Source organism: Leptodactylus fuscus, chromosome 2 (genome assembly GCF_031893055.1).
Source record: "Leptodactylus fuscus isolate aLepFus1 chromosome 2, aLepFus1.hap2, whole genome shotgun sequence".
Taxonomy (NCBI): Eukaryota; Metazoa; Chordata; class Amphibia; order Anura; family Leptodactylidae; genus Leptodactylus; species Leptodactylus fuscus.
The window spans coordinates 147842851-147960666 of record NC_134266.1 but is presented as its reverse complement, the minus strand read 5'-3'; the positions used below and the strand labels follow the sequence as shown (position 1 = coordinate 147960666).

Genomic DNA, 117816 nt, shown 5'->3' with positions numbered 1-117816 from the left:
CAGTAGCAAGGGAACTGAGCATACTCAGTATGTGCTCAGTTCCCCTGCTACTGTTCCCCTGTTACTGTGTTGGCGCAGGATGTATTCTAGGGAAAGGAGTGATTTAGAACTTTTATTTTTTTTAAAGCTTCTTTTTTCCCCCCACTATTTTATGGGAGATTCTATACATTGATATTGCGGCTGGTCATAGACCCCCCCCTCCTTAAAAAAAAATAAAAAATATTTTTTTTTTGCTGACTCGAGTATAAGCCGCGGTGGGCTTTTTCAGCACAAAAACTGTGCTGAAAAATTTGGCTTATACTCGAATATATACGGTAATTTTTTTTTTTTTCAGATTGTGTCCCCAGAGACCTTTGGGGACATCTGATCACTTTTTTTTTAGTTTTTTAGGGTGGCTGATTTCCCCTGCAACGGCGGCTGGTACATTTAGCCCCAGTTGCAGGAGTAATACAGCCTCCTGCATACTACTATACTCATACCTCCCAACCGTTCCGATTTCCGCAGGACATTCATGATTTTGGTGACGTGTCCCGGTTGGAGGGAGGTATGTCCCGATTTCAACTCAGATCTGTGTCCAGAGGACGCAGATCTGAGTTGAACACATACGCGGCTAAAGCAAGGAGCTGTCACAGCTCAGCTCCTTGCTTCGCCGCTGCACGCCGGCTACTGGCTGTGTAGACGCGATGTGATGACGTCACATCGCACCTACAACTGTGTGCGAAAGAGAGAGGCGCGGAGAGAGTGGCGAGGGAGCGAAGGAGAAGGTAAGTTTAATGTGTACACTAAGGTGGAACGTGAAACTGGGCCATGACACTGGGGGCAGAGATGTGGAGACATGAATCTGGGGGCAGAGATGGAGAGGACATGAATCTGGGGGCAGAGATGGTGGGACATGAATCTGGGGGCACAGATGGGGGGACATGAATCTGGGGGCAGAGATGGAGGGACATGAATCTGGGGGCAGAGTTGGGGGGATATGAATCTGGGGGCAGAGATAGGGGGATATGAATCTGGGGGCAGAGATGGAGGGGACATGAATCTGGGGGCAGAGATGGAGGGGACATGAATCTGGGGGCAGAGATGGAGGGGACATGAATCTGGGGGCAGAGATGGAGGGACACGAATCTGGTGGCAGAGTTGGGGGATATGAATCTGGGGGCAGAGATAGGGGGATATGAATCTGGGGGCAGAGATGGAGGGGACATGAATCTGGGGGTAGAGATGGAGGGGACATGAATCTGGGGGCAGAGATGAAGGGGACATGAATCTGGGGGCAGAGATGTGGGGACATGAATCTGGGGGCAGAGATGGAGGGGACATGAATCTGGGGGCAGAGATGGAGGGGACATGAATCTGGGGGCAGAGATGGAGGGGACATGAATCTGGGGGAAGAGATGGAGGGGACATGAATCTGGGGGCAGAGATAGGGGGATATGAATCTGGGGGCAGAGATGTGGGGACATGAATCTGGGGGCAGAGATGGAGGGGACATGAATCTGGGGGTAGAGAATGGAGAGGACATGAATCTGGGGGCAGAGATGGGGGGACATGAATCTGGGGGCAAAGATGGGGGGGACATGAATCTGGGGGTAGAGATGCGGACATGAAACTGTGGGCAGAAATGGGGGGGGGGACATGAATCTGGGGGCAGAGATGGAGGGGACATGAAACTGGGGGCAGAGATGGAGGGTGTATATGAAACTGAGGGAGAGATAGAGAGGGGACATAATTTACGGGTGACTGTAGGAGGATTATACTGTGTGCGGGCACATGAAAAATTAATGAGAATGGGCGGAGTCAACACAAAAGTGGGCAGGGCTAAATTTGCCACTGCGCGCTATGCCGCACATTTTGTCCCTTTTTCGGTTCTTCAAAAGTTGGGAGGTATGCTATACTATTGCGCTATGCTGAGTCCTGTAGGACTGTAGGTGGATCACGAGGCCAGGTCAGAGGGTGGTCGCATCATGACGGCGCCCATAGCTGTGTATACAGTGCTCATTGAAATGCCATGGCTGTTGAAACAGATAAGTTTGCTGCAGCTGTTCATTGAGAAGGGTCGTCCGAATAAAAATAGTGACAACCCACAGTCTCTGTGCACTGCTTCAGTTGCATGAGATTTAGTGAGATCTCCACTAGGCGGCTGCTGTACATTGCAGTGTACTGGCCACTGATGAGCCCATTAGGTCTTTCATATGCTTTCGCATAGACTGCTACATAGGGATGAAGATCTTATAATATCCCACCCAAAATTCAGTGTCACTTACACCCCTGATAAAATGCTGCTTATATAACAGTGGCAGCTGCAGGGAAGCATTCATGAGCGCCGATGTTACCTCCCGTTTCCTCCTGTTTCGCTTTCCATTTGCAATGCTTGTGTCTGCTATGCAGATGGGTCTGGCAACAGACAAGGTGGGTGGGGGAGGGGGGTAGCATATTCCACCTCCAGGGCTCACATCACACTGACCATGTGTAAGGAGGCGGAGCTACAGAGTTCAGCCTGTTCTCCACTAGTTGCATACGTTGCATATGCTAATTAAGATAAGAGAACAGTTGAATTCTGGGTAACAACTTTTTCCAATTCTTGACCAAGTATTACAGCTTGTATTTGCAGTGCTTGCAGAGCTGTAAGCAGTCACAATGTATCCATACTCACAGGGTTCTCTGTGTATCATACTGTGGGAATGTCTCCCTAATGTTACACACAGGCTCCTATGACCGGGGCAGTCAGTGCAGCATGTGGAGGGTTAAGACTATACTTTCAGGGATCATTTCTATAGTTTTTAACTGCGGAAATGTGCTCGAAAGTGACCAAACTCTCCAACCACGAGGAGGAGCTGTAGTGATCTCTCCTGAGCGGGAAGTGAGCTCTCAGTTCTGCTTCATTGCAGGTGCTGGTTGCTATTGATGATCGTTCTCCTTCTCTATTACAGAGAGGGTGGAGGGAGAGATCGCAAGCTGAGTGGTTGGGGAAATTTTTTTAAAGCGGTATCAAAAAATAATTGATCTGGTGGATCAGTAATGATTAGCATTTGCTGAGTTGATTATTCAGAGCTACAATAAAGTTTAATTAGATCTTACTTTAATTCCATAGTAAGCAGGGGGAATAAGAGATTTCATATTTACTATGTTATACTGTATAATGCTGTATTATATAAAGCTAAGTAGTTTAAGATCATCACATGGGGAAGACAATTAGATGAGCAGAAGAAATTGTAACCAAATAATAAGTTGTAGAAAGTATACAGGCAATATATGATGTATATGAGTACATTAGTATTATACATTACTATTGTAGAAGACTGAATCTGTATCTCTAAACCAATAGATGGCGCTAAGTGGATTGAAACGTGGTAAGCCTAAAAGCATGCTGTTAACGTAGACACCCAATAGATGGCGCTAGGTAGTTTAAGATTACTATTTGTGGAAGACTGAAGCGGCACATCCGAAACCAATAGATGGCGCTAAGTGGTTTGAATCGTGGTAGTCTAAAAGAATGCTGTTAACGTAGACACCCAATAGATGGCGCTAGGTAGTTGTAAGATTAATAACTACGGAAGACTGACGCCGCATGTCAGAAACCAATAGATGGCGCTAAGTGAAACAATGCATGCTGTCAACGTAGGCACCCAATAGATGGCGCTAGGTAGTATAAGATTAGTATTTGGGAAGACTAGAGATGGACGTTTTAAAGCTGCTTATCCTAAACCAATAGATGGCGCTAAAACAACAGTGAAAGCTCAGACTAGATCCGGTCGCTCTACAAGGTTCCTGCCACGGTCATTGATACAGGATTCAAGGTTACAGCTCCATTTCGTGCTGTGTCTAAGCAGTAATATAATATTTCCAGCCATTAGGTACCATTTTTAGATTTAGGAACAGAAAATGTTCTCGTGTCTCCCTCGCCCTCACTAAACATGGCTGCCAGGGCGTTAGTCACGTCTCTATGATAGGGTCACTTCCTCCCAGCGGTCTCTGCACTCCAGGAAGCAGAGCTGTCTTAGCAGCTGAGAAGGATGGAGGAAGAGGAGTTGGAAGTGATAGAGGAGCTGGAGGCTGTATTACACCTGGCGCCCGAGGTGCAGCAAGCCATAGAGCAGGTGAGGAGGACCATCCCGGCAGGGCTCCGCTTATGTGCTGGCCTGCTTGGGCTGGTGGCTTTCCGTGTTTGGAATATGCAACAACCTGATTCAATGTATTCCCCAGTAGTGTGAGGTCAGGTGTCTGAGGTAAGTGGAGTTGCTGTTTGGTTACCAGGAGATGATAGTGAGGTAATGTACACTGTCCTGAGTGCAGCTGTGGCTGAAGGGACCAGGCTCCTCCATGTTGCACAGCACGGCTCTGTGATCAGTGTCAGGACAAGCCAGTGCTGTAGATGGTAGCGATGCTTCCCCATGGCTGCAGGGAGTCTGTCAGCTGGGATGAGCAGAGATAAGTAAGCTCACCTCTCCATCCATTAGGATCACCTGCTTGTAATGGCGATTTTCATTTCTTGCTTTGGCCCCTCATTCCAAAGATAACTTTATAAACCTGCTTATGTAAATGAGCGTCTTGGAGCACTGAGGGGTCTCTGGCACTCCAGACTGTTCCCGCCCATGAGGCATCTTCAGTGGCCGCTGCGCATGCCGGAGTGACAGGGCAAGGCAAGGAGCAGAATAGCAGCATCGCTCCTGCCGCTGCTGGCTTCATGCAGGGCAGGAGCGTAGCGATGTTGCAGGCACATGTGCCGGCGTCTACACTCCCCGCCATCCGCCTCTCTATTACAGTGGATGCCGGGTCTGTATTGGCATTGTGAAGGCCATCTATGAGCGTGCACGCAGGGCCAGCGGCATCTCGCCGCTGGCTTTGCATATGTAACCCTGCCCACCGATGACGCAACAAAGCCGGAAGACAGAAGATTTTACAGCAACGAAGACTGGTGAGTATGCGACGTGGGAATACCTCTTTAAATGCAATGTGACCCATGCTCATAAATTTTGCTAAGTTCATATGTGGCAGCCCTTTACGACACTAGGTTCACACTAGAAATGGAAAGCTAACCCACTTAAAAAGTGGTTACCAGTGGACCCCGTGGGACCCCCAAGGACTTTTCTTTTCACATTAAGTGAATTTAGAGACAGAAAACCGGAATGTATACCAAGTGCGTTTTAAACGTACTACTTTTGCCTAGGACAGATAACAAGTATCTGATTGGTGAGGTCCAACCATAGGGAACCCTCCAATGAAAAAACAGAGGTAATGTGTCTCTCTTTATGAATGAATATTGATATACTTCCCATCCCCAAAGATTCCCTCATGGACACAGATGAGAGGAGCGTTGATATTCCTGTTTGTTCCTAGGTGTATCTGTTTTTCCTTTGGTGACATGTTGATATAGTAATTGATGTAATGTAGTTTAGTATCTATGCCTTTACTGTATGGGCTAGTTCACACAGGCTCTTTTGGCAGTGGATTTTGACACGGAATCCACCTCAAAATCCGCTGCCAAAAATGGCTCCCATTGACTTCAGTGGGATCCACTCACTTCTTGTTTCTGCTAGCTAGTGGTGGGAAAAAAGAAGCAAGCTGCCCTATCTTGCCACGGTGCGAGGCTTCGGCCCATTTATTTGGGCCTTCCGCGCTGGAATGTGTACACACGGAACTCTGTGTGAACTAGCCCTTAGTTGTTCTGTTCTGGCACTTAGTATATACGAGTTGTTTATTCTACTGTGTTTCAGCTTGTGCTGCGCTACAGTGCACTGATTGTTTGCAATTAAGCAATTGTAAATAAAGCTATTCAAACAATGTCAGGCCTGGCTCACATCTGCATTCAGTATTCCATTCGGGAAATCCGTTTGGGGACCCCGAACGGAATATCGAACGCATTGACAAGCAGGTAGCAATGAAAGCATACGGACCCCTTAGACTATAATGGGGTCCATGTGTTTTCCGCGCGGTGTCTGCACGAGTCATGTGGAGAGGAAACTGGTTCATACAGTACTCTCCTCATGTTCTGTGTGGACACCACACGGAAAACACATGGTTCCCATCATAGTCTATGGGGTCCTTGTACTTTCATTGCTCACCGCTTTTTAATGCGTTCAGTATTCTATTTGGGGGGTTCCCCGAGCAGACTCTCCGAACGGAATACCGAATGGAGATGTGAACCAGGCCTTAGTGTGTATGAGATGTTTATTCTACTGTTTTCCAGCTTGTGTTGCAGTGCAGTACCCTGAATATTTGTTTGCAATTAAAAGGATCCTATCATACAAGCACATTTTTTTCTTAGTAACGCGTCGGAATAGCTGAAGAAAGGCTAGTCATATCCTACCTTTTGTTGTCTTCTCCGCGCCACTGTTCCATAGGAATCCCGGAATGGTGGTGCTGAGAAGACAACGAAAGGTAGGAGACGAGTAGCCTTTCTTAAGGCTATTTCGACGTGTTACTAAGAAAAAAATGTGTTTGTATGATAGGATCCCTTTAAACAATGGTAAATAAAGCTATTCAAACAATGTGTCATCCTCAAGGAATTCAGTGTAGTCCAACCACGTGCTGGTTTATGACAAAAGTCTATTGATATGAAATGAACATTAGTTTGAGCATCTTCAGAAATGTGGGATAGCTGGAGGGTTCAAAAGGCCACAACTTCAAATGTATATGTTTATTTATCAATATTAATAGACTTGAAATATGGGGCCCCTTAGCAAATTTTTGACTGAGGCTCCCCCAGCCCCCAAGGAGTATAATACCACCTCTACAGATCATCCCCAATGTTTGCTCCTTTATGGGCCCTCATACATTATACTGTCCCCATTAAAGGCACACATTCAATATACTGTCCCTGTTACAAGACGCCCATCTACAGTTATCACATCCTTTACAATACTCCACCTACATTTTAGTACCTCCTTTACAAGACCCCCCCCTCTATGGTTTGTTCCCCCCTGTCATAGGCTCCCATAGTATAAGTGCCCCCGCATACAAGCACCCACAGAGAAACTTTAGGCTTCTACTTCTTCAGCAGGTAATGGATGATTTTCAGTTGCCTATCCCCGCTTCTGTCCTCAGCCGCCTCTAGGAGTCACCGCATGTGACGTCCCTGACACTGAGCAGCGTCAGGATGTGACTTCTGGGGAACAATATGCAGTGCCCCCTGTAGACCTCAACAGAGGTGGCTATGGACAGAAGCTGGGATAGTTAAGGGTTAAATTATCCGTTATCTAGAAAAAATAAACCTAGAATAGTCCATGAAAATCCAATGAAATGCATGTTAAACTTCTGTGTGAATCCAGCCTAATTGTATTGTGTCCCAACTATCCCTCAAAATAGGAAGACTGACAAATCCCTGCCTGATTTCTAGCCTGCTTATATTGTGTTGCTGGTCATGGGGGGCAATTCAGATTGACAATTTAGGAAATCCAGATCTTTTTGGTGGTCTATTATTTAGTTTCTTTCTTTGATGATAGTGATGCCAATATATAGTGCAATGCTTAACACTGAAAATAGGCTAAAGGGATTTTTTTTTTTTTTTTTTTATATACTTTTTAAGCTCTTTAATCTGTATTGAAATCCTTATTTTTTTTTCTTAGGCTGAGATGATTTTTCAAACTGAATCTATTATTCAAGTGAATGAGAGCTGATCTGTAGTAACCTAGTCTGACCACTACACAGAGTATGGAGCTGTCTGTCGGCGGACAGGTGGGGTTGCAGGGTGTCGGACCCCCATCGATCTGATATTGATGACCTATTTTTAGAACTGGCCATCAATATTTACCCTGGGATACCCTTTATTACCCTTTTGTTTTTCATAGCTCCCATGTACAGCTGTTGTGAAAGTATAATTCCCAGGATGAAGTTGGAGGCTACTGTTCTAGCATATATTTGACATAGTTGCGATGCCCCTAGATTCTTGTATGACTGTCCTGTTGTTGTTGACTCATTCTACACGAGACTCTTTTAGATCTGACCCCACATTCTCATGGCTTATACACGTATAACTGATAAATGTATATATTATTCTTCTGTAGTAATTATTCTAATTTTCATTTGTAGGTGTTCCCAAGCCAGGACCCATTGGATCGAGCAGACTTCAATGCTGTAGAATATATAAACACTCTGTTTCCAACTGAACAGGTAATCATGATTGGCTAATGTGAAAGGCAAAGAAGACAGTGAGCGCAAACACTGAGCAGATGTTTTCAAAGTGGTTATCCACCTTTTATTGAATGGGTCATCAATTTTGGATCTCGTAGATCAGCTGTTCTGGGATAGGAGGACTCCTGGTAATGTTTACATGCTGCTTGCTCACCCTAAAGTGTGTAGCAGAGGGTTTAGGTACTGCAGCACTATTCAATACACTTCAATGGGACGCTGCTGCAGTACCTAAACTTGCCACTACAAGCTGTGTGGCGAGGGAGCAGCGAAACTCCCAGTATTTAAACATTACTAGGAGCTGCGTTTCCCTGGTACTTCTGATGGCATTTCCAAAGGATAGACCATCAGTTTGAAAGGTGGATAAATCTTTTAACGCTGAATGCCGTTTATTGGTGGTAGGACCTGGTACTACATCCAGTGAGATGACGTGATTGTACATAACTCTCAACTAATTTGATGTAAGTGTGGGAAAACATGATGTATTTTATCCATCCAATGAACTATATCTGCACTTTGCAAATATTTTAATGTATTTTTTGTTTAACCACTTTGTGACTGGGCCATTTTCCCTGGCTCACAGTTGAGCTCATCTTTGTATTTGTTTTGGTACATATGTCTATGAAGGCTATAACTCCCTCTGCCCCAGGGACAGGTAACTTGCAAGATAAATAAAAATTGAGTAGGAATGTTTTTTGTTTCACTTCCCAGGGTGGAAGAGCCCCTTCTACAGCACGTTCTGCCACTACTGATGTATAAAACGGAGGGGGATGTAGGAAGAGGTACTGGTCAATGTTGCTATTCAGCAAAGTTTCCAGCTGCCTCTCTGTGTCCCACCACCACCCTGTGTGCGCAGACCCCTATTTGAAAGTTATTAAAGGGATCCTATCTTTCACACACAATTTTTTTTCTAGGTACCACGTCGGAATAACCTAGGCTATTCTTCTCCTACCTTTTGTTGTCTTCTCCGCGCCGCAGTTCGCCTACAATCCAGATCTTTTTCGGTATGCAAATTAGCTCTCTCGCAGCACTGGGGGTGGGCCCCAGCGCTCAAACAGCAGGCGTCCCCAATGCTGTGAGAGATCTCTCTCCAGCGCCGCCTCCATCTTCGTCAGCTGCGTCCTCTTCTTCCAGCGGTGGCTTGTAATTTCTAGGCCTCGGGCCTTGGGCAGAGCAGACTACGCATGCCCACAGGCCACGAGAAAATGGTCGCTTGCACAGTATTGTAAGCGGCCATTTTCTTGTGGCCTGTGGGCATGCGCAGTCTGCTCTGCCCAAGGCACGAGGCCTAGAGGTTACAAGCCACCGCCGGAAGAAGAGGATGAAGAGGACGCTGACGAAGATGGAGGCGGCGCTGGAGAGAGTTCTCTCACAGCATTTTGAACGCCCCCAGTGCTGTTTGAGCGCTGGGGCCCGCCCCCAGTCTTGCGAGAGAGCTAATTTGCATACCGAGAGAGACCAGGATTGTAGGCGAACGGCAGCGTGGAGAAGAATAGCCTTTCTTAAGGCTATTCCGACGTGGTACCTAGAAAAAATTGTGTGTGAGTGATAGCATCCCTTTAATTTCGTTCACCTCTTCTTTTATTGGGACAGGCACAGGAAATCTTTAACCAAACCTAAAAATGAGGAATGTTCTTTATGTAAAACTAGACTTTCCTCCTTTTAGGAGAAAAGACTATGCCTAGACTGTATTGACAATACTATTTTAGAGGTGCTACCCTCCTTGTTACAGGGTATTAAAGCTTTGCTTCAAGAGGAAGTAAGGAGTTTCATTAATAGGACCTTTCACCACCTGGGGCACATGTAGTTTTATATACCGCTAGAAAGTCGGATTTCCCGTTCTGTGCCCCCTATAGGTGCCAGTACTGTAGCTCTTCACTGTCTGACAGTAAGTCAGGAACGCCCTTCCTGACAGTAGCGTCTATTGTGCTGTACTGTGAGAGGGGGCGTTGCTTACCACCCAGTGATGACGTTAAATGGTGAGGAACGCCCCCCCAGTACTCGTCTGACGGGATGATACAAACATAAAAAACATTGTTACTTACTAGAGATGAGAGTACTGTTCGTATCAGCCGATCCGAACAGCACGCTCCATAGAAATGAATGGATGCACCTGGTACTTCCGCTTTGATGTCGGCCGGCCGCTTAACCCCCCGCGTGCCGGCTACGTCCATTCATTTCTATGCGAGCGTGCTTTTCGGATCGGCTGATCCGAACAGTACTCGCTCATCTCTATTACTTACCTCTCCTGGACTATGGTGCACTTCCTGCTGATGTTGGCCATCTTCAATGAAGGAAGAGACTTCACTTGTGCCGGGCTTGCATTGCGAAGCATAAGGACTAGAGATGAGGCCTACTTTGTGATGTCACACGGGCAGGGCATGCGTCCTTATTAGAGATGAGCGAGTACTGTTCGGATCAGCCGATCCGAACAGCACGCACCATAGAAATGAATGGGTGCACCTGGTACTTCCGCTTTGACAGCGGCCGGCCGCTTAACACCATAACACCATTCATTTCTATGCGAGCGTGCTGTTTGGATCGGCTGATCCGAACAGTACTCGCTCATCTCTAATAAGGACGCATCCCTGCCCGTGTGACATCACGAAGTAGGCCCGGAGCCCAGGAGAGGTAAGTAACATTGCTTTTTATGTTCCCTTATCTCTCTTAGCCCTCCAATCATTATACTCAAGGGTCTGAAACGACCCCCCGAGTATAATGATAGCAGAGTTTGAGGGGTTCGCGTTCCCGCGGTGCCACTTACTGATCTCGGCTCAGGAGCCAGGATCTGTAAGTAAATAAGGCCCAAGACCTGCTGGAGTTACTCCAGCAGGTAACAACATATTTAAAAAAAAAAAATCTGCAGAAGTAGCGGCTGCCACCGGGCCCCATAATTTCCTAGGCCCTGTGGCAGCCGCAACCACTGCTACTCCAGTATTTACACCCCTGCATGCATTAGTGTTTAGGGTCCATGTTCTGCATCAGTGATAATGTGTCAAAACCAGGAGCAGATTGAAAATTGGCTCACAATCACTGATGTAAAATGCTGACCAAAACTGACGGTGAACATAGAAATATTAATTTTTGCAGAAATACATCATTTCAATGTGTGCAATTTGTTGTGCCAGGCTTTTATCAGAGACCAATGCTGTTGTGCCCGTTCACGTCTGCACCCGGGGTCTCCGTTCTGCAGGTTTCGGTTTCATGCACAAAACTGGGCAGGAGACAGAAACCTGCTGGCATCTTTCACACCTACACTCACACAGTACAGTGCTATAGGCGCTGCTGTGCAGAAGGACGTTCCTGACAGACGGATGTATTGTCGGCTTTCCAGCGGTATAGAACACCGCATGTGCTCAAACCCATGAAAAGTCCTCTTTAACCTGTTCACTTGTTATATTATTCGAGCCCTTATACTTGCATTCACCTCTGTGTTATCTAATCTAGTACAATGTAGCCACACTTTTTGTTAGTATGTATACCTTATCTCTACCACTGGGGGGGGGGGGGGATGTCCCCTTACTGCTTCTTTGTCGGATTAATTTTGAGTCACATTCATGTCTTCTGAGCAAATAAAACTTACTAGTAAAATTGAGAAGTGGGTCAATGCAATTTTGTACAATTTGTAGTATTGACGCTAGATTTTTGAATACCGTTATCAGCAGCATAAATAATTTGTGATGTTTTCTTCCAATAACTGATAATTCTAGAATACTTTTATTTCCTTTTCTTTGGTATGGAAGTTTGTCTGCTTTACCTACAATTGTAATAATAATATCAGTTGCCCACTGTCACCACTAGAGGGCCAGTCTCAATGTAGCTCCTCTACAGCTGAGAGAGCTGCAGTACAATTAGGTAGGGTTCACACTACTGTTGAATTCCGCTCAGAAGGTGTCAGTTTAAAAAAAATTAAATAAAAACATACACCTATCATAACGGACACAAACGGACAGTAACTGATGGCTATTAGTTACTGTCCATTAAAAGTCTCTTGCCCGTAGACTTTAATGTTAAAAAAAAAAAAAAAAAGAAAAAAAAAAGGAACGGACACTTGCTGTCTGTTTTTTCAAATGGACAGAAAAGTCCTGCATGTAGGATTTTTTTTTTTTTTGTCCACTTGAAAAAACGGATATGGGTGTAAACGGACACTAGATAAAATCCCATTGATTTGAATGGAAATTTCAGACGGACCAGCTAGTGTGTGTTGCTAAAATCTTGTACGGACAATAACTACGGATACTGCTGATGGGATCCAATGGTAGTGTGAACGCCCCCTGAGCTAGCACTGTCACTTTTATCAGAGGCCATGTTAGGATTTTGTTAGGACTTCGGTGCAATTTCTATGCAACAAGCTGTTCTTTTAGTTATCTTTGACAATACTTGTAAAACGTTCTTTACTTCTGTCTTAATGGTGGTGATAGAACGCATCTTCACTTCTATGAGAGTTACGAATACAGTCAGCATTAGGACTTCTTATAAATAAGAATAGAGACAACTCTGCGTGTGCACCCACTTCTCTATTTACATCAGCCATATTACTAATATATTTTATTAACCTTTAGTTTAGTAGCGCTGGAGTCTTGGGTTCATATCCAGCCAAGAACAACATCTATAAGCAATTAGTATGTTCTCCCGGGTTTACGTGGGTTTCCTCCTAAACTCCAAAGACATATTTGTAAGGAATGTAAATTGTGAGCCCTATATGGGACAGTTTTTACACTATCTGTAAAGCTGTGGAATATTCTGGCAATATATAAGTAAATACAATAAATAAATAAATTCTGACAATACACAATGGGGCGAATTTACTAAGAACTCTAAAAGCAATGCTGGCTCAGTTGTTCATAGCAACCAGTCACAATGCCGCTTTCATTTTTCAGGAATGGAATATAAAATGAAAGCCGCACTGTGATTGGTCGCTATGAGCAACTAAGACAGATTTTCTTTGAGACAGTTGTAATGAATCTGCCCCAGTGTGTGAATTTGTCTGGCAGTGCTTGATAAGGAAAGCTTTAATATCCTTTTGTCCAACTAAAAGGAAGTAAAATAGGTTAATAAAGTATAATTACAAAAATGCTCATCAACCACCATTCCCACAATAGTTAAAAACAAAACCAAAAACTGCAATAGTGGCAGCCAATCTTGCAAGGTTGCTTTATAACTCCTCGTCTAATGTAAGGCCTGGTTCACATCTGTATTCAGTAATCTGTTCGGAGAGTTCGGATGCCCCCCCCCCCCGAACAGAAAACCGAACACATTGGCAAGCGGTGAGTTTATGAAAGCATACAGACTATAATAGGGTCCATGTGTTTTCCGCACAATGTCCGCACAGAACGTGCGAACAGAAAAGTACTTCATGATCTACTTTCCTGTCCGCATGACTCATGCGGACACCACGAGGATAGCACACTGACCCATATCTATTGGGTCCGTGTACTTTCACTGCGCACTGTTTGCCAAAGTGTTCGGTATTCTGTTCGGGGGTCCCCATGCGGACTCCCTCAATGGATTACGGAACACAGATGTAAACCGGGCCTAAATCTGAGGGTATTGCAGCTGTGATTCAGAGACGCAAGAAAATTGAACACTGACTGATAAACATTTATTTATTTATTCAACTAAAAGTCGCAGTCACAACTTCCCCTAGTGAAGAAGTCATAGTGACACAACAATCTTTGGTCGTGTCAGGTGTTGCTGCCAGTCGCTGTGTTCCTGGATTTCTTTCAAGCATGAGTCTAATCTGTGGCTTTTCCACATGCAGTCCATGCAAATAATGAACGTGCTGGCAGTTTTTACTAGCATTAGCTGCAAAATGTCATCCGGTTTTGTAATTGAATACAAGCCAATCGTGCACTTGTGACCATGGCCTTAGATGACTTGTTCTATACTGTACAGCCATGCTTACTTTTTATTCTGTTGTCTTTCACATTGTTAGTCGGTCTTAAGCATATTGCTTATAGTCTTTATCCACTTAAAATATATATTTAATTGGTACAAAACTAATTAATTATGTTGGTATTACGAGAAACCTGCCAAGCATGAAAGATACATGGTACATCCACTAGAGGTCACTGTTCTCCTTTGTATACATATCCTTTATAACCATCATGTGCAGCCAGCCCAAGTACACCAGTCAGTCCTAGCTCACCTAATAATCTCCTTTATAGTTTGTTTGTTGTTTTATGCTATTAACAAACTGGAAGCCACAACAGAAGGCTGTGACACATGCCACTGTATAGGTTTCCATTGTAAAATAAATAAATAAATAAATGTACATCCAGAGGTATATTTGTTTAAAAGAATAAAAAAGACCTTGTTTTCTTATATCGTGGGGAAAAAAGTAGTCCAAAAAGGCATGCCAGATGAATAGAGCCCTATAGCTATATGCTGGGACATACCAGTTATATCAAAATGCAGATGAGGAGCTGCCATAACTGTAAAACAGAGGGGCCCGGTAGCACCTTGTTCCCCTCCCTTTTGTAATAAAGGAGCATACTCAGCTTGGTGAAGAGTGCATACATATTGTGGAGCTGTGAAAATTTCTGTTTGACAACTATGACATGTATGGCAGGCTTTAAATCTTTTACCTGATTTGTGGTTACATGTTTCTTCTTCTTTGCAGTCCTTATCAAACATTGATGATGTTGTGAACAAAATCCGTTTGAAAATCAGGTAAATGATTCCATTGTAATATATGAATCTATGTTTTAAAGCATGCGTTAAAGGGGACCTGAGTTTTCATGGAAACATGAAATACGTACAGGGTTTTTCTGGGCAGTCTGTTATTTGACTTTATAAGACTTCATATGTGGTGTTCAGTATTGTTGCTTTTAATAACCCCATTATGGCTGGAGCACACTTTGTTTCTGAGGCAGGGGGTGTGTACTGTACAAAGTATCGTGTCTACTCTTACATTTCGAATTTTGGCATCCCCAACTGCTCAGAAATGGGCAACAACGTCGGGTCTGCGGTCTTTACATTGCCAGGCACACATTTTCAGATGAGAAGGATTCAGATAGATTGGAGGAGTCTGCCGCCCACTTTGACAATCAATTAATTTCTAGCATCCGCCCCCCTCCCCCTAAAATTTTTAACTGCGACGGAATTTGTACGGGTCACATTAGAACAAGTATCGATGATCCTGCCACTTCTTGCAGGATTGCACAAATCGCATTGAAAAACTTGTTAAAACTTGATTGCTCTCACAGGCTAGCTACAAAAGCCATGGTGAATAATTTACTTTATACAATCAAACGGGGCACGAATAAAACAAAATAATCGATGTAGTGTAGTAGGTAGGTTTTGATTTTAGTTTAATATCTTAGAAAAACACAAATTGGCCATCGCCCCACCCAAAACCGCTTCAACATCCCTCAATTTTCTCTGGGCCCTTTACCACCCCCCTGTAGGCCTCATGCGCCCACAAGGGGCTGTTATTGTCCACTTTGAGAGAGACTGAGATAGATTGTAATAACTAAATAAGGTAACGCTGAATGATTTATATATTTTGAGGAATAGGTACACAATAAATGAAGAAAAAAAAAAATCACTTCTTGAAGTGTTTGGAAATCCATATTCTCTCAAATCTGTTTTCTACTTCACTGTTTAAATTGAAGCTCCTATCCTATAAATGTTTTAGAAAAGATAATACTATATTAGAAGAATATTTCAAATATGTGTTGTTTTTATTTTTTTATTGTAGACGTCTGGATGACAATATAAGATCTGTAGTACGAGGTCAAACAAACGTTGGCCAGGATGGGAGACAGGTATGCATTCAATCCACGTTTTCCAATTTATATCTATTTTGAAGAATGCAGAACAAGAAACTGCATTTTTCCTTCTCCTGTATTTGCCAACAGTTGATGCTAATCTACTCTGGAAACAATCATAAAACATTATGGTGAATTTACAAAGACTGATTTTTCAGATGCCAGTCTAAGTTCACAGTATACCAGATTTAAAGGCACCAAATTTATTAAGAGGTTTTAAAGAAATACTCCAGTAATGAGTCCGCATGTAGCTTACAGTTACAGAAATAAGATTGTTGGTAAGTGAACAACTAGAACCAAAATTCAGTGGCATGGCCTGGTATAAAAAAAAGGTGTCCCAAACCAATTGTTCATTAATCGTAATCGAGGTAAAATGTTTTGATTTGGGTCTAATTGCTCAGTCTGACTGACAATGTTATTGTGAATGAGCTCTGACCTCATCTTTGCTCTTCTGATGAACACAATGTTTTCTGAACCTCATCTTTCATACACCTGCATTAATAGCTTGTTCACGTAATCAAGTCTGCATGAACAAGAGTAGGCCGAAGGTCAGTTCTCCAAAGGAACACAAAAGTTCATGATGAAGCTGTCAGTAAGTTGTTCAGTAACCGTACACTAAACATAGGCTTATTTTAAAACTGAGGACATAAATGTATTGGAGTGCTTCTTTAATAAATTTGATGCGTCTATTGTGCGTCTGTGAACCACAAATTCAAATCTATACCGGCTGTGGTTTGGTGTAGATTTGCAATTTAATTTGCCAGTTACTGTATGTTATATTCAATCTGTAGGTCCTTGTAGGCAAGGACTCTCCATGCTATGACCCACCTGTTTTTCTTTCTTTTTTTTTTTTTTGACAAGTGAGGAGCATGGTGTAAAATTGAAAAGAGCCACTTCAAAATTTGACAATAGACAAATTGATTCACAACTGGGAAAAATTGATTTGTAAATTCCCAGTTATTTTATACGTGCCATTTTAGCATTAGTTACTAGGTGTTCGAAAAGCCCCCTGAAATTCCAGTATGGGCAGATTATCTTCTCTCCCCACTCATTACCTTCTGCCAGTATGGACATGGGTAGGGAGAGTGGAGATACTACAATATCTAAATGGTTCTAGAGGGAGGGGCTCCATGTAGTAGGCATCGGCAGTATCACAAACACGATTGTAGGTGCCAGTGCCATAACATGGTAGCCGTTGGCTCCCAGGTTGACCTTCCATACAGGCCTATTTTCCACTTATGGATAACTGTGTACAAACGACAGTCCCAAAAAATTGTGCGCAATCAGCGGTGTATGCACACATATACAACTTAATTGTGCCCAGGATAACCCACTTAAAAGTTTAGGGAGTGTCTCTGAAGATACAAAGTGGGTACAACATATAGACCACTGAAATGCCATTTCTTTAAAAATTTCTATTTGGACTTTGCACATTAATTTTTGGGAAGCATTCTTGGGCTTAACATTTTTTTTTAAGGATGCAGTTTACAAAATGAGATCACTTCTGTATTGTGATGATCGTGCAACCCAAAAGCCGAATGGCACTCCTAGCATTCTGGGTCCTGCTGTGTTGGGTAATTTTGTAGTTAAAGTTGCATATGATATTGTGGGTCACAGTTTCTCCTCTAACCCTTTGTGAAAATTAGATTTTCCCCTCCCCCAAGTATAATAATTAGAGGTACATAAAAACCAGTGTTACTCACCTCTCCTGGGCTATGGTGTGGCTCGCTGCTGTCTTGAGGCCTCTTCAATGACATAACAGACGTCACATGGATCAGGCTGGCATCATGACACATAATGAAGCCGATTTCACCCACGTCATTGAAGAGACAGCAGGGAGTCGTGTCTGTGCCCAAGAGAGGTAAGTGACGCTGTTTTTTTTTTTTTTTTTTTTTTTTTCCTCAGTAAAGGAGGCGCCATGCTGTGGGGAACCCCTCTCCCTTCCCAAGTCTAAAGTTTGCTATGCAGTCCTGTCTTTGCTAGTTACACCCCTGAGAATTAAAGGTTGTCCAGGGTAAACAATATTTTCTAAATTAGGCCAGCAGAGGTGTAAGAAATAAACCCTAAAAAAAACCCTCGCCTGTCCTCGGTGGTCCGGTCCTGCAGCTTGGCTGCCTTCTTGCTGTTGAATATCTCACCAGCTGTGATGTCCTGGTTCCTTTTTGCTGAAGCTGCTGATTGGCCTCAGCTGTCATTTGCGGTGGATACTTTTACTGGAATACAATGGAGCTTCAGTCCCGGAGCAGCAGGGTCGGGTGAATATAGTTTTATTATATTTTTTTCACCTCCCTGGCCTAATTAGTAAGTACAATTTTAGCCTGGACAACCCTTTAAAGTCTCCCTTCTCCTTTCAGAGAGTGTTTGTAACAGGTTGCATGCTTACATACTTTTCAGTAGTTCTTGGGTGATCCCTACCAAGCCCTTTGGGCTTTAAGAGAAAACTGTGGTTGTATGCTACATGCATTACGTTAATGCTTTTTTCCATATAAGTTCAGATTTTCTTCAAATTGCTGCACAAAAAAAAAAATCCACTGAGTCACAAACCACTACCGCTAAATGTTATATTCTCGGCAGTATATATGAAGTGTAATAATTTCAGGCCCCTTAGCCATTCCTGTAAGTTTACTTTGGCATTTTCAGTGTGTACTATAAGTTTAGACCAAAATAAGATACAAATGCTGATAACAATCTCCTTTCATATGTGGAAATTGCTAAGGCTGGGTGTGAAAATTCCTTTGAAGGGAGTAGCAGATTTCCTTGAAAGCTTTGGCACTTCAGTTACTTCACGTATACAGTACATTTTTTTCTTGCCCTTTTTAGTAAAAATAAGTAAGCCATAAGTACATTTTAGGTAACTGCTTCTAAAAATGCCCAAACTATAATATATATATGTGTGTGTATATATGTATGTGTGTGTGTGTGTGTGTGTGTGTGTGTGTGTGTGTATGTGTATGTGTGTATATATATATATATATATATATATATATATATATATATATATATACAGTGCCTACAATTAGTATTCAACCCCCTGCAGATTTAGCAGGTTTGATAAGATGCAAATAAGTTAGAGCCTTCAAACTTCAAACAAGAGCAGGATTTATTAACAGATGCATAAATCTTACAAACCAAAAAGTTATGTTGCTCAGTTAAATTTTAATAAATTTTAAACATAAAAGTGTGGGTCAATTATTATTCAACCCCTAGGTTTAATATTTTGTGGAATAACCCTTGTTTGCAATTACAGCTAATAATCGTCTTTTATAAGACCTGATCAGGCCGGCACAGGTCTCTGGAGTTATCTTGGCCCACTCCTCCATGCATATCTTCTCCAAGTTATCTAGGTTCTTTGGGTGTCTCATGTGGACTTCAATCTTGAGCTCCTTCCACAAGTTTTCAATTGGGTTAAGGTCAGGAGACTGACTAGGCCACTGCAACACCTTGATTTTTTCCCTCTTGAACCAGGCCTTGGTTTTCTTGGCTGTGTGCTTTGGGTCGTTGTCTTGTTGGAAGATGAAATGACGACCCATCTTAAGATCCTTGATGGAGGAGCGGAGGTTCTTGGCCAAAATCTCCAGGTAGGCCGTGCTATCTATCTTCCCATGGATGCGGACCAGATGGCCAGGCCCCTTGGCTGAGAAGTAGCCCCACAGCATGATGCTGCCACCACCATGCTTGACTGTAGGGATGGTATTCTTGGGATCGTATGCAGTGCCATCCAGTCTCCAAATGTCACGTGTGTGGTTGGCACCAAAGATCTCGATCTTGGTCTCATCAGACCAGAGAACCTTGAACCAGTCTGTCTCAGAGTCCTCCAAGTGATCATGAGAAAACTGTAGACGAGCCTTGACATGACGCTTTGAAAGTAAAGGTACCTTACGGGCTCGTCTGGAATGGAGACCATTGTGGTGGAGTACGTTACTTATGGTATTGACTGAAACCAATGTCCCCACTGCCATGAGATCTTCCCGGAGCTCCTTCCTTGTTGTCCCTGGGTTAGCCTTGACTCTTTGGACAAGCCTGGCCTCGGCACGGGAGGAAACTTTCAAAGGTTGTCCAGGCCGTGGAAGGCTAACAGTAGTTCCATAAGCCTGCCACTTCCGGATGATGCTCCCAACAGTGGAGACAGGTAGGCCCAACTCCTTGGAAAGGGTTTTGTACCCCTTGCCAGCCTTGTGACCCTCCACGATCTTGTCTCTGATGGCCTTGGAATGCTCCTTTGTCTTTCCCATGTTGAGCATGTATGAGTGCTGTTCACAAGTTTGGGGAGGGTCTTAAATAGTCAGAAAAGGCTGGAAAAAGAGATAATTAATCCAAACATGTGAAGCTCATTGTTCTTTGTGCCTGAACTACTTCTTAATACTTTAGGGGAACCAAACAGAATTCTGGTGGTTTGAGGGGTTGAATAATAAATGACCCTCTGAATAAACTTTTCACAATTTAAAAAAAAAAATAAACAAAGAAATAACATTCTTTTTTGCTGCAGTGCATTTCACACTTCCAGGCTGATCTACAGTCCTAATGTCACAATGCCAAGTTAATTCTGAATGTGTAAACCTGCTAAATCTGCAGGGGGTTGAATACTACTTGTAGGCACTGTATAATGTATCTATATATATATATATGCCTTACACAGGTCAGTACACGTAAATATAAAAAAAGTTATGGGTGTCAGAATGTGGCAACACAATTTTTCAAAAGAAATTTGGATTTTTGTAAAAGGGGTTTCCAGGGCTCATACATTTTTAAAATTACTACAACAATGTGTCAATTTTGCTAGCCAATGCATTTTTCTAACTATTACCAGAGTCGTCCTGTTACCAGCGGTCAGCTTACAGTCGTGTGATGATTCTCCCTGCTTTTTGTGATATCTACATATCAACAAGCAGCCCTTGATGGGTATCCTGTACTCTGTGTTGAAATGAGAGAAAATTACTTTTCTGCCCTTATGTACCATTATCCTGAGTTGTATACCTTAAAACATGCAAATCATTCTTAGTGGTTCTTGTGCTGTATTAACCATGAGCGCCTCTTTTTACAGCTAGCATTCATTTCTGCTGGACAGAACATGTTTTCACTTGGATCACTTTGTTGTAAAATAGAGCATAGTTTAAAAGAGAATTTATATGTTGACTGAACTGTCACCATTACAGGAGGAAAAATGTGGAATCTGCACACTGTCTTTTTACACACAGACTTCAGAAGGGTGCAAATTGAATAACTCATCAAAGGAGACGTAGTTCCGAATTGTCTAAGTTACTTTCAAGTAGGTCCTTAATTTTGTAAAGCTCTGAACTGTCCGAGTCAGATGGCAACAGCTGTCAGCATTCCATGGTGCTGCTCGAACACCCAAGGACAAAATCTCTCTATGGAAGACAGTGTTGGAGATTTTAGATTAAACAAACGGGGAAAAAAGTAGTGTTTATTACCTTACAGTAATATATATATATGTATTTATAGAATGTGGTATGTGTTATATGTTAATTGATTAGCGACACTCTTTTCCTAGTGAATAAGTCTGGGTTTCCAGGTTGTCCAGTATACCTTACATGGCCGATGGCTGGAAAATAACTCAGCCTTCTTTCTCACTCGATCTTGCGTGGAGCCCCCGATAGAGGGAGATTATCAGTGGTCTTGTATGTCTTCCATTTTCTAATTATTGCTCCCACAGTTGATTTCTTCAATCCAAGCTGCTTGCCTATTGCAGATTCAGTCTTCCCAGCCTGGTGCAGGGCTACAATTTTGTTTCTGATGTCCTTCGACAGCTCTTTGGTCTTCACCATAGTGAGTGTGACTGTTTGAGGGTGTGCACAGGTGTCTTTTATGCTGATAAGTACAAACAGGTGCCATTACTACAGGTAATGAGTGGAGGAAAGAGGAGCCTCTTAAAGAAGAAGTTACAAGTCTGTGAGAGCCAGAAATCTTGCTTGTTTGTAGGTGACCAAATACTTATTTTCTACCATAATTTGCAAATAAATTCTTTCCACATCAGACATTGTGAATTTCTGGATTTGGTTTCTCCTTTTGTCTCTCATAGTTGAGGTCTACCTATGATATCCATTACAGACGCCTCTCATCTTTTTAAGTGGAAGAACTTGCACAATTGGTGGCTGACTAAATACTTTTATTCCCCACTGTACTATGAAGTTTTTATGTTCTTTTAATCCATTGCAATAATTTCTATTTGTATTACTGCTAGACAGAGTTACGGCGTAATCCATAAATTGTAAGACATTTCAGAAGATTCAGAAGAAATAAATGCATTTAAATTGTAGATGATTGCAATTTTTTTTTGTTCACATAAAACACGGTAATTAAGATAAAAGTTTTCATTCTTTGAAGGATGGTTTTGTTTGTTTGAACATGAGAAGCCAAAATGCTTATATTTATATAGATAGTATTTAAAAGAATCATGGAATTTACTTGGCAAGAACAAATTGTCCTGCTTTTAAGTTGTTTATTATCATAAATTATAGATTAAGAAACTGTTTAGAAGTGAACAATATTGTATATATGAAATGTTCAAGTGAAAAGTTAGATACACAGTCCTTTATTTACATTAATATGCTATATGAGTAACATGATTCAAGTGGACGCTAGCTGGATTGAATACATTGCTCAGAATTTGCATCTTAAATAATAAATACTGTCATCTTTACAGAAAATTGATGAATTGCTGATGATCTTTGTTTTTATTCACAGGCTTTGGAAGAGGCTCAGAAAGCTATACAGCAACTGTTCGGCAAAATCAAAGACATCAAGGACAAAGCTGAGAAATCTGAGCAAATGGTAAATAGACTGTTTATTACAACAAGGTCTAAAATGTTAATGGCATCATACATCAGTATGGTTTAAAACATGATCTCAGCTCAAACCTCCAACAGACAACCCATGTAGTGTGCGTATATACACTAAATTAAAGGTAAACTGTCACCATGAAAGTATACAATAGAATCTGAAGACAGCATGTTATGGACCAGGAGGATCTGAACACACTGCTATATGGTTTTATGGGAAAAAAAATCACTATAACCTGTAATTTATAAATTTAATTTCTATGCTTGGAAACAATAGTTGACAGCTATCTCTGTATACCCAGTTGTGGATGAGGCCAAAGTGAGTCTCTCACCAGACTGGCTACGACTAAGGAACTGATGTTCCAAAATGCGTCAGCCAAGACGCTCTTTTTATGGGAATTATTTGTGAATAATTTTTTGTATGTTTTATCAACATTATCGAAATAAATACTGGATTTTAAACAAGACTTTGGTTGCTGGATTTTGTCTCAAGAATTCAGAGTCTGTCACCAGGGTGAAACTTATTAACAAGGTTGAAGATCAGCATCACTCGGAGGAAGACGTAGAAAAATACTTTATTCCATTTCCAGCGTAAAAAACATATAACAATGAAGAAAAAGTGATGACAAAAAACACATTAAAAAACGCCGACGCGTTATTTTTTTAATGTGTTTTTTGTCATCACTTTTTCTTCATTGTTATATGTTTTTTACGCTGGAAATGGAATAAAGTATTTTTCTACGTCTTCCTCCGAGTGATGCTGATCTTCATCCTTGTTTATATTCCATTTAATTTGCCTTTTTGCCCGGAAGGCTGATCGTGCACCCCGGTTGGAATATTAGAACACACACGGTGAGCTCCAAACTTTTTTTTTTTCTCTCTTGGACTTTTTGAAACTTATTAAACCAGCAATACAGATGGGGCAGGCTCACTTGAATGTAATGCTTTTTTTGCTGTGAAAATTTGTGCCTTGGCTGCCTCGATATTCATTTATTTCACAATATGTAGTCGAGCAATCTAGAGCATCGAGGACGGCTCCAGTTCTCCAGACTGTCAGGACTGGGGAGCTATGCTGAAATCTCACCTGTCCCTATGTTCATATCAGTGTATTAGAGCAGTGTGTGCTGAAGTAGTTTGGAACAATGGAGCCACCCTCCAGACTGCTCATTTACATATTGTGAAATATGCAGGCATGAATTTTCATGGGGATAAAAACATTACATTTATGGGGCCACACGGTGGCTTAGTGGTTAGCACTGCAGCCTTGCAGTGCTGGAGTCCTGGTGTTCAAATCCCACCAACGGCAAAAAACCATCTGCAAGGAGTTTGTATGTTCTCCCCGTGTTTGCGTGGATTTCCATCCCATACTCCAAAGACTGACTTATAAGGAAAAAAATGTACATTGTGAGCTCTATGTGGGGCACACAATCTACATTTAAAGAAAAAAAAAAATAAATGTTACATTTTATGTGATTCTGACCTACTTCTGTTGCTGGTTAAATATGCTTCACCCAGGTGACAGACTCCCTTTTAAGCCATGTCTAACTGTTTTCTGTAAAGCATTGTATTTCTTTAAGTGCTCGTTCACATCTGCGCCCGGGCCTCCGTTATGCAGGTTTCCGTTTCCTGCAGAAAACAGGGCAGGAGACGGATACCTGCCGACATCTTTCAAACCTATTCATTTAAATGGGTTTGAAAAGTGTCCGGCCATGAGCGGTGGTGAGCGTTTTATGCTCTTTGCGGCAAAACAGGTTTTTTTTAACCGAACACAAAGTCGGACATGCAGGAATTTGTGTCTGGTTTAAAAAAAACGGTTGCGCTGTGGAGAGCATATAATGCCCACCGGCGCTCACGCCCGGATTCGTCATGACAAGTTTCCGTCTTCTGCATGCAGAAGACGGAATCTGAAAGCGGAGACCCGAACGCTGCTGTGTACCCAGCATAAATGGACAGATTTTGGACGTTTGACACTTATTTGTCTTTTTTCATGTTTTTGGACGCGTTAAGATGTTTATTTTTTTTATTTTTTTTCTTCTTTGTAAAAAGAAGGTTTAACTTCTATAAAGTAACATAGACTTAACCTGCAGAACAGTGGAAAACTATGACTCTACTTTATTTCCCGTTTGTAACCTGGCAAAGACACAGTCATAATTAAATTAGTTGCAACAAGGGATACATGCATGCCATGTGTCACCTTAAGTCACTCTTTATTACCCTAGAGTATCACTTCTTCATAGGAATTGTATGATAATTATGGAGAATTAAAGCTGTCAATTACATTTTCATGTTTAGTTTTTTTACTTTGTAAATTCCGTCATTAACCAACATTGTATGCCTTTTCCAAGGTAAAAGAAATCACACGGGATATTAAGCAGCTGGATCATGCCAAACGCCATTTGACCACATCAATTACGACACTGAACCATCTACACATGCTGGCTGGAGGAGTTGACTCACTGGAGTAAGCTTGTTAGCTAAGCTGACATTATTGACATTTCACTGACCAGCTTTACTTTAGTTACCTGTTCATGTTTCTTCATGTTCTGCTTGTATAGTTGTGTTGTAAAGTGTGTGTAAGTATTAATATATTTTCCCCTTTTGCTGTTTTTGATGAATGCAGCCAACCAAAAAAAAAAGTGATCAAAAAGCCCAAAATGGCATTGAGGAGAACTATAGTTGTTCCACAAAAAAGCCCTCATGCAGCTCCATTAAAAAGTAAAAGCTTTTTTATTGGGCAAAAGTATACAAAGATAAACTGAGTGTGATGCTATTGGAGTAATAAAAAATAAAGTTATGCCATTTATACCACATAGTTAATTCTGTAGATAAAACCAAAAACTTTTCATACTGATGTTTCTTCACCCCTTCCCCTATTAAAAAAAAAATATACAAAATTATACAATATTTGCATCCAAAATACTTCCATTTAAACAACTCATCCCATGAAAAACAAGCCCTCGTATGTCTATGTTGACAGAAAAGTAATAATAATGTTATGACTTTTGATATATAGAGATGTAACAAAATCACTGCATCATTATAACTTTATTATTATTTTGTTTTTAGAGCTATGACTAGAAAAAGGCAGTATGGCGAGGTTGCTAATCTTCTCCAAGGGGTAGTAAATGTGTTGGAACACTTTCAAAAGTATATGGGTATACCACAAATTCGACAGCTCTCAGAAAGGTGAGTTTCTTTGCCATGATGTGATATCAAGCTTTTGTCTAAAAGTTCATTTTTAGCGTCTAATTTTTTATCGTATTTTGAATGTTTGACTGAAGGTAAATAACCGGTCAGTGAGAATGAAGTGAAAGATTGAATGTCTACTGTCATTTCAACAATCTTGGCATAAACAAATAATATAAGTAAATATATCTTATCAGAAAAAATGCTTTTTTTTTTTTTTTTTTTTTTTTTTCTTTCTTTTATCAGGCTGTTTACCTTCACCCTTTCCCTGCTGAACTGACTTTAAAAGGGTAGTCCATGAGTTTTGCTTGAACTCACTGGGAGCTGAGCTTCATTAACAGCTGCCAACTACTCTATAGGGTACAGAGCTATCTTCTTCTGGCTCTGTATACTATAATATAGGTTTTAGATGCAATCCTGGACAGCTGATACGTGTGAGGGTTGGTTGTCAGATTCACTTTTGATAAGATATTTATGGCCATAAAAATTCCTGGGCAACTGCTTTTACACTGATATTTCTGCTGTATCTTTCTCAATACTGGCTGCAGGTTACATGTGTCATTTCACACGTCTGTAGAAATTCAAAGGGAGGGAATGAGAGGTGTGAGCAGGAGGTAGTGAGACAGACAGCTTAGGTTATCATGCAAACTTCCTGTCAATCTCCAGCATCAGTAGAAGCACTTTATTCGCATTAATACAGGAAGTCCTCAGGTTACGACGGTCTCGGGTTACGATGTTTCGTGGTTACGACTAGAGATGAGCGAGTAGGTCCTTGCTAGTCAGGAGTGCTGGAAGCTTGCATTTATGCGGGAGCTTACTTTTTATCGTAGGAATGCATTGGTCAGTGTTGATTGGCCAGTGTACAGCATTCGGCCAATCAATGCTGGACAAGAGGCGGAGTCTAAATTGGACCACAATGGAGAATGCTGTGGTCCAATATTAGATTCCGCCTCCTCACAGACGAGCCTCCGGCAGAACCAGCGTTGATTGGCCGAATGCTGTACACTGACCAATCAACACTGGTCAATTATATCAAAATATGAGAAAAAGTAAGCTCCCTCGTAACAGCAAGCTGCCAGCTGTCCCGGCTAGCAAGGACGAGCCTGCGGCAAATCAATGCTGGTTCTGCAGGCTCGTCTGTGAGGAGGCGGAGTCTAAGATCGGACCACAATGGAGACTGCTGTGGTCCGCTATTAGACTCCGCCTCCTCACAGACGAACCTCCGGCAGAACCAGCATGGATTGGCCGAATACTGTGCACTGGCCAATCAACGCTGGCCAATGCATTCCTATGAGAAAAAGTCAGCTCCCGCATAAAGGCAAGCTGCCAGCTCTCCCTGTACAGTACGTGATTTAGTGTGCAGCGGGTATATGGTACAGTCTTCCTCGGTTCCAAGCCGCTGCACACTAAATCACGTCGATCCGTTCCTACGTGGTGTCGTATGGTACAGTTTCCAACATCGAAATTCGATTTATGACGCCGGATAAGAACGGATCAATGTCGTAAGTCGAGGACTACCTGTACAGGAAAGTATTTATCCTGTATGTATTCTGCATAATCCTTGGGCTATTTGAGGGAGAAAGTTGTGGAGCAGCTTCTCCTCTACTTACTGTGTGCAGTGTTTAACTGTTTTTCCTCACCCAGCAGCTCAAGGACAACCGCAAGCTACAAATAGCATGCAGAGGGAAAAAAAACACAAAAAAGAAAAAAAAAAGTGATTCAATGGCCAAAATTTGTGTTATTCCATGTATACATACATGGTGACTAATCCTAAGAAGGCACTTAAAATGAAAGGTGCAATAAGCATAAATTGCGTATAATTGATCTTCATTGACTTTGTAAATTATTTTTTAACAGCGTCATCTGTAAATGTAATTGTCACTCATATTGGCCTTTGCAAAAGGCTTTGTTGCCTAGCACAGAAGCTGTTACTATAAAATTTTCTGACCTTTAACTCTGCCATAATGTTCTGGTGCTTTTTTGATGTATACACTAGGAGATTTTTGCGAGACTTAATCTGTTCACTTGAGCCAAGATATGACTTGAAGGGCTAATGCAGGGAAAAACACAACTTACCAGTGTATTCCCTGCTCTGGATAACTTTATTACTCATATATAAGTAGCTTTCCGAGAGCCCAGAAAGTTACAGTTACCAGAAGTCTCTGCCCACTGCTCTCCATCTCTGTGACCTCAATTCTGCCCCTGCTGCATGTCCATATAGAGGAACCCAGTCAGTCATGTGACTGAAACATGTCAGTGAGAGGGGAGTCGAAGGAACAACTTCTGACTTTCCCCATTGTGTTTTGTAAAAGATATTCATAGGGGCTCTGGGGACCTGGATATACAGTACAGACCAAAAGTTTGGAGACACCTTCTCATTCAAAGAGTTTTCTGTATTTTCATGACTATCAAAATTGCAGATTCACACTGAAGGCATCAAAACTATGAATTAACACATGTGGAATTATATACTTAACAAAAAAGTGTGAAACAACTGAAAATATGTCTTATATTCTAGGTTCTTCAAAGTAGCCACCTTTTGCTTTGATTTCTGCTTTGCACACTCTTGGCATTCTCTTGATGAGCTTCAAGAGGTAGTCACCTTAAATGGTCTTCCAACAGTCTTGAAGGTGTTCCCCGAGATGCTTAGCACTTGTTGGCCCTTTTGCCTTCACTCTGCGGTCCAGCTCACCGCAAACCATCTCGATTGGGTTCAGGTCTGGTGACTGTGAAGGCCAGGTCATCTGGCGTAGCACCCCATCACTCTCTTGGAGGTGTGTTTGGGGTCATTGTCCTGTTGAAAAATAAATGATGGTCCAACTAAACGCAAACTGGATGGAATAGCATGCCGCTGCAAGATGCTGTGGTAGCCATGCTGGTTCAGTATTCCTTCAATTTTGAATAAATCCCCAACAGTGTCACCAGCAAAGCACCCCCACACCATCACACCTCCTCCTCAATGCTTCACGGTGGGTACCGGGCATGTAGAGTCCATCCGTTCACCTTTTTTGCGTCACACAAAGACACGGTGGTTGGAACCAAAGATCTCAAATTTGGACTCATCAGACCAAAGCATAGATTTCTACTGGTCTAATGTCCATCCCTTGTGTTCTTTAGCCTAAACAAGTCTCTTCTGCTTGTTGCCTGTCCTTAGCAGTGGTTTTCTAGCAGCTATTTTACCATGAAGGTTTACAGCACAAAGTCTCCTCTTAACAGTTTTTTTCAGAGATGTGTCTGCTGCTAGAACTCTGTGTGGCATTGCCCTGATCTCTAATATGAGCTGCTGTTAACCTGCAATTTCTGAGGACGGTGACTCGGATGAACTTATCCTCCTCAGCAGAGGTGACTCTTGGTCTTCCTTTCCTGGGGCGGTCCTCATGTGAGCCACTTTCTTTGTAGCGCTTGATGGTTTTTGCAACTGCATTTGGGGACAAAGTTTTTCCCAATTTTTCAGACTGACTGACCTTCATTTCTTAAAGTAATGATGGCCACTCGTTTTTCTTTACTTAGCTGCTTTTTTCTTCAAATTCTACCAGTCTATTCAGTAGGACTATCAGCTGTGTATCCACCTAACTTCTGCACAACACAACTGATGGTCCCAACCCCATTTATAAGGCAAGAAATCCCACTTATTAAACCTGACAGGGCACACGTATGAAGTGAAAACCATTTCAGGTGAAAACCATTTCAGGTGACTACCTCTTGGAGCTCATCAAGAGGATTCCAAGAGTGTGCAAAGCAGTAATCAAAGCAAAAGGTGGCTACTTTGAAGAACCTAGAATATAAGACATATTTTCAGTTGTTTCACACTTTTTTGTTAAGTATATAATTCCACATGTGTTAATTGATAGTTTTGATGCCTTCAGTGTGAATCTACAATTTTCATAGTCATGAAAATACCGAAAACTCTTTGAATGATAAGGTGTGTCCAAACTTTTGGTCTGTACTGTATATATTAGTAATAAAACATATCCAGTGCAAGGACTGGACAGGTAAGCTTTTTTTTCTTGTTTGTTGCTGCATGGAATACAGCAGCAGACAGAACTATTCCATTGAAAAGCCTCCAGCGAAAAAAAATTTAACTGGACACTATACTTTTTCAACATGAAAGTCTATGTGCCATGACAATATCTGTTGAGTCTATGTAAGTAAAATACATTTTGTGATGGATACTACTCAGTGGTATCTGTTACATTTTTGCATCTGAGATTTCCTTTAGGAAATCCTCCCAAAGGAAACCACCTTTTAGTTGGATTACTTTGAGCCAGAATTTTTTTCACGCAATTTCGGTGCATTTTTAACTTATTGTAGTGCACTTAAGCCAGGCATTTGTTCTGAGGATCTACCATTCTAGCAAGTACAAAATTTTGTCTAGATGTGCCACAGATGCGGCATATTTACATTGGTGTCTGGTTGTAACCAGAATAGTAAATCTGGGTCACAGTGCTAACACAGTGTGAGAGGAGGCTAAAATTTGTAAAATATATCATGGGCGTATATGGTCTGTCATGATTAAGATTTTGAGTTCACAGCTAGAGCTTGTCCTCAGAGTTTCTACACTGAGCTTCAATAGTAGCCCCTACTGTCTGATTCCTAAAACTACTTGCCTTTTGAAGTCCATTGTCCACAATTAATGTGCTTAAATAGATTTTCCTATTCTGTTATTTATCCACAAGTTCCCCATTCTAATATCTCTGTTCAGGCCACCTCCTCACGGTCTACAATCAGTTATACATTTCCATCACACGTCTTTCGTCTCTTTCTTATCAGTGGAAACATTTGGAAGCATGGAGCAGTTTAAGGTTTCTCAGGCATTGATCACTTCAGGATAGATGAGAGCTTAGATGCCATCTCTCTTTTGAAATGTCAATGGGAAACATGATGGATAGTTTAGCTCTGATATTTTTAGTTGTATCTTTACCGAACCTCCTTCCTAATGTTTACATTTTGATAACCGTTCCATCTGGTTATGATAGGAATCGTGATTTGTGCGGAAATGAAAGGCACACCCTGCACATTGCTTACATCTCCAGTGTTCAGAATAAGGAAATACATTTTGCGTAAGCCAGAATAAATAGACTCATGGGCAGTTGCTTCTAATTTCCTTCAGTGACAACAGCTAAAATTGGGTATTTCCATATTTGTCCTATGTATAAAATACACTTTATATAAACCAGACGTAAGTAGTACGTTTTGATATCCTAGAAGAAAACTATCCGACTCAATGTAATTGTATAAATGTATTAAATAGTAGCATGATTTAAAAGTTGGTTTGATGATCTATATTAGGATGTGCGTTTCAGAATTATTTTTGCTTTAAAAAATAATTTGTGCTTTGATCAGATTTGTTAGAAATGGATTCGGTAATCTTTACAGCAATTTGAATGTATGCCAAGAGATTTCAGAAAGCACTTCTGTTTGTTCAGTTCTTCACACTTCTAGATTGAAAAAGAGGAAACTAAGAATTCTGCTTGTACAGTGGCAATAGATGTCTTAAAGGAAAAACATTTTTAAAGACATTTATAGTAACAGGAAATAATTTAAAGCGTAAATACACGTTAAAGCAACTTTTGACCTTGTGTCATTAACAAATTTTGGCTCCTTTCTGTGAAATCCTGTGTTTCATTATTCTTTCCCTTGCTTCTCTCTTAAGAACTGTACCATGCTTCTCAGTGTGCATGCCTGTGTGTGTAATGTAGGGAGAATAAAGGGGGAGGGGGTCACTTCTAATAGCTATATCACAGACATTGGGAGAGCCGTATATAAATATCCAATACTGACTGTGGTTTCAACTGGTATGTCTGAAAATGATACAGGTAGAACTTGGTGTCATAAGACAGTCTCCTCTTTCATAAAACACCAGAAACACATTTCTGTACTTTATAATGCCTGAGATACACTCCAACTTGATTTTCTGTGCATGACACTAAAGTCCCATACACAGTGAGATGCAAGATGCAGCTGAATAGAGAAAGGAAAGAATAAAGAAATGCAGGATTTCCCAGAACGGAGGCAACATTTGTTAGTAACGTATATATCACAATATATTAGAGACACAAATGCTGGCAGAAAATAAAAAGGTGTGAATGTTTAGTTAGTTGGAAAGGCGTGAGCGCATTATTTAATGAAGGTCCAGTGACATACCTGTCCATCAGCAGCTATGTTTAGGACCAGACTGCCATACAAGCCGACTGCACTAGGATGGAGAAGTACAGGATGTAAACATCATGGCTGAGCCCATAGCATTATGTAATAATAAATTATCTACAGCGTATTTGTGAAAATATCAAGAAATTGCAATGTCAGATCCTGGAGTTCACTGATCGGATGAGGTTCTTCCTGTATGTGTTTTTCCTTTTATATAGGAAGGACTTCGTATATAAGTCCTTCATTTGTATTTTCCCTTTCTTTTGAATTCATTCCTGACTTTGGGTAAAAAACTGCATGTATGATGTCGCCACAAGGAGAAGCACAATCCATTTAGTTGACCCTGAATTAGATTTCTGTAGCTAGTCTGTTATATTCATCCCTCCCCGAGGCAGTTACGTGTTTTGACTGCACCTCAAATTCCTCGACTGCTTTAGTTTCTGAAGACCATATACTTCCCATCTGTCACTCAGTTTATTCTGCTAGATATTACCTGTCCTATTTCCAGTATGTGTATCTAGGCATTGCTTCTTTCTACATTTCTTGTCTGTACGACTAAACATCCATGAAAGCTACATAAGATGTGCTGCTTCAGCAATGTGAGTCTCCATTGGGATAATAAGTTTTACAAAGTTTCATGTACAAATAACTACCGTATCTCATGGAGAAAGTGTGGTGCAACCTGAAAAGGTTAAATGGGCATAGCAAATAATTGAAATGGCCTGGAAAGTATTTTCAGTGAGACATAACAACTGTACCACAAGTCGGTAAAGATCGGCTGCCTCAGCCCCTTTTATGCTGCTTATTGCCAGTCCCTGTCTAAAATTTCTGGTAGGCTAAGCAAAAAAAGAGCTTGTGGTTTTGTAACTCTCACTGCTATTTAAAAGCTTGGGGGAAAAAAAGATTGAAAGGCAGGAAAAATATGATTTTTCTTGATCTAGATATTGGATTCCTGGTTAGGATACTCTTAAGCTAACATTCTCGCTGACCATATTTTAGATTAGGACATGCTCCTGTGCACTACCTTTGTTCCCTGATACACGTATAATACTGTACGGGTTATCTTTTATTTAATTTCCTGTAAAAACAATTTTTAGTGCTAAATATTTTTGGTGAATGAACTGTATTCCTAAGCATGAGTTTTTCAGAAGTTAACCCCATCTACTAGATAGGGTTTATCTTGCTGTTCAGTGGGGATCCAACCTCTGGGACCCTCACCAGTCACTGAATTGTTTTTCACCACAGTTTCAATGCAACAGTAGGTCAGAATTGTGTGCAGCTACTCCAGTACATTTCTCAGAGTCTGGGGGAATAGTGGAGAGGCACACAATACAAGTTGCCATGTCATCTGCTGGTGTAGGTCCACTGTGTTTTATCAAGCCCAGTGTCAGTGCAGCCGTCTACCAGGAAATTCTAGAGCACTTCATGGTTCCCTCTGCTGACATGCTTTTTGGTGATGGAATTTTAATTTTCCAACAGGAATTTGCATCTATCCACACTGCCAAAAGTACCAAGACCTGGTTTAATAACCACAGTATCACTGTGCTTGATTGTCTAGCAAACTCACCTGACTTTAACCCCACAGAGAATCTATGGGGTATTTTCAAGAGGAAGATGAGACCCAATAATGCAGACGAGCTGAAAGCTGCTATCAAAGCAACCTGGGCTTCCATGGCCACATTGCTGCATTGATTCAGTCATTCACGAAAAAGGAGCCCCCACCAAGTATTGAGGGCATTTACTGGACATACTCAGCTAAGAGCTCTACTGAAGTCATTACTCAAAGGCTCCTAGACCTATATCTAGCTCATACTTCCTAGAAAAAGTAATAGAAATGCTTTTGCTGTCCAGCTAGATCTCCAAGTATCAGGTGATAGGTGCATTCTAGCTTCAGGTATAACCATACTCCATATTCAACTGAAAACTGTGATGTACTCAGAGCATGAGACAGAGATAGATATTTCCGTAGCATTTCACGCTGTTGACCATGACATCCTAATGCATAAAATTTAGTGGCATGGCACTTTCAGGGGTTTAGCTTCTTCCTTAAAGGGGTTGTCCCATCACAAGGATCCTATCTATACTGCTTGTTAATGTGGATTTAAGACTTTTCCTAAATACACTGCTTCAGCAAAACTGCTTTGTTTGTCCACTATCTTACTATTATAACTATATTATAACTATAATATAGTTGTAATATAACTATATAACTATAATTCATTATTGACACAGCCCTTGACTTATCTGCTCAAAAGACAAGTGATGTAGCTGCACGGGGGTGGTGGTGGTGGGGGGGGGCGGGGCTAAGTGCACGGGAGCCTGTGTTCCTAGCTATTCCTGTGTCTACACCACGTGACCTAGCTCCCTGCACTCAGATAGGGGAGAGGAGCTGCTTTCATTTCTTCTGTTCTCCCAGTTATCAGGTTAGCTAATTCAATTGTGTTCATTATGGCAGAGACAGGCAGTCTCTATATGTAACACAGAATGGAGTTGCTCCTGCCTGTACTTCATAGTACAATATTGTGCATATAGTGTTGTTTGAGGACCTTTGATGACATCACAGGCCCTTCAGCCGCCCCATAGGATCACACTATGCGGTGGGCGGAGCTACTCGCTAATTTGGGGCGGAGCTAAACGGCAGGTTGCATGTGAAACCCTGCTCACCAAATGACGCAAGAAACCAGGAAGAAAGAAGATTTTACAGCAGTGAAGACTGGTGAGTATGCGACGTGGGAATACCCCTTTAATGGCAGAATAGGGAATATAGCAAGTATTGAATGAATGTAGTATATATTGAAGGATATAGTGTATTATGTCTCATACAATTGTGAATTTTCCACTTCAAGGTGAAAAGGTACATTACAAAATATACTGGCATGAATAAATATTGTTTTCAGATTTTTAAAGAAAATGAATTGTGTTCCAGTCCAAATACTTCATCTGATATTGATATAGAAAATTAAATTATGAAGCATGATTTGTGCATTCTTGCTTCTTCTGAAATACATTTCTTGACACTACTCCAGGAGACTGATCACAATTTCTGTAGAATATGGATTAATTTAAGCCTTGAACTGATTATATATGGTATGAGATGAATGTTAATTGTACAGCGCACAGATGACCATATTACTACAAAAAACATTTGTTTGCAGACATATATGAGTAGTGAAATTATTGATAAATAGGCAGCATAAAATTATCACACTGACTTTGTTCACTTTATAAAGGCGTACTTACATATACTTTAGTACTAGCATAACAACCAGAAGCAGGTGAAACCTTACTAGAATACAAGTTGTTATTGTGATATTCTGTATATCGATAGCATCTGGGTTGGACAAGAGCCCAAATCACAAGGTCGAATCATATGTGTGAGTATCACCAGACCAACATGTATGCCTGGAAATATTTTCAGAAGTAGAAAGTAGTTATCCACAGTAATAGATAGGCAAGCTTAATATTTGTATCCAGACAGCTTGTTAAAAATGATGACTTCTAATTTAATGGGACTGTATATTTCTTTAACATACTGTAATCCTACGCTTCCTTCATCCATTTATGGATGGGGACTGAGCGGTGTGAAATGCCCCCGCCCCCCAGTACTAGTCTATGGACAGTACTGTCAGGAGGAGTAAGGAACGCCCCTTCTGACAGTATAGCGCTATGAGAGCAGAATAGAAAATGCACACCTCCTGTTGTCAGAAGAGATCCCATGAGCTGCATCAGTAGTCTGATAAGTAAAGAGTGATCTACTGGTGTAGACTAAACCAGCAAATGACTCTCAGTGGTCCTTTGGACACTTACCAGGTTTCTGCTGAGGAAGACTGAGCCATGTCAAACAAGAACAGCCTGTGGGGTCTCTGGAAAGATCACCCTGATTACTTTTCAAAGTGTCTTGGAGAACATTTCCCCATCTCTGCCAAGTCTATCTCTTTTGCATCAGTTAATGGGTGCTGATTTACTGAATTTTACTCTAGCCTCCATAATTCCCGAGCTATAGGTGCTTTTAGTTTAGGTGCCTGATTTAGGCTCTCTATCAGTTGGGTGGTGTAAGGCAGGAGCAGACAAGGGGTGTGATTCGGAGTTCTAAATCATACCCTCTTTCATGTTTCTGCCTGACACTACCCGACTGACACTGCCTACTTGACAGTATAAAGCCTAAGTAGCAAATTGAACACCAAAACTAACATCAATTACTGCTCAATGATGGTGGGAGCTAAAGAAAAAAATTACAACTGCTCTGGAATTAGTGGAGCAGCAGCTATTAATAGATGCGAAGAACTGGAGTTGGAGGAGCTGGTGAATGGTCCTATTTAAGAGCTGTTTGCCAGACATGTCCAATAATAAGATTTTTTGACAGTGGTTTGTCATACATATCATAATAATGTCTAAGATGTAGCGTACTGCTGGAGGAATTTCAGAGAATGGGCTTGTACATGTTTTCCTTGTACTGTACAAAGACTTATGGCATACCAAGCAACTTTTTTTTTTTCTTGCCAGGGTTAAAGCTGCACAGACTGAACTGGGACAACAGATATTAGCTGATTTTGAGGAAGCATTTCCATCACAGGGCACTAAGGTAATTTGGTAAGATTGTAAGAAAACCATTACATTCCAAAGACATGAAGGCCTTATTGACATTATAAAGTGTTAATGCATATGTTAACTGTTGCAAATCCTTTTTGATGTCTCAATTAGAGACCAGGTGGACCTAGTAACGTCTTACGTGATGCCTGCTTGGTTGCCAATGTCTTGGATTCACGAATTAAACAAGAGATCATTAAGAAATTTATCAGGCAGCACCTGTCTGAATACTTGGTCCTCTTCCAAGAAAATCAAGATGTAAGTATGAACTCTATAAGTGCCTACTGTTGCTTTCACAATGAGTTATTTATGGGGGACTAGCTGGAGGAACCCCCAATGAAGAAATGATGCAGAAGTGGGAAGTTTCCAGTGCATCGACATGTGGTATTCTATGTCATAAACTGTGTTCAGTGGATGACCATGCAATGCAATGTTATGTTGGGACCATTGCAAATTTAATATTTTTCATTCAAAAGCGCTCAGCTCTTCCTAATAGAGAGGGTGCTAGCTAGATGGCGTATGGGCAGAGGTAGTCCCCAATTCATATTCTCTTTAATTTGTGTGTCCAGGGGGGGTGCTGCCACACAGACTTTTTCATTGCTTATTTTGTGGATGTCACATACTTTATGCATGGCTGTAACATTTTTAAATATTTTTTACTGTGGGGAATGAAGCAAAATGTTGGGGCAATGAGGTAATTTTTATTTTTTGCTCATTTTATCTCATTTTATACAGAACAGTCTTGATTTTCTTTTTCCCTCCAAGCTTGATGGATGATTTTTGTTTTTAATCTTTTCTTGTTTTTGCCTAAAAATAAAAAAGTTCACTGAGCCTTCACAGTGAGGAGTAGTGAATACATTTGACGCAGGCTTCTTTTTCCTACCATCCAACTATTGGATACAGTAAGGAAACTGTTGATCGTAGCTGGTGGTGGGAGGAGAATGCCTGCATAGAATATATCAGATTAGGTGGGGGACCAACATCGATTTTTGAAATTCTGGCAAAAAAAAAAAATCTGTGCTTTAATTGTCCATCCCTACATGGCCCTATAGAAATTTTCTGTATACTACAATAAATAGTGAGTTCAAATAGACAAACGCTTCGGTCTTTTTGAAAAAAAATCGTAGTTATCCCAGTAACATTTCTAGTTTGATGTATTTTCATAGTTATTGAAGCCATTTTTAGTATATCAACTGTGATTAATAATTTACTAAGGCGAATTTCATAATTTTGCTCATATTCTTTTGCCATCTTTCTCCTTGTTTACTTGGTAGGTTGCTTGGCTTGATAAAATTGATAGACGCTACGCTTGGATTAAACGTCAACTGGTGGATTATGAAGAAAAGTATGGCCGCATGTTCCCAGTGGACTGGTGCATGACTGAACGCATTGCTGTAGAATTTTGCCATATAACCAGGTGAGATGAGAGAGTATAGAAATCATCTGTGAAAGCTGACTTTCCCCAATTTTCTAGATTTGCTATTAAAGGACACTGTGGAACAAGAGAATATTGTGTGCAATATTCATTCATTTCATATTTAATTGACTTAGCTAAATTAATAACTAGTGCTGGATTCACACTAGGGTTGCAGTCAGCAGAGGAGGTCTTTTCTCTCCACCGGTTTCAGTATACAAACGTCAGAAACCCCACAGACCCCAGTATAGTATAATATATATAAAATTAGTCCCCATGTGGATCCGAGGGACAGAAACCTAGTGTGAACCTAGTGTAAAACAGTTATGATTTATTACCTTGTACATATCACTCATATCCTAAGAGCAATTCACATATTAGCATTTATCCCAGTCCATTGCTGAAATAATTGAAATCAGAGGTCCCCCCCTTTACAAATTTAACTCAGTATATTTGTAATAATTACTCAATAATGTTCTCTCTGCTGCTTTACTAGTCTGCACCTTATGATCATGCATCATACTGTGATAGAGATAATTCTTCATCCAATGACTTCCCGGTGAGCCCATTATACTTATTTAGCACAGCAGCTAATGTAGCAAAGAGAGAAGCTTTCTGAACCACTGATGAGATAGGAGCTGTGTTACTGTTGGGGGCCGTTCACATAGAGGATCGCCCTTCTGACAATGGGAAGAGATCAGTGCTGAAATTAATGGCACCGATGGCTCCACCAGCGGGAAAGATGACCGTGTGCTTAATTCAGCCCAGTGTTGGCTTTCTAGTGGTATATAAAAGCTCATATGTATGAGGACATGAAAGGTCCCCTTTAAGTATATTTGGATGAGAGCAATGAGTTTTATTAATATAAATGTGAACTTCGCCTTAACGCAGTTCTCACTCACAAGTTAGAAAGACTGTGTACTTCCCTTCTACATCAGTGAAAGCTTTTTTCCTTACTGAAAGGATTACTCAATGCAAGGCCTTGAGCCGCCCAGCTATTTTGTTCAATAATTTAATGGTATATTTTGTACTGAGCTTACTCCAGGAAAAAGAAGAAATCCCCTTGAGATGAAAAGTATCTACGCTACCAGAGCTTTTATAATTCCCTTTTATACCTGTCATTGTTCTCACTTTAATGAGAACTTCATCTGCTGCCAAAGCTTTGTTCTCCTAATACACATGCTGGCTTTAAACCCCCAAATTGTACCCTGAACTCCTCACCTTTCCACACACTTGATTCTTGCCCAGTTCTAACAGTAAAAGAACAGGCCTGAATTGCAAGCATTTGATTTTTCTATATGGAGAAGGCTGCTGCTAGAATACAAAATAATAAAATATCAGTGTAATTATGTTGCCCTTCGTGGCAACTTTTACATTGTATCAGTTACGCATATATATATATATATATATATATATATATATATATATATATATATATATATATATATACACACACATCTTTTTTGCTTTGATGTTTTACTTTTATAAACTGTAAAGCAGGGGCCACATGGTGAAGGATTGCAATGGTTTAGTCTGTGTAAAGTCACTGGTGGCTATCCCACTGTGTTCTATAGTGCTGGTATATTGAACAAGATTACAACAGATCACACATGCTGCAACTAAAATCTGCATCTCAAAGTTACTTGTGCTGCAGCTGGTCAGTGCACACAGAGTTTTTTGGTGCTGATTTTGACGCTGAATCTGCCTCAAAATCAGCCTCCAAAAAAAGCCTCCCAATAGAACTCTAGGCTGATTTTGAGGCAGATTCAGCGTCAAAATCAGCACCACAAACTCTGTGTGAATGGACCCTTAGACCAACAGCATGTTAATTATTATAGTAGTTTTCTCCTGTGCCTTTTGACCTTTGCATTGCAAAGGTTTGAGGCTGCAAGAGACCCACACTGATTCATTGATTCAATTAGTTAACCTGTAGCAAAAACTACCCAAATTGTGGCATTCTGCAAGCACCTAAATCTTTTACTTCTGGGGATAAAAATCATTTGATGGACATACAGTTGTTTACCAGCATAACATGGGCCATCCAGCTGTGCCTGTCACATTAACGCTAGGTTCACACTAGCGCCTTGAGTCCGTTCTGAGCTTTCCGTCTTCTGCATGCAGAAGACGGAAAGCTGTCAGACCGGGTCCGGCCCTGTGCGCCGGTGAGCGTTTTATGCTCTCCGCCGCAAAACTGTTTTTTTAAAACCGGACACAGAGTGCTACATGTGTGTCCGATTTAAAAAAAAAACAAAAAAAAAACGGTTTAGCGGCGGAAAGCTTAAAACGCTCACCGGCGCTCACGGCCGGACATCTTTCAAACCCATTCAAATGAATGGGTTTGAAAGAGTCCTGCAGCTTTCCGTCTCTTGCTCAGTTTTGTGCAGGAAACGGAAACCTGCATGAACAGAGACCGGGCGCAGATGTAATCGAGCCCTAACAGAACAGATTTCTATCCTTTAGAAGTGTAAGAAGAAAAAAAATGTCCCTGAAGAATGAGAGAATTCACAGATTCTGGAAAGAGTTAGGAATTGGTTCAGGAAATATACTGGAAATTTAAAATGCCTTATAAAGAACAACATTTACACATATGGACAAAATTGTTGGTACCCCTCATTTAAGGAGACAAAAACCCACAATGGTCAATGGTCACAGAATAACTTGAATCTGACAAACTGGAATTTGCCAAACTAGATGTTGACAATTCACAAAGCTTCTTGGAGAATGTCCTATGGACAGATGAGAAAAAAATTGACCTTTTTGGCACGACATCACTGCTCTATGTTCACAGATGGAAAAATGAAGCATATCTTGAAAAAAACCACTGTCCTTACTGTGAAACATGGCGGGGGCCGGGGGCTCTATTATGTTCTGGGGCTGCTTTGCTGCAACTGGCAATGAGTGTCTTGAATCTGTGCAGGGTACAATGAAATCTCAAGACTATCAAGGGATTCTACAGACAAATGTGCTGCCCAGTGTCAGAAAGCTTGGTCTCAGTTGCAGGTCATGGGTCTTGTAACAGGATAATGACCCAAAACACACAGCTAAAAACACCCAAGAATGGCTAATAGGAAAACATTGGACTATTCTGAAGTGGCCTTCTGTGAGCCCTGACCTAAATCCTATTGAGCCTTTTTGGAAGGATCTGAAACATGCCGTCTGGAAAAGGGACCCTTCAAACCCGAGACAACTGGAGCAGTTTGCTCAAACATTTTTTATTTATTTATTACTTTTGTCAGATACCAACTTATTTCTGTGATTATTGTGGGTTTTTCTTTCATTAAGTTAGGGGTACCAACAATTTTGTCCACGTGTGTATTTGCAAGGCCTGGATTTTTTTCATGACCTTTTAATTACCGGGTTCCATTTAGCACAAAAAGGGATTATGTCACCAGAATCCAGCATATCAACTGAGCCTCAAAGACATTTACGTTAGGGTCCCATGAATCAAATGGTGTTCCCTTTGTGACTCAGTCCTATGTTACTGAGATGTTGCTCTTTTTGTGAGCATGCAACCGAAGCTCTTTGGAGCCACGAAGACAATTGCATTGTTCCAAAGAGGTAAGTGGCATCTTCCACATTGCTTCAAAGTTTCTATTTGCATATTGATAAAAACTGCAGTATTTCAGCAACAGAGGCATCAATTCACAAGCGAGAAAACACAGGTTTAGGTCAACTGAATCAAACCATCTACTATATCTGCGGGACTGGACTGATATGCTGAGTTCTGTAGACAGATACCCCTTAAAGCAGTATTCTCCAACTTTTACATTGGGGACCTAGTCTTAAGGGGTTGGCAAGAAATTTTTAATTTATGATTTTGTTTGATTTTGTTCCTTTATTATGCATTAGTATTTCATTTTTTAAATGTTTTATTGCTGATTATAAAATATTTTTTTTTTCTTCAGAAATGATCTTTCAAAAATTATGAGGACAAGAGCTAAAGAGATTGAGGTGAAGCTGCTGCTCTTTGCTATCCAGAGAACCACTAATTTTGAGGGACTTCTAGCAAAGCGTTTCTCTGGCTGCACCTTGACTGACACTGTTGTGGTAAGGCAATGCTTGACTATGCAGTACATCAATTTGTTCCAGCACTTCACTGCATATTTATGGACTCATTTGACATCTATATATAGGGAAGGAAGAAGCTTTAATGGAGTTGGGATGGGGTTAGATTTTGTGAATCCTGTCTTGTAATACATGGTGGGCAGTGACTGCATTTAGGTAAGTCTTGAAAGAACTGTCTTAGTACTATGTTTCTCTAAGCTCAGTAGACTTCAGTGGAGCAAGCTATGTATGTCCTACACTACCTAGTTTCTCCCTATATTTATAGCTATTTCAGTGAGGGTTTACTAGGTTTCAAAATAAGACTATATGTAAACTCTGTGAATAATGTTATAATACTATATCAATATCAATAAAAACTATTGTAACGGCCAAAAAAAATTTTTAAATATTTTTATTGGGAATTTTTCCATAATCTGATATAGGAGATAGATGTGTGTGTGTTTATTATGTTGGGTGGTACAATAGCCAAGGCAAATACCCAGGTCTTATTATAAAATAATTTGTGCACTATACTGTTTTAGGTTTAAGCCGCACATGGCATAAACGCCACAGCAAAAAAAACCACAGCATTTATAGTCCCTGCAAAGTGTGTGGGGTTCTAGTGAATCCCATCCATAAATTGCAGAAAAATATATGAACCTGAAATCCTGCTATTTCCAAAACCACTTTGGTTTTGAAAATCACAGCATGTCAATTATACCCACGGAGCCAGCAGTTTCTCTATAGGTAAAATTGAAGCAGAAAGTCTGCACTGGAAACTTGCAGACTGCGGGAAAAATTGTGATGTGTTGCCGTCGCATTTTTAGCCTCATTTGCTTACCTTGGCAAGTGTACCACCCTAAGTGCCCTGGCATACTTCCCCATCTGATATCAGATAAGACATATGGTTGAAGTCTGACGGATTGTTTAAATCCAAAATTAGCAAAGTACTGGTCTATGTCTTATGAGGACAACCACTTACATATGCAATAGTAGAGTATATGCTGGAAAGTATTTTTTCATCTGGAGGATGACATGACCAGGTATTGTGTTGCCTATTTACTTGAATAGTGCCTGCCTTTAGCCTTCTCTCTGTGATATTAGTAAATTTACTGTGTTGTCACAGACAGAACTTTAAAAGGATTCTATCATTAGAATCCCATTTTTTAGATAAACCCACGTTGGAATAGCCTTAAGAATAGCTATTCTTCCCCTACCTGTAGAAGTGCTTTCCGTGCTGCCATTCGGTATATATTCCCGGTTTCTTCATTCTAGTAAAGAGTCTTCTCGAAGCGCTGGGGACGGTCCCCAGCGCTCAAACCGTACTGGGGGCGAATCCTGTGCTGCGAAAAAACTGGTCGAACAGGAGAGAACATAGGAAAATGGCCGACGGATATGCGCAGTGGGTGCAATTGGCCATTTTCCTGTGGCTGAACAGGAGAAAAGAAGCAAAGGCAGAGATCAAGAAGAAGGCGGCGCTAGAGAGTTTTCCTCGCAGCACAGGGGACGCTCCCAGTGCTGTTTGAGCGCTGGGGACCGCCCCCAGTGCTGCAAGAAGACTCATTACCATAGTGAAGAAACCAGGAAGACTTCTAAAGGTAGGGGAAGAATAGCCTTTCTTAAAGAGCACCTTTCATGGTGCGCGATAGGTGCTGCTTTGATGAAGGAAGTTCCTGGCTGACTGTCAGGAACACCCTTATGATTGTAAATAGCTACTGTACCGGGACCGATAGCTCTTTACCCCGGGCACAGATCAGGAAAGCCGACAGTCGCTGAATTAAGCGCACTGTTGGCTTTCCAGCAGTTTATAGAACTGCCTGTGCCCTGGACCATGAAAGGTCCTCTTTAAGGATATTCCGACATGGGTTTAGCTAAAAATGGGATTCTATTGATAGAATCCCTTTAAGGTTCTTTTAGACACCCCAGTAGCCAAAGAAACAGTTTGAACAAGTACTCCTATGACCAATCATATCCCATTCATTTTTTGAGACCTTGTAATTTTGAGGTACAGGCTACACACCAAAACAAAGAGAGTATCATGAAGGTTTTATGGCAATGTCTATGGGCAATTGTAGTGCAACACAGGCTGAACCATGTGTTGATATGTAATCCATTCTTTAGGCTTGCAGTAGCTTGATTTATTGTAATGTTTATTTTAATAAAGGCATATACAATTTCTCATGTGCATTCTTCAGTGCCTCGATTAAACAATAAAAAGGGCTGATTCTGATTCAGCCTGACCACGGCAGACTTGGCATTTAACCTTGAATTCCTTCCTCAATTACTCACAAACTTGTAGCTGCCTTCACAAAAAGTAGTCTTTCATTTACTATTTGGTTCTCTCTGTGATTTTCTTATGGTTAATATTTTAATGTACATTAGCTGCTTTGCTGAGATCCTATAGCCTAATATATTTCTAGTGTCAATACAGTTCTGTGCTTCCTTTTCCAGTGGTATGATAAGAGGTCATTAGTTTTTCATAGACATACATTTCTGCTATCAGTATGACATGGATTTGTAACATGGACATGTGCTTGAGGCTGTAGTGATCATTTCAGTTTAGATGCCTTAATTCTTTTGAAGGGGTACGTCTGTCTGTCGACAACTTTCCTTCCTCCACTTAGTATTGAGAAAAAGAGAAATACTGGTAGCATGGAACAAAGACTCACTTAAGCGTGTGAATGCTGCACAGTTTATAATACTATTGTGGTCATGTATGTCCAGGCCGTCCAAAATTGTTCTAGAGCAGACTTGTGTGTTTTTAATATAAAAGAACTTGCTATAGTTTGTTACATATATTACTCCCAAAACAGGAGTAAAAACCATATTTGTGCTTTTAGAGAGAAAGTTGTGGTGGTCTTTTACATCTTGCGGAAACTTGGAAACTCCAACTCATACAGTACATGCTTTTTGTCATCGTAGTCCATCGTGATATGGTGGGATAGAGGGCGCTCTCTGCGAGGGCTTACAATTTATAAGGAAAGGGGATAGAAACAGTAAGTGTGTGGTGGGGAAAGAATCTGTTCAGATGGTGCCAACAGGTTTATTGAAGGCTGTAAGTTTTCCTGAAGAGGGTGCCTGAAGGTTGTGGTTGTGGGGGGACAGTCTTAGGGCTAGTTCACACGTGAACTGCCCGCGCGGGTTTTGACACAGAGAGAGACGCGGCGAGCCGCGTCTCTCTCTTGTCAAAACCCGCCCGCCGCGACCATCGCTGTCGCGGCTTAACCCTCTGCTGTCGGCTCAAATGAATGAGCCGACATAGGAGGGAGCTGCCGGGGGCGGAGTGGTAGTGGTAGTGAGTTCCAGAGTGTAGGGAATACACAGAAGTCTTGGAGTTGTATGAAGGGCAGATTAGAGCAAAGTGAAAATAAGGGTAAGTTCACACGATGTAACGTGCTGCGTGATGTGGCACGTATACGGCGTGTGAGAGTTTGCGCGCCGTAAAAGCTCCCATTGATTTCAATGGGAGTTAGGATCGTATACGCCGCTTTATTTTGTGGCCGCAAAATCACGGCCGCAAAATAACGCGGCGTATACGTTCCTAACTCCCATTGAGATCAATGGGAGCTTTTACAGTGCGCAAACTCTCACACGCCGTATATGTGCCACATCACGCGGCACGTTACATCGTGTGAACTTACCCTAAAGGTCTTGAGAGGATTGGAGATTACTTGTGGGTGGGTAGTAAGAGATTAGGTTAGAGATGCATGGAGCGGACTAGTTGGAGATGACTTTGTATGTAAGCAGTACTGTTTTAAGCTCTATTCACTGAGCAATGGCTAGCCATTGATGAAGTGTTTAGCAAAGATTTGAGGGTGGACTAGAATAGGGCAAGCGCATTTGCTAGGAGCTCACAGAAGAGTGTTACAGTAGTCTACCGTATTTTCTGGACTATAAGCCGCACATAAAAACCTACGATTTCCTCAGAAATCGTAAGTGCGGCTTATAGTCCGGTGCGGCTTATATATGGATGGAAGCGGCGGCAAAGACTGCGTGCCGCTTCCATACATACATAAAAGGCACCGTAAGGGTGCATTCACACTACCGAACGCCGGCGTGTATCACAGCCGTACACGCCGGCGTTACAGCAGGGCTGCCGGACACTTCCTATTCATTTCTATGGGAGCCGGCATGCGAGCGCTCCCTATAGAAATGAATGGAAAAAAGCAGTCCATTCATTTCTATGGGGAGCGCTCGCATGCCTGCTCCCATAGAAATGAATAGGAAGTGTCCGGCAGCCCTGCTGTGACACCGCCGTCCTGAAAGAGAACGTGAAACTTACCCAACGGTGCAGGGCGGGCGGGCATTCAGGCCTCCTCTGCCTCTGATGTTCCGTCCTTCTCCTCCGGCGCTCGCTGATAATGGCCAGGGCGCATGCGCATAATGCTTCTACTGCGCATGTGCCCTGGCCATTATCAGCTTGCGAGCGCCGGAGGAGGACGGAACATCGGAGGAAGAGGAGGCCTGAATGCCCGCCCACCCTGCACCGCTCGGTAAGTTTCACGTTCTCTTTCAGGACGGCGGTGTCACAGCAGGGCTGCCGGACACTTCCTATTCATTTCTATGGGAGCAGGCATGCGAGCGCTCCCCATAGAAATGAATGGACTGCTTTTTTCCATTCATTTCTATAGGGAGCGCTCGCATGCCGGCTCCCATAGAAATGAATAGGAAGTGTCCGGCAGCCCTGCTGTAACGGGGGGGGGTGTGGGGTGTGTAGTAGTTTAACCTAACGTTTACAGTTGGGCTCTATCAGCATGATTTTGCTGATAGAGCCCCTCCTCGCCTGCCGAGCGCTTCCAATAGAAGCGGCTGGCACGCGGGGGGTTAAGCGGCCGCTGGCAAAGTCTGCCTGCCGCCACTTTCAATAAGATATAATGCGCACCGGACTGCGGCTTATAGTCCGGTGCGCCTTATATATGAACCGAGACGGACTATAAGGCACTCATGGGCAATGCGGCTTATAGTCCAGTGCGCCTTATAGTCCGTAAAATACGGTAAGTGGTAAATGATGAGGGTGTGGACTAGCATTTTTGTAGTTTCAGGGGTGAAGAAAATGCAAATTTGATGGAAGATTATGAGTTTTAGGTGGCATGAGGCAAATAAATTTTTTGTAATGTCAGTACAGATTATTTTTTTATTATTTTTTTAAATAAACTATTAGCACTAGAGATGAGCGAACACTAAAATGTTCGAGGTTCGAAATTCGATTCGAACAGCCGCTCAATGTTCGTGTGTTCGAACGGGTTTCGAACCCCATTATAGTCTATGGGGAACAGATACTCGTTAAGGGGGAAACCCAAATCCGTGTCTGGAGGGTCACCAAGTCCACTATGACACCCCAGGAAATGATGCCAACACCTCTGGAATGACACTGGGACAGCAGGGGAAGCATGCCTGGGGGCATCTAACACACCAAAGACCCTCTATTACCCCAACATCACTGCCTAACAACTACACACTTTCCACATTCAAAAAAACCTCTATCAAAGTGGGAAAATACCTGGAAACCTTCTTTACTCCCCAAATGGATGGACACAAACCCCAATTTAAGCTCAACAAACAGTAACAACCACCCCTTTAAATCACGTTCCCCATGACAACCACAAATGGAATAGGCAATGGGAATTCCAAAAGCCCTCACCCTTAACTGTCATTTTGAGTGTGTGTGTGTGTGTGTGTGTGTGTGTGTGTGTGTGTGTGTGTGATGTGGTAAGACCTTCCAAAATTCACTTTTCTAGCCCTTAACATGAGCCCTTCCAAACAAAGTTACATGACCTTAAGCTGAGCTACCAGCAGAGATTGAGGCCCTTGGCATGAGTAGAGCCTTGCACCAGCAGTGTTTTTGGCACTTAGGGTGAGTTGAGCCTTGTACCAGCGTGTGTCCCTTAACATCAGGCGGGCCCTAAGTTCTGCGCTTTGCACAAAAGTTCCACATTAACTAGGCTGAATGGTACAAAGATTAGTAGGCCCGAGAACCAGGAACAGGTCTTGCAATGGCTGTCGGATAACGCTTAAAGCACATTGTCCACCAGCCAGTCAGCCTCTACCTCCTCTTACCCAACAGTCTTGTCCTCCTTCCACCCAAAATTCCCAATCTTCTCAGAACAATAACCCCAACTGTCCCTGCTCCCCAGAGCTGTTCTCCCTTCCTTTGACTGTACCGCAACCTGCCCCTCCATTTCGCGATTCCACGGACCTAACAGACGAGTATCTGTGTCCAGATGCTCAAACACTAGAGTCTCCTCCATTCCATCTCCGGTCGATTTGGTGGCGGATGACCAGCAACCCACCCTCATCGACGACGATGAGACGCAGTTGCTGTCAGGGCAGCCAGTTGACATGCGCATTGTGCAGGAGGAGGAGGCGAGACAGGAGTTGGAAGAGGAGGTGGTGGACGACGAGGACACCGACCCCACCTGGACAAGGCAGATGTCAAGCTGGGAAAGTAGTGTGGATGTTGAGGCAGGTGCAGCACCAAAAAGGGTAGCTAGAGGCAGAGACATGTCCAGAGGCAGAGGTCAGCTGCTTTGCCGAAGCCAGGCCAGACCCGGAATGTCCGAAGATGTTCCCTTTTGTACCCAGCCCAGAAAAACTCCCCCATCGAGGGCACGTTTCTTGAAGGTGTAGAGTTTTTTCAAGGAATGCGCCGAGGACAGATATAGTGTCGTCTACACAATTTGCCTCTTGAAATCGAGTAGGGGCCCTGAGAAGAGCAACCTGTCCACCACTTCAATGCACCGTCATTTGGAATCCAAGCAATGGAATCAGTGGCAGGCAGCAACGGCAGGACAAACGTCGCCCGCCGTTCATGCCACTGCCTCTGCTCACAGTGCTGGCGATGCACTCCAGAGGACGAGCCAGGACATCACTTCATCTGCCTCCGCCACTTTGTTGACTTCTCCCTCATCCTCCCCTGTTTCTGTCTTATCTCCTTCTCCTGCACCATCAAAGGCACCATCAGGCGCTTCTTTACAACAACCCACCATCTCTCAGACATTGGAGCGCCGGCAGAAATACACCGCTAACCACCCACCCACGCAAGCCTAGAACGCCAACATCGCTAAACTGCTGGCCCAGGAGAGGTTGGCGTTCCGGCTTGTTGAAACTCCCGCCTTCCCGGACCTGATGGCAACTGTGGCACCTCACTATGCCGTCCCTAGCCGTCTCAACTTCTCCCGGTGTGGCGTCCCCGCCTTGCACCAGCACGTGTCACTCAACATCAGGTGGGCCCTTAGTTCCGCGCTTTGCTGCAAGGTCCACTTGACCACCGACACTTGGACAAGCGCCTGTGGTCAGGGATGCTGCAGTGCTTATCTTTAATGACAGGCAGGGTGAATGTGGTGGAGTCTGTTCCCCGGGTGCAAACTGGGGTGGCCTATCTCCTCTCCCAGGCCAAAATTCATGGCAGGAGTAGACTGAAACCCTACGACGCTGCAACCTCCACCACAGCTACTAGCGGCAAACGCTAAAACACTGGTGTGGGGAGACGTCAGCAGGCGGTGCTGAAGCTCATCAGCTTGGGGGACAGACAGCACAGTGCCTCCGAGGTCAGGGATGCCATCCTGGCTGAGATGGCATTTTTTTTTCCCTGCTACACCTGGGGCCTGGCATTTTTACGCCTGTGATAATGGCTGGAACCTGGTAGCGGCTCTGGAGCTTGCCAGCCTCCAACACGTTCCATGTTTGGCCCACGTCTAACCTAGTGGTGCAAAGTTTTTTAAAAACATACCCAAATGTACCGAAGCTACTGTTGAAAATGCGGCGCTTGTGCGCCCACTTTTGCAAGTGCACAGGAGTCGCTGCTAGCCTAAAAACACTCTAGCAAGGCCTACATCTGTCCAAACACAGGCTGTTGTCCGTCATTCACACACGCTGAAACCCTACAATACCATATCTTGAGCAGGGTGTGTGAGCTGCACAGACCTTTGATGGAGTTCCATCTACAAAACCCAAGGGTTCCTCAAAGTCAGCAACCAAAGTTTCTGCACCATGAGTTTCCAGGGGTGGCAGAGTTATGGCTAGGGGAAGAGGCATGGATAGGGATGATGTCTAGGGGCAAAAGCAGTGTGGATGTGGAGGCAAGCTAAGCAGGAAAAACTGGGGGTACAAGCTAAGGCATGGACTGGGGTGATGTCTAGGGGCAAAAGCAGTGTGGATGTGGAGGCAAGCTAAGCAGGAAAAACTGGGGATACAAGCTAAGGCATGGACTGGGGTGATGTCTAGGGGCAAAAGCAGTGTGGATGTGGAGGCAAGCTAAGCAGGAAAAACTGGGGGTACAAGCTAAGGCATGGACTGGGGTGATGTCTAGGGGCAAAAGCAGTGTGGATGTGGAGGCAAGCTAAGCAGGAAAAACTGGGGGTACAAGCTAAGGCATGGACTGGGGTGATGTCTAGGGGCAAAAGCAGTGTGGATGTGGAGGCAAGCTAAGCAGGAAAAACTGGGGGTACAAGCTAAGGCATGGACTGGGGTGATGTCTAGGGGCAAAAGCAGTGTGGATTTGGAGGCAAGCAAAGCAGGGAAAATGGTGGCTAGAGGCAAAGGGATGTCCATAGGCAGCAAGGGCAAAGATGCAAAACTCTCCCGTTTCAAGAATTTTCCTGACTTGTTTCCCCACAAAACATTCCTGGGAGGAGGGCTGAAACACCACCCTCCTCCTCCGCTGTTAGATTTACCCCAGCTACGAGCTGAAAACGCTGCAACACTGGTGTGGGGAGACGTCAGCAGGCTGGGCTGAAGCTCATCAGCTTGGGAGACGGACAGCACACTGCCTCTGAGGTCAGGGATGCCATCCTGGATGAGATGGCAATTTGTTTATCCCCGCTGCCCCTGGGGCCAGGTTTTTTAGCTTGTTGGAGGGCTCTGGAGCTTGCCAGCCTCCAACACGTTCCATGCCTGGCCCACATGTTCAATGTAGTGGTGCAATGATTTTTAAAAACATACCCCAAATTAGCTGAGCTAAGGGTGAAAGTGCGGCACTTGGACACCCACTTTCCCAAGTCTACAGTACCTGGAGCTAGCCGCAATACACTCCAGCAAGGCCTACATCTGCCTGAAGCACCTACTGTTGTGCGAGGTCACCACACGCTCTAACCCTAGATACCGTATGTTCAGCAGGGTGTGTGAGCAGCAGAGACCTTTGATGGAGTACCAGCTACAAAACCCAAGGGTTCCTCAGAGTCAGCTCCCTCACTTTCTGCACCATGAGTTTCCATGGGTGGCAGACTTATGGCTAGAGGCACAGGCATGGATAGGGGTGATGTGTAGGGTCAAAAGCAGTGTGGATGTGGAGGCAAGCTAAGCAGCAAAAACTGGGGGTACAAGCAGCCGGTGACATCATCACTGACAAGCACAGCTGTCTGTCAGCTGACAGGCTGACTTTCACCAAAATGAACAGACAATGGATAGACTCATCATATACATGTCAGTTACATGACAAATTTAGTGCAATTTGCAAGTCCAAGATGGTTTGGAGATCTGCGGAGAGGAATCTCACCACCTCTTGCGGGTGCCATCATTTGGAAGGCAAGCCCTGGGCTCAGTGGGTGAGAGCAAGCGCAGGATAATCGTCGTTTGGCCTGGCGGCCACTGCCTCTTCCACTGTTGACAGGGCTGGCGCTGCAGTCCAGACCAGGAGCCAGGACACCTCCACATCTGCCTCTGACACTTTGGGGAGTTCACCCTTATCCTCACCTTTTCCTGCCATTTCTCCTTTTGCCCGCGCCATCATGCGCCTCTTCCCAGCAACTCCCCATCTCCCAAGCCTTTCATTTCATGCTAAAGTACAGCGCAACCCACCCACATGCCCAAGGCTTCAACGGCCTCATCTCAAGAAATCTGGCCCAGGAGATGTTGGAATCCCGGCTGGGGGACACTCTGCCCTTTTTGGGCAGAGTGTCTACTGCGCCACCGCACTGTGCCGTCCACACCAGCACTTTCCCCCAAACATGAGGCGGTCCCTAAATTCAGCGCTTAGCCCTAAAGTTCCATGTGACCAGTTACGAATGGACAAGTGCATGCGGACAGGGACGCTACCTTTCAATTTGGGCACAGTGGTTGAATGTAGTTGAGGCGTGGACCGGGTCGCAAAATGTGGTGGCCTGACTTGTCTCCCCACACAACATTCCTGGGAGGAGGGCTGAAACACCACCCTCCTCCGCTGTTAAATTGACCCCAGCTACGAGCTGGAAACGCTGCAACACTGGTGTGGGGAGACGTCAGCGGGCCGTGCTGAAGCTCATCAGCTTGGGGGCCAGACAGCACACTGCCTACAAAGTGAGTCATGCCATCCTCGATGAGACGGCAATGTGGTTTTTGCCACTGCACCTGGGCCCAGGCATGTTGTCATGTGTGATAATGGCCGTAACCTGGGATTGGCTCTGTAGCTTGGCAGCCTGCAACATATTCCATGCCTGGGCCACGTTTTTAACTCATTGCTGCTAATCTTTTGAAAAAGGTACCCCAATGTTCCTGAGCTACTGGTGAAAGTGTGGCGCTTGTGCGGATAGTTTTTAAAGTGTATAGTTGCCGCTGCTAGCCTCTATGCACTCCTACAACGCCTGTACCTGCTGGAACAACGGCTGTTGTGCGACGTCTCCACACTGCTGGCACTAAACATATCATGTGTTGAGCAGAGTGTGTGAGCAGCACAGACCTTTGATGTAGTTCCAACTCCAAAACCCTCGGGTTCGTCAAAGTCAACTCCCTCAGTTGCTCAACCATGAGTGGCCATGGGTGGCAGACTTATGTGAAATCCCATCCCATCCATTGCACTGGACACGAAACATTAGCATGCGCTCAGCACAACTTCGGATATGGCAGATGCGTTAAGCAGGGTGCAGGGTACAACACAGACCAGGCCCGAGCACCAGGAACAGGTGTTAGAAATACTGCAGCATCTGCCATTTCCTTCCAATTTTGGGGTTTTGGACCCGCCACCGACTTGTCTGGACCTAAGTGGGGATCATGAGACACAGTTGCCATCAAGGCAAGCTGTGGTCATGTGCGGTTTGCAGTAAGGGGGCAGTGCGCAATTGGAAGAGGAGTTGGTGGATGACGAGGCCACCGACCCCACATGGACAGGGGTGATGTCTAGGGGCTAAAGCAGTGTAGATGTAGAGGGAAGCTAAATCAACAAAAAACCTGGGTAGAAGCAAAGGCATAAACTGGGGTGATGTTTAGGGGTGAAAGCAGAGTAGATGTGGAGGGAAGCTAAGCAGCAAAAACAGTGGGTAGAAGCAAAGGCATGCAAAACTCTACCCTGTTGGAAGACTTATTCCTAGGTCTGGAACACGTTAATGGCCCCCCTGGACAAATTACTGCCACTCAGGGGCCTAGTGTCACCAGGAGGGACAAGTATAGGCGCATGTTGTGGGAATACCTGGCCGACACCAGCTCTGTCCTCTCCGATCCCTCTGTGCTCTACAGCCTAAACTTATTTTCTCATCTTTTTTTCTGAACTGCACATCTCTTGCCTGCTTCCTTTGGGATCTTAGAAATGGTGGTCCACTTCCACAGATGGTAACTTCAATAGACAGTGTAACGGGAGTAGCTGAGGGATCGCTGTCTTAACCACTTTTTGGCACAAAATTAACTTCCAAAGCCAAATATGGTGCAAGTATATGATGCAAGGACACCTACACACCTATCTCTGACACATTGGGGAGTTCACCCTCATGCGCCCTTTTGGCCTGCACCATCATGCGCCTCTTCCCAGCCACTCCACATTTCCCAAGCTTTTCATTGCAGGCAGAAGTACAATACAACCCACCCCCATGCCCAAGCCTGTAACAGCCTCATCGATAAACTGCTGGCCCTGGAGATGTTGGTGTTTGTTTATGCTTCTGGAGACCCAGGCCTTCCGTCAGCAGATGGCAGCTGGGGCACCTCCCTATGCTGGGCCTAGCCGTTACTACTTCTCTTGGTGTGCTGTCTCTGCCTTGCGCCTGCATGTGTCCCATAACATCAGTCGGGCCCAGAGCTCTGCGCTTTGCTGCAAGGTCCACTTGACCACCGACACATGGACAAGCGCCTGTGGTCAGGGATGCTGCAGTGCTTATCTTTAATGACAGGCAGGGTGAATGTGGTGGAGTCTGTTCCCCGGGTGCAAACTGGGGTGGCCTATCTCCTCTCCCAGGCCAAAATTCATGGCAGGAGTAGACTGAAACCCTACGAAGCTGCAACCTCCACCCCAGCTACTAGCGGAAAACACTGTAACACTGGCATGGGGAGATGTCAGTAGGCCGTGCTGAAACTGATCAGCTTGGGGGACAGACAGCACAGTGCCTCCGAGGTCAGGGATGCCATCCTGGCTGAGATGGCATTTTTTTTTCCCTGCTACACCTGGGGCCTGGCATTTTTGCGCCTGTGATAATGGCTGGAACCTGGTAGCAGATCTGGAGCTTGCCAGACTCAAACACGGTCCACGCATGGCCCACGTTTTCCAACTTGTTGGTGCCATGTTTCTTTGAAACCTACACCATTGTGCCTGATATACAGGTCAAAGTGGGGCCATTTTCGTAAGTGAGAACTAGCCTCTGCTAGGCAGAAAACATTCAGAGCACACTCCTCTCATCTTCGCACCGTTGGCTGGCGGAGGAAGACGAGGGGGTTGGAGTGGCATCTGATGTCCCTATCCCACACGAGGCTAGAGGGTGCACTTCAGTGCATCCCATTGCTTCACCACAAATGGTGTGAAGGGGAGTGGAAAATGGAGGAAATGGAGAGTGACCCTTACAGTTGGGGCCAGCAAAGGCATGCCAAGTAACACACTGGCACACATGGCTGACTTCATCTTGGGTTGCTTTTCAACACATATTTCACATCATGAAGAACAAATAATACTGGATTTTTTCAAGCCTCGAACCCCGGTCTAGGTCTAATGTCTGTTCCTTTCTTATATTAGGGGAGAGGGAAAAAAAATTACTTCAGTGATACGTTTAGCGTACATAGACTGACTATTAATGTGTATCCCACTTAGTGTTGTTAGGGTTACACACCGTCACAACCTGGCTAAAGCTTCTATAGCTGTTAATAAAGTCAACATAACTTTACGGTATCCAAAAAGACAGCTGGTACCGACAGAGAGCAAGACAAATGTCACCCAAAGCTGTGAGCTCTGAACACCCACAGTGACTTTGGCGTCATCATCATTATAAGGGAGTGGGTGGTAATAAATAACTTGGCAGTGCCTAAAACCCAAAAAGCTTATACAACTATATTTACATTAAGATACACAAATGAAACTTTTCAGTAGCATGTCATGAGACAAGCTGATAAGCTCTTCCTTTGTGCAGTGCTATTTGAAAGTTAAACGCTGCCTTTATTTTAATTCTGGAGAAGGTGCAGACATTAGATTTAGAACATGTTGTCTTCATTGTCCAAATCCTCTATATAGGTAACGCGTTTTTCGGGCCGAGCTGTCTGGGAACGAGCTGGTGCAGCACTGACAACCTGGGTGAATATGGCAAGAGCCTGAGATGTAGGGTGAATGAATCCCCAAATTATTTGTGGAATTCCCAGTGAGACAATGGCACTGTATACCAGTATTAAAAATTGTGGGTGCACATAACCCCCATATATTCTTTGAATTCCCAGTCAATGGCACTGTATACCAGTATTAAAAATTGTGGGTGCACATAACCCCCATATATTCTTTGAATTCCCAGTCAGACAATGGCACTGTATACCAGTATTAAAAATTGTGGGTGCACATAACCCCCATATATTCTTTGAATTCCCAGTCAGACAATGGCACTATATACCAGTATTAAAAATTGTGGGTGCACATAACCCCCATATATTCTTTGAATTCCCAGTCAGACAATGGCACTGTATACCAGTATTAAAAATTGTGGGTGCACATAACCCCCATATATTCTTTGAATTCCCAGTCAATGGCACTGTATACCAGTATTAAAAATTGTGGGTGCACATAACCCCCATATATTCTTTGAATTCCCAGTCAGACAATGGCACTGTATACCAGTATTAAAAATTGTGGGTGCACATAACCCCCATATATTCTTTGAATTCCCAGTCAGACAATGGCACTATATACCAGTATTAAAAATTGTGGGTGCACATAACCCCCATATATTCTTTGAATTCCCAGTGAGACAATGGAACTGTATAGCAGTAGCAAAAATTGTGGGTGCACGTCACCCCAATATATTCTTTGAATTCCCAGTTAGACAATGGCACTGTATACCAGTAGTAAAAATTGTGGGTGCACATAACCCCCATATATTCTTTGAATTCCCAGTCAGACAATGGCACTGTATACCAGTATTAAAAATTGTGGGTGCACATAACCCCCATATATTCTTTGAATTCCCAGTGAGACAAAGGAACTGTATAGCAGTATTAAAAATTGTGGGTGCACGTAACCCCCATATATTCTTTGAATTCCCAGTCAAACAATGGCACTGTATACCAGTATTAAAAATTGTGGGTGCACATAACCCCCATATATTCTTTGAATTCCCAGTCAGACAATGGCACTGTATACCAGTATTAAAAATTGTGGGTGCACGTAACCCCCATATATTCTTTGAATTCCCAGTCAAACAATGGCACTGTATACCAGTATTAAAAATTGTGGGTGCACATAACCCCCATATATTCTTTGAATTCCCAGTCAGACAATGGCACTGTATACCAGTATTAAAAATTGTGGGTGCACATAACCCCCATATATTCTTTGAATTCCCAGTCAGACAATGGCACTATATACCAGTATTAAAAATTGTGGGTGCACGTAACCCCCATATATTCTTTGAATTCCCAGTGAGACAATGGAACTGTATAGCAGTAGCAAAAATTGTGGGTGCACGTCACCCCAATATATTCTTTGAATTCCCAGTTAGACAATGGCACTGTATACCAGTAGTAAAAATTGTGGGTGCACATAACCCCCATATATTCTTTGAATTCCCAGTCAGACAATGGCACTGTATACCAGTATTAAAAATTGTGGGTGCACATAACCCCCATATATTCTTTGAATTCCCAGTGAGACAAAGGAACTGTATAGCAGTATTAAAAATTGTGGGTGCACGTAACCCCCATATATTCTTTGAATTCCCAGTCAGACAATGGCACTATATACCAGTATTAAAAATTGTGGGTGCACATAACCCCCATATATTCTTTGAATTCCCAGTCAGACAATGGCACTGTATACCAGTATTAAAAATTGTGGGTGCACATAACCCCCATATATTCTTTGAATTCCCAGTGAGACAATGGAACTGTATAGCAGTAGCAAAAATTGTGGGTGCACGTCACCCCAATATATTCTTTGAATTCCCAGTTAGACAATGGCACTGTATACCAGTAGTAAAAATTGTGGGTGCACATAACCCCCATATATTCTTTGAATTCCCAGTCAGACAATGGCACTGTATACCAGTATTAAAAATTGTGGGTGCACATAACCCCCATATATTCTTTGAATTCCCAGTCAGACAATGGCACTGTATACCAGTATTAAAAATTGTGGGTGCACATAACCCCCATATATTCTTTGAATTCCCAGTCAGACAATGGCACTATATACCAGTATTAAAAATTGTGGGTGCACATAACCCCCATATATTCTTTGAATTCCCAGTCAGACAATGGCACTGTATACCAGTATTAAAAATTGTGGGTGCACATAACCCCCATATATTCTTTGAATTCCCAGTGAGACAAAGGAACTGTATAGCAGTATTAAAAATTGTGGGTGCACGTAACCCCCATATATTCTTTGAATTCCCAGTCAGACAATGGCACTGTATACCAGTATTAAAAATTGTGGGTGCACATAACCCCCATATATTCTTTGAATTCCCAGTCAGACAATGGCACTGTATACCAGTATTAAAAATTGTGGGTGCACATAACCCCCATATATTCTTTGAATTCCCAGTGAGACAAAGGAACTGTATAGCAGTATTAAAAATTGTGGGTGCACGTAACCCCCATATATTCTTTGAATTCCCAGTCAAACAATGGCACTGTATACCAGTATTAAAAATTGTGGGTGCACATAACCCCCATATATTCTTTGAATTCCCAGTCAGACAATGGCACTGTATACCAGTATTAAAAATTGTGGGTGCACGTAACCCCCATATATTCTTTGAATTCCCAGTCAGACAATGGCACTGTATACCAGTATTAAAAATTGTGGGTGCACGTAACCCCCATATATTCTTTGAATTCCCAGTCAGACAATGGCACTATATACCAGTATTAAAAATTGTGGGTGCACATAACCCCCATATATTCTTTGAATTCCCAGTCAGACAATGGCACTGTATACCAGTATTAAAAATTGTGGGTGCACATAACCCCCATATATTCTTTGAATTCCCAGTGAGACAAAGGAACTGTATAGCAGTATTAAAAATTGTGGGTGCACGTAACCCCCATATATTCTTTGAATTCCCAGTCAGACAATGGCACTGTATACCAGTATTAAAAATTGTGGGTGCACGTAACCCCCATATATTCTTTGAATTCCCAGTCAGACAATGGCACTATATACCAGTATTAAAAATTGTGGGTGCACATAACCCCCATATATTCTTTGAATTCCCAGTCAGACAATGGCACTGTATACCAGTATTAAAAATTGTGGGTGCACATAACCCCCATATATTCTTTGAATTCCCAGTGAGACAAAGGAACTGTATAGCAGTATTAAAAATTGTGGGTGCACGTAACCCCCATATATTCTTTGAATTCCCAGTCAGACAATGGCACTGTATACCAGTATTAAAAATTGTGGGTGCACGTAACCCCCATATATTCTTTGAATTCCCAGTCAGACAATGGAACTGTATAGCAGTAGCAAAAATTGTGGGTGCACGTCACCCCAATATATTCTTTGAATTCCCAGTCAGACAATGGCACTGTATACCAGTAGTAAAAATTGTGGGTGCACATAACCCCCATATATTCTTTGAATTCCCAGTGAGACAAAGGAACTGTATAGCAGTATTAAAAATTGTGGGTGCACGTAACCCCCATATATTCTTTGAATTCCCAGTCAGACAATGGCACTGTATACCAGTATTAAAAATTGTGGGTGCACATAACCCCCATATATTCTTTGAATTCCCAGTCAGACAATGGCACTATATACCAGTATTAAAAATTGTGGGTGCACATAACCCCCATATATTCTTTGAATTCCCAGTCAGACAATGGCACTGTATACCAGTATTAAAAATTGTGGGTGCACATAACCCCCATATATTCTTTGAATTCCCAGTGAGACAATGGAACTGTATAGCAGTAGCAAAAATTGTGGGTGCACGTCACCCCAATATATTCTTTGAATTCCCAGTCAGACAATGGCACTGTATACCAGTATTAAAAATTGTGGGTGCACATAACCCCCATATATTCTTTGAATTCCCAGTCAGACAATGGCACTGTATACCAGTATTAAAAATTGTGGGTGCACGTAACCCCCATATATTCTTTGAATTCCCAGTCAGACAATGGCACTATATACCAGTATTAAAAATTGTGGGTGCACATAACCCCCATATATTCTTTGAATTCCCAGTCAGACAATGGCACTGTATAGCAGTATTAAAAATTGTGGGTGCACATAACCCCCATATATTCTTTGAATTCCCAGTGAGACAATGGCACTGTATACCAGTAGCAAAAATTGTGGGTGTATATAGCCCCAATTCTATTGCTAGGGGACTTGCAGGGTATTTCTGAGGTGAAGGTGGGGGGGCACACCGTTGGAACGGGGATTTGGGGTGTATATATGGGGTATACGGGAATACACTGTCAGTGTGTTCCATTCAGGATCCTGGGAAAGCTGGGTTGCGGCGATTGAGCCCGTCAGTGCCACGTTACACTGACAAGCTTCTCCCTGGAATTGAAGTTATATGTAAGCCCAATATATTCTTTGAATTCCCAGTGAGACAATGGCACTATATGGCAGTAGCAAAAATAGTGGGTGTATATAGCCCCAATTCTATTGCTAGGGGACTTGCAGGGTATTTCTGTGGTGAAGGTGGGGGTGCACACCGTTGGAACGGGTATCGGGGGTATATATCGGGTATACGGGAATACACTGACAGTGTATTCCATTCAGGATCCTGGGAAAGCTGGGTTGCGGCGATTGAGCCCGTCAGTGCCACGTTACACTGACAAGCTTCTCCCTGGAATTTAGCTCTTATAAGAGCTGTTGGTTGTCTTCTCCTTCCTATCCTAGCCTGTCCCTGCCTACCCAGAATCTAACCCCTAGCTAACTGGACGGAAACCTCCGTCCTCGGTGAATTGCAAGCTCAGAATGACGCGAAGCTGGGCGGCGCTGTTCTTTTAAATTAGAGGTCACATGTTTTCGGCAGCCAATGGGTTTTGCCTACTTTTTTCAACGTCACCGGTGTCGTAGTTCCTGTCCCACCTACCCTGCGCTGTTATTGGAGCAAAAAAGGCGCCAGGGAAGGTGGGAGGGGAATCGAGTAATGGCGCACTTTACCACGCGGTGTTCGATTCGATTCGAACATGCCGAACAGCCTAATATCCGATCGAACATGAGTTCGATAGAACACTGTTCGCTCATCTCTAATTAGCACCTTTGCCCCAGTAAATTAAATTGTGTTTCAGTACATTTTATTTTGTGTTTATTTTGCTGTAAGAGAGCATGATGATGATTGATAGAGTAAACAAAATAATTTTCATGCACGTGCTAAAGCTATTTATTGAAACCTGAACTAGGAACATTGAGGACGAGCAATGCTATAAGTCCTACCCAAATAGGAAAGTGAAAATAGGGTACAGTAGAGCTTGTAAGTATGGTGTCAGTGAAGATGAATTATGCTGCATCTTTGCTGTATCCTGTAACAATAGTGGAGGCTTATGGAAATTTGGTTTCTCTTGTGTTTGCTTACTATGGTGCACATCGAAGGTGGAAGTTAATTTTAATAGACGTAATAATTTAGTAATGTTATTTTCCAGAAAAAGCCTGAAGTTCAACCTCCTGTGAATACTAACCCCTTTTTAGATGATGACAACTTAGAAGAAGCTGCCCTGGAGAAAGATGGTGACCTGGACAAAGTGAGTATGGCAGAGTTTACGTTCCCTGTTGTCTTGCTGTATATTGGTTGAATTGGTTATTTAAAAAAAAAATAAAAAAATAAAAATTCCAAACTATTGAAAAGATGTCATAATTCTTGTTAAATTAAAGGGATTCTCTTTTTTTTTTTTTTTTTTTTTGGATAAGACGTCGGAATAGCCTTTAGAAAGGCTATTCGTCTCTTACCTTTAAATGTGATCTCCTCCGCGCCGTTCCTTAGAAATACCGTTTTTTACCAGTATGTAAATTAGTTCTCTGGCAGCGATGGGGGCGGGCCACAGCGCTGAAAATGCGATGGGGGCATCCCCACTGCCGCTCGAGAACATGATCCTGCGACGCCTCTATCTTCGGCTGGATCCTCCCCTTCTCTCACCTCCGACGCCTGCGCATTTGGCTCTGCCAGTGAGAAACTAGTAGAGCCGACTGCGAATGCCGGCCGGTGGCCATTTTTGGGAGGCTGCTCTTGTAGTTCAATGCAGGAGAGGCCTCCCAAAAATGGCCGCCGGCCAGCATTCGCACTTGGCTCTGCTGGTATCTCACTGGCAGAGCCAACTGCGCAGGCATCGGAGGTGACGCAGGAGGAAGACGACAGAGAAGGGGAGGATCCAGCCGAAGATAGAGGCGTCGCAGGATCGTGTTCTTGAGCTGCAGTCGGGACGCCCCATCGCATTTTCAGTGCTGGGGCCCGCCCCCATCGCTGCCATATAACTAATTTGCATACCGGTAAAAACCGGTATTTCTAAGGAACATCTAAAGGTAAGAGACGAATAGCCTTTCTACAGGCTATTCCGACGTCTTAGCCACAAAAAAAGAGGTTTGAATGGTAGAATCCCTTTAAGCTTGATATTCACGTGTGTGTGTGTGTGTGTGTGTGTGTGTGTGAGAGACACTCTAGGTTCACATCTGCGCTTGGATTTCCGTTCCTCTTGGGGACCTGAAAAACGGAAGCACAATCCACTTAAAAACGATTACCCGCAGACCCCATAGGACTTTTCTCTCCAAATTTTTAAAACCGGATGGGAAAAGGAATCCCAAAGCGTTCACCAAGCGCAAATGTGAAGCTAGCCTTAGTCTATTAACACTGCTTTTGCAGTGTGCTATGTTTTTGCACCCTGTATGTTTCTGGGAAATACACTATTTGCTATCAACTGGATTATTATAAATTGCTATTCTTTTAACTCTATTGAATAGTGGCGTAGGCTATGCATTCCATACAGAAGCATCCATAAAAATAAATAAAAAATAAATACAGAAAAATACACATTTTGTGCTACTGTTTTTATTTAAGGTGGAAGCCATGAAATACGCCATTATAGGTTTATGTAGTGGGATAATGTCAGACAATCCATCCATTATATTCCATCTGGCATACATTGTGAACACAGTATAAATAGACTTGTAATGGTCAAAGAGTCTGTAGGTGTACAGATGAGGTTATTATACAGAGTACTGTGGAATTTCATACATGTCAGTTTGATGTGTGAATTCCACATACAGCACAGGGTCATCCTAGGTTTTCTTAGACTAGCACCTTCGTTTGCTTTGCAATTTAGTTTTCTCTTGCACTATTACATTTTCAGTACTGTATTGCTTAAAGATTGTATGTGAGCTTCTTTGTGCTACTTGTATTTTCAGTAGAAGATCCAGTGGACTGTGGCAGCCACAGTGCAGTGTGGGAAATAAGTTAAAAGTATGATGCATGACAGTAAGATATCACCACATGTAGAAATAGGAAAATATGACTGAATAAAGTTGACTATAAATTGACTAGACTTTTATACCATCAGTAACTGTGCCCAATAAAAATGTCATGATCCTATAAAATACAGAAAAATGTTCCAAGTAAGGAATATCAGTTTATCTGGATTTCATCCCAGAGACAGATTAAAGGGGTATACCCATTTCAAGGATCCTATCTATACTGGTAGCTTATTTAAATTGAAGGTTTTTCCTAAACATATTACTTTAGAAATGCTGCTTTGTTTGCCTGCTATGTGAAATTATTCCTCCCATTGTTTAAAGAGCGTTTTCATAACGCTGGACCTGTGTGATAGGGCAAGTGACATCACTGTCTGCTATCATTATCTACAGCTCTGCCCAGGACAATCAGTTCAGATAATTGTAGTTTGCTGATAAAGCCCTGACTGTTATCTCTCTATGTAACCACACAGATAACCCCTTTAAGGCTGAGACCCCAAATTGCGGAAAAGCTGCTTTTGCGGCGCAGATTTTGCTGCAGTCTTTTGAGCCAAACCTAGGAGTGGCTACAAAATGATTTGAAAACATCAAGGAAGCTCTTACACTACTCCTTTCTGTTCAAACGATTCCTGGCTTTGGCTCAAAAAACTGCAGCAAAATCTGCAACATAAAAAGCTGTGTTTCCACAACGTGGAGCCTCACAGCTTAAGGGTGCATTCACATGATGTAACATGCAGCATGATCTGGCACGTATACGGCGTGTCAGAGTTTGCGCGCCGTAAAAGCTCCCATTCATTTCATTGGGAGCTAGGGTCGTATACGCCGCATTATTTTGCGGCCGTGATTTTGCGGCCGCAAAATAATGTGGCGTATACGACCCTAGCTCCCATTGAAATGAATGGGAGCTTTTACAGCACGCAAACTCTGACACGCCGTATATGTGCCAGATCACGCTGCACATTACATTGTGTGAATGTACCCTAAGGGTTTATTCACACATCTGTATTTTGCACACCTGTGCTATGCATAGACTGCATACCTACCCATTGACACATTGATTTTAATGGACACATACAGACTTCTGTTATCTTTCTGCAAATGTTCTCTATTTTTGTCTGTTTTGCAGACTACGGGTGCTTTTTAATGTTTATTGGTGTCTTAGTCATGTCAGTCTTATTGCAAAAGTGTAATAAGCCCTCATTGGAAAGCACTGCTTACATTTTCAGGGTCTTCAAAGGGACTCTATCATTGGGAAAAATCATTTTTAGCTAAACACTTCCTTGCATAACCTTTAGTAAGGCTATTCCACACATACTTTTTGTATGTAAATCGCCTCAGTATTTTCGAACGAGCACATTTTTAGTCATATGCTAATTAGCCTCCACCGTGCACTCCAGAAGTCTCATCGTGCACCCTCTGTGATTCTCTCGTGTGTGTGTGTGTGTGTACAGCACAGGCTGCTGCTGATGACTTGTCTCCCTGCTCGCACACACACATAGTAGAGAATAGCAGAGGGTGCACGATGAGAACTTCCTGTGCTGGCTGGAAGCTAATTAGCATATGAATTAAAATGATCTCATTCAAAAACCACTGAGTCGATTTACATACAAAAGGTAGGTGTGGCATAGCCTTTCTAAAGGCTATGCAAGGATGTGCTTAGTTAAAAATGACTTTTCCCAATGATAGAGCCCCTTTAAGTAAAAGGTAAAGAAACATGAATAATATGGATTCCTTAAATTCTTTTTGCTTGCCTGCACCTTTTTAACCACCTGTTTTCAATAAATGATTTTATTCCTCATTAAATAGAAAATCTGTAGCATCTGAACTTTTAGAAAGTTGTGCTCTGCTATTCCTGTTACTCCTGTCAAATATGAATACACCGATAAGTGGGTGTTAACATTTTCTGTGTGAAAGGGTCATATCCATGCATACTCTTACACTGTTCTGACTTTTTAACAGCCAAAGAAACCCAAAGCACCAGAAAATCCATTTCACGGCATAATTTCAAAGTGTTTTGAGCCCCATCTCTATGTCTACATAGAGTCCCAAGACAAGTGAGTAGTAGACTATTTTTTATATTTTGAATTCCTAGATTAAACATTGGTTATGTAACTGTATTATATCAGCTTTGTATAATTCCGTACTATTCTGCACTATAAATGTTATGTTGTGTATTTTCAAATGAGATTTCACTGGAAAATGCACCTAATATATTAGTTGCTGCATGCCTCATCCTAAAATTAATCGCATCCTCGGGTGTTTAATCTGATTTCGCTCATCATTCATGCCTAAAATGGCCCTGCCAATACTATTTCCGTGCCGTGCCTCTTTTTATAAAGTGGCAAGGACGGCTTAAAGAGGTTTTCCGGGCAATTTTTTTTTTTTTTTTTTAAAGTGTCTAGCAGTGCTATTAATAGTTTAATAAATACACCCATATATTTTTTAGCATGTTTTGAGTGATTTCTGGGTGTCTCTGGGGACCCCTGATGTCTCCTGATTTTGTTTGCATCCTTCTGCTTCCTGCTGTGTAACCTCCTTACTAACCCCTCTGACCTCTCTCTCCCCTCCTTCCTCACTTCCCCCTCCCATACATCGCCTCCCTGTCTCTCTAGCTATTCTGTCCTTCCCTACCTACTCAGCAAAACCCCTGACCCATATTACATACTTGCCCTCCACGCTTCTTCCTGTGAAGCCCCTCTTTCTCCTGTACTGTGTTTGTTCGTGCTCTTCTCCAGTAATGAGTCACCTCTACTGTGCATGCATGGACACACAGTAAAGTTGATTTAACGGCAGCAGTGCACGCACACTGTTTGGAGAAGAGGAGAAGAGCGTGCACCCTGCCAGTACAGAGGGAGGAGCCATCTCACCAGAAGAAGCCATGGATGGTAAGTATGAGTGAAGTGGATGGGCGGAAGGAGGGGAAATAGTAGTGATGATCTGTTTCCAGAAATGGGGAAACGGATCGGCACTGGATAATCAGAAAATGTCCCTGGGGCGGCCACATGACCACCCCAGAGATATGGATAAATATACATTTTTTATTAATAACGTTATTTAGAAAGGAGGAGGGGGAAGGGTGTTTAGATTAGTGTAGGGCAGGGGTGCCCAATACGTCGATCGCGATCTACTGGTAGATTGCAAAGGACGTATGGGTCAATCGCGGGATGCAGGGATCCCTGGTGTCTGCTTGCTCACAGTGCAGGCTAAGAGTCATCTCCGGACAATGGCAGGCGGGGCTACCGCAGCCCTAGCCTGCCAGTGACTAGAAATAACTCTCAGCCTGCACTGTGAAGAAGCAGACAGCGGGGATCCCTGGGCAGCCACAGAACTCCACTGTCTCCTGCTGTCACGATCCGCCTGGCCCCGCCCACTTACACAGCCACGCCCGCCCACAAGCCCGCCCGGTCCTGTCCATAGGCCCGCCCACAGGCCCGGCCCCGCCCTGGTAGATCTTCTGCCTTGGTCAGCTAAAAAGTAGCTCACACGCTGAAAGTGTGAGCACCCCTGGTGTAGGGTATTCCAATTATCCCAGACAACTCCCTGCCAGTGGCAATGCCAGTGACAATGCCAGTGGCAAGAATCTCTTTTGCAATTTTTTGCTATAATGCAATTGCAATTCTCCCCTAAATGCTTCTTAAAGCTAAGGCTTCACGTAGCGATGCACAACAAAAACACTGGGGAAAAAAATGCAGCAGAAACTCTTGTTTTTTGCAGCATTTTTCTTTGCGATTTTGCACTTTCACTCCCTATTATACGGAAAACAATAGCATATAATTGACATGCTGTGCTTTTCAAAAACGTGAATGTTTTTGAAAAGGCTGTTTTTTTTACTGCAAAATGCTATCCACTTTGCAGGTACTGTAAAACACAGTGTTTTTGCAATGTGAGGCCCCCGCCTAAAGAGTTATTTTTTAAGCATTTGTATGTCTACTTTTCTTAGTGGCTCTGGTACCAAATTAGAACTAAGGCCCCTTGCACACAAACTTGGACTAGGTCAGTGTGCTATCCAGGTTTTTCCTGGATAGCACACGGACCCATTCATTTCTGTCGACCCACGCACATGATGGAATATTGCATGGGTCAGTGTGCGGGCTGACAGTCTGGGCCACAAAAATCAGGAAAAGTCTTATTCCTGTCCAGCGTTGGAGCCACAGAAACACGGTCGATGCATGGGTGGCACACGGAAGACATCCATTGTGCCGCCTGTGCCATTCAATCAGGGCCAGAAAACCCACACATGGTTGTGCAATGGGCCTAATAATGAGCTTTGCATTTCATTAGGTTACTTAGTAGGGCCAACACTGCTGGGATTTGTCTTACTTCTTGCCAGCCAATGTAATCCCAGCATTCATTAATCCCACCACACCCTGTCATGACTTTACATGTATTTCCACTGAATCAGAAATGTTTTCCATTAGTGTATCCTTTGCAGGAACCCTAAACTTGAAAAAAAATTGTAACCTTAGCTAAACGTTTTTAAGAAAATAGCTTTCCATTTCCCAATTTATTAAAATGTATCTAAACTTTCATTTTTGATTTATCTGGCAGTTTTTGTGTCATTAATAAATATTGTATAATACTTTTATTAACAAATTTTATTTCTTTCCTGTGAAATCCTGCAGTTCTACCTGTATGATTTCCAGATTTATCACTAGTCAGCACTGGGATATTTATAGGACACCAAAAGCAACTTTCTCAGTTTTATAATGCCGTTATACAGTGAAGGAAAGAATTATTTGATCCCTTGCTGATTTAGTATGTTTGCCACATGAGCAGTCCAAAATTTTATTTTATTTGTATGTTAATTTTAACAGTGAGGGATAGAATATCAAAAATAAAATCCAGAAAATCACATTGTATAAATTTTATAAATTTATTTGCATTTTGCATACAGAAATCAGACTTTTTTTTGTAGTTGGTGATGAAGTTTGTGAACACGTTAGGAGGAATTTTGGTCCACTCCTCTTTGCAGATCATCTCTAATTCATTAAGATTTTGAGGTTGTCGCCTGGTAACTCTGAGCTTCAGCTCCCTCCATAAGTTTTCTATGGGAATAAGGTCTGGAGACTGGCTGGGCCACTCCATGACCTTAAAGTGCTTCTTTTTGAGCCACTCCTTTGTTTCCTTGGCTGTATGTTTTGGGTCATTGTTCTGCTGGAAGACCCAGCCATGACTCATATTTAATGGCGGAAGGAATGAGGTTGTCACTCAGGATTTTACGGTACATGGCTCCATCCATTCTCCCATTAATGCGGTGAAGTAGTCTTGTGCCCTTAGCAGAGATATACCACCAAACCATAATGTTTCCACCTCCATGCTTTACAGTGGGGTTGGTGTTCTTTGGGTTATAGACAGCATTTTTCTTCCTACAAACACAGCAAGTTGAGTTAATGCCAAAGAGCTCAATTTTTGTCTCATTTGGCCAATGTGGATGATTATGAGAATGATTGGGAGAAGGTGCTGTGGTCAGGCTGCATTTTTTGGGCGGAAACTCGGCTGACTACATTAGCAGGTAACTGCTATGCCAAACCCTAGTGTGAACCTAGTATAAAGTATATTTTAAAATTTATTAATGACACGTGCTGTCAGAAAATCAAAAGTTGTCTAGAAGTTTAGTTAGGCTTTAAAGAGGATTACTTTGTTTTAACAACATGACATGACAACATTATTCTTTGTGTTTGATGGGACTTTTAGAGGATTGGCCCTCTCATAGATCCGTTCATATCTATCCTTATCAGCTTTGAAGTGGGTCTCTCAGTTTAATTCTCCAGTTTTTTATTTTGCTGGAATTTTTTTTTATGGCTTCTGCAATGAGACATTAAAGGGCTGATTGTTCGACAAACATAATACACGTTTACTGTAAAATAAGTATGGGGCTTGGTTTCAGAGCACATTTTATTTAATCATTTTTACTGTAAAACAGTTTTATATTTTTTTTAAAGGGGTTGTCTGCAATCTCTTTTTAGTTAGAATAGGCCTCATTTAAAAAAAATTAAAAATAAATAAAAAAAAAAAAAAAAAAAAAACCCAGATCACAGGGTATGTTGTTGCATGGACACCAGGGGCTGATCTCTAATTTGCAGAGGTACATGTCAATGTGTTCAGTTTCCCTGCAGCACTCCCACAGGTGAAGTGGAGCATTTCATGATCCATATTGAAATTAATGGACTTTTTGTGGTTTTTCTAGAGAGGAAGCATTTTTTAGTTGATCCCTTCTCCAGGTAATTGATCATGAATGTGAGTGATATCTTTAAAGGGCATTTAAAAATAGTTTTCTGAACCAGATGCTCTCTTTAGAGAAAAGTAAAAGAAAACTCTACTAAGTGAAAATGGATGCCAGCCACCAAGCAAGTACATGTTTAATGTACTTTATGATCTTTCTATAATTATTCTACATGCACTTGAAGTAGTGAATTTCTGCATCTAGCTAAAATTCCTCAGCAAGCTATTTTCTCCATTTTTTTTTTATAGCTTTTATGACAGGCAGTAACAGCATGTTGTCCTTACTAGCTGGGAAACTCTAATATGAAATGTGTAAAACTAAGTGTGTTTTTTATTTAAATGCAGATGTTCAGACTGATCTCTTTCCACACAAGTTTTTTTTTCCCTGTCTGTGGAAAACGAATCCATTAAGTTCTTGCTAACTCAGCAATGTGGAAAAAGACATTTTTTTCATAGCAGGAGGGTGCACCACTTTGATTTAACAAGAAAATAAAACTAAGACTTTATACATTTTTACTCACTGATCCTTTATTTTTAGCAGAATACCAAACTTAATAAAAGGAACAGCTTACTCATGCCTCATGATGTTTGGGCTCTTGCTTGCCCATGTGAAAACTCTGGCCTTACTATGACAGGTTGTCCTTGTGACTTCTTGTTTATGCCGTCTTTAAGGCTAGGTGCAAGCACTGAAAATCTCTACACTGGTTTCAGTTCTAGCGGATCCGAATGACGGAGACCCATGCGCAGATGTGAACCTAACCTGTACAAAAGAGCGTATCTGTTGTACATACATGTTACTCATCTGCCACTATGTCCCTTTCATAGTATATAGTATAGTGGGAATATATTCTGCTGTGCCTTTTTTTCATTTTATGTTGGTATGTAAAAAAATTCATGAATCATGGTGATCACAGTAAAGTACAGCACCCCCTGATTCTTCCCCATTCCCTTTCCATAACCTTTTTCTTCAGATTGGAACTCCCCCAATATAATAACCCCATGTTAGAATTTTGTCAGCCCAACAATAACCAAGCAGATGGATTTAATCATCGGGCACATAACATAAAAATGTAGGTGAAATTATGTGTCACAAAAAAACAGTCTCAGGGCTTGTTCACATCTGCGCCCACCCGGTCTCCGTTCTGCAGGTTTCCGTTTCCTGCACAAAACAGAGGTAGGAGACGGAAACCTGCAGGGCTCTTTCAAACCCACTCATTTGAATGGGCTTGAAAAGTCTCCGGCCGTGAGCGCCGGTGAGCGTTTTATGCTATCCGCTGCAAAAACGTTTTTTTTTTAAAATCGGACACAGAGTCGGACATGCAGTACTTTGTGTCCGGTTTAAAAAAAACGGTTTCGCGACGGAGAGCATAAAACGCTCACCGGCGCTCACGGCCGGTCTGCATGTAGAAGACGGAAAGCTGAGAACGGACTGCTGAACGCTAGTGTGAACCCAGCGTCAGGCTAAAGCCTCATGTGGAAATGCAGCAGAAAAAAACACTGCATTTTACAGTACCAGCAAAGTGAATAACATTCTGGCTAATCCTATCCACACATTGCACGGAAAAAAACACTGTGGATACGCTGCGTATACAAAAACACATGCATTTTTGAAAAATTCAGCATGCCAAATTTACCTGCAGAAATGCTTGCACTTTCTCTATAGATTAATAATGGAAGAAAATCTGCAAAGAGTCGCAATGAAAAACATTGTGGTGGAAAAAAGTTTTGTATTTCTTCTGTATTCCGCAAAGTGGGGCCTTAGCCTCAAAGTCACTTGGGTAAATTAAAGCATTCTGAAATTATTACCACACGAGTGACCTGTGTCAGTTTTGAAAAATGGTGTCTTGTTTTTAAGATGTTCTTAGGTCATGTACTTAAAGGATTAATAAAGCATGGAAAAGCGCTTTATAAATTCCGTCTTGAATGAGGTGTTGGAAATCAAACTTTTAACTGGATAGGGACAGATGCTTCAGTGAGGACTATTGGAAGGGGTGGCGAACTACTCTCCTAGTACTGGACTTGCCACCACTGCAATTGTCTGAATGGGAAACCCTCCTGAATGACCTGTTGTGTCCTCGCCAACGTCCTCCGTCCAGTGACACTGATAACTCCAGACCCAGCGTTCCTTAACCACCAAACTAACGATGTAGACATAGAAGTTACCTGAATCCCTCAGGCTAATTGTTAGCCATTGGACCTTCTTGGGGCACACTTTGTGATCCTTTGTTTTCTTTTTGGCCCCCTACTGGACCAATTTCCTTCTTTTTCCCTTTAACTCTAACTCTGCAACATTACTCAGTTATTTCCCTTGTCGCAGACATGCTTCTCCATTTCCCCTACTTTGGGCATTTACGGATCTAGCTCAGATGATCCTTCTGTCCTTATTGTTGCCTGTTTGTACGCCTTTGTGCCTTCCAATTTCCCCCCACATAGGTATACAGCGTACACTTAGTGTGATACACCATCAGAGATACTGTCTCATTCTCTTTTTAGCTTTCCTCTGGTGTCTGACTTGCCTTTTTTCTTGTTGTTGTTCTTTCGCCTCTCCCCCTTTAATTATCTTCCCTCGACCTTTCTCCTCAATATCCTTTTTCCTCCCTGTTGCTTTAACTCCATGTCTGCCTTTATCCTTTCTTCTTTTAATGTTAAGGAATTGAATATCCCTGAGATATGTTCCCAGGTTTTTTTCTAAACACAAAGACCAGGTTCTTTGTCTCTAAGAAATGCATTTTCATGAGGGTCATGTACTTCTACATAAGATGTGATACTGGACACCCTTGCTGACCCCAATGCCAAGTATCTTTTTATTTAAATGTGAGATCTACAACACCATTTAAATCCTTGCTAATGTTAAGCAAGTACTCTTCCTATTCTATATTCTGTCTGAGTTGCAATCATTCTGCCAGGGCAAACTGATTTTATGTGGGAATTTCAATGTGAATCTTAACCCTCTACTCGACTTCTCCTCAGGTAAGACTTGTCTGTCCTACAATAGACTCAATGCCCATAGGAAGAGGGTATGTTCCCTACAGCTGAGTGACTCCTGGCTTATTCTTCATCCAGATACAAAAGAGTTCACGTTCTTTAAAAATGTGTAGTTTGGGGAGTTCTTATCAAGCATGACTCTCGGAGAAAAAAAAGGCTGAAGCCAGCGCCAAACTCTGATCTCTCTTGTGCCCTTTGGGTATGCTTGACACCCAGTATAAACAATCCCTGCAGCAGGATACTCTCCACACACTTATTGCCACCCACCATTAATTACTTCAATTACTTGAGCATATGCACCAACGAATCTGTTATATTGGCTCCCACATGTTTTATGAATGGGGCATTAAAGCCTGACTCCTCCTTGCTTGAGTCGTGAAGGAGCATCAAAAGTCCTCCATCACTTTCATCAAAACTTACCTTGGTGTTCCTGTCCATTTCACTGAAAACATTGCTTCCACCTTTAGGGATTACTATCATACTTTATATGACCTTCCAACTGGATCAGTCCTTTACCAGCGAGGAAATTGTGTTGGCTATTTCCCTTCCAGCATCCTGTAAAAGGCCCAGCCCAGATGGCTTCTCTGCCCACTTTTACAAGGCCTACACCCCAATCTTGCCCCCTTCCTCTTCCTTTAATGTCGCTTACCCAGACAGTCCCTTCTCCCCTTCCTTTCTTCAAGCCCATATTGTCATGCTGCTTAAGGAGGGTACAGACCAGGAGCTGTGCCCTAGTTATCACCCCATCTCTGCAATACGGATGCCAAGCTCTTTGCGTACAGGCTCTTGGGGGACCTGGTCCACCCAGGTCAGGTTGACTTCATACCTCATACCTAATGAAGGTATAGTTAGATTAAGTATATATTTATTTATTTGCTCACTTATATAGCACCATCATATTCTGCAGCACTTTACAGACATTCACTCGCTGTTCCATATTGGGCTCACAATCTAAATTCCCTATCAGTATGTCTTTGGAGTGTGGGAGGAAACCAGAGAACCTGGCGGAAACCAGGAAAACTGTGTGTCACGATAATTTTAATAATAATTTAAATAATCAAAACGCCTCTCCCATTGTGGTAATGCATTTAGTACTCTTACTTAATTTTACTACAGTTAATGACAATTATTCTGAAGACTTGATATTTTTGTGCTTATAGGAACCTGGGTGAGTTAATTGATCGTTTTGTTGGAGATTTCAAGGCTCAGGGTCCACCAAAATCAACTTCTGAGGACGCAGGGGCTGTTCTTCCAAGTTGTGCTGACCTTTTTGTCTACTACAAGAAGTGTATGGTGCAGTGCTCACAGCTAAGCACTGGGGAACCAATGATTGCTCTCACCACTATATTCCAGAAGTACCTACGAGAATATGCATGGAAGATTCTGTCAGGTAACCTACCCAAGTAAGTTCATTGTAATAAACAAATATATTTAAATGACTAAACCTTTCTGCTTTTCTTAAGCTCTGAAGTATATTATGCTGCAGTAGATTATGTTGTGCTTCATCCATTTTCCGATTTAGAGTAATAATGCGTATTTGTTGTAAACCTCAGTCTGTGTTGAATTAACAGTAAAGCATCCTAGCATAACAAGCATTAACAATATAACAATGCCGTACATACCCAGAACATCTAAATTTGTGCCATACAGATGTTGTTTGTTACTTAAAGGGGATGTTTATTTTAACAAAAAAAAAAAAATATCCAGCAGTGTCACTCTGGTGGTCCACATCACTTCTCTTGCAGTGGTAATGTATCATACATGCACACTTTGCCACTGCAGCAAAGTTGTGACTCAAAATCTTAGCCCTCATGCACACAACAGAGTTTGCATCTGAATTGGGGCTGATTTTGCTGCACTTGATGCACTTACCTGAATTGGGGCTTCCCATCAATTCTGCTTCAATGAACACCAATGAATTCATATCTGTCCATTTAATTGCTAAATGGTTTACTTCTTTAGAGTGCAGAAGTACATGATATAAATAATAAACACTTCCAGTTTTTAGATCTTGCATCACAAAAAAGCAAACACATTATCGTTGATTTTGAGGTCCACTAGAAGCAAAGTATTGAGGATATGTTTGTATTAAAGCTAAATTTTGCAACATGGTGACCCGACTTGATCCGCCATTTAATTAAGCAGAGCTGGCATTTTCAATGTTCTTTAAACAAGAAGTAGTTGGAAGAATCTCTGTGCGTCACAGAGCGAAAACAATAGGTGTGAAATCAAGTATATCACCCCATTGCTTATCTGTTAGACTGTTATTCTGCCACTTGGTTCTGACACCCAGGGGGAATTTATTTTGTTTAGAACAGAGTAAACATTTGTTGAGGAAGGAGATGATCCTTTTGGTAATGTCCGTGTCCGACAGACAGTATATCAAGAACAACATGAGACTTGACCTATCATGTCCATAAGTGACTTCCATCTGTCCCAGACCGGGTATAAAAGCTGCAGTTTAGAACAATTCCGACAGGCTCCCAGAGCTCCAACATAGAAAAAAGAAACTTCCAATATAATCTACAATTAAGTTGCCTGTAGTACACAAGTCCTCCATCCGATCTCAACCTTAGGTCTTGTAGTTGGGCTGGGTACTGCTAAACCTCCATCATTTTTATTTTGCTGTAGGTATTCTAGTTTAAGCTTCCAAATGAACTAATGAACTAAACGCTGTTAAATTTGTAAAACTAACAAAGGGAAATCCATTCCAGTGTATTGTGACTAATATACATCAGCTATTGCATCAACACCATTTTTGCAAGTTTGCACCTGTCCACCACTGACTTCGGCAACTGGCACCAGGGAGAAGTTTTCACTTGGAAGTGTTGACAATAGATTGAGAGGGATATAAGTAGCGAGCCTTAAAGAGGTTTTCTAAACATACAACTTCTAAATACTTTGACAATAAGATCCATCTGCACTGTACCTTTGACCTCACCCTCCTCTTATGCACCCTCTAGTTCAAGATCACCACCCCAATAGCGCCATTACATTTTCGGCTTGCAATGGCCAAAAGGGACAGTCCTTACAATGAAGCATTTGACTGCTTACTAGTTAAACCTACATTTCCCAGGTTTACCTTGATCTGTGTGCTTCCTAACAGTCGTACTCTTCATTCCTCTTAGAATTATGTAGCCCTGATTTAATAACCAGCTATATGAAGTTATATACAAAATGAGCATGCTCATCCAGGTTGTATCCATTAACTTCAAAGGTAAAAAGTAATCCAGCCAGCATATGAGGGGTAAAACTTAGCTTTTAATTATATCATTCGTGTTGAAAAAAAACATCCAGATAGACATGATCATATAAAAATATGCCTGACACGTTTCGGAAAGAAACCTTAATCATAGCCTCATGTATCCATTGACAACAGTGCTCAAATAGTGGTAGGAAAGGGCATGCGGTTTCATCAGGGCTTTTTCCAGTGACACTATTGTCAGTTTTTTTCAATTGGTTTCAGTCATATTTTGCAACTTTCATTTTTATATGAAATATGATTTATTGAGAGGACTACTCCTTTAACTCATATTCCTGGATACAGGATTCTTACCTGTAGCTTGGTAAGTGTCAATGAGAGTGACAAGGGAGCCAACATCCACTGGAAGTAGGACAGGCTTGTCCCCGTTCACTAGAAGGCAAGAACCACCAACAAATGTTTTAATAATGGCCATAGATGAATCCAGTCAGGGTTATAAATCTACTGGCTACAAACGACTATTGTCAGCGTACATTGAAACTTTTGCTTCCAGTGCCCAGCACCAAAACCCTAATGTCCAGGGATGTTCTCAATAGACACATCAATGACTCTCTAGCTAAGGCAAAGAGGAGGGATGATGGGGCTCGTAGGCAATCTGTGCTGAATACAGGAGCAGCATATAGGACAGGAACTGTGGCCCAAATCCCATTATCTTCCACAGAGTGTACCAAGGCATTTCACAGTCTCAAGGAAAGCATGTCCCTGGATCCCTTGCCCACCTCTGATGATTGCAGATTCCGGAAATGTCTATATAAATTGATGGTGGTGAATTTGTTGGACATGAAGGCTTTTTGGTCTCCCTGCACCAACTCCATGATCACTGAAGTTTTGTTGCTCCACTGTTCAGTGATCTGTGGGGGACTTGGCACCCAGACCCCCCTCCCAATGAAAACGTATGACCTATCACGATAACACCTTAAAAGTTTGTGAAATGATAGGTACCCTTATCTAGTCAGAGGTATATAGAAGACTGCAGGAGCAGTAAAACCGGACAGATACTCTATTGAAAAATAACCCGTACTATTCTAACTTGAGAGACAGTCTTCTCACCTTCTGCTTAAGTGCTCTAAGTTACAGTGACAGTAGTGTTGATCGCTTAATATTTTCATTTGTCTCTTGCAGTAATATTGGCATATCACAAGTACAGGTTGTTAGAGACTGCAGACACAAAGCAGTAGTTTAGCAGCGGTGTGTTAGTCTCTTTACTAGCGGAGTCTGACTTGTGTGTCACCTTATTAATGTCTTTGCTCAGCTGGCTTGTAAATTCCTCACATATGTACAGCATGGTAAGGAAGTTGTCCTGTCGGCGCTGTTTCCTATCAATGAATTGCTGTTCTCGTGCACACATATGTCGTCTGTTGCTAAATGTAGTAGTAGTCATACAGTCCAATAAATCTTTATTCTGCTCTGGTAAAAGGAGGGGATGTAGGGATTATTGTGCTAGCTGGAAAGGTGTATGTTTCTTTTTTACTTGCAACAAGACACCAGCAGATTCCTTTCTACTGAGAAACTCTTAAAACTTATTTTCTTTCATTGGGACTGAAAAAGCCATACCTGGACTGTGCCGTCCTCAGCCTTCTTAACATCCGCTGCTTCCAAAACAAATATGTCCTGGACACGAGAGGAAGGAGGCTCTTCTGTCATCTGTGAAAATAAGACTTTTTGATTGTTAGGACATAAAAAGAATTGAATGTTTTGGCTCAGGACTTTATAGAGACTTTACATAACCTGTTATTGAAATAGCATTCAATAGTTTTTATGAAGTAAAAAAGTATACAAAATATTGTTGCAAGCAATGAACATTGTGATAAAAAAGTAAATTTACAATGACTACCGTTACAGGAGAAATGAAGAGAGACTCCAGGGAATGAGAGTGGGTTAGGGGGAGGAAAAGGGTATCCTGCGAGCCTCCTATGGACTTTTCAGCCACTCTTCATATTATCAGGACACATGGGGGGCGGGGTGTGTGTGGTGTGTAGATTTGCTATTGTTGTCTAATAGTGTGAACTTCGACTGGGCAGTATAAATACACACCACAATCAGGAAGTAGCTGATGCGGGATGATGCATATGGTTCATCTTTTTTGTTTACACATTTTATTGGCTTGTTTACTTTACTCTTCACTAACATTTTGCTCCAAATTTGGCACATACCAAGCCAAGCCCCCTTCCTTCCCCTTAATTTGGCGATACAAAAAATGCTCTTAAATACTTAATAAGGGTAAGTTTATACATAGTATTTCTTGAAGGGGGGATTTAAGCTGAATCTGCTTCACAAAATGTCTCCCAATTCTTCTATTCATTTCAATGGGATTTTTTCAGCTAGAGGCAAAAAAAAAGCATGACCTACTGTATCTTTAGGTGGATTCAACCTTGCAAATCTCATTGTAATGAATGGGATTAGTAAAAATAAACTCTTAATGGTCATTGGTCATCTTGGATCTCTTGCTGGAAGCTCACTATTGCCTTTTTTTGACTGTTGCCACCTTATCTCACTAGAACCACCAGCAGTAGTACTGGACTCACCATCACTAGTCTTCTCAAAGAAAAAGAAGGCTCTGAAGTTGCAAAGTTCACAACAGAAGAACTGTGCTTAATCTGCAGTATCCTGAGTACAGCCGAATACTGTCTGGCCACTACACAACAGGTACACATATTGAATACTGTATTATTTCTGGGATGGCCGTCATGGTGTCTACATAACTGAATACTACTTTGGTAGAGTTGAAGTGTCTGTAGTGGGTGCAGACCATCCACATGTGATTTATGTGATTATTCCTAATTGTTAGGCTATACCTGTACTTGCTATTCCTTCAGATGGAAAGTACAGGTGTAGCCCACCACAATCACAAGCAGGTAGGCCTTTGTTATTTCTTCAAGACCACCAAATGACTTAATTATCCCTTTGTGTCCATTCTAGAAATAGCGACTAGTTTCTTATTTAGCACAGCATAGCCATGGCTATGATTACAGAGACAACATCAGGGCTATTTTCCCTATAAACTGGGGCTCTTATGACAGCATCAATAAGGCTGGATTCACACTAAGGATGGAGAAAACTCCAGAGGAGCACATTTCACAGATCCCTCATACATTACATTGAAACCATTAAAAAGTTGTAAAAATATTACATGACCTATATTTTGACTGTTTGTTTTATTATCGGTTATGTGAATAGTTCCCATTCACATACAGTGAAATTACTGCTGCCGCATGACAGCCTTTAAAAAAAAACTGCTGTCTCATATACAAACTCAGTGTACAGCACCATGCTGGTTATGCAGTGATGATGATACTGTAGTGCTTACCCAAGCGCCACAGCCCCTTCAATCAGTTGGTCAGCAAGGATGCCAAGCATTGGACACCTACTGATTTGATACTGATGACCTATTGTACAGATGATAACATCACCAATGTCTGCACACTGGGATAAAAACGTGACACTTTATTTATTTATATTTCAGACTGTAATAAAGTAAATAAAATATCTCTGACACCTGTAAATCTGAAAGTGTGGCAAATTCTGTGTTCTGAGGTTTGCTATGGTATATAACTTGTCCTACCTTTAGAGGGCATGTAAGTTCTCTTTGAAGCAAGCTGGAACTTATAATAACCAAGTACACGCTCTAAGGGTGAAAACCCACAAGATTCCTTATGAAAACAATTTGTGAATAATCTTAGTAGTATAAGGATTATAATAAACAAATGCAAATACATATACATCAATTTACAATGAATCAATATACGCACAAAGAGCTTTCAACATGACTCAAATAACAAATACTAAAGGTCCGATTTTTTTTTTTTTTTTTTTTTTTTTTTTAATAATTCGGACCGTTCAGATATCATGTCTGTAGATGCAGTATTCACAAGTCTCTCTATTCAGGACCATATGAGCCCAATTACCTCCCCTAGTTGGATTACTGACCTTCCCAATTTCAGAAAAGGGTGAAGACACCTGTTTCCTCCATGAATTTCCACAAAAAGTGCAACAAGTCTTATCAAAAAATCTTTTTATAATACTGATTTTTTTTTTTTTTTTAATTTATATGTATTTTTTTTTCTTTATAGCTTGAAGAGAAGCTGAAAGAAAAAGTAGATGTGACACTCACAGAAAGAATAAATCTAACTGGAGAGATGGATACTTTCAGCACGTAAGCTTGCCTTGTTTTCATTCTGTATTGTATGCTAATGAATGTGCGGTTGCTTACATGCAAATTGTATCTTTAATTTTGTACATGATATTGATTAGATAATCTCAACATATCAAGGTTACACCCCCCTTCCCCCTACAATATGAAGTTTAAGCCCTGTTCTCGTTATTATAAGAGTACTGCCATGGGTTTATTTACTTAGTAAGAGAAAGCACTTATGTAAATGATTTATGTACTTCTATTGGTTCTTTGCTATTGGACAGTCTCTTAGAAAAATGAATCTACTTGTGGTATAGTTTTTTAATTTCAAAGAAGCTAATTTTTTTTTTCTTGTGCTCGTAGAGTAATATCCAACAGTATTCAGCTCCTTGTGCAAGACCTAGATTCTGCTTGTGATCCAGCACTAACTGCCATGAGCAAGGTATGTATGTGGAGCTAATTTGCTCTTCATTTTATGCAAAGATTTGTGTTCTAATGCTTTAGATAAGGTGAAGCACTTGGGCATTATGTGGAACTAAAGTGGTTGTGAATTTAACAGTGGGCTGTAGAGAGCTCTGTTCGTATACTTTGCTTCCAGTTCATACACTATGCTGTGAGTATAAGTAACTTGAAAATGGACAACACCACTCTAACAACTGAGGTCCTACGATACAACTCTGCATTTTATCCTAGATCTGTTAGTTATATACCTTTACTAGATTGCTCTACAGCAGCAGTCCCCAACCTTTGTTTTTTGGGGGTTTTTTGCACAAATTTTTCCGTGGTCCAGCAGGAAACTGGAGGTTAGTTCTGGTTAGAGGTAGGATTTGGGTTTCAGTTGCACCCCACTTGTAATATTGCCCACCTCAATGGGTAATAGCCCCCTTACATAAGTAATGCTATTATTTGTGTAGGTGCACTATTACTGTAATAATGCTCACAGATAAGTTTCCTCCCCATATAAGTTATGCTATTACTTGTGATGGGCGCTATTACAGTAATAGTGGCCTAATAGCACCCCCCCACAGGTACTAGTCCCTCTTCCTTAGGCATTAGCCCCCCCCCCCCAATTAAGTAACGCTATTACATGTGGGCACACTATTACTGTAATAGTGCCTCCTGCTCTCCGTAGACTATAACATGGAGGAAAGCAGTCTAATACGTAAAAAATGAAACCTATTTCTTTAATAAGATATATTAAAGGGATCCTATCACTCAGACACAATTTTTCTGGCTACCACATCGGAATAGCCTTAAAGGCTATTCTTCTCCTACCTTTCGTCGTCTTCTCCGTGCCGCCGTTTGCCTACAATCCTGGTTCTTGTCGGTATGCAAATGAGCTCTCTCGCAGCACTGGGGGCGCTCAGACCACTGGGGGCGTCCCCAATGCTGCGAAAGATCTCTCTCCAGCACTGCCTCCTCTTCTTCAGCAGCATCATCTTCAGTCTCTTCTTCCAGCGGTGGCTTGTAACTTCTAGGCCTCGGTCCTTGAGCAGAGCAGACTGCGCATGCCCAGAGGCCGCGAGAAAATGGCCGCTTACAATACAGTGCAAGCGGCCATTTTCTCATGGCCTGTGGGCATGCGCAGTCTGCTCTGCCCAATGTCCCAGTGCTGTTAAAGAGCTCATTTGCATACCTACAAGTACCGGGATTGTATGTGAACGACTGCGCGGAGAAGACGACGCAAGGTAGGAGACGAATTCAATTCACTGACGGGTATTCTACTCAAAATATTTTGTATATACAGCTGAGGGAGTAGAAATAAAACATAACTTTTATGTTTTATTTTATTAAAATTGTGCCCATTATAGCATAAAATATTCCAATAGGGAAATTCACTAACCAGTAAAGAGATTAGGTAGATATGGCTTCTATCTCTTTGATAAAGTGAAACTCTCCCCTTTATCTTTCCAATTGGCAGGAAAAAATAGATAAGTATAGGTAAGGTAGGTAGGAGACGAATAGCCTTTATTAAGGCTATTCCGACGTGTTGGCTATAAAAAATTAGTGTGTGAATGATAGCATCCCTTTAAACCATTTCTTATATTTAAATGTACTATTCATTTAGGAAGAGGGGAAGAACTCTTTTTAATTTAGCTAGCAATATAAATTTATGAATGTATATGCACTGAACTTTTTTTTATTCTTTACATTCTTTCTAAATGCAAACTTGGGCAACTTTCTAAATAGTCTATATTAAAAAAAAAAACAAAAAAAAACAAAAAAAAAAACATTTTCTTGCTGTAGTCTGTGTAACTCCTTGACAAGGGCAGATTCTAGGTTACCTGCTGCCTGAGGCAAAAATAACGTGGAACTAACACTTCCTAATATATCCTTTTTAAATTTTGCACCTTTAACTTATTTATTTTCAGGTCAGTGACCTCCAAAGTGATGTTTGCAAGCTCAGTATCCCTCCCTGTGGGCAATTTAAAGGGATTCTACCACTAAAGCAACATTTTTTCTAAATACCACGTCGGAATAACCTTGAGAAAGGCTATTCGTCTCCAACTTTAGACGTGGTCTCTGCGGCGCCGTTCCTTAGAAATACCGGTTTTAACTAAATAACTAGAGCCAATGATAAACTGCCTTTAATACATTAGCATAAAAGCTGATCCAGTGTAGGGAATTAATTCCAGGCGGTTTTTCATTACTGTTGGAGTGGTAACAAAAAATCATGTCAGTAATGAGAAATAGGCTGGAATAGTTTTGGCCCCAGAACTTCTAGCAGTGTAAGGCTGGGTTCACACTGAGTTTTTTGGGCCAGATTTTGACGTGGAATCTGTGTTAGAATCTAGCTCCAAAAAACGCCTCCCATTGACTTCAATGGTAGCCGTTCACTTGTTTTTTCTGTTAGCGATTTTGTGCTGCTTATGGAAAAAAAGAGGCGACCTGCCCCTTTCTTGCCACGAATTCCGCAGCAGAATTCACTGCAGCGTCCGCGGTACAAAAACTCCCTCCCGACTAGGCCCATTCATTTGGGCCTAATCCGGAATGGAATGCCGTAACTGGATGCCGGTGCACTGCATCGGCATCCAGTCGTGGATAGACGTTTTTGGAGCAGATTCTGAGGCGGCCTCCACCTCAAAATCTGGTCGAAAATCCCCATGTGAACCCAGCCATAATTACTTTCAAAACCCTGCCGTACATTGACAGACTATTTCATATTACTACTCCCAATATATGAGCTTGCTTTTGAGATAACTAGTCCCTATTATCAGTCCTGGCAGGCACCTGTGTGAAAGCAAATAACAATCAGCAGGTAGCAACTGCAGATGCTGACTTTTTGTATTATTATATATGTTGGATGGGAGCAGCTGAAAACTACCTGGAATGTGCCCAAGCTAAACACAAGAGGGGGGGATAATTTAAGGCCTGATGAGAAAATTTATTCTGACAGGGGCAAACCAGCCACAGCGGAGTTCAGTTTTCCCTTAATGGATTTTCATGCTGCTGCTTCTCTAACACTAGAACTATGATAAACTAAAATCTCAGTTCGCAGCTATTTTCCAACCACTTTGTATCGTAAAATATGGAAAAATGTTTTGGGATTATGAAAATGGGAAAGGAAAGTGACATAAATAGCTTTGTTGTACTCATAGACACTACAAATGATCCCTTTGTGCTGCAGAGACCTGAAATTATTTACTGGAATGGTTATATTGTGTCATCAAACCTTGTAAACTGCTGTTTCACTTACATGTATATTTAACATATATATTTTGGAAAAGGAAACTAAATACAGAGATCTGTGCAGTCTCTATGTTGGAATACAGCCCTATTAGAGAGGGTGGTTTAGCAGGCAATTGGAAGCAAATGCTTTTACAAATGTTCATCCAGTCTAATAGTGGCCACATTCACCGAGTGTTTGCCCATTCATCGAGTAATCTTCTCATTTCAGCAGTACATAAAAATAAAAAAATCATCATTAGTATTGCATGTATAGTAAGAGCTATACTGTTTCTGCAGAGTACATGCCAAGAAAACGATAGCGTTAGCACATTGCTCCTTCTGCAGGTCTTCTGCATTGGCATAGAATGAATTCTAATAGATTTTTCTTTCTTTTTTTTTTTCCTTTTTTTTTTTTGAACAAGCACTGGGTGGTTACAAAACGTTTGTGTATAGTCCCACCTTTATACACAGGTCCGTCGCATACCTGTGACAAGGACCTGCTATTACTTACTGTGAAATAATGGAGCTCTGTGCGGTCTCTATCTACCAAAATAAGTCCTACCTTTACTCACAGTAGATTAAAGGGATTCTATCATTAAAATATGATTTTTTTTTTCTCCCTCCTTCTTCTCCCTCCCTCCTTCTCCTACCTTTAGATGTCTTCTCTGTGCCGCCGTTCGGCACAAATCCTGGTTTTCTTCAGTATGCAAATGAGTTCACTTGCAGCACTGGGGGCGATCCCCAGCACTCAAACAGCACTGGGCGTCCCCAGTGCTGCAAGACAAATCTCCAGCGACACCTCTATCTTTGCCTGGAACGGCCTCTCTCCGTGTCTTCTTCCGGCTCTGGGTTCAAACTTCTACACATGCGTAGTCGGCTCTGTGCGAGGCATGACGGCAGAGCCGACTGCGTATGCCTAGAAGTTTGAAGCAGAAGAAGTTACGGGCAGAAGCTAGTTAACATCTATGGAAAGTGTCACTATATTAGACCAGTCTGAATAACCCCTCCCTGCAGACACAGGACGCTTCCTTTGTATTATTAGTGCATGTTCTCAAGGAGGAATTTGGCACTAAATTAGAGGCAGATTCTACTTAAAGATTAGTTCGAAAGTCTGCCTGAAACCAGCCTCCATTCATTTGATGGTGGATGCTGATTTTTCCTCTAGCAAATTTTTTCAGCTACCAGAAAAATAAGCGCCATGCTCAATTTTTAGGCAGATTATATCTGATGACTCCCATTGAAGTGAAAGGGAGGCAAAAAATACCACCTAGCAGATGCAGATTTTGACGCAGAATTTGTTCAAGTAGAAAAAAAATTCTGCTTCAAATTCTTGATGCTGAATTTTCATCTAGGACTATTACTGCCATGTGAACATACCCTAATGGTATGTTCACATGGAGGAATTTAGCACTGAATTCTGCGTCACTCACCTCCAAATTCCGCTTGCAGCCTCCATTGATTTCAAAGGAAGTCAGATGCTGAGTTTTTTGCTCTAGTCAAGTTTTTTCCAGTGGAAAAATAAGCGTAATGTTCAATCCTCAGGCAGATTCCACCTAATAACTCACATTGAAGTGAAAGGGGGTTGGAAATACTGCCTAGCAGTTGCAGAATTTGATGTGGATTTTGAGGTGATATTTGACAAAACGAAAATTCAGATTCTTATTCCTGAAGCATAAATTTCAACTAGGAAAATTTCCTCCATGTGAGTAGCCCTAGGGTGCAGTGATATTGCTGGTACAGAGACTGGGCCCACATCATCACTTGCAGGTGCCAACTGTATTAAACAACCGACCCATAACTCTTCTGCTTTCAGGAACTAAAGGGTGCAGCATCTGAGTGGTTAAAGGGAATGGCTCTCCCTCATAACCCATTGTTACCCTGTGACACAGTAGCAGAAAGACATGCAGTTTCCATCACAGCCAGGCTCCCAACAATAGCCTCCAGACTACCATGGGCCCTAGAATATATGAATCCCCCACCAGGATAGAGTTTTTAGGGCTTTTTATTTTTTAGTAGGGCTATAAATTTGCTGAATGAGCTTGCACAGTAGTGTTGAGCCTCATCCAGTTCCCCGGGGTTCCCATACACTGTTCACCTGAGATTCTACCAAAACCCAGGTGAGTATAGCATCAGGCTAGCTCAATATGCCGGGAGTAGGCACACTCTATCCTGCCCCTGTTCTTATGGGAAGACTTAAAAGTAAAGCTGTTTTTTTTTCTTTTTTTTTTTTTAAAGGTGGGAATTTAGCATAGAGGATAGGCTGTCATTTACTGATAGACACCAGTGGATGATCCTAACTGTTAAAGAATGAAGTTATACTTAATCTTTTCTCACAAAAGTCTATATCAATCAGCTTGGTTCCTCCAGCTCTATAACATAATGGCTACAGATTCGACGGTACTATCATGATGACACATTCCATTTATGTGCCAAACTGGGCTATGTCTTTATGGGGTTAAACTGTATGTTAGACGACATCAGTGTATCACTAGGGAAGTCCTTCACTTGATTAGTCCCTCTTTTCCTATATAACATTAAGATGTTAATCTGTAATGTCCTAAAGTTTACTTTGTATATTTTCTGATTTGTTGTTGTTTTTGTTATATTTTGTTGTACAGATGCAGTGGCAGAATGTGGAACATGTTGGTGATCAAAGCCCCTATGTTACTTCAATTATCCTTCATGTGAAGCAGAATGTCCCCATTATTCGAGATAACTTGGCATCAACCCGAAAGTACTTCACCCAGTTCTGTATCAAGTTTGCAAAGTAAGTGACTAATTGTTTGATTCACTGGATGAATATAAACCTTTATTTACAACGTCCAAGTAATTTTCTTTCTAGCAGAATTACTAGAAACTATTTCTTTGTGGTTTTTAGGGTTTTATTGCCATAGAGGGAAGTCTGTAGTTACTGTAAGTTTGAGGCCAGCCTTTTAGAACTCAACATCAATGGATAAAATAAATGGATCAAGAACTGTGCCAAGAATACCCGTTCGGTATTTTAAATATATGTAAATGGTTTCTTTGCTAGAAGTTTTTATACAAATTAAGGGTTTTAGTTTTTCTCCATTTGTTTATGTTGATGCAATTTGATTTTCCTGGCAGTGTGCTTTAGAATAATATTGAAAAGTATTATGTTGCTGGTTTACTTGTAAGACTGACCAAGAAAAATGGTTTAACCACTGCTGACTTAGGCGGTCTTGTTCTCCACATAGGTTACCCAATAGCCTACATTTTGGTTACATTGGCAGCCAATGTTCTGTTGATGACATTTGCAGGTGCTTCATTCTTTCAGTTTTCGGGTGTGGGGTGATAAGTAATATACTACTTTCTGCCACTAGTCACCACTAGGGGAAATGTAGCATCTTACTGCATACTGTTTTATTATTGTGTTCAGTGTATAGACAGGAAGCTTATAAGCCCTCCAATGCCACTACCCCATGAGACATGACAGTGTTGGTTGAAGGCGGGCAGGGTTTTATCAATCACCTCTGTTTATACAACAGTTTTTGCGAAGTATCAGAAAAACAAATTCTTGGCAGATATCAAAGAATCTTAGAACTTGGGAGCTACTTAAATTATAACATCATCGTAAGGCATTAGTGCAGCATCATTACCTCTGTATCCCAATATCCCAGTAATCCCAGTGCTTGAGCAACATCCCCAGCTGTATGCTCCTGTTGTGTCCTTTACAGCAGGGGTAGGGAATGTACGGCTCTCCAGCTGTTGTAAAACTACAACTCCCAGCATGCAGACTTGCTCTGCTGCTCTTGGAACTCCCATAGAAGTGAATGGAGCATGTTGGGAGTTGTAGTTTCACAGCTGCTGGAGAGCTAAAGGTTCCCTACCCCTGCTTTACAGGAACATGTGACTTCTGCATTTTTCATCAATATACTGTAAGCCCAAGCAATCGCAGATCACACCATTCAACATTTTTTAATCTGTTTTTACTTTCCATAAGTACTGTATATTGTTGTGACCATCACTGCACTTGTAGACCATTTTGTTATCAAATACAAGTATGTGGTTACATTTTACTAGGTAGGCCCTGTTCACAGTTTCATAAACTACACTCGGTATATGCTATTGATGCAGACTCTGTTTCTATGGGGGCACCTTTCGATTGGCATACTGTATGTACCAAAAGAATGTACTCTTGGCACACTTTTTTTTTTTTTTTTTTTGTTTGGTGTGTCATTGTCAACTATACTGTTCCTAATAAAATACAATATGTGTGGTATGTCTTTTTTTTTTTTTTTTTTCTCCAGTTATCGAGCATATGCCTATAAAGTGATCTTCGTTGCAGCTTTCTGTCAAGGCTATGAGTCAGGAAATCCAGAGCCTTAATTGTAGAGATGTCTTTATCTTTCTGTATATTCATTCTTCCTTGCATCCCTGAGTGTTTGTATTGATATTTGCTAGTCTAGCTTTATCCCCCTTTTGTTTTCTGTCCTCTCGCAGGCTGATTGCTGTTTTTGGCTAGGCTTATAGGTACCCTTCAAGGCTTATTTAGACACCTGGTTTGTACAGCCTTTCCAGCAGTATGGGCAAGCTTCACATTTCCTTTAGTTATTTATGTTTTGTCCCAAGACCAAGTTCTTATAATTAAGCTGTTCTCCTTGAATCTTTTATAGTGTTTATTTTATTTAAAGTGCTCCATTCTTTTGTGTATACGCAGGACGGTGTTTACGAATTACAACTAAACAAGGCCATAGTCTATTTATATTTGCTCTAAAGTTTTTATTTTTCATTATTTCCTATACAACAGAATTTATAACCTACTATAACATTTAGTCTATTGGTTACACATCATATGCATAATTACTGTAATTCATAGATTCCCACATTTTACCTATGAGTAATGTCTGGAATTCCAGAAAAAGAGGCTGCACAAGTGACTGTTACAAGTGAGATACGCGTGTGACAATAAAAATAGAGTCTCTAATACCAGGGAGCGTTGATCTGCTAAAAATTGTTTATTGTTTTATCATTATTCCACTATTTCTTGTGTAGGGCTCCTCCTGAAAAACCTCCTTAGGCACAGGATGCTTTTGTAGCAGGTTAATCACCATTGGCTAACCCACTTTGATGTACAGTAGCAGTGTAGTGGATGGGATTTGGACACAACACTACAGAAAAAACTTCCAGCACAGAGTGTCATGCGTTGCAGGTTTTGAACCTGTAGTATGTCAGTTATCGCTAAGCGTTAGGTTGCAGTTTCAACCTTTGGGGCAGGGAAGGTGGCTAAGAAAGGAGAGAATATTGACATGTAAATCACGTGAACAAGAGGCTGAACCACCCCCTTAGCCTGGCAGAAGAAGAAAACTCAAAGAATGCTAAGAGGCTGATCTTCCCCATAGCCTGGCTGAACAGAGCTCACGTTCGTGTCACATGACATATATTACGAGTATTCAGTAGTCAGAGGCCTAACTAGGGAAACCTACTAGGTGCCGTGGGTTTTAGCACAATGAACTATGGACTTTGTGGTAGAAGGTCAGAACAGGAACAAGTAGATTGATAGAAATACAAAACAACTCCCAGAATACAATTAGATCACCGTGAAAGGTATTTAGGGGCACATATTTACCTATTATTAGCAGACCTTTTTTTTAAAAAGAAAAAAGAAAAAATCATTTTATGCCCAGAAAGCCTCTTTAGTGATTTTTCTTTTTTGCGTAGTCTCTTCCAGTTTTTAAGTAACTTGGTATTGCTGTTAAATAAATCTCTGCTCACACAAGCTTTCTTGTTTGTTTTCAATGGGAGCCATAACAATGTGCCAGATCCAGTCACTGATGGACCCATATGATAAGATAGTGGTATCTGTCACTTTCTGCCAAGATGTTTGTAGCATTGATGGGAAAATAGATGGAATCTTTAACTGAGGTTATAAATGGAGACAAAGGTGTGAACAGAGCCTTAGTTTTTTGTTTTTGTTTTCTTTTTATAAAAAATCACTAAGACTTCTTCCACTTACGTTTTTTTGCACTCCTCTCTTTTTGCACCTAAAGTCATGGAATAGCTATAGTTGATAAACCACATGGCCTTTATCGAACTCTGAGCAAAATGACCTGTTCACTGCACTTTGAAGACATTTTTGAGATAATCCAAAAATAGAAGAAAACTGGGCACTCACCATTAGAAGAATGTGATAAAAATTCCAATCTTTATTTCAAAAATCCATATTAACAATACATACTGGAGGAGGCACGCCCGAGGAGGAAGAGCTTGAAAAAGTGCTATCTGAACGAAACAGCTGTCGCTCTTCCTCCTCAGGCCTCCTCCCGTATGTATTTTTAACATGGATTTTTGAAATAAAGATTGGAATTTTTATCACATTCTTCTAATGGTGAGTGCCCAGTTTTCTTCTATTTTTGGATTGCATATGGACTTTTTTTGCTTGCTGTGAGCACCACCAGTGGATTGTATGGCGTTCACCCCTTATCCTCCATAGAACAGCTTGCATGCACTATAAGTAAGAGTAGTGCCACCTTACTCTTCATATTTTTGAGATAATGTACGGTTATGAAGATCCAATACTAAATTTCTCTTAAGTTTTGTATTATAATTCACATGCAATTTACTCATGGTATCATAATGATAGGTGTAATTTCTTGCTATTGCCGTAGGTGTAGATAGCTGATTATCTTTTATTTCTCCTGTGATGTCTCTTGTCTGCGTTTTCTCTATGAGAGGCCTTAGAAGGTTCCTGTGATGAGTAAAAAGGATAATATGCTGTGGTTATTATCTGCAGTAGAAATACGGAGTACATATTTACAGTTTGTGACAAAATTATGTTGCGGTTACCCTCAGATTGGGGCTTCATTGGGGTGAATCAACACAGAGATGTTTAAGGGGGAAAAAAACCTATAAATTTTCTACTAAACAGCACATGTCCATCCTCTGAGATCTAGTAAACCTGATTCTAATAAACTATTGAATTCTGTTGTTTTGCAGCTCCTTCATTCCAAAGTTTATCAACCACCTTTTTAAATGCAAGCCTATTAGTATGGTTGGAGCTGAACAGGTATGTAGAGTTTCTTTCTATGTTTGGATTTTTATTACATTTGCATTGTTTTCCTGTTTATTCAACAGGAATGGGCAGTCACATTTCACATGATATTAAGGCTGATTAAATAAAGTATGTTCAGCCCTGACATCCTTTCCTCAATAGGATTGTTGTAGTGGGTTTTGGCTACTACAGGATTCCAGTTTTAGTCCTAATGATCTGTGATGGATAATGGTAGTCTGTGGCATTTCCTACATTGTACTCATGGTTGTAATAAAAAGACACAGAGTAAATAGAGAGTCCAAAAGTCTCCAAGCATCCGTGTGAATGAAGCACTAGTGCACTTGCGTGACTGGCACTCCGTTCACTTCTGTGGGGTTGCTGGAAATGTAGTGTAGTGAATGGAGAGACTGTCACGCAAGCACGTTGTCACTTCATTCCCATGGAGGAAGATCCCTCCATTGTCCTGATTGCTAAGGGTCCCAACAGTCTGCTCCTCAGCAATATGACACTTATTCTCTATCATGTAGGTAGAGTTCTGGACTACCCACAGGCTATATACGTCCAGGTGGTCCAATCTTAACTCTGCAAAGACATACCCCTACGCCTGTGCAGTGTAAGGGTATGTTCACACACAGTTTTTTGGAGAGGAAAAAATCCGCTTCAGGACTTAGGAAATGGGTTTTTTTTACACAGGTTTTTACATGAGGCATTTTTTTGGAGCTTTTTGAGGTGTTTTTTTTTTTTTTTTTGCTCCAGCACTGTGTATGGATCTCTTTGAAAAACTCTAGCGGTTTTTGAAACGTTTTTTGAAAACACTGCGCCAAGAAAACAGCACCTCCCAGCTTTGGTTGAAATAAACGCAAAAATATCTGCAACAAAAAAAGCTGCGTTTCCGCAACATGGGGTTTTAGTCCTAAAAAGTCAAAAATGTGTCGTCTCCGTATTGAATGTCAACCTCTATGAAGTACCCGGACTCACCATCAGAGTCCCAAGAACTGTGACTAGAATCCATTGTGGCTGGTAGCCCTCAGTAACCCCAGCAGGGTATATTTTACTTAATTTTTTAGAACATTTTATATGGTGATGTGAGCATGTGTCACAGGAAACTATTTGAAGAGGTTTCATTGTACATTGTTGTCCAAAAATATTGGCACCCCTGCAATTCTGTCAGATAATACTTATTTTCTTCCAGAAAATGATTGCAATCACAAATTCTTTGGTATTATTATCTTCATTTAATTTGTCTTCAATGGAAAACCACAAAAAGAATTGTCAAAAAGCCAAATTGGATATAATTCCACAGCAAACATAAAAAAGGGGGTGGACAAAAGTATTGGCACTGTTTGAAAAAATCATGTGATGCTTCTCTAATTTGTGTAATTAACAACACCTGTTACTTACCTGAGGCACCTAACAGGTGGTGGCAATAACTAAATCACTTTTGCAGCCAGTTGAAATGGATTAAAGTTGACTCAACCTATGTCCTGTATCCTTGTGTGTACCACGTTGAGCATGGAGAAAAGAAAGACCAAAGAACTGTCTGAGGACTTGAAAAGCAAAATTGTGAGGAAGCATGAGCAATCACAAGGCTACAATTCCTCTCCAAAGACCTGAATGTTCCTGTGTCTACCGTGCACAGTGTCATCAAGAAGTTTAAAGCCCATGGCACTGTGGCTAACCTCCCTAGATGTGGACGGAAAAGAAAAATTGATGAGAGATTTCAACGCAAGATTGTGCGGATGGTGGATAACGAACCTTGACTAACATCCAAACAAGTTCAAGCTGCCCTGCAGTCTGAGGGTACAACAGTGTCAACCCGTACTATCCATCGGCGTCTGAATGAAAAGGGACTGTATGGTAGGATACCCAGGAAGACCCCACTTCTTACCCAGAGACATAAAAAAAAAGCCAGCATGGAGTTTGCCAAAACTTACCCGAGAAAGCCAAAAACGTTTTGGAAGAATGTTCTCTGGTCAGATGAGACAAAAGTAGAGCTTTTTGGGAAAAGGCATCAACATAGAGTTTACAGGAAAAAAAGAGGCCTTCAAAGAAAAGAACACGGTCCCTACAGTCAAACATGGCGGAGGTTCCCTGATGTTTTGGGGTTGCTTTGCTGCCTCTGGCACTGGACTGCTTGACCGTGTGCATGGCATTATGAAGCCTGAAGACTACCAACAAATTTTGCAGCATAATGTAGGGCCCAGTGTGAGAAAGCTGGGTCTCCCTCAGAGGTCATGGGTCTTCCAGCAGGACAATGACCCAAAACACACTTCAAAAAGCACTAGAAAATGGTTTGAGAGAAAGCACTGGAGACTTCTAAAGTGGCCAGCAATGAGTCCAGACCTGAATCCCATAGAACACCTGTGGAAAGATCTCAAAAGTTTGGAGAAGGCCCCCTTCAAATCTCAGGGACCTGGAGCAGTTTGCCAAAGAAGAATGGTCTAAAATTCCAGCAGAGCATTGTAAGAAACTCATTGATGGTTACCGGAAGCGGTTGTTCGCAGTTATTTTGTCTAAAGGTTGTGCTACCAAGTATTAGGCTGAGGGTGCCAATACTTTTGTCTGGCCCATTTTTGGAGTTTTGTGTAAAATGATCAATGATTTGACTTTTTTTTTTTTCATTCTCTTTTGTGTTTTTTCATTGCAAGCAAAATAAATGAAGATATTAATACCAAAGAGTTTGTGCTTGCAATCATTTTCTGGAAGAAACTGAGTATTATCTGACAGAATTGCGGGGGTGCCAATACTTGTGGCCAACACTGTATATACAGTACATTGCATTGTAAAACAGCTGATTTTTTTTCCCGTATGCATTGCTTAGTACTGAGAAAGTTAATGGGGGTTAGCTGTGATTAAAAAATTACAGAAGGGGGGGCTATAAAATAAATATGCATTTATAGTTTCCTGCATACTGCCCTCCATACTTGCACAGGGCTGGCTGTCAACTCTGCTGCTCTGTCTGTATACAGACTGACTGTTGCATTGGCATCAAAGGGACTCCTGCAGTATAATCCCCTTTAATGCTGGCCATAGAAAGGAGTCAGAACATTGCAGCACGTCCATGCAGACCCCTGTCCACCTGCAAAAATGCCTACAGTGGACACATGAACATCAGAATTTGGACCAAGACAACTTTTGTATATGGAGCCACAACAGAAAAGCAGACCTTTATTAAATAAATGAAACCATTAAGTACTATGCATATTGTCAGAGCTGTTTATTTTAATATGCATTAGGAAGTATTTTGAATCATGTTATGCTGAAAATCAAACTTTTTAAGCAAAACCACATTGCCATCACTTTTTATGCCATCAATCATCGTACGGTCTTAAACCTGGACTATTATTTGATTGCTTTTTAATTTTTGCATACAAGTGGCCAATTGCATGTCATTCAAAAGCTTTGGAACAAGCTGCATATACTAATCCACGTTTCCTGCCCTGGCAGCTCTATTTATACTTTATTTAGCTTTCTTTTTTTGCGCTGTAGGCTTGTGCCAGGCAAACACAAACACTTTACAAAATTCAGCAAAGAGCATAAAAACACTAATAAATTACTTAGCCAGTCAGAAGTCTCCTGACCTTTATAATGCTGAACTGCAGGGTATGTCATGTTGACACAGCCTGACTGAAAGTTATAAATTCATTTGATGTATATCTTCCTTAGAGAGGAGTTAAAGCAAATGTTTTGTACTGTTTGGAAGCTTACACCACTCAGAATGCTAAATGTCACTTTTTTTTATTTGTAATTGTTTTATTTCCTGTTGCTTATATAGTTCCAACATATTCTGCTGTGCTGTACAGAAGTCTTTGTCTTCGTCTCCAGAGTGGCTTACATACTAATCTCCTTCTCTCCTCATTTACTCTTGGCTTACATACACAGCTTTGTTTTTTATATTTGTCCTATATATTTTATTTGATATTTTTATTGAATATCCTTATTTTAATTTTGAACCAGTGGGCCCACTCGACAGAATTATAAATAATTTAATTTTTTTTCCTTTAAAGGGATTCTACTATTAAAATAGAATTTTTTGTCGGTTACACGTAGGAATAGCCTTAGGAAAGGCTATTCTTCTTCTGCCTTTAGATGTCTTCTCCGCCCCGCTGTTCCGTAGAAATCCCGTTTTTTGTTGGTATGCAAATAAGTTCTTTCGCAGCACTGGGGGCGGGCCCCAGCGCTCAAACAGCCCTGGGGGCGTCCCCAATGCTGCGAGAGAACTCTTCAGTGCCGTTTCCATCTTCTGCAGGATCGGCCTCTTCACGCGTCTTCTTCCGGCGCTGGAGGTCAAACTTCTAGGCCTTGGGCAGAGCCGACTGCGCATGCCCACAGAGCACAAGAAAATGGCCGCTTACTTACTGTAGAATCCCTTTAAGTGCAACATCCCTTTGAAACAATTATGGTTTTATTTTTAAAATGAATTAATAATCCTTAAAGTTTACTCTTTGTAGTACTATGTCAGTGACTTGGTCACTGATGTGACCTTCTACCAAGTGAAGGATAAATCAAAACTGTAGGGAAAATTCAAAGAAAAAAAACACAAATGTTTTTGTGTTTAATTGTCATGTATAGACTTAAAGGGAATTTGTCATCAGAAAAGGCCAATTCTAACAGATTTCTGCCCTGTGGCATTCTGTTAGGTCAGTGGTGGGTGCCTGTTCTCCCAAACTGACGTAATAGTACATTATGAAGATGGTGCCTGCTCAGGAACTGAGCTTGGGCCTTCGGGAGAGGATGTCAGCTGAGGATGTCTCCTTGTGTTTGCTCAATCAAATGTTGTTTGAAATGTTAGATACTCTTTAACCATTTCCTGAGCGACAGTACCTTTGTTGTGATGGTAATGATTGAAAACTATCATTAATACAGTTTAATGTATTATATGCCCCTTAATTAATTTTTACGGGTGCAATTTTCAAAATGGGGTCTTCCTAGGGATTCCACATTACTGGCACCTTAGGGACTTGGCATGCATGAGATGGTGTCCAAAAATCAAACTTCTAAGGGGGCGTTCACAGTTGTGCTGCTGTCCGCCCACTGTGATCAAACCACGCTTAAAGTGCCCACGAGTGTATAATCTAGCATCAGCCACTGTGATTAAATATGTTGCATTTTAAAACTGCCTTTAAGTGTGCACTGTCTAAATATTAGTACATTTGGCCCACTGTGTATGGTAGATTTATTTTCAAGGGAGCTTTTCATATTCTGAAAAGTCATTGTTATGTATTTTGTTGAACGTTTAATGGAAAGCAGCTGTTGAGAATTAGCTATCCCTGGGTCCGCTCTGCCCTTTTAGATGAATGTCTCCCTCTTATGAAAAGAATTATTTTATGTAACGGGCGTACCCTGTACATTAGTAAATTGATGTAAATGCACTTCCCTTAAATATAAAGGCACATCAAACAAATGTTCATACATGGAACCAAAGCAGTCTTGGAAAACGTGAGTCTTGAGACAGCATGCTGACTAGTTCTTTATTAATCTGTTTCTTACGTTATAAACCCCTTTTTCAAATCCGCACAGAACATAAAACTAGGGTGGTCCAGATTTTTTTTTTTGTACAAGTTAACAACTCTTTTCATGAAGTACCTAAATATGTTAGACACCTTACAGAAGGAACAATCCCTAAATATGTTATATTGGTCATGAAATATACCATTCCAGCGGATGCAAGAATGAAGGTGCTGCTGTGCTTGACAAAGTGTCACAACCACTGACATTGACATAACATGGCACCCCTATTGTCTTGGCTACAGTACCGTAGAAGCCAACATACACTTTTGAAAGTAGTTTATGTCATTTATAAAAGTTGCCTTGCTGCAGAATACCTGAGGAAATGCAGTTTTTATGTTGCAAGACTATATTCTCCAGTTGTGTTAAATTTTTAACGGTTGGTTACAAGTTTTATCAGTATTATAGCTTCATGTGTATGTACTGTACACACTTTAATGCAAGTCTCACTTATTTGCAGCTTCTTCTTGATACTCACTCTCTGAAAACCGTCCTCCTTGACCTACCATCCATTGGTTCTCAAGTAGTACGGAAAGCTCCAGCAAGTTACACAAAAATTGTGGTCAAAGGCATGACAAGGGCTGAAATGATCCTGAAGGTGAGTTGCTTACTAAGCCTTATGTTCATGTTATTGAACAGACTTTGTCATCCTTGTGTTTGATTGGATGTGGCTAATGCTTGTAGCTAGAAATATTTGGGTGGTAATCCCTGTCTTTCAGATATACAATTGAGTTTGACTTTGAACAGGATGAATGAAATCTAAGGCCCGATACATATGACTGTAGTTTTAATCCATATGCTATCTGTTGTTTGTAGATTTATAATAATAGATCGCAAATAGCTCCATATATCTTTCCCTCATTGCAGGGGGTGGTGCAGACAGAAATGGTAGGGGTCCGAGTGACAGGAGCATTGCTCCAGAGACCTGAAGCTCTGCCCCCAATGCACCAACTACCTCATTTGCATAACACTTCAAAGCTTTTTTTTTTTCTCTATTTCTACCAAAGTGATATAAATAGCAAAAGTATGTTGTTTATCATACTAATGGTCTCTGTACCATGGAGATAACCAATGAATATGCTGCAAGACATGCTAGAAGAAAGTAAAGTTTTTAGTCATTATCCGTATATACTGTAGATTTAGACAAAGCCAGCCGTACGCGTAAAAGAAATGTCAGCTGCATGCTTGCTTTTTCCCGAATTTGCATGTGCGGAGAGGAGAATAAGGGCTTATCTTCCATAGGAACGAAGGATCTTTTTTTCCTTCAGTATTCATTTTAAGGTCCCCATTTACATATGATTGTCATTGATTCCCCAAAAATGTGTATTGCATATGTGAACCTGACATTTAATGGACTATACACCTTAGTACAGAAAATGAAATTAGGGTGTTCATAGTACAGAGAAGAATACATTAGTATTACTATTGTATTCCATTTTAATAATACTAGATATGCTTTAGCTGAGTAGGTGGAGACTGACTGATACAATCCTATATAAATCATACTGTATGTTTCAAACCATTCATCTCCTACGTATGTATGTGTGTGTGTATATATATATATATATATATATATATATATATATATATATATATATATATTATAAAATCATGTATCTCCAAAAACCATAAATCAGAGCTTTGAGATGGATGTTAGGTAGAGGAAAGAACATTGCTCTGGGAAGATACAGTGTGAAGAAGGTTTTTTGGATCTTGGTCAAATATTCTGAACTTCTTGAGCTTTTTCTTTTCTCCGGGATTACCCCTGAACATTACATGCTTTATCCAGTAATGGCTAAGTTTAGAAAGTAAATATACTCTGGGACAGTTTTATGACTGTCTGAATCTGATGGCTCAGACCAGTTTCAATAAAGCGTCCACAGGAGGACACCACTCTGACAGCTATATTGCAGTGGAAGCAGTTTCTGTATTCAGAGCTTTACTTACAATTAAGAAGAAAGTCCATATGGAAGTGATTTAGCAAATAATTTTCTTCCATGTTAACTAGAACAAGTGTTGGATGTTTATAGAAAGAACTATCCATTTTCAAAGGACATTTTGTACTGCTCAACAAACCATTCAATATCATTGTTAACTGCTGGTGCATATTTCAGATTCCGGCTTTATTCCCTTTACTTATTCACCACAAATGTTCATTAAGGAAGTAATATCTCTTCCAGGAAGGAATTTTTAACAACAATAATAATATTAGTAATCTTTATATAGTGCCAGCATATTCTGCAGTTCTTTATATTTCAGTGGGTGCATGTATAAAGGAAACTGTAAGAGTAAGAGCTTACAATCTATTCTTTTTATGATTTTCATACATGGAAAGTTGTGAAATGCAAGCTCACTTTGAGTAATAAAGAAGAGGCTAAAGGATGAAATACAAAATATTTTTATTTTCAGACAGTAAAGGATTTTATGAAATCCCTAATTTTTGCAAAACCCCTTACACAAATAAACAGTTGAAGAGATGATATAAATATAAATGCGCTTAAGTGCGGAGGGTCTCTTTTCAGAGTGGAAGTTACAGTAAGCACAAAAGATGGACAGGAAGCTACAATACCATGCAAAAGTGTGAAAAATGCTGTAAATAACAATGCTTTTAAAAAGCAACCCTTGGGGTGAAGGAATGTTCCCAACACATGACCCAGAATCACCCAGGTAAGAGAGCACTTAGCCAAGTTACAGGAAACCAAGTCCCCAGGACCAGATGATTTACACCCTAGAGTCCTGAAAGAGATAGCAGAGGAAATAACAGAACCCCTTGCTATAATCTTTGGTAAGTCATGGGAAACAGGAGTGGTACCTTTAGATTGGAAAAGGGCAAATGTTGTCCCCATCTACAAAAAGGGGAAAAGGGACGATCCAGGAAATTACAGGCCGGTAAGTCTGACCTCGATAGCAGGAAAAATCTTTGAGCAAATTGTCAAGGAACATTTACTTCGGTACTTGGATGGGAAGGCATTAATTAACCAGAGCCAGCACAGCTTTATGACCAATAAATCTTGTCAGACTAACCTGGTTTCCTTCTACAACAAAATCACTGAATGGTTGGACCAAGGGAATGCCGTGGACATAGTATATCTTGACTTCAGTAAGGCATTTGATAAAGTATCACATAACCTTCTTATTGAAAAAATGATTAAGTATGGCTTTGACAAAAAATCAGTTAGGTGGATTCACAACTGGCTTAATGATCGAGCACAACGAGTAATACTAAATGGCTACACATCGAACTGGAAGAAAGTCAAAAGCGGGGTGCCGCAGGGCTCTGTTCTGGGCCCAGTACATTTTAATATCTTTATAAATGATCTGGACGATGGAATTATTGGGGAACTCATAAAATTTGCAGATGATACGAAGATAGGAGGAATAGCCAACACTAGAGAGGAGAGAGAGTGTATTCAAAAGGACTTAGACACACTGGAACAATGGGCTGAGGCGAACAAAATGGTATTTAACAGGGACAAATGCAAAGTTCTACATCTGGGTAACAGAAATGTAAAAAACATATATAGTATGGGAGGAATAGAACTAAGTGATAGCATAGGGGAAAAGGACTTGGGCATAATAGTAGATCACAAATTCATCATGAGCCAACAGTGCGGTGCTGCTGCAAAAAAGGCTAATAAAATTCTGGGATGTATTAAGACAAGCATTGAATCTAGATCAAGAGAGGTCATTATTCCGCTGTACTCTTCCCTGGTCAGACCACACCTGGAATACTGTGTACAGCTCTGGGCGCCTCAATTCAAGAAAGACATCGATATATTGGAGCAAGTCCAGAGAAGAGCAACCAAAATGGTGGAAGGTCTGCAAACCATGTCCTATGAGGAGCGGCTAAAAGAACTGGGATTGTTTAGTTTGCAGAAGAGAAGGCTGAGGGGAGATTTAATAGCAGTCTACAAAGATCTGAAAGGTAGTCACAGTGCAGAGGGATCTACCCTATTCTCATTAGCACAAGGAAGTACAAGAAGCAATGGGATGAAACTAAAGGGAAAGAGATACAGATTAGACATTAGGAAAAACTTTCTGACAGTGAGGGTAGTGAGAGAGTGGAATAGGCTGCCACAGGAGGTGGTGGGCGCTCCATCAATGGAAATCTTCAAGCGGAATCTGGATAAACATATAGCTGGGATGATTTAGGAAAACCTGCAGGGGGTTGGACCCGATGGCCCTTGAGGTCCCTTCCAACTCTACCATAAGAAAAAAAAAAGGTCAAGTCACGTATGTTTAACTCTCTGGACAGCTTCTTTAACACTTCTATTTTTGAAAAGATTCTGTCTTTGAGAATTTTTCACATCTGCCTAAAACAATTGCACAGTACTGCATGATTCTGTGTAATAGTGAAAACATGATAAAACAGAACTTTGTTTCATCATTTACGACCCTCAAAAGCAGCCATATGTTCAGTAAGGGTATGCTGTACGTGTGACTGCCATATGTGTGGTAAGTGTGGCTGTATATGATTTTTACATTAGTTTGTGTGTGTGTGTATATATATATATATATATATATATATATATATATATACACCATAAAAATGTATCTGTATATTTAGAAAATAGTAATATCTTCACTGTATGGTGATGTCAAAAGCATTAAAAAGGGACAGTTACGTTTTTTTTTGTTGAAGTTTAAAAACTGAGCTTGACTATGTAAGTGTCATATTTTACACAAGCACACAACTGGGTATTTTTATTGCATTTTATATTTAAATTTACAGTATGGCACAAAAAAGTTTGTGTATAATTTTCCTGTCCTTCCAGAAACCACACAATATCCCTAGGGAGCTGGAATGCTCTTTGGGGTTTTCTGGAAGCTGTGTAGTCTGCTGGCAGCTCCTCTGTTCTACATTCCAAGTTTAGGTTGGGCCTTAAGCCCAGAAGTTTGGCTGGTCACAAGCATTTTGATCATCCAGTCTCCTGCATTTTAAGTACCTAACCCCTTGGAAAATTCTGTCACATCCCCCACTTAATCTGTTAAAATAGTGTTCACTGTGTAACTGTAAATATAGATAACAGAAATAATGGGAAGCTCACATGCCTTGCTCATTTCAGTCCTGTGTTGGCAGTGAGCAGTTTTGTGGGTGCATAGATTGTTGAATAGGTAAGATTTTCAATTTGTAGGTGTTAAACATTAGTTTTCACTAGATTTGAGGGAAGTATTTATGAGCCAATATTATGTTAGTACTCCTAACTTTAAACAGTTTGGAGTATATAATATGGTACTGTGTAACTAAACAAGTTAGAAAGCATTGGTGCCATCAATACATTATATTAGGTTGGCCGATACTTCGCTGACTCGACAAAGCTTGTACCCTTCAAGTTAGATTCTTCAATGACCATATACAGGAACTTAAACGTGAAAAGTAATGCTCTAAAACCAGCAACTGTTGCAGTGACCCACTAGAGGAAGAACATAAGAATAAATATGCAGAAAAAATATAAAAAACAAAAAACTTGCAAGTCTTCAGTGATACCTTTTTTAATGGCTAACTCATAATGATGACAGAATATGACGTTTCGAAGCTTACTCTGGCTTCTTCTTCAGGACCTAAAGACACTTCTGAAGAAACGGGCACAACTGGACAGCGACATATTTTTCCTATCTAAATGCAAAAATACATATCTGAAGAAGAAGCCAGAGGAGGCTTTGAAACGTCATATTCTGTCATCATTATGGGTTAGCCATTAAAAAAAGGTATCACCTACTGAAGACTTGCAAGTTTTTTGTTTTTTATATTTCATAACCACTGGCTAACACGGTACAAAAACAAACATTTTCCTTATTCAGAAAAAATATGACACTATTACTTGTATGGAAGAAGCTATAGAACTAAATAGGTCTTAATCATTGGATAATAAAACATATTGAGTGTATGTATACCAATCCCACTGTGTATATGTGATCAGGCTTGTTTATAAATGTCCCTGCTGTTAATATTATCAAAGAACGAACCTTTTGAATAAACCCACAACCGTCGGGTCGCTATAAAAATACTCCAAAAATAACTGTGTTATTGATTTTACTCACTGAGCGGTGTATTCAAATTGACTTTCTGAAAAACAGATGACAACTCTATTTTTTGAAAGTGAATAGGTCAGCAAAGACTCGCACCAAACTTTCTCCACTCTCCAAATATTGAAAGAGACAGTCGCAGTTGTTAATGAACAGAGCTTGTGTATTACAGGCATAAAAAAACATGAAAAAGGTCTTTCTTGAGATGTTCTCTCAATTAATATATTCCAAGACCCCTCCACAAAGACAATGTTAATGGACCATATCCAAGATCTCTTAGCAATTTGAGTTTCTTCCATTTTAGAGTGCACCCATTTAAGGGTAAACAGAACTCTTTCTTTCGAGAGGTCTTTCTTTGCTAAAAGATCTTGGACACTATAGGCCATGACTGGCTGCAGCCATGACTTGTCGGTGTCAAGGTGTCATCACTGCAGCAGGAAGTAGTCTGATGTGGGTCTGGGAGTGGTAAGGGGAGTAGGACTTCTTTAATGGTTGGACAACTTCTTTGAAGAATTTAATCTCTACAGCTTTGATGAATCAAAATTATGATCAAAACCTTTAAATTTGTCAAAGAGGACCTTTCACCACCTCCAACAATTGAAGCTGATAGCCTCTATTAATAGGTGGCACTCCACTGATTCCAGCACAGTTGAAGGTATTTCTCTAGTGCCCGCCACCCCCCACAATCATTCTTGAACAACCTGCAGTTAGATTTAGTGTCTGATGTGCTATTTAAGCTCTCTAATGTCAGCAGGAGGTGTGATCCAGAGCTCCAATCAGAGGCAGCCATTGTCAGAGATCAGAATCACACCCCTTGCCTGCTTCTGTCTGACACCACCCTCCTGACCTAACCATTCAGAGCCTAAATGGCATTTCAGGCACCAAAACTAACAGCACTCATTGTTCAGGAAAGGTGGGGGCTAGAGAAAAAAAATTCCAAATGTGCCAGAATCAGTGGAGCACACCCATTAAGTGATGTGAAAAACTGGGCTTCTTAGATCTGATAAAAGGTTCTCTTTAAAGTTTTATATATAAGGTTCAGAAAGAAAGTGTTTTAATAAAAAGTAAAAAAAAAAAAAAAAAAAAAAAAAAAAGCACTAGAAAGAAGGGGGGAGTTCAGAAGCAAAGCCACAAAAATTGTTTTCTGAAAGAATGTTAGATGACTGACAAACTACCAATAGATATGGTTAGAAAATCTACTGTAAGTGAATTTAAACATGTGTGGGATAAATACATGTTGGCTCTCCGGTTAGTACTGTTGCCATACAGTTCTGGAGTGTGTGTACTCTTCCTGTGCATAGCTTTCCTCCCACACTCCAAAGACATATTGATAGGGACTTCAGATTGTGAGCCCTATATGGAACTGTAAAAGTTCTGCAGTATAAAACAGACTATTGACCATGTAGTCTTTTTTCTGTCATTTGCCATCTTTATATTGTGTTTGCTGCTGTAGTAATGTGAAATGCCATTCTATTAGTTTCAAAACTACAAGGCTATGTTCATATGATAAAGACCTGCATATGGCCATGAAGAGAGTACTTTTTCCACAGCCAGGTACACATCTGGGGGTAATCCAATTTCATGGATCCCTCATAGACCTATGAGACTATCTAAGGATCCTTGAATTCTGCCCAAGAAACTACTGATTCTATTTTCTTCTCAGATCTTTGACACTGTTAAAACAATGGACATGTGAATAGATCCATCAATTTATGGGGCCTGTTTGCTGCCTGTTAATATGTGTAGCACATGCCTGATGAAGCCTGTCATGAGCCCTCTATAATGCCATTTTACAACTAAATTTATTGAGACTACAAGACTGTCAAACAAAAGTGTGAAAATAGATGTAGATAATCTCACCGTGTCATGTTAATCTGAGTATAGCGTTTGGAATGCTGATGTGTAACTATATGTGTCTGTCTCCTGACTCTTTAGGTGGTGATGGCTCCTCATGAGAACTCTGTTGTTTTTGTGGATAATTACATCAAGCTCCTTGCTGATTGCAACACCGAGACTTTTCAGAAGATATTGGAGATGAAGGTAAAAGCACAGGAAATGGATAGAAGGAATACAGACTGTCATGTCGTGTAAAAGAATAGCATAGCGTCTCAAAAGACATCATTCCTTCCATCTGAGTGATCTTTGGCCACGTATTTACGGCTCATGTTTGTTAGTCAGGATGCATCTCCATTTTTTTATGCTTCAGTGCATTTCTAATATTTTGACTATGCCATGAACATAGAGTACACTGTCTGGGAATTTGCCTTCAAGGGTAATATCATCTTTTTTTGAAATAAGTGTTTTTCAAGCCAATCTCTAGCAATCTTTTTGCACTAAGTATTCACTTCTACTTTAAGGTAGTGTCACACTAAATCACATGCAATGGCCCAGAATAATTACTAAAAGATAATTAGATTGACTGACTGAAAACGAACTGTGATGCCAGTAGTAGAGCCCATGATTGTTCAGGGCACCGACTGGATACAGCAGTCATGTTCAGACATACATTGTCATTGCTAACAACTTTTTTTTTTTTTTCCTTTTTTCTTCTTTGTTTATTTTACCTCCTATTTTTCACTTCTCTAGTTTTCTCTGTTTCACACCAAAACTGGGTATGGGTGGGCTAAAGGAGCAAAAAAAAACCTTATTTATATTCTGTTTTTCTGAGTAATGTATGTTTATATTTACTCAAAATGTTATTGGAAAAAAATAACCTAAATATTTCTTTCTGAATTAAATGTATCCTAAAAGGGATTATTCCCTTGACAAATAAATGTAGGTTATTAAAATTTAAATATACATTACTTGCTAATATGCTTGTTTTAAGAAAGGTGCCGACACCTCCACTTCTGCTTGACAGAAGATGATACATGACCACATAGAGAAAGACGCTTTGCTTAGCTTTTGCACAGACCCACTCAGCCCCTACGCATAGCCCTGATAACATGCGACACAGTAAATGCTGTCTGGCATTGAGCACAAGCTGAAAGTCAATGTGCCTGGAACCAGCACCTCCCCAGTGACTTGTATATATTTATACTTTAAACACAGTGGTAAGAAAAATGAGTGGCATATTGCTAGGATGTGCCCTTACTTTTTATCTCAGGGGTCTGTTTGCTGAGACACCCACCCTTCCTGTATAGACTTTGTTGCAGTTCTGTGCACATTCTCATCAATTCCAATCTGTAAGTGATACCTTTCAGAAACTGACCTAGTTTATCCCTCAACATGGCTACTGTCCACATTGTAAAGAACTAGAATAGTGGGATACCTTTCATATCAACTGCTCGGCATACACATCCATCTGTGACTTATTGTGTTAACTATACTGTTCTATCGGCATAATGTATGCCCGGTATTAATGCGCTTGTTGCAGAAAGTCGGACAAATGAATCATTGCTGCAGGAATTTTATATTGGTTGAAGAATTCCAATGTCCTTTGGAGATATCAACCTGTAAAATATGTCTGGAAAAATAGATTTGTTTTAGATTTATTCCATAACTAGTCTTGTGGATCTGTATATGGCATTTCTGTTTTATAGTTTGACCTTATACAGCAAATTTTTAACAATACAAAGTTATTTCAGTAAAATTTTACCACTTTTGCTAGTAAAGATTAATATAAAAAGGTTGCATGCTTGAAGTTAACTGTATGTACCTTTTACCAGATATATTCTGTAGGTGAAGAAGTGACCTACATAGAGATTGTAGTTTGTTAGTATGTAGAAACATAGGTCTGTGCAGGAATTGTAGTAAATTGGTAACTGCACATCCTATAGAGATAAGCGGTGTGGAGTGCCTTGATACAGTTCCTGATATGTTTGGTTTCTTTTTCCTTTTTTTAATGTAGATTGTGAGCCCCATATAAGGATCACAATGTACATTTTATTTTATTTTTATCCTATCAGTATGTCTTTTGTAGAATGGGAGGAAATCCACACAAACACAGGCAGAACATACAAACTCCTTGCAGATGTTGTTCCTGGCGGGATTCAAACCCAGGACTCCAGCGTTGCAAGGCTGCATTACTAACCACTGAGCCACCATGTTGCCCCAGTTCCTGATATGTTTCTGTACAAGACACCAAAGCCCAGAAAATGGTCATGTATTTGACAGCAAGCACTACAATACTAGAAGGCATATGTTAGCGCCATAGTTTAGGGATCAGCTTCTGTTCTAAGAATGGACAAAAGAGAGAGAGAAAAAAAAAACTTTCTTGCACTGCATTTGATTACTAGGTTTCTAAATACTCTACTGCTTTCAGATGTTCCTGATGGGCTTTCAGCTCTGGTAGAAAAAGCCTGCGTTTTGAGAACATCTGCTTCCTGATAAGTCTCATTTTTTTCACCATTGTTAGATCACTTTGTTCTGCTGGTCAGCATTTTCTTCAAAGTTAAATGTAGAATTCATTAAATACATAGAGGCCAGCCAAAGTACAAACATATAGATTTCTATAAATGTAAATGGATTACAATCTGGCTTAATAACATTATACTTCACTGTATTAGTACTTTACATTTATATACATGTCACATAGCATGCCTTTCCTTTTATAGTACTATATGCAAGGGAGCAAACTAATTTTAATTACTAAAATATTTCTGTAAGGCTGTGCAGGCATATTCTCTTGCCCATATTACTATATTATATTAATATTACTGATATATCAAATGTGGAGAGACACAACTGCACCTAGGGTGACACAGTTGCCAGAGTAATAGTCTGTTGTCCAGCAAGTCGTAGATGGATCCATGCATAGATCCCAAAAATAAACTTTTTTTTTTTTAATATATAGAACAAAATAGCCTAATATCATATATATTTCAGTGGCAAAAGTATACGAATCTTTGCTTTCCATATCTGGTGTGACCCAATTGCAATAACTGCATCTAAAGTCTCTGGTAGTACTGCATATTAAGGAAGAATTATAGACTATTCTTCTTTATAAAATTATTTCAGTTCTGTTATGTTGGTGGATTTCCTGCCATGAGCTGCACATTTTAAGTTCTTTCACAACATTTCTATTGGATTAAGGTCAGGACTTTGATGTGGCCATTTCAAAATTTTAACTTTTAGCCTTCTTTAACTATTTTTTTTGGTAGATCGACTTGCTTGCTTAGAAGTCATTACATTTCCTTTTAACGTGCTGGTATAATTCATTGTTCCCCAATGATAGCAAACCGTGATACTACCACTACCGTGTTTCAAAGATAGTATGAGGTTTCTGTACTGCAATGCAGTGCTTTCCTTTCTCCAAACATGTTTCTCAATCAAAGGAAAAAGTCTCTATTTAGGTCCCATCCATCCACAAAACATTGACTTTGCTGTCTATCTGCAGTCCTTTACAAGCCAGAAGACAGCTATGTTGTTTTTGGAGAGCAGAAGCTTTCTTCTTTCAGGTACGAGGTGAGAAAGGCCCTCGGTTGCATTCCTTTGTCAACTTATGGAATATTATATGCCTTGGTTTGGGCATGATTTTTGTTAGTTGACCATTCCTGGGAAGAGTCAACTGAATTTTTTTCATCTCTACACAGTCTGACTGTGGATGCTGACTCTAAACTCTTTTAGAGATCCGTTTGTAACTTTTTCAAGCCTAATGTACATCAACTTCTTCTGAGTTCCTCCAAAATCTCCAAAAGCAACCTTTTTTTGTAAGACGTGCTGATTATGAAGAAATAATCAAAGTCCTTGGTGTGTTGTGCGAAATTTATAAAGTTCTCAACCCACACATGAAAATCGTATATCAGGCCATGCGGCTGCAATACAACGCGTAGATTACCTCTTTATTACAGCTGTGTGAACCTGGCATAATGTCGTGGTTATGTCAACACTAGAAGTTCTTTTGGAAGCTTGTTCTGCTAGTAAAAAAAAAACCTGACAAATTAGAACATCATACTGTACTTTTTTATGTGGCTGACTATGATGCACCACACCGCTCCGTACTGTACACAGGTCTACTGCACCCACTTTATTCCTTACCTGTGAGATGAAGGGGATGCAACAGTGCTGTGTGAGGAATGAAGCGGTGCAGGCTACAGCAATCTTGTATAAGGAAAGAAGGGAGTCAAGACCCCTTGTTGCAGCAGTCGTATATAAAATATATTTTACACAAGACTGCTGCTTCCTGTAGACAAGACCCCCTTCTTTCCACAACAGGACTGCTGCCTGTCCTTCCTGTCTCTTAGTACTTTACACATGTCTACTGCTTCTGCCTGCATATTATACACATGACTGCAACATGCAGTCCTTTGTAAAGTATGAAGGGAAGAGGTACCAGACATGTGCAGACCCCAGCCGGGACATCCTCAATAATAAATAAGCCCTGAGGTCCCATATCGTCCCCAGCGCTTCTGACTGTTCCATTCATAACACAGCGTGTCACATGTGTCTGGCACAGCAGTGCTTGTCCTCTGATGAAGGAGGCAGATCTAACACTTACAAGACTTACACCACAGACAACTTTCTGACACTAGCGCTGGTGTCAGGTCAGGGAACACTCAACCCAATTAGTTATTAAAGAACATCTTTAATAACTAATTGGCACTTTCATTCCTTGGCCTGACTCCAGCGCTAGTGTCAGAATGTCCTTCATGGTGTAATGCTTGTAATTATTGGTTTCGCTGCCTCCATCACAGGGTAAGCACTCCCACAGCGGACAAATATGGATGGAGTGCCACCTTGCCAACCCCTGCTATATGTATTATAAATGTCAACAACTAATTCTTTGACTTGTAAAGCTATGTTTTTGTTTGTTTTTTTTGTTGCTAAAAATATTTATTTACTTTTCTACATTTAATAAATTCACCTTACTTGCTGTTAGTTTGAATTATGTATGTACCACTGTTCTGTTGTCCACCTTTGTTTCATGCCCCCTTTTTTCCTCTCTTTCTCTCTTCAGGGACTAAAGAGGAGCGAGCAGAGCAGCATGCTTGACCTGTTTCGACAGAGACTTCCAAATCCTCCTTCCGGCGCTGAAAACAACTCTGTGACTTTGCAAACTCCAACCCCTGAGCAGGAGTCCTCACGGATACGAAAACTGGAAAAACTCATCAAGAAGCGACTGTAAAGCTAGCAGAGAGACCTGTGGATTTAACAGTGGCATACTAGCAGTGTTTACAAGCAGCTCCATTCTAGCACTCTAACAGCCACCCTATTATACTCTCACATCCCCTTTAATTAATAATGTTAGATGTCAGCTGCGCAGGGTCTGAGCCAGCGAGAACACATTGGGACTGACTAAATGCTTGAAGTTTTTCTGTCTAGACAGAACATATCTAGATGAGCCAGTCCCTCAAGCATGTTAAAACACTGTTAGGGAGTATGTGGTCACAGAATTATTCCCCCTGATTTTTCTATTTGGTTTTGCCTGGGGCTTGTGTGCCGGGACATAGCATTGGGTTCTACTATTTAAGGAGGCACTTTTATTCCTGCTGTGTTAACCAGTCACATACATAATAGACATAACAGGCTCTTAAAAGCAGTGCAAGAGTGACTATTAAAGTAATACTGCTCTATTTCCTATACCCAAATATTACAAAATAGGGTTAATTCCCACCCAATAAGTTTAAGATGTAAATGTGCTGCATACGTACATACAATATAACTTTATTAAGAGTCCGTTTTAGGTGGATGCCTTTTGAAGATGTTTAGAAGTATCAGTAAAATAACTCCAGGCTTATAAAGGAGTAGACTCCAATGATAGAGATGTTATTCACGTAAGTGTGTTATGTCTCCTTTATGTAGTCACTTCATAACTCTAAACCACAGCGCTTCAGATAAAATGTCATGTTTTCATGATCCAGTATTCTTTGTAGATTGTTATGATAAGTTTGTTAGTATATCACTTGGCCTTGTCTTGGAATTGTTTTGATTATTTTGACTGCGAAGGCAACACTCCCAGAAGCTTGGATTACTAAGATTTATTTCAACTTCTTTTCTTTTACTGAAACCTATTATACTGTATATTTTGTGCTGATAGACAACTAAATATTGTGTCTGTTACATCTCTCAAGACAGGTGTACTGTAATAAAAGCAGTTGTAGGAACGTTCTGGTATGTGAAGACATTAGGGTAAGGGAAAAAAACACAATAAATCCATGACAAACTATGGAAGTGGCAACAAGTCGTTCAACCAGATTACATGAATGTGGTTTTATACAAATCCAGTTCATTACAATGGAATATGTGGCCAGTGGTGATAGAGCTGTGGATGGTTGTACCCTTAAAGTTGCACAAACTAAAAGCTCTATAATTCATATAGTTGTGACCACTATCTTGTAATCCATTCTTCTGACTTCTGAACTGGCCTGTTGTCAGGAATGTCGATGAAACCACAATAATTCTGCATTTGACAACCTGATATACACGCAGGGAAGCATTTTCTGTAACTGAGGATGCTGGTACACATAGCAGTTTGTGACTCGCTATAAGACTATTTACATACCTACACTATCTCTCTCCAAAAAAAAAAAAAAATCATCATATATAGTACATGTGAAGCTAGCTTGTGTAAGCTATAGTATCCCTGTCTAGGCCTTGTTTGTTACATGGTTATGGTCTGTCTTTGTCTCATTATTTGAATGTACATATTTTATTCTAGAAACTATTGACTAGTCCTGGTTATGAAAGAATATATTGTGAATTATTAATATATTTAGCTAAAGGGCTCCATCACAACAGGAGCTTTAGAATATTGCCTGGTTTTGAATTTAAAGAAGGTTTTAAAATGACCATGGTGTCTCCTTTAGTTGGCCTAAATATTATATTTGTATTAGTTTTTATTTTGAAGCGTGTGGTCAGCATTCCCATTCAGGACAAATACATTACATAGCTTATTTTCTAATGAGTTGATGCCTGTGTTGTCAATAGCTGCATTCACCATGTTGGATGTTACTGGAAATAGAGGATCAGCTTGAAGTCAGACGGATACCTCTGCTATTGCGACATCAAACACCTACTGTAAATATCTTGTGTAAAGTTGCTGGCATGTCTGTGCAAATCGCGAGAGTAAGAAATTCAGCTCTGAAGTATACAGAATCGTGATTGCAGCTCTGCAGCATAATACAGACTATGACTCGTGATCAGTACAAGATAGGTAAAGCAATGCATTTGCAAAGTTGTTCAGCTTTTTATGTATATTTTGAATGGTGATGAAAAAATATATATTTAATCTGCATAGGAGTTGAAATTATTAAAATTAAAGTTTACCTCCAATTCTAAAAATAACTTTTCATGAATAAATAGTAAGTGTGAACATAAGAAACTTTGCAAAACTTTGTATCTTATTAGGACATTTTTTCTAAACTTAAGCTGCTTTCCTCCTTATCTTATCAGTCTGTTTAAATAGAATCTGGATCTGTACCCAGCTCACTCATAGAAGTCTATGGAGAGAGGAGGGGGCTGCTGGCGGCTGGTTAATTGATAATTGCCTTATTCTGTGCACTGGTAGTTTGTTATTGTGAAACATAGCAGTGTTAAAAGAGCTACCTCAGGCACAGTGCCACAGCTGCAGTTAATTGTGTGTTTTTCCCCTCCCCTCTCCATAGAGTCCTATGTAATTAGTAACTTAACTTGATGAATGGAGGAGGAAACTTTTTCTTCAATGAGATATTACAAAGTTTCTTATATTCGCATGTACTATTCCTTTATGAAAAGTTGTTGTTTTTTTTAAACAACTTTTCACTTCTATTGAAAAAAAAAAAAATTTCATTTCTGACATTTGGGTAATTAATATAGACACTTTTATTTTCAAGGTATCCAGTAACCGTTCTGTAATATTTATGTTCTTTTGGTCTGACCGGGTTGACGACTGAGATGCTTTTTCATTTGAAAAGCCTTAATCTGGTTAGATTGGGGTTAGGATTTTTTTTTTTTCTTGTAACAGTGATTTATTGACTTGCATTACCTGAATTGCTGAGAATAACACTGAAATCTTAATCTGAAGTCTAATACATACTATGTTAGTTAGGCCTATCAAGAATCCATTGCTGGGCTCTGGATTGACGTTATTCGTCACTTTTCGTTATTCGGCATTACATAAATTATTTGCCATGTCATTCAATATGTAAGCAGGCTAAACATGACTTCTCATACTTCCCTGCTATTGTATCATGTTTATAGCCATTGCGTGTTCATAGACTTGTCTACTTAATTGTAATATACTTACAAATTTCAACATAAAGGCAGTCAATACATTTTCTTTTCATTTGTAAATCGAACATATTACTAGTTAAAATTGAGGATAAATTCCAGTGATTTTTGGTGAATGTTACATATAGATCATGAGAATCTAGCCATCGGTAATGACATCTCACAAAGTGCACTACATTGTTAATAATTAAGTTATGTACTTTATGATGGTTTTACTACAGTCGCATAAATGCACCAATACTGTATGTTATAAATAGCACATACTTATGTAATAAATGGGTCCTTTCAAACATTTTTCCTCGTGTATATGAAATCATTGTTCAAATATTCAGATTAACTTATTTTTTTTTTCTAAACTGTTATCTTCTTTCCTCGTCAACTTCTTTCTCAATATATAATTTTACTTTAATTTGTAATCACACGTCACGTTTATCATGCAGTTTGTTACCAATGGCATAAAAGGATTTGAAAGAAAAACTACCGTCTAAGGGAAAGACAGACCCATTTAGTCTCTTTTCTATGACTCCACAAACTGCATCAAAAACTTCCTAAGATTGAGGTCACATGTTGTGGAAAAGACGCATTTTTTTGTTGCAGATTTTTCTTATTTTAGAATAAATGAAAAAGTGACTTCCAAAGGAATGAGAAGTATAGAAGACGTTCTTTGACATCTCCTATGAAGTGAAAAAGTATGACTGTCAAGAGCCATGTTGAGGTCCCCCCTAACACCACCTCCAAAAAATCCTCAACTTCCCCTAAAATAGAGGCTAAACAAGAGACGTGACCAGAGTTCGAGATACGCTGTGCTCAGGGTAAAGGTTCTGCCCGCTATTTTACCTTTGACGATGAGATAGCGGCCAGAGTCATTTAAGAACTATCCATAAACTGCCAAGCAACAGTCTGTGCAACAAGTATAGAGAAGCCTCTAGTCTTAGTCTAGCGTGCAATTATGGTAAACGTCCACAAAAATGGGGGTAAGTCTAGAAATCTGGTCTCTGCGAAAATGTGTTTCCTGCAAAATTAAAAAAAAAAAAAAATTATGGAGGCACGTTTTCTCCAGAGTAATTATAGCAAGGAGGAGCATTGTTCAAGGATTTTTAACCCCTGTAGGGAAACCACATGAAGTTGATCCACTGCACCAGGAGGGGTGAAGGTGAAACAGGAAGAAGTAATTTAAGATGGCAAGTGAGGGAGGGACAAAAAAAGGGAGAGAAAGATGAATGAGGGGGGCAAGTCGTTATTGTCGTCATTGTGCAACCAGACATTTTGTAAGATAACTTCCTTCTGAAGAAAGTGTGCTCTGCACAGAACATCTTGAGGGTGGCTACTATCAGAGGATCTTATACACCTGAGGGACCTTTCCTAGTTCCAGAGGGGAGTCAAATACACGATTAAAGATAATGGTCACTGTTTGTCTCAGAGAGTTAGCCTGAACAGTCTGTGGCATGCCCCACAGCTTTACATTATTCCGCTTAATCATGGGTCCAGATGGGGCAGGGGGCAAAGTGAGGCAGGAGGATACCTCCGGATTGTACGGTCAGTGGTTGACTGCTGTAAAGGAAGAGATAAGTGCCACGTTGGTACCTTGCTGCATAGCAGAGGTCCAGTGCGAAGTGAAGTACTAGGGTCGATCTTCTCCCATACTCTTGAGGGTAGATGTGGAACAATAACCGATCGGACCTCAAGAAATTTCAGCTGCTGCCCCAGAGTTCTGGCACCGCATGTCTTCACCGTGCAACTCACAAGCCATTCCCTGGTAGAGTGTTTTTTGTTTTTTTTTTTGTTTTTTTTTTAACCCAGAAACAGGAGTAGATTTAAAAAAAAAAAAAAAGGAAAATATAAAGTGAACATTTATGGAAGGTCTACTCTTCTTTTGAGTGAAAAACTACAAACGAGATGCGGGCACGAGTAACGACAACAAATGCTCCATTAGCCCACATAAAAATCAACTCACAATCCTGACTGAGAAAAATCGATGTATTGAAAAGTTGGGCACTCTCAAAATTTCCCAGAATACTCCAAGTTGGTGTTGCTGTGGTTGGTTATAATAGTTTTCGGGCCAGATTATATTTGAAGTTTGTGGAATTTCTGAAATTGCACCTTATCTCCATGTGTGCCTCATTTGCATGTACATGTTATAGCAGGAATTTTCAAACATTTTCTCCCTGGGAGAACCAAGGAGATGTTGGTGGACTTTAGTAAATGGAGGAATGCCCCGAATCTGGTGGACATCCAGGGGAAAGACATTGAGATAGTCAAGACCTATAAGTACCTGGATGTGCTCCTTAATAATAAGCTGGACTGGGCTGATCACCTGGATGTGCTGCACAGAAAGGGTCACAGCAGACTCTACCTGCTCAGGAGGCTAAAGGTCTTTGGAGTCCAGGGGGTACTCTTTAGGGCCTTCACCAACTCTGTGGTAGCAGCAGTACTATGTAGGCACATACACTCCCTGATGTGTACGATTATCCCCTGACCCTGGTCTATAGTCTATCACTCTGCCAAATCAGTATCCCTGCGCTATGCTGAGGAGGCTCAATAGGCCGAAACGGCGCTGTCCATAGCTGGGAATCTGTTCCTTTTGGGATATAAATACTAATTTGGCAATTAAATCTGCATCATGATAGAAGACTTTTTAACTTGCATGATGTTAAGGATGCTGCCCTCTAGAGGGCGGCGTACAGAGTGCACTGTTCTCCTAATTACATCCTGGAGAATGGATTTGTATATTTTTTTTCTGCACAGAGGACTAAATGATCCTGAAGTCTTATTTTCTTTTTAGTTTTCTATCTGCTATTCTGAGCTTGTATGTGTTTATTTCTTGTAATATATTACTGTATTATCCATGCTGTTGTAACACACTACATTTTCCCATGGTGTGAGTATTAAAGGATTATCTTATCTTATCTTATCTTAAACAACTAAAAAATACTGCTCATTATGCTCTCTTAATTAATTTTCCAGCTATAGAACTTAATCCCAGCCTATAGTTGTAGGGCTTTGTCCTTGAACCTTTCTTGTGTATAGAGATATATTAGCTTTTCGCCAGTCCATAGGTAGCTTGCCTTTTGATAATCACTGAACATAAAACTAGCTCCAGTTATTTATTGTTGGGCAGTTTAAGTATAGTGACCTTCAAAAATATCAAGCCTTTCCATGATCGCTTGTGTAGTCTATGATCTAGCATCCTTTTAACTGAAATGCAGCATTTTTCATACTTGTATGATTCTGGAATATCTAATGCTAGCCACAAAAGATAGCTGTCAGTCAGCCAAGTGATTGGTAGGAGAAACTGTTATCGTACTTGATCTCTACATACATGTGCATACTGATCAACTTTTATTTGGGTAAAATTATAACTTTTAAAGGGATTGTGTTTGGAAACCTGGATGGAGGCCAGGGAAGGAGAAATATGTCAGTGGTCATGTGCAGCATGAGACTTCAGTTGGTACAGTCACCAGTGCGCACTAGACTGGACAGCTGCAGTGGACAACTGAGTACTAGGGACGGGTATCATATTTTTGTGCCTTCCCTAGCCTCCTCCAGAGGTTCCAAAAATTGTGGACAACCCTTTTAAGTCCAGCTTTTGGGTGGAACTTTCTAAACTGTTCCACTTTAGGGCTCAGATGTGCCAAAATTTCCTGGGATTGTATATGAAATTTCAGGACCTGGCAAGTTCAGGACAGTTGGCAACTATGCAAATGCATGCTTGGCTTGGCCAAGTGGTAAATGTGTACTGAATGGGAGAGGGCAAGAAACCAATCCATATCTACCCTGTAAGAGGTCCCCATTGATATTAGATGGTTAGCCATTTTCTATATATGACCAGTTTATATGTTGATATTAGTAGCACTGTCTGTTAAAACCTTTGTTTTTGGGGTCTATGAAACTCTCAGCAGTTGTAAAGTTGTGCAGTATGAGCATATACTCAGTGGCGTAACTAGGAATGGCGGGGCCCCGTGGCGAACTTTTGACATGGCCGCCCCCCCCATCCCAACTGACGCCGAAGACCTCGACTGACCCCCTCCTCCACACTCTATTATGTCCCTTAGTAAGCCCTGCACACGGTATTATGTCCATTAGTGGCCCCTGCACACAGTATTATCCCCCATAGTGACCCCTGCACACAGTATTATGTCCCTTACTGGCCCCTGCACACAGTATTATGTCCCTTACTGGCCCCTGCACACTGTATTATCCCCAATAGTGTCCCCTACAAACAGTATTATCCCCAATAGTGTCCCCTGCACACAGTCATATCCCCCATAGTGGCCCCTGCACACAGTATTATCCCCAATGGTGTCCCCTGCACACAGTATTATCCCCAATAGTGGCCCCTGCACACAGTCATATCCCCCATAGTGGCCCCTGCACACAGTCATATCCCCCATAGTGGCCCCTGCACACAGTATTATCCCCAATGGTGTCCCCTGCACACAACATTATCCCCAATAGTGTCCCCTGCACACAGTATTATCCCCAATGGTGTCCTCTGCACACAGTCATATCCCCCATAGTGGCCCCTGCACACAGTCATATCCCCCATAGTGGCCCCTGCACACAGTATTATCCCCAATGGTGTCCCCTGCACACAGTATTATCCCCAATAGTGGCCCCTGCACACAGTATTATCCCCAATAGTGTCCCCTGCACACAGTATTATGTCCCATAGTGGCCCCTGCACACAGTATTATCCCCCATAGTGTCCCCTGCACACAGTATTATCCCCAATAGTGTCCCCTGCGCACAGTATTATCCCCAATAGTGTCCCCTGTGCACAGTATTAACCCCAATAGTGGCCCTTCACACCGTATTAACCCCAATAGTGGCCCCTGCACACCGTATTAACCCCAATATTGGCCCCTGCACACAGTATTATCCCCAATAGTGTCCCCTGCACACAGTATTATGTCCCATAGTGGCCCCTGCACACAGTATTATCCCCCTTAGTGGCCCCTGCACACAGTATTATCCCCAATAGTGGCCCCTGCACACAGTATTAACCCCAATAGTGGCCCCTGCACACAGTATTAACCCCAATAGTGGCCCCTGCACACAGTATTAACCCCAATAGTGTCACCTGCACACAGTATTATCCCCCATAGTGGCCCCTGCACACAGTATTATACCCCATAGTGGCCCCTGCACACAGTATTATCTCCCATAGTGTCCCCTGCACACAGTATTAACCCCAATAGTGGCCCCTGCACACAGTATTAACCCCAATAGTGGCCCCTGCACACAGTATTAACCCCAATAGTGTCCCCTCCACACAGTATTATGTCCCTCTGTGGACACACAGACCCCAGAGTATTTTCAGACCCCAGAGTATAATAATCGGAGACCCGGGGGAATAAAAACATTAAAAAAAACAAACCACTGTAGTTTACCTGTCCCCCGGCTCCTACGCTGTCGACCGCTGCTCACGTCCTACTTTAATGACGTCGGACGTCACATGACCCGGGAAGCATGCCGGGTACATGTGATGCCAGAGACGTCAGACAAAGTAGGACGGAGGCCTGGCAGGATCGTGGAGAGGTAAGTAACACTTTTTGTTATGTTCCCTTACCCCCGAGTATAATGATAGTGTTTGTGGGGCCCGCGGTGTCACTTACCGATCCCGGCCCTGCCAGGATCGGCAAGTGAATAGGGCCCGGAACGGCCTATTAAAAAAAAAAAACGCAGCGGTAGCGGCTGTCACCGGGCCCCCTTATGGTCCAGGCCCTGTGGCAGCCGCCTCTGCTGCCTCTACGATAGTTACGCCCCTGCATACACTGTCATTCTGAAAGCTTCCCCTGGGTTATGCATTAGTAAGCATATGTAAAATCTGACCTTTCGGGCAGGGTGTCGGGACCGGCTGTCTTAATACATAGAATTCTTTTTTTCATGGTTTGTTGATACAAATGAAGCTGACATTCTAAAAACATCATGACAGGCCAATTTTCTTAATGTGTACAAAATACAGCCCCTTTTTTATTAGCTAGCACACAC

The 117816-nt window shown here is 41.3% G+C and overlaps 1 protein-coding gene and 1 non-coding gene across 2 annotated transcripts; both read left to right on the top strand.

Moving 5' to 3' along the window:
- The first annotated feature begins 2746 nt into the window (after positions 1 to 2746).
- Positions 2747 to 2964, top strand: LOC142196437 (small nucleolar RNA U3). Its single transcript, XR_012715241.1, has one exon. It is a non-coding gene; the product is annotated as a small nucleolar RNA U3 (small nucleolar RNA).
- Positions 2965 to 3979: 1015 nt separating this feature from the next.
- Positions 3980 to 112115, top strand: VPS53 (VPS53 subunit of GARP complex). The gene is made up of 22 exons (XM_075264882.1): positions 3980 to 4097; positions 8029 to 8109; positions 14750 to 14799; positions 15830 to 15896; positions 22602 to 22688; positions 25042 to 25157; positions 25763 to 25882; positions 36533 to 36611; positions 36731 to 36874; positions 37891 to 38033; positions 41936 to 42077; positions 61047 to 61145; positions 64822 to 64916; positions 73230 to 73472; positions 77830 to 77977; positions 79402 to 79484; positions 79827 to 79905; positions 85751 to 85899; positions 90087 to 90156; positions 96110 to 96247; positions 103612 to 103716; positions 108575 to 112115. Exons 1-22 carry the CDS (start codon positions 4014 to 4016, stop codon positions 108740 to 108742), a joined length of 2490 nt encoding a protein of 829 aa, XP_075120983.1. The 5' UTR covers positions 3980 to 4013; the 3' UTR covers positions 108743 to 112115.
- Positions 112116 to 117816: the final 5701 nt, after the last annotated feature.

Excerpts from the sequence above, each read along its gene's own strand:
- VPS53 (XM_075264882.1), top strand. The coding sequence starts at position 4,014 with ATGGAGGAAGAGGAGTTGGAAGTGATAGAGGAGCTGGAGGCTGTATTA. Across the intron at positions 22,689-25,041 it reads CTGAGAAATCTGAGCAAATG|GTAAAAGAAATCACACGGGA; the intron begins GTAAATAGACTG and ends GCCTTTTCCAAG. Across the intron at positions 77,978-79,401 it reads GTCTGGCCACTACACAACAG|CTTGAAGAGAAGCTGAAAGA; the intron begins GTACACATATTG and ends TTTTCTTTATAG.